The sequence below is a fragment of the Antechinus flavipes genome, chromosome 6, assembly GCF_016432865.1.
Source record: "Antechinus flavipes isolate AdamAnt ecotype Samford, QLD, Australia chromosome 6, AdamAnt_v2, whole genome shotgun sequence".
NCBI lineage: Eukaryota > Metazoa > Chordata > Mammalia > Dasyuromorphia > Dasyuridae > Antechinus > Antechinus flavipes.
In genome coordinates, this window is record NC_067403.1 from 254,356,889 (window position 1) to 254,499,727 (window position 142,839).

Here is a 142,839-nt window from a genome sequence, read left to right on the forward strand (position 1 = left end):
GGGCAGGTGGAGGCCCCCTGCTGGGGACTTTCCAGCCCAATAGAGAAGTCCCTTTTGTACTCCTGGGTTGATTAGAAATGGGTCACTTATGTAGCTCTAAAATGCTCTTATCAGATGCTGAGGCCTTGAAGTAAGATTTTATGGAGAAACACTAGTAACCCCCCAAAGGGAAGGAAATGAAAAAGGGCCAGCAGTTCCAAAGGAAGAGACCTTTTATAGCTTTTTAAGTATTAAAAGCTCTAGGAAACATGAATTAATCATTTGAAATAGAAATGTAATGTTTTAATGCTGAGAAAATTATAGAAGATTGATATACTTCACTTCCTCTGGACAGTACTGAGAACATCAAAACAAACGAAGGTAACACTAAATATGAGAAGCGGTATAGGGGAGTGGGTAAAGGGCCAGCCCTTGACTAAGGAACATCTGGCTTCAAGTCCCAAGTCATGCTAGTATCATTTGACTTATTAGTAACTTTTCCTTTTCATATAAAATAATTAACCAAACTGTTGGAAACTTTAAGTTAAAGATCAGTTCAAACTTCATTGCTTCAGGACTTTCCTACACTGAGGAAATCACAGGGCCAAAATTATGTCAGTGATCGGAAATATCATACTGAAACAAACAAACAAAAAAAAAATGTTGATCCATGATATGAGGAAAGGTGAAGTAAACCAAAAGCCAAGAAAACAGTGTAACAATAACTGCAACAGTGTCATTGGAAAGAACAGCCACAAAGAAATCAAGAAGCAAATGTTGCAAAATTGTAAATAGGCAGAGCTTGAAAGAAGATAAATGAAAAGACACCCCTCTGTAGAAGTAGAAAGTCCACAAAATATTGTATATTGAATGTATTTTCAGACTTTTTCAATATATTGATGTCATGATGATTTCTTATTTGTTTTTTCTTTAGAAAATATCCTTTCTTATGTCCATCAATTGGAGAATGGTTGAGTAAATTGTGGTATATGAATGTTTTGGAATATTACTGTTCTGTAAGGAATGACCAGCAGGATGAATACAGAGAGGACTGGCGAGACTTACATGAACTGATGCTGAGTGAAATGAGCAGGACCAGGAGATCATTATATACCTCAACAACGATACTGTTTGAGGATGTATTCTGATGGAAGTGGATCTCTTTGATAAAGAGAGCCTTAATTGATCAAAGATGGACAGAAGCAGCTACACCCAGAGAAAGAACACTGGGAAATGAATAGAAACTGCTTGCATTTCTGTTTTTCTTCCCGGGTTATTTCTACCTTCTGAATTCAATTCTCCCTGTGCAACAAGAAAACTGTTCGGTTCTGCAAACATATATTGTATCCAGCATATATTGTAACCTATTTAACATGTAAAGGACTGCTTGCCATCTGGGGGAAGGGGTGGAGGGAGGGAGGGGGAAAATCGGAACAGAAGTGAATGCAAGGGATAATGCTGTAAAAAATTACCGTGGCATGTGTTCTATCAATAAAAAGATATTAAAATAAAAAAAAAAGAAAATATCATTTCTTATATAAAATGACTGAGAAAGCAATGGTACTGGGGAAAATTATGGGGATGTAAACAAAAGATATTAGAAACTCATTAAAAAGGGGGAAAATGAATCCAGAAACAAAACTCATCAAAATGTTACTTTCAGGCAATGCAAAAGATGTCGATAGAGTTCAAATAAGAATCAGTCCCAAAGCACTTAGTATTTTGCTAAATACTAAGGATACAAAACAAAAGGCAAAAAAAAAAAAAAATCAAATAGCTCCTTTCCACAATGAACTTACATTCTAATAGCATGTACTTAGGTAAATATGGGCAGATTATAAACATGATGAATATAGGGTAATTTGGGAAAGGAGGTCACTAGTAGCTAGAAATGCTTCATGTAAAAAGGGTAAGGCTTAGTTTTGTAGGCAGTCAAGAATTCAAAAAGACAAGAGAGAGGAATTAAGGATGTTTCAGGCATGGAGAGGATTTGAAAAGAGAAGATCAGGTTTAGCAGTTAAAAGGCCATTAGTAGTAGTTTTAGGAAAAGATGAGGTCAGGTTGAAAAAGCTTTAGAAGGGACTGGGGAGAAAGGACCGTAAATTCAGTACATGTAATGTCTTTTTTCAAAGGGTTTGAGAAAGGAAAAAGAAAGTTTGATGACTGGTAAGGATAGTGGGGTCTAATAGGATGCTTTTTAAGGATGGTGGGCACTTGGACATGTTTGTAAGAAGCAGGGAAGGAATCAGTAGATGAGAAGCTGAAAGATAAGTGGAGTTGATGGTGGGAGCAGTCTGTTGGAGATGAAATCAAAGGTCAGATGACCTTGAGGAAAAGGATCCCTCCTCCTAATCAGAGTCTACAGTAAAGGAGAAGATAGAAAGAGAGGATATCAAGAATAGATGAGGAGGAGGGTTGTGAAAGGAAGATACAGAGGGAACTTGAAATGTAAGGTCTAAGACTGAAGTCCTCAGCAGAGAATGAGAGTGTGTCTGTGTTTGTGACTGACAGATGGACAGATGGAGGGAGGGAGAGAAAATATTTGGCAAGATAGAGAATCAAAAGAGTAAAAGGATTTTCTTGCTACAGCAAAATCCCATTTGAGATTAAATAACATAAATTTGTAGTGGGCCCAGTTCAGATGGTTTCATGACTTCCTCTGTTTGGCAGCATCTAAATAGGGGTGGAGGAGGTGACTGGTGGAAGTGGTCCACAATTGGGGACTGACAAGGTCCAAGCACAAGACAAGGTTTGGAGTAGATAATGTACGGGTGGACTGATTGTCTAAGCAGTTGAGTTTAGAAAGGGAGAAGAGTGCCATCAAAGCAGAAGTGAGAAAGTGGAAAAGGACTGAGAGTAGAGGAGTAAAGGGAAGGGTGGAATAAAAGGAAATTGGGTAATGGAGATCATAGCTAAATGTCAAAGTTCTTGGTCATGGAAGAGAACACAGATCAAAAGCGACTATCCCCATTCCCCAGATGTAGCGCATTAATACGGCCTAAAAGCTCAGTAATTGAAGAATGGAAAGTTAGGGTATTTAAAAGAACATCAGCATGTAGTTGAAGTCTCCTTGTGTGAGTGAAAAGATTTGTGAGCCAGGCACTGAACTTGAGAAAGGAGGAAGAATGTCCTGGGGCCACATAACTCAACATCGAATAGCCACCTGTATCTGGATTGAATGAAAGCATTTAAATGATGTGAACCCCAAAGAGGAGAAAGTGTTAATGATAATGATAGAGGAAAAGGGTGGAGAGGGCAATGGGGGAACTAAGATTATTTCCTCCTTTAGGATCTATGGTTTAGAAGTATAAGGGAAGGTTCAGCCACCACTGAGAAGGAAGTCAGGTTTCAGTGACATACAGTATGGGAAAGAGAGTGCTAAAGCAATTGTTCCTTATAGAGAGGGAGTCTCAAAGGCCATATTAGATGGGCCAGGCAGGTGTGAAATAGATCATTTTGTGGAGGTTGAAGTGATTCAGGAAGAAAGAATAGGCAGTAGGTATTGGGGATTCAGAATCTTAGTTCTAGGAGAGCAGCAGCAAGGAGGGGGGTGGAGGGATAATACCCTGTTGAGTATCAGTGGAGAGGAGGAACACCGTTTTGCTCCTTTCATTCAATGAAGGATGAAGACTGGTGAGCAGAAGGTCAAGGTTGCTTTTTAGACTCTGGGTGGGCCTAAGATTCTCTACTAGGGCAATATGATGTGGAGATTCTGATCTAGTCACTTTTAGGCTTTGTAGGAGATAAACTCTCTGGGTTGCTTTCATTTGCTTTTTTTTTCCTATCAGTGAAAATAAATTTTTTTAACAGATATTGATAGTTTGCAATTTATTTCCAAAAAATTGATTGTTCATATTTTTTCACCACTTATTCAAGAATAGCTCTTGATTTTAAATACTTAGATCAGTTTCATACACCTATATATGGTATCCCAAAAGCCCAAAAGGCTTAGTGCTTTAATAACTTCAAAAACTATGAACTTACCAAAAACACTTGAAAGGCTAATGACACATTAAAATATTGATATTTCTTATTAAAATTGTGCTATATATCACTCTAGTAGATTTTTGGATTTTGCAAAACCTTTATCAGCTTCTGCTCTGTGATTTTAAGTATTGCATCTGTAATACTAGTCTTACAGTCACACAATTGTCACATCCACAACAGTTTTGATATTATCCAATAAGAAAAAGTTGACTTTTTCTTAGGTGACAGATAATCCTGCAGGGCAAGAGACCTTTGGCATTCCACTGTCTAGCATATACAATGCTTAATTGGATACTCCATCTTATTAAAATTTTTAAAATTTATTCAAAACAATATAAAATAAACTTTCAAATTTTTTGCAAGTTTGTAGCATTTATACTTCTGAAGTTATTAAAGCTTAAAACTGTACTAAGACTTTTGAGATACCTTATATATTAAATGCCAAACTTCTATAAGGGATAAGGCCAGAATTTTTGGTTTTGTTTTTACCATCACTAGTTTTGTTTCTTATTCTAGTAGCATTTATTTTTTTTCATGTGTATACTTTAAAAAATAACATTTTATTTTCCCTAATTATAGAAACAATTTTTAACATTTTTTAAATTTTGAATTCCAAGTTTTTTTCCCTCCCACGACTCCCCTGTCTCCTTCTACCAACATAGCAAGCTATTTAATATAGGTTATACATTAGCAATCATAAGGCATGTACTTTTAAATTTATATTTTTATGATCTATCCCTTATTTTTTTGTGTGATGTGACTGTTATATTTAGATAACATTCATTTGAAGCTGGTGGCATATGATCTAAAGTATTTATTGGTTGAAACGTAATTTCTGCTGAACTGATTTACAGTCTGGGTTCTTAAGTTTATCAAACAAACACCAGTTTGTGTTCTTAAGTTTATCAAACAAACACCAGTTTGTGTTCTTAAGTTTATCAAACAAACACCAAACTATAATGTTCTATTGCTTCGGGCCTTACTTATCAAGTACTTTCCTATTCTAACCAATCATCCTTAAATGCTTCTTTTATTGATGTTATTAGATTATATATCAAATTTGTTTCAGAACATCTATTCCCACTAAGGGAGCTACCTCATAAATTTTTAAAAGAAAAAAAATCAAAATATCTGTCATCGCATCCACAGACCTACCAGTATTCCATCTCCAAAACTTCTCCCCCCTCCAGTTCACTTTGCAGAGAAAGCAGGGAGATGCATTTTCTCAATTATTCTCTAGAGTCAAGCTTGATCATTATAATTGCACAGAATTAAGCTTCTTTAAAAAATACATTTAATCAATACCAAACAATTTTAAGGATTAGTGCAATTTGAGACACCCTTCATGTTTTCATTATTCTCTGAAAATTCTAAACCTTTCGTTCCTCTAATATTGTGTTTTATTCTATGGAATAACTCCTTAATAACTTAAATCTTTAATCAGGATTGATGAAAGTACATTTTAGGAGGACTTTGGGACATGAGGGATTGATTTCCAGGTAATCTCTTTTTGAAAGCCAAGTACATCTTGGGCCTTAAGATTTTTCAATTTCTTTTTGAGTTCACTTTGTCTTAGGATGAAATGAGTCCATTTGAATACCCTGCAAAGATGTATTAGAGAAATGCTTTCATTTCTCTAAGTATTTCAGGGAACCCATATAGAAATTTTGGAGCCCACCTTTATCTGGATTGTCCTATGCATTTGCAGGGATCCATATAGGTTGATATGTGGTGGAAGGGACCAATTAGAAAATGCAGGTTTCTCACCTGACTGTGAGTAGGTGACACACCTGATCTCACATTTGTGTTGATAAAACCCCACATACATACCTTGGGACCTTATCTGGGATTATGCTTACACTTAAGTGGAGAAACCTGATTTTTTTTTTTCATTGCTAGTTTTAATTTTGTTCCAGTTGTTTTGAGTTTGGTCAAGCCCTTCTAAGCAACTGGCAGGAAGTCACCCAGGAGAACCTTGTAAAATGTTTTGAATTTGTATATATATTTTTTAATCTAAGGACTAAGTAGACTTTATCTGTACTCTTTGAATGACAGCTATGAGACCATTTATTCAAAATAATGTAAAAAATGAAAAAAACATGAAAAACCTACTAAAATCACCATGGCTACATGGATTGTGTCAATATTCATTAGTCAAGATTCTGGGGAAATGCTTTCCAAAAGACAATGTGGGAGTCTCTCCAGGTCCCCAGAAGACTATCCATAACTGGATGGATGGACAACTGTGTCCAAAGCACTTTAATTGATTTGTTGGAATATCTGACTAGGGAAGAAGGCAATAAAGTTCAACAGTGAACTGCAACTGACTTGGTGGTTCCCCCAGTTGTCTTGATTAGAGGACATGGACCTTTGTAGACTGGAATCTGTCCCTGGGAGTTAGCTCTAGATGCTGAGCCTGTCATGGAGGGTGGTACCAGATGCAGCGAGTCCCTCACAGACTAGGGCATGCTGAAGGTGATTCTTGATAGGGATTTAGGGGGGAAAAATCCCCACTGTGTTATTCTACAAAAAGGTCTGTGCTTTTATCATTGTAACCCATTTTGAATACTCTTCCTTTTCTCCTTTGACTATCACCCCCTGTTGCAGGCGTTCATCACCTCTTATCTGGACTGCTATAGCTGCTGGTTGAGTCAGCCTACCTCATCTCTCTCCAATGCATCTTCCATTCAGCTATTAAAATGATTTTCCAAAAACCCAGATCTAATGTCAGACACCCCCATTTAATGAATTCCAGTGGCTCCCTATTACCTCCAAAATCAAATATAAAATTCATAACTTACCTATCTTTTTTAGCGACCTCTTACATTTTTCTACCCTTCATGTATTATTTGTTCTAAAAACTGCAAGCCTCTTTACTGTTCCTCACATAGAACAGTCCATCTTCCAACTGAACATTTTCACCCTCAAGCCTGGAACTCCCACCATCCTCATCCTGGCTTCCTTCCCAGCTTTAAATCCCAGCTTCTTGAAGAAGTCTGTCCCAATCCTCAATAATCTTAATGCCTTCCCAGAGAGACTAACCCTAATTTATCCTCTATAAATCTTGTTTGAACTTAGTTATTTCCCTTTGTTCTACCTCATATTGTGAACTCCTTAAGAGCAAGGATTGAAGTTGGTTTGTTGGTGTTTCTTTGTACCACAATGCCTAGCAGTGTACCGGGGACACACATTAGCGACACTTTAAAAAATGCTTAGTGACTTCTTGACTTGCTATTTTCCTCAGACTTACAGACTTTCTGGGACTTTTCCCACCCTTCCAATTCTCTAATCTTCCTAAGGCAACAGAAACTTGCAATAGAAAGCCAGTACAGCCATAACCTGGACCTTGAATCCATAGTTTCCCTTTTGTTTCTTTTCCAAGGTCAGCTACTGGTGATTCTGAGGAACAGACATTTGTGGGTCAGGATTTAGTGCAGGATTTAGGCATCAGACCAGGCTCAAAAAATTGTCATCCTCAACTCCTCACTCCCATTCAGCCCACATATCCAGCCAGATCTTGTTTCTGCTGTCTCTGTATTGACCCAGCTCTATCCGAGTCCTCATCACCTCATACCTGACTATCACAGGATCCTTTTAATTGGCCTCAAGTCTCTCCACTCCATTCTCTCAGTTGCTATAGTGATATTCCTAAAGCATGGGACACATGCATTACTTGGGGATCCAAACTGAGGATAAAAGAGCCCCAAATTCAGTAGTTCTTTGAGATGTGGCTTACTAGAAATGATTTGTTTTCTGTACACATATGTATGCCTTTACGTCTTTTACATCTTGACCTTTCTGCAAAATGAAATAAAGACTATCCCATACCTAGAAGCCATATTAAACATTGAGAACTTTTTTGGGACTGGTCCCTAATATCCACCTTTTGAGGAAAATCCTAATTATGAGCCATATTTAATCATTGTTTTAGAAACTTACCTGTTAAGGATATAAGTGAAAGACCCTTGGAGAGAGACTCTGGTCATCTTTGGACTCAAGTCTAGCTCTCCCTACACACACACACACACACACACACACACACACACACACACCCATCCCTCCCAGAAGGAAACATCCAGATCCAAGGAATTGAGTCTGCTTCACTGTTGTCCTCTGGGCTTTGGGGGTCCATCCAGAAAGTCTGGGGCTACATAGCAAACATTCCCCATTCACTTTCTATCTGCACTATTAGTGTGACCCAGTAACTACTTGAGAAGGTTGTCAAGGTCCAGATGATCTGGCCCTCAGCCATGGCTTTTTTCCAGATCCCCTCCTTCTGCCTCAAGGAAGCTAGTGCCTGATTGTTGAAGTCAGTTTCTCTAACTTGAGAACTCTCAAACTTCAGATTTCCCATGAAAAGCCTGGAAATATGATTCCTAGGATGGCCAATCATCCCCCTCTTCTCAGGGGGAAAACAAAGAAGGTAACCGATAAGACTTGGCGACCTGCAAAGGTCCCTCTTGGGATCCCCAAGACAAACACAGGTTTCTGTTGAGGGATACAGGGAGGGGAAAGGTGGTCAGGAAGAAAGAGGGAAGTAGCCCTTACCCACACCGGTAATTGGGTACGTGCATTTGGAAATCAGAGAGAGAAAGCTCAGGACAAGCAACGGGATGGGAGGTTTCCCATCACTGTTGCAGACTACCTCTGCCAGAGATTCTTCTGCCTGGAGTCATCAATCATCTTGGAGGGGGCTCCATTCACTGGGGACAGAGGAGTGAAGCTCCCTGTGTCCTTTTAATAAGGAAATAGGGGTGAATTTTCATAAAAAAGTACCTGACCAATATCCATACCCTCTCTTCTCATCAAGTTGGTTTAGAGGGACTTATCTAATAATACAACTTAAAATAACTAGTATTATCTGGTTTTAATGTTTTTAAGGGCTTTACAAATATTATCTCATTTAATCCTCACAACACCTCTGGAAGGTAAGTGCTATTATTCCCATTATACAGATGAGACTGAGACCGACAGAGATTTAAGTGCCTTTCCCAGACACACAGCACATATGTCTGAGTCTGGATTTGAACTCTTGTGTTCCTGATTCCAGGTCCAGAACTCTATCCACTATGGCACCTAACAAATTAATCGGGATGATTTATCCTCTACCTCCAATCACTTCCCCCCCATTATACTATTACTTTTTTTATATTGCACCCTCTTTCTCTTGCTTAAGCTTTCCCTAGTTTCAATATTAGGATCATTATTTATCTCTGAGAAGTTAGGTTACTTTTTTCTATTTTTTGACATTAATTACTGAGAATAATTTTTGTAGCCTAGGTATTAATTTCTCTTTAAACATTTGATAGGGGAAGCTAGCTGGAGTAGTGGATAGAGCACTGGCCCTGAAGTCAGAAAGACCCAAGTTCAAATTTGGCCTCAGCTACTTTACACTTACTATATCCTAGGCAAAGTCATTTAACCCCAATTGTCTTACCAAAAATAAATACAAACCATTTGATAAATTTCACTCATAAAGCTGTCTGGACCAGGGTTTGTTTGGGGGCTTTTTCCCTTTGGTAATTCCTTTATGATTTCTTTCAGTTTCATTGTGTGATATTGGGCTGTTTAATATCTCTAGTTCTTGTTTGGTTAATGTGGGCATTTTAGATTTTTGTAGGTAATCATCCACATTTCCTTAAAATTCTTGGCTTTGCTAGAACATAACTGGGGATAGTAGGTTCTGCTAATTCTTTTTCTTTTCTCTCTGGTGTGTGTGTTCACTTTGTTCATGAATTTTATTTTCATCATTTGGTTTTCCTCTTTCTTGAAGTTAGTTTCTCAATTCATGAGTTCCATGAGGTTGACAGCCAAACCAGGTAATTTCAAGAGAGCGTTTCTGATCTGTGAACAGAGAGGGAAGGATTGTCAGTGTGGAAGCCTTTCCCCCTCATTCTCCTGAGCACTCAGTTCAGTATTTATTTGCCTCTTAGTTGTCTTAACCAAAGAGCTGACAAAAATAGTTAACCTAGAGATATGGGGCAACCACACTATGCAAGGAGTAAAAAAAAGTAGAATTTTTGAGAAAAACTGGGATAAACAAAACTGGGGTTGACAAAGGGTGGAGCCAAAATGGCTTCTCTCAGAATCAACACCAGATAAAATCTCTGAATGGATTTTGGAGTGACAGAACCCACAAACATTTGGAGTATAATAATTTTCCAGCATAAGGTCTGTCTCAACTGGGCAGAGGAAACCACAGCTTAGCACTATGCAGGGAGGCCCAGACCAGAGAGGCCTGACATGGGGAATCTAGTAGGAGGCCTTAGCCAACATAAAACAGTGTGGCTACTCTTTCCTGGTTCAGAAGGCCAGTGAATTAGCAGACTAGCTGTGAGACTTCCAAAGCAACTACAGAAGGCAAATAGTGAGCCCATGAACCCCAGCATAACAAGTGGGATTTTACCAGGCCTACCCAGCACAGTGGGAAAACCTACATTAAACTCCAGCATACAGTGAGTTATGCTCCATAGAGGAACCTGTACCCCACCCCTTTGCCTTAGAGGCAGACCTCAACCTTTAAAAATGAGCAAAAAAACCACAAGCACACACACACAAAAGATCTAACCATAAGAAAGCTACTATGGAGACAAGAGAAAAACAGAACATAAATCACATAAATGCAGAAGAGGACAACAAAGACAAACTCCCCTCAGGGGAAGTCTTAAAGGGAGATATGAACTTGTCACTAGCTCAAAAAGCTCTCTTGGAAGAGTTCAAAAAGGATCTTAAAAGAGAGTTGAAAGAAAAATTGGGAAAGGAAATGAGAGCTTTACAAGAGAGTTTGGAAAAGAAAGCACAGAAATTGACTGGAAAAAAATTCTTTAAAACATTTATGAAATGGGAATATATATATACTGAAGAAAACAACTTTTTAAACAGATTTGGTGAAATGGAGGGGAAAAACTGCTTGAAAAATAGAATTGTTGAAAAGGAAAAAGAAAACAAGTCCTTAAAAATTAAAATTGCTGAAATGAAAAATAAAATCCAAAGAACAAAGTAACTCCTTTAAAAGTACAATTATCCAAATGCAAAATGAGGTTAAAAAGCTAAATGAAGAAAATAAAATTAGATGTTACATATATGTTACATATTAGAGTTGGACTCTATAATAAAAATTAGAGTTGGACAAAATCAATAAAACATCAAAAATCAAACAAAATTTAAAAATAGAAAAAGTATAAAATATAATATTGGAAGAATAGCTGATCTGGAAAATTAATCCAGGAGAGACAATCTAAGAATTATTGGACTACCCGAAAGCCACAATGAAAAACAAAGAACCTGGACAACATCTTTCAAGAAATCAATAAGGAAAACTGCCCTGATATTTTATAATCAGAAGTTAAATATTTATTGAAAGAATCCACTGACTAACTCCTGAAAGAGATCTCTCTCCAAATGAAAACTCCAAGGAATGTTGTAGCTAAATTCTAGAATTATCAGATTAAGGAGAAAATACTACAAGCAGGCAAAAAGAAACAATTCAGATATCAAGAAATTACAATCAGGATTGCCCAGGACCTAGAAGCTTCTACTTTAAAAAATCAAAGGGCCAAAAATATGATATTCCTTCAAGAAAGGATATTGGACTGCAAACAAGAACCAACTTTCCCAGCAAAACTAAACATTTAATCTTTCAGGGGAAAAGATGGACATTCAATGAAATAGGGGGTTTTCACTTTTGATAAAAAGACCAGAGCTGAACAGAAAATTTGATCTTCAAATACAAGACTCAAGAGAAACATAAAAAGATAAAAGAGGGAGAAAAAAATGTTTTTAAAGATTAAAATGTTTACTTATCTACACGGGGAAATAACATGTGTAACTCTTGAGAACTCTACTTTTGTCAAAGCATTGGAAGGTGTTTAGAGAGTATAGGTATAAGTTGACTTGAATGTCATGATATAAAAAAGAAATTGGGGTGGATAAGGTATTGTACTGGGAGAAGAGGAAAGGGGAGGTAATATGGGGTAAATTATGTCACATGAAGAGGCACAAAAGACCTATTATAGTTGAGAGAAAAAACAAATGGGGATGAACATTCTTTGAACTTTAATCTCATCAGAGTTGCCTCAAAGAGGGAATATATCAATACTTTAGTTTGGTATAAAAATTTGTCTCACCCTATAGGGAAATAGTAAGGAAAAGGAAAGGAGAGACTAATAAAAGAGAGGGCAGAAGTAGAAGAGGAAAGGGATAGAAAGGGGGAGGGCCTGAGATTATTTGATGATCAAATCTGATGGAAGTGAGCTCTTTTTTTTATTATTATTATTATAGCTTTTTATTGACAGAACATATGCATGGGTAATTTTTACAACATTGTCCCTTGCACTCACTTCTGTTCCAACTTTCCCCTTGCCTCCCTCCACCTCCTCCCCTAGATGGTAGGCAGTCTCATTATACATGTTAAACATGTTTAAAGTATATTTTAGATACAACATATATGTGCAGATCCATACAGTTCTCTTGTTGCACAAGAAAAATTGGATTAAGAAGGTAAAAATAACCTGGGAAGAAAAACAAAAATGCAAGTAGTCCACATTCATTTCCCAGTGTTCCTTCTCTGGGTGTAGCTGATTCTGTCCATCATTGATCAATTGGAACTGAATTGGATCTTCTCTTTGTCGAAGATATCCACCTTCCATCAGAATGGATGTGAGCTCTTTTCAATTGTGAGATGATTCAGACGAGTTCCAATGGTCTTGTGATGAAGAGAGCCATCTGCACCCGGAAATAGGACTATTGGGACTAAAGGGTTGGGTAGAAAGGAGGGAAAAATATTTGAAACAAAAGGTTTTGCAAGGGTAAATGTTAAAAATTATTTATGCAAATATTTTGAAAACAAAAAGTTTTAATAAAAAATAAAATGTAAAAAAAGGGAAATTGAAAAGGAGGAGAACAGATTGGGGGAGGTGATGTTCAGAAGCAAAAAAAAAAAAGTTCAGAGGCAGAAGGAGGGATATGTTAAAAGGAGAGAGAAAAGTATAATTTGGGGAAAATAGGATAGTGGGAAATACAGAGTTAGTAATTTTAACTGTGAATGTGAATGGAATGAACTCTCCCATAAAATGGAAGCAGATAGTAGAGTGGATTAAAAGGCAGAATCCTACAATGTATTGAAACACATTTGAAACGGAAAGATACTTACAGAGTAAAGGTAAAAGGCTGGAGCAGAATCTATTATGCTTCAGTTGAAGCAAAAAAAAAAAAAAAAAAAAGGTTAGCAATCCTGATCTCAGATCAGGCAAAGCAAAAATAGATTTAATTTAAAGAGATGAAAAACGACATCTTTCTAAAGAGTACCATATGTGTACCAAGTGGTATAATATTCAAATTCTTAAGAGAAGTTAATTGAATTGCAAGAAGAAATAGCAATAACTTTACTAATGGGGGATCTCACTCCCTCTATAAGAACTAGATAAATCTAACCACAAAATAAGAAAGAATTGAATAGAATTTTAGAAATGTTAGATAAGATAGACATTTAGTGAAAATTGAATGGTGATAGGAATATACCTTTTTCTCAGTGGTATATGGCACTTATACAAAAACTGACCGTGTATTAGGGTATAAAAACCTCACATTCTAGAATATATGGGGAAAGTAGAAATAGAAAAAAATCACCACACTTCAGTGAGATCCTTTGTTGAAAACATACAGGAATATCATTGTCAAATTTCAAAGCCCCCAAGATCAAAGAAAATTTTGCAAGAAACAAACAAGAAAAACCAACAACAATTCAAATAGGTTGGAGCTATAATTAGAATTTTACAAGACTTATCAACAGTCATAATAAAAGACCACACAGGTCCTCGAATCATATCTACTGACAATGAAAAAAACTAGGCCTGCAGCCAAAAATATCATATCCAGCAAAATTATCTATAATATTGGATGAGAAAAAATGGACATACCACAAATTTCTAGATTTTCCTATCAACCAAACCTGAATTTAATAGAAAATTTTAACATATAAGAACCAATATTAAAGATCAATGTCAAGGAACTCACATGTACGAATTATTTGTTTTTTTTTTTTTTAACATGGAAAATGTATACCATATGCTTAAGATTGACATCAACAATAGGATAGGCTCAAAAGAAAGATTGGGGGCACAGTTAGGCTGAGGAAAAACAATTCAAAAATTAATTAGAAACTAAACATTCTAATTCTAAACAATGAGTGTTTAAAACAATAAATTATAGGAATAATCAATATTCCCAACTCATTGGGCATGCAACTAAAAGAACTAGAGAAAGAACAAATTAAAAATCTGCAATTACCAAATTCAAAATTCTGAAAATCAAAGGTGAGATTAATAAAATAGAAAAAAAACTTTTGAACTAATAAAACTAAGAGTTGGTTTTAAGGGGAGGGAACCAACAAAATAGATAAACTTTTGGTTAATTTGTTTAGAAAAAGGAAAGAAAAAACCAAATATCAATTATAAAAAATTAAGAGAGTGAACTTACTACCAATAAAGAGGAAATTAAAGCAATAATTAAACAGCTATTTTGCCCAACTGTGTGCCAGTAAATCTGATAATCTAAGTGAAATGGATGAATACTTACAGAAATATAGATCGATAGTGTATATTCTGTTACTGAAAGCAAGGACCTTCCAAAGTCCTACGATATCATAATTTAGGGAGATTTGCAAGTGTTCTGACCAACTAGCATTCTATCCAGTCAATCAGCAAATTCATTGGTGGTAAAATCATTTATTGCAATCCTTTGTCTGGGACCCCTGGGTATAAATTAAGCTCATAAAAACAAAGAAACTAGGCTAACTTAAACAGAACCCCCCAAATTGGGAAAGGTACCCTCAAGTGTTATCTAATTCAGTTCATACTCCCTCCTCACCCCTCCATCCCTACCGCAACACATCTGCCAAGTGATCATCAGGTACACTGTAACCTGGTTATGGAGTTTGAATTTGATCCTGTGTATAGTAGGAAGCCACGGGAGCTTCTTGAGCAGAGAAGTAACATGTTTAGGCTTCTGCTTTAATATCTCTTTGGTAGTTAGATGGAGGTTGCACTTAAGAAGGGAAAAAGAAGGCAGGGAGCCCAATTGAAAGGCTACTCTATAATCTAAATTAGAGGTGATGAAACCCTGAACTAAAGTGTCATTGTGTGAGATTGTGCAAGAAAGGTTATGAAGGATGAATTAACAAGATTTGGCAATTGATTGGATTGGGGGGAGGGAGTAAGCAGGGGAGCAAGGGAGATTGAGAATTGTCCAAGGTAGCAAACCTGGGTAATTGTAAGAATAGTGGGGTCCTTGACAAATATGCTAAAGTACGGAAAGGATTATGAGTTCTGTTTTTGGACATGTTGATTTTAAGATGCCTACAAGAAATCCAACTTAAAATGCCCATTGGAAAGTTGGCAATGTGGCACCAAGGCTGGATATTTATTTGGGGGAGTCATCTGTATAAAGATGATAACTAAACTCTTGGGAACTGATTAAGGGGGGGAGAGGAGAGAATGGTGAACAAAGCATTTTAAGGTACTCCCACAGTACCAAAAAAAACCAATTATCACAAAATCAGAGAAAATACCCAGGGAAAGACTGATCACCTAGCTAATAGCAGAGAAATAGAGGAGGAGGAGAATTAAAACTATTAGCAATTTGGTGATCACTGGGGACTTTGGAGAGAACTGTTTCAGTTAAATGACTGAAATCCAGTTGCAAGAGATTGAGAATTAAATTAGAGAAGAGGAAATCTTAATGAGCAGAAACAACAGTTTTTTTCTAGGAGCATTGCTACAAGAGGGAAAAAAGCTCTAGGTAGGAAGCCAATCGAATAGTTGGGTCAGGTTCCTTCAAATATTTACATTTTTAGTAATTTGTACATACTTACCTCAGTGGCAGGTAGAGCTTGAGGGTTTCACTTTTGTTTTTATCTCCACCATCACCTAGCACAATGCCTTGCATGAAGTGTGCACTTAATACAGATTGAATTGAATTTGATCTTTGCAGTCATTCATTCACTCATTCAACCACCATCCTTTATGAGGGGATCTGCTACTTTAGAACACACCTGATCACTCCGAGGGACTCCAGATCTCAGTTGTGTTGCAAAGTGTTCACAGTTATTGTTGAGGAGGTTGTAGGGAACCAGTTTTCCCACCAATTTCAAAGCTCGATGCACGATCTGGGTGGGTGGCAACGGCGGGTCACTGTCGTCATACTTGTTATTGACTTGATACCTGTTGCTTCCAACCATCACATAGAGCAGTTCTCTCTTAAGTGGTGCAATATCGGCAACAACTGACAGAGGACCATAGGATCAAAGATGTAGAGCTGATAAGTGACCTTACAGGTTATAGAGCGCTAACCCCCTCATTTGCAAATGAGAAGACTACCAGCATCCACAGAGAAGATGCCTACATTGGATTCCATCTTAGGAACCTGTTGATGTGGGTTCCACCTTGAGTTAAGCCCAGTGGTCCCCCCAGGCTCAAGTTTCTGACAATGGCACAAAATTATCTTTTGTATGACTATGCTCCCTGACCACTCCCTGAGTTTTGAGCAAACTCAAAAATGATTGGATGTAATGAATGTTTCAATAACCCAATATGATTCTGACATCCATAATCTATTAAAATTCTTATGCAGAAATGTGAGAATTAATATCTGTGCACAAACCAGACCAGGGAACAAGTGATATGCAACCTCTTCTCCAAAAATTTTAGCAGAGCACTTCCTTAAAAACAGTAGTGTAGTTCTTAATTTACTAGTAGAGAGGTGCATCAGGGAGAAGGTGGCTATGAGGAATGAGAATGTGTGGTTTAATGAAACATCCCTGTTAACAGAAGATCAATCAAATCTTCAGAAGAATAATCAGCTCAAGTCAGCAATAAGCACTCAGTCCAACATGTTTCTCCCTCATAGCAGAAACCATGGAATAGTCCATGCTGATGTGGAAGACGGTAGGGGAAGAGATGGAAAGGAGAACTCTAGGCTATGCTGTTTCTGCCCTGTTAAAGGCCTTCCCATGTATCCAATGCCCTCTCTGACCTGTGCCTTGTGTAAATCCCTAATCCCCCAAACTCATCCAGTTAAGGATCTATCATAAGAAAAGCTTGCTGCAAGATATCATGTACCACCCCACCTTGACACCCAGCTCCTTGCCTGCACACAGCCAAACCATGTCTAAAAAGTAAAGGGGAGAAACTTCTTACGTGGAGGTGCCAGGTGGACAACACAACCATAACCCACATAAACAGCCCAATGAGAGTAGCCTCTTCGGAATATTTCAATCAGGTCTCCAGGAGTGGGTTCTTGCTGTAAAACCAAAAATAGAACCAGGTTAGTGAAGCAGCTTTTGGGAAGAAGGAGGGATAGATTTGACAAGCTAGGCCACACCCAAAGGAAGATGGCCAAGAAGATGAGGGGGAGTGGATGTGAAACCATAGAGACTGGTAAATAGCATCAGGAAAGAGACATGTGGTTGAGACACAATCACATCTAAATATCTGAAGGATTGCCATGAGAGAGAAGTTAGTCTTGTTCTACTTGGCCACAGAACTGGGTAGAAGACAGAGGTAGATTGAGACTGGATGTAAAGAAAGATTCCTAACAATAAAAACTCTTCCAAAGTGGGAGAGACTGAAGTGGAAAGTAGCAAAGTCATTGGGAGGATTTGATCCTCTGAGTTAGAGTGAATTACCTTTTAGAAAGAATATTTACTAAGGTGGTATAGTAAGAGCAATTGGTATATACTGCATTTCCTCCCAGAGTCTGGGACAAGTGTCCCACAAATATGTTCAGAAATCCAAAGAGTTTGGGCTTAAACTTGGAATATGATGGCGATGTGGAATGCACGCAGTATGGCAACGACAAGCCAAGAACTATAGAATTAGAGATTTAGAGCTGATAAGCGACCTTAAAAGTTATATCCACATTTGCAAATGAGGAGACTCTACCAGCATAACTACATTTCACTCCAAAAAGGAGATATCTACTTCATCTTAAGCAGGATATCCAATGGGAAATTGATGATATGGATCCCATCTTGGGTCAGGCCAAGTGGTCCCTTCAGCCCCAAATTTCTGACAATGGTAAAAATGTATCTTTTTGTGGGAGAGTATGATCGTCCTTCTCTGACAAGCAAACTCAAAAATGGTTGGATGTAATCAGTTTCATGGGTGCCCAGAGGATCAACTTTCAACTCTGACTTCCTGGAGTCCTTTCTTGAATCCATCACCAGATTTCTTTTCTGGTTCAAAGAATCATGCACCTTGAAGCCACCTAACCCTCAGATGGCTATCTTTTTCCCCCTCACTGTCTATATTTAGTCTATATTTGTTTTTGTATATCTTTGCTCCAGATTCTTTCCCTTCTCCCTAATGGCATGGTCAGTGGAAGTAAGGGGAAAAAGAAAAATTCTCTTCCCCTCAAGAGCTGAGACTTGGCTCCACTTGGAATCCTCAGAGCCAGAACTGAAATTTTCCATTGCTATGCTGGATTCCTCTGGTCTAAATTCACCCATAGACTGATTGCTCAATAGGTATGGCTGATCCTCTCAGTCTATCATACTGCTTTTTGTCTTAACCCAGTCAAGGAAACCCACAGATTACTATGAGTATTGTAGACCATCATCTTTACACATTTAAAACTTAGTCTCTTTATCAATTCATTGAGATGAGGAAAAAATACTTAAGTCAGAATGAGAACTGGAGATAGGGAAGATGATCTAGACTCTGTGTATGGCAGGTGAATGACTAATGAGAGAAAGAGTAGGAGAAACATGATGAGGAAAATCCAGGTGAGAGTTATCCAACTTGGAGCCAGAAGACTTCTTATAACTCTTGAAAGGAAGTTTTTCAGGGACACTGATACATTGTTGGTGGAATTGTGAACACATCCAGCCATTCTGGAGAGCAATCTGGAACTATGCTCAAAAAGTTATGAAACTGTGCATACCCTTTGACCCAGCGTGTTTCTACCGGGCTTATACCCCAAAGAGATACTAAAGAAGGGAAAGGGACCTGTATGTGCCAAAATGTTTGTGGCGGCCCTGTTTGTAGTGGCTAGAAGCTGGAAAATGAATGGATGCCCATCAATTGGAGAATGGCTGGGTAAATTGTGATATATGAACGTTATGGAATATTATTGTTCTGTAAGGAACGACCAGCAGGATGAATACAGAGAGGATTGACAAGACTTACATGAACTGATGCTGAGTGAAATGAGCAGAACCAGGAGATCATTATATACCTCAACAACGATACTGTTTGAGGATGTATTCTGATGGAAGTGGATCTCTTCAATAAAGAGAGCTAATTCAGTTTCAATTGATCAAGGATGGACAGAAGCAACTACACCCAAAGAAAGAACACTGGGAAATGAATGTAAATTGCTTGCATTTTTATTGTTCTTCCCGGATTATTTTTACCTTCTGAATCCAATTCTCCCTGTGCAACAAGAGAACTGTTCGGTTCTCTACACATTCTGCAGTGTATCTAGGATACACTGTGACATATTTAACTTGTATAGGACTGCTTGCCATTGGGGGGAGGGCATGAAGGGAGGGAGGGGAAAAGTAGGAACAGAAGTGAGTGCAAGGGATAATGTTGTTAAAAAAATTACCCAGGCATGGGCTCTGTCAATAAAAAGTTATAATAAAAAAAAAGGAAGTTTTTGAAATCTATACATATCTTTCTAATTTTGGGAACAGGCTAATGAAAGCAGTGATCTTTCAGAATCTTTAAAATCCCATTATATCTTAGGACACACGAAGATGCCTTAACTAACCTGTATTATATCCATGGTAATTAGAGATTCATTGGAAATTAGTATTTGAGGATGAACTGCAGGAAGTACAAAATTCATAGGCTGAATCAGTCAGTACAGGTGGTAGTCATGGGCTTCTTTAACCAGGCACCCAGGAGTGGTGATGGGGTGGTCTCTCCTTAGGGGTTTAGTGAAAGCTTCAACTTAGGAAGTCACTCAAAATTAAACTACATTTGTTTCATTCAGAGAACTTATTGGAGCTTTACAAGTTTCATTTGTTCAATCCAAGAAAGCAAGAAGAGGTTTCCAGAAATCTAAAGTAATACCCGGGGCTAGGCTGAGAAAATAGACCAAACCTCATCTACTATGAACTGGCTCCAATCAATTCAAACCAGTTAAAAATAGCCCATAGGTCATGCTAGACACATAATTTCCTGAATTTCATTTCCTGAAATTCATTTATTCTTCCAGAAAGCTAGGTGATGAGGTGATAGAGCACCAGACTAGAAGTCAGGAAGACCACCTGAGTCTGAATCCACTTCCTCACTGTGAACACCTTGGCAAGTCACTCATCCTCTTCATCTGATCAATGGGAACAATAATGGCACCCACTTACAAAGATTCTTGTAAGGATCAAATGAGATAATGAAGTGTTTTGTAAATCTCATAGCATCCCATAAATTCTAGCAATCATCATCCATTCATTCATTTAAGCACCATTTGTTAAGGGCCTATTTTTAACGACCACCTACCTGATTGCTACCAGGTATTCCATATCTCAGGTAGGTCAGGAAGTACTCCTGGATCAGTTTGTAAAACACTTCATTGCCCACCTCTTTGAAAGCTCTTTGGACAATCTTATTGGGTGGTAGGGGCTCGTATTTGTCATCATGTTTGTTATTGACCTGGTATTTGTCATTCCCAGCCACCACAGAGAGCCGCTCCATCTTCACCAGGGCTATATCCTTCCAGGCTGGCTTCTTGGCACCTATAGTATGTTGGTCTTTTAGATTTAAGGGAGGAAAAAAAAGGATAATTGCAGTGAATCTGAAAGCAGTCCATTTATGGGTGAAGCCCAGTGGTCCCTTCAGTCAGTCCCATGTTCCTGACAGAGTCAGAAAGAGATCAGTGAGGACAGCCTGGCTATCCTAACATCAAAATCAAATACATGGAAATATTCCCCAAACAGCTTCAGTAACCAAATCAATCATGAAATTATTCAAACTCTTGCGATGAACAAACTTGGGAAATCTTGAGAGAACATTATTTTTCCTAGGGGAATGCAAACAGTGACATCATAAACAAATGCCACAAAGACCCCCAGACCAACTTTTAAAGAGGGAAGCTCATCAAACCGGAAGACAGCTCCCACTATACCCCACCCCCAGAGACTGACACACAATGGTTCCAGTTCCTTCTCCCATCTGTTGTAGGTATCAGGTCAACCGGAATCAGGGATGATGCTTTAAGCACTGACACCATAGCCTTTCTGCCTTGGTAGAGGATCCTTCCCTATTTCTATTCTCTTCCTGGACTGGGCCCTCATCCCTTATCAATGCAAAGAATAAAGAAGGACTCAAAAGTTCTGATGGCTGCTGGGTTGTTAGGGGAAATTTATTTTCCTTCAATAATGGTACTCTTCTTAACCCACCCAGAACTATCATCAGGGCCTAGTTGATGTTCTATAATAATCCTATTGCCTTCCTCAGCCCCATACTCCCTTCAGTGCTGTGATATGGGTCGAAATCCCTTGTCTCTCTGTGGCAGAGACCAATAGACAGTAGGTGTTGATTGAGTGGCAGGGATGACAAATCCATACCACTGAGAATGCATTCAGTGCTGTCTAAATTCATTACCCAGACAGTTACTTGACCCATTTAAAGATCTATAATCAGAAAACCTTGCGGTGTCGGTCATTGCTAATAGGTATCATGAACCACTCCACCTCGATACCCAGTGCCTTTCTTGTACATAACCAAGCCATGTCTGAGAAGTAAAGGAGAAACTTCTTACGTGGATGTACCAGGTGGACAACACAACCATAACCCACGTAAACAACCCAGTAAGAATAGTTGGTTCGGAAAATCTCCAGCAGGTCTCCAGGCTTGGGCTCTTGCTGTAAAACCAAAAACAACACTAAGTTAGAAGCCATGGGGAGGGAAAGAAGGGATACACTTGATGAGCCAGTCCACACCAAAGGAAGGTGGCTAGGGTGATGAGGGGACTAGAAACGAGACCATAAAAACTAGAGATGTTTAGTTTAAAAAGAACTTTCCCAAAGAACATGAATGAGAAACTTCTGAAGGGCTGCTGTGAGAAACAAGGGTTAACTTTGTTCTGCTCAGCCTTGGAGATCAGAACTGGGTGCAAAGGGGTAGAAGCATCAGGAGCAGATTAAGTCTTGATGGAAAGAAAAACTTCCTAATAATGAGTCTTTATCCAAAATAAAAGGGGCTATTTTGTGGAGTAGTGAGGTTGCCATCATTGGAAGTCTTCAAGCCACTGGAGAATCATTCACTTTTTGTGGAAGTAACTCCTGCTCAGTTATAAACTACAATTGATTGAATCTGAAGTCCCTTCTGTTCTGAGAATTTTTTAGACTTCCATTAGGAATTTTTGAAATTAATAATATACAGGGAAGTATAGCTACTTATCAATTATTCAATCCTTATCTTTATGAGAAGAGTGTCCTCACTCATTCCAGACCTGGATTACTGACTTATGGCCTCTTGATTTCTTTCTCAAAAGCAATACCATCCTTCTCTCTCATTCTGATGACCAATTGAATGTTGATTTTATTAATAAAAATGAAATTTCAATGGCCCTTTTTAAGGTTTTTTAGAATATCTCCCTTAATTAGCACAGGACTGTCAAGACGATAGTACAAAGAGTTCCCAATTCAAAAAGATCCACTGGAACCTCCAAGATTCAAAGTTAGTAAGAAAGTTTGATTCACGGAGGTCTGATGGCTTGACTCAATTTCTTTTCTTATTCTGTTGATTTTCTCCATGCCTTTGAAAAATTATTAAATCACCAAGGCTATCTTTTTTTTATGATTCCTTCTATCCTTTAAGCTATAAATTTTCTATCTATCCATAGATCCAAGAGATCCTTCTATCCTCTTCTAATTTTTTTGGTATGAATTTTTATATTTCACTGGAGTAACAGTTTGTGTATACAGAGTACAGTGTTGTTACCGACTTGCTCTTGCTTCTCATAAATTCCCATAGTCAACCTCAGTCATTTTCCTTGTGTCTCTTGGTTCCCAGCATCACGGTTCAATGATATCTCTAGAAATCACTCAGGAGATAGTGATTTTTTCTAGTATAGGGCTAAGATCCCAGGCTCCCAATCTCCTGTTAGTGTATATCTTGCCCACTGGGGGCATAATCACAAAATATTCCTATGTTTCATAACTAAAATCTCGGAGCAGAATAAATATGAATGTGGGCCTTTCTTACAGTGAGCTCCACCAGACTGGGAGCATACCCTTTTGTGTGCTGCTGTGTAATTTAGGTGGCTGGCTCACTAAAGGAGAAGGAATGAGGTACCATAGCAACATTTCAAATGGCATATGAAATCTGGTAACCAATGAGAAACATGGCTAGGAAAATCTAGATTAGAGTTGTCCAACATACTATATATTACATATAATTCCACAATTTTATCTTTGCCTATTTAGTCCACAGTGCTGTGATTGAAAGCAAGACCTAACATCTTATATCTTGGGACATGCGAATGCACTAACTAACCAGCATTCTATGCATGATAATAAACAAATTAGGGATTAACACTTAAAGATGTCCTATATTAACAAACAAGCTTGTGGATTAATTGTAACAAGTGTAAAAATCAAAAACTGGAGCCAGGAAAATATTGTTCATGGTTACACATGGGATGGGCCTGAGTAGGTACTGGTGGGAGCTCAGCCATTGGACTCATCAAGCATAATTTTTGACCACTCTCATTCAAAGAATTCCCCCTCTGTCCCTCAGATGGGAAAAGCGAGTGTACCTAAGAAGATCTGAGCCTAGGGTCAAACCGAAATGGTGGATCGAACCCCATCTCCTGGGCACCAGCTCTTTCGTTTCACCCTTTATAAGCATCCTCAGCTTTTGTGCAAGCCTCGCAAGCCTGCTTGGACTTTTCCTAAAATCCATTCCTTTATTCTGTAGTGTCATGTTCTCTGGTTCGGTTTCCTTGGGGTCTCTGGGGGCAGCCTTCTTTTCAGCTCAGGAATCACAACAAGAATAGCCAGGGGTTAAAGTCCAGATCTTTTATTATCTCCTTCCTGAGGCTGGGCAGCTTTCTGGAGAGCCTTTCAGACCTGCCTGGGTCCCAGTGGGGGAAGTGCAGGAGGAGAGCCTGCCCCCAGTGGCTTGACTGAAGATTGAATGAATGTCTGTCTTTGGTTCCGAGAGCTTGAGCTCCCACCTGGCTTCTCTGCCCTCTGAGGCTCTCAATCCCTGCTTATATGCTCGACACTGAGTATAAACCAATCATTCATTATATCATAGGAAACCATGATTTCTTGTAAGATTAAATCAATTATACTGAACCATGCTAAACTAGATAACTATTGTCTCGATCAGCTCCACTGACTTGGCACCTTGTAAGAATCCTTTGTTTCAAGTTCAGAGCTCTGGCCCATAACATTATCCCAACCACCATTTATACAGTGAACATTACTCTTGACCCACCTGAATGCCACCTGGGATCTCATTTCTCATGTAATTCAAAAAGTAGTCTTCCATCAGCTTGTACAGAACTTCATTGCCTACCTCCTTTAAGGTTGTCAGGGTCTGCTGAACAGACTTATTATTTGAGGGTAGTTGGTATCTGTCATCATTTTCGTTTTTATTCTGTAGCTTGTCTAGGCCAATCACCATGGAGAGCAATTCCATCTTCACCAGAGCTTTGTCCTTTACAGCTGACATCTTGATAGATATTCATCAGAACCATCATATTGACCTTTAGTCCAAAAGATTAAGACAATTAACAGTGAGTTCTTTTTTAAGTAGTCCTTTCCTGGGTTAGACCCAATAGTCCCAAAGGTCAATCTCACATTTCTTATAGTGCCACAAATGGGTAAATTGTGAGAGAGCCTTGTTGTCCCCCCTAACTCAGATCTGTTGGGAGACACTGAAGTAGTGACTCAGTTTGCCTTTTCTTGTTTGTGTGTTTGCTTTTTGATATATAATTCTAGACAGCAGGTGGTGTCTTGCAAAGTATTTAGTAGTTGCTAAAGATTTTCATCTTGCTGTAGGTTTATTACACCACATTTCAAACATTTCCTTGTCTAATTTATATTTAACAGTAAGTGCAAGTTCCTTAAGGACAGCCTTTTATAATTTAAGACCTGAACAAGAAATGTCATTATAAATCTCTTTCATATAAATGAATCCGTATAATACAAATACTTGTTTAATGCTGCTTTTTCAACATATCATTAACTGATGTGGATATTGCCCATGGAAGGCCTTTTAATTCCACTGTTGGTTTCTAAATATTTCACTGGCTCCATCCAAAGCTAAAACACTTTTGGTTAAATTCAACAAAGGTATAAGTATCGATTGGTTTTTTTCCCAAAAAAGTATTTCTGTAAGTTTTAAACCTATTGTGTCTATGCTCTGAGAATATCTACCAGTGCTCTTCAGTTTTTTGGATACCTGTTTAGAGTTGCTATAGATGAATGATAGTAGGAAGAGGCAAGATCCTTGTTTAACCCAAAAGTATCCATTCTTTCCCCATTATGAGTAAGTTCTAAGTTTTATACACACACACACACAAACACAAACACAAACACACACACACACACCCACACACACACACACAGCAACCATACTTTAAAGGATCCTGCACCCATATTTTAGATAGGGATCTAAAAATAAGTGAGTGCTATATATTGTTGAAGGTCTTTTTTTTACTTTACACATATTTCCATATTTGATATGTTATACAATAAAAATCAGACCAAAAGGGAAAAAACCTAAGAAAGAAAAAGCAAACAAATAAACAAGAAATGGTGAAAATACTAGGCTTTGACCCATATTTAGTCTCCATAGTTCTCTTCCTAAATGCAAGTGGCATTTTTCCATCCCAAGTCTATTAGAATTATCTTAGATCACTGTGTTGCTTAGAAGAATTAAGTCTATCATAGTAGATCATCAGATAATTTTGTTGTAACTGCATACAATGTTCCTCTGGTTCTGCTCGCTTCATTTAACATCAGTTCATATAAGTCTTTCCAAGCTTTCCTGAAATCAGTTTGCTCATCATTTCTTATAGAACAATAGTATTCCATTACATTAATATACCATATCTTATTCAGCCTTTCCCCAGTTGATGGGTATCCACTCAATTTTCAATTCCTTGCCACTACAAAAAGGGCTGCTACAAACATATTTGCACATGTGGGTCCTTTTCCCTCTTTAATGATCTCTTTGGGATAAGATCCAATAGTGACACTTCTGGATCAAAGAATATGCAGTTGTTTTTTTTTTTAACCACTTTGGCCATAGTTTCCAAATGGCTCTCCAAAATGATTGGGTCAGTTCACAATTCCACCAACAATGCATTAATGTTCCAGTTTTCCCACATCCCCTCTTAACATTTATCATTATCTTTTCTTGTCATCTTAGCCAATCCGAGAGATGATATGTGGCATTTCACATTATTTTAATATGCATTTCTCTAATCAATAGTGATTTAGAGCATTTTTCACATCTATAAATGGATTTAATTTCTTCCTCTAAAAATTGTCTGTTCATATCCTTTGACCATTTACCAATTAGGGAATGTCTTGTATTTTTATAAATTTGACTCAGTTCTCTCTATAGTTTAGAAATAAGGCCTTTTTCAGAAATACTGGCTGTAAAATTGTTTCCCAATTTTCTGCTTTCCTCCTAATCTTGGCTGCATTAATTTTGTTTGTACAAGATTTTAACTTAATGGGATCAGAATTATCCATTTTAAATTTTATATAATGTTCTCTAGTTTTGAAGGTCTTTTCTGCATTTATTAGAATAATTCTATAGATTTTATTGGGTCTAGTAGTATTTGTGATATTGAAATATTGATTGCTTTTTTTTTAACATTTTAAATAGAATCTCATTTTTCCTACTACATGTAAAGAGAGTCTTTAACATTCACCTTTGCAAAACCTTGTGTATCAAATTTTTATCTCTCTTTTCCCCCTTCCCTCCTCTCTAGGACAGCAAGCAATCCAAAAAAGGTTAAACGTATGCAATCCTAAACATATTTTATGAATTGCTTTTCTTATAAAATCTTCTCTGATTCATCTTATTCATCTTGATTTTAGTTTCTCAAAATAACAATCCATCACTAACAGCAACAATAGTCATCCAGATCAAGGAGTGCAAAAACCATATGACCCAGAATCCAAGGATGATCTCTCTGGGCTGTACACAAGAGAGCAAGGCAGGTCACTGTGGAAGATGATGACCTTCCATTCCACCTCAGCCCTTAACTCTTACAATTCTGCTTTGTGTTCTTGGTCTTAGAGAAAGTCTCCTCCCCAGGGAAAGAAGACTCAGCAATTAAGAGGAAGAGCTCAGCTAGGTATCTGGGGTAAAAGATCATGAAAAAAAGGAATGAATGAGAAGAATTCAGGTAAATCAAAATGGGAATCAAGAGTAGGAGACTTGATTGGTTACAATCTATCTATAGAAAGCCGTTAGCTCTTGAGTAACGGGAATTCACTGAAGTGCACAAGAAGGCGAGGAAAGGCATTGCAAGGAGAACCTAGATGAGCAGGATCCAGCCTTGACCTGGGAGAGTTTCAGACAGTTTTGTACAGCTCTTGAAACAAGAGGAAAATGTGGGGAAGTCTTGATCCAGGAGCATGCTAACACCAGCCAGTGTTCTACTCCATGTGAACTTCGGCCAGAGAGGCTGGTTCTCTTTGAGAGAAGTCATATCCTGCCCAACCTTGTTTGTGAGCTAACCTGAAACCTCGGCAGATGGTCGGCTGCTGCAAACAAGGTCATTAGAGTGACCATGGAATGTTGTCTCCCCGCTTTGGAAACTGGTAAGGGCTCTGCCCTGAAAGTCACCAAGTGTGACCTTACCTGTTTCATTCCAGAAACTCTCTGGAGTTTTAGAAGTCTCTTCTCATCAAGTCAAGAAGTTATCCCCAGGTGGGAGAGATCTGAGTCTGACTAGGAGGGCCATGCTCAGGGTTGGGTTGAAAAAAGGCCGCAATCCTAACCTCCCACAACTCCCCTTCCTTTCAGTTCTAAGCCTAGGAAACATTCTGCTCCTTAGAATGCCAGTCATACAGAACCCAGCCTTCTGAGGTGCTGAAATGCCTTCCACTCAGCCAGCACCTATGAAGGGCCCACGAGAACTAACCTGCTTACGTCCAGCAATCCTGTATCTCAGATAGGACACCAAGTAGGCCTGGGTCAGCATAGAACACACTTCATGCCCAACCACTTGGAGGCCCTCACGGCCTTCTGGATGATCTGACCAACTGGCAGCAGCTGGTCTTTCCAGCCCTGTGTCTCTGGCAGCGTCACAAAGGACTCATTATGGGAGAGTCCAGCTGTCCTCCCTGACATCAAATGTGTCCCATACATTAGGATGCCCCCAGACAGCTTCAATAAGCCTGCAGGAGGTTTCCAGACTTCTCTTGTGACTGAATGCAGGAACTGTCCTTAAGAAACTGTTAACTAAGCAGACCCTTACCCTATCCTATTTGTGCCTAAGCAAATGCAGCCAGCCATGGGTGAGCAGCCCAAAGGCCCTCCAGCCAGCTTTGTAATGGGAGTAGGAAGAGAAGGGCTTTCAGCAGAGGATCACACTGGACACACATACAGGGGACTCCCAGCACGGAGGGGAAATATGTGTAGATGGTTGGTTTCGGTACAATAGGGCATCTGATCAGCTCCAGACAGTGACTGCCCTAAGTACTCACTCGGGGCATCTTTGTGCTTGATTAGAGAATCCTGGCTCTCTGGCATTCTCTTTATTAGAACTAAGTCCTCATCTGTCAATGGTGCTCAAGAATATGTGGATTCTAGTGGGGAGAGAGAGATAAGTGGGTTGAGGTACCTTTCTTTTTTCGGAAGAAATTTGACTCCCCTTTTATAGATGCTGCTGTTCCCAAGACTTAGGAAATGTCACCCTTCCCCAACCTCCTTACACTGTTTGACAGCTACCACCAACAGATGTCTATTAAAAACACGACTCTCCAATTTTGGGGACAGTTTTATGTCTGGGCTGACAAATGATCCCAGAGTGGTCTAGGATAGTACACAAGTTCCAGGGCTAGTTTTTGGTCAGATTTCCAAAAATGTTTGAGGGTCTCAGATTCATCATCTGTCTATGAGGCTAACACGTTTCTGACGTTGAATCCTGGTCACCTGATTGTGTGTTCCTGGGTAAAAACAATTTCCCCAGCTCAATTTCAAAGATGCTCAATTTCTTCAGCTTCCACTGATATGTTACTACTTATTACTGTCATCATAATCACCACAGCTTGTTCCTAGTATCTTTTTCAACTTAATTAAGATAGAATCCCGGGACAAGTTTTCCCAGGATTTTAATTTTTTTGTTTATATTTATGTTCTGTATGTTTTGCACAAGTGCATGAAAATGAGTACTGTTTGTGATCGCCAAATTTAGACTCCACAAAGGCATTCATCAAACAATTCCAGGAAGAGAGAGGATGACAGATTTGATGGGTACCTCATCTGTTCTCACGTCATTTTGATTTCTTTTGCTAATTTGTTTTGAACTTTTCTCTGTGTACCTTTAAGCTTAAGAGGTTACTTGGTTTGGCAAAAGTTTATTTGTCAAGTTCTCAAGAATAGTCACGGGGCTATGTTTGCAATATGGAGGTCTTTGTCATCTGTATTTGAAGGACATCTAGTTTCTGCTGTATAATTCTAACCACCAAGTTGTATCTTGGTAGGTATTCAGTGGGTGCTAAATTTTTGCTGCCCACTGTGATGTGCTGTTGGAGAGTCTGTTTCCTTGCCTAATTTGCACTGATCAATAAGTATGGGCTCCTTTGGGATAAAGCTGGTCCTTGTACAGTGGTGGCCCACCATGACTCACCGGGTATAAACTTTTATTTTACGAACAAATCCTAGTGTCGGCAAATTCCGTGGGATGCATCCGTTTTTAGCCTTCCCCGTTGCCTGGTGAAACAAAGTCCACGTTTTTCCAGAAGCATTTCTGCATATTTTCAACCTTTTCACCATGTGCTCTGAGAACATCTTCCGATCCTTTTCAGCCTTTTGACCAGGAAGTGACCTCTGAAGAGGGGTTTTGACCCGAGTGAACTCTGTATGACCTGAGTGAACCCTGTAAAATTATGTAAAATCACAAAAAAATGCACGTCCCCTTTGGGCCCAAATGGTCTCGAATCCTCTCAGAGCAAGATACATTTTCTTGTCGGGAAGTCACAATCCCATTCACATTCGATTGAGAATTATCAAACTTCCCCCAACTCATACATCAAATGGATCTTCAAAAAATGACTCTTTGCAGATCTCTCCCTGAGAAAGATATGGCGGCCACAGAATCCCTCTTGGTGTTTCTTTACTAATAAAGCCTTTTGCCTCTGGGTTTAGCGAACTTTTTTTCTCAGAACTCGGGCTTGGAGAAAAGGAACCTCACCCGTTGCTGCCTCCCGCTCCATGGCCTCCTCTCCTCAGCTTCTTAAACTGTGGCTCTTGATCCCATGTGGGGTCTCGTAACTGGAGGGTGAGACATTATGATTTACAAACTGTCCGTACCCTTTGACCCAGCGGTGTCTCTACTGGGCTTATATCCCAGAGATCTTTAAGGAGGGAAGGGACCCACGTGTGCAAAAGTGTCTGTGGCGGCCCTGTCTGTAGTGCGGAGGGACTGGAACCTGAGCGGACGCCCATTGGTTGGAGCACGGCGGAATGAACTGTGCTATATGAATGTTCGGGACTATTATTGTTTGTAAGAAATGACCAGCAGGAGGATGTCAGAGAGACTTACGTGAAGTGACGCTGAGTGAATGAGCAGAACCAGGGGATCATTGCACGCGGCAACATCAGTATTGTAGGTCGATCAATTCTGATGAATTCCCATTTTGCTGCCCGCAGAGACCGGCCTCCTCAGCGGCCCTGCCCCGGGTTTGTCTCCCAGAGGAAGGGCATGGGCAGCGTTCCGGCCCGGCCCGCCTTTCCGGCCTGGCCTTGCGCCCGACAGGGGCAGCGAGATCGGATGCCAGCAATAAGCGTGGAGAAGTCCGCGGCCAAGACAAGATTTGCGCCCAGGGGACGGAAGGAAAAAGCAGCGTCCCAGACGGAGAAGCAGCAGGTCGTCTCCCGGGGAAGAAGTCTCCTAAAGGGGCTTCCCGCGGAAGCTGCGATAATAAGGATTGCTGCTCTTAAGCAACGCTTTGGGAGCCTGCCGCTCATTTGATCCCCACCAGCACCGTGGAGGCAGATGGTGGCCATCCCCACTTTGCGGAGGGGCAAACTAAGGCAGGCAGAGCCCTGCGGCTTGCCCGGGATCATAGAGCTCGAAGGGTCCGAGGCTGGGGTCCAGCGCTCTGGGCCTGGAGCTGAGTCCTGAAAATGAACCCGAGGAAGAGGAAGGTGGGGGTGAGAGCCTGGGGCACGGCCCGGGGCAAAGGAGCGGCAGTCAGAGACTGGGCGGCCCCGAGGCAGAGAGAAAAAGCCCTCGGGCTCCCGCCTCTCCCAGCCCACCGTGGCCCCCAGGGACGCCTGATTTCTGCGGTCAGCCTGCTGCCTCCGACCCCTAGAGCGATGGGAGACAGAGCCAAGCTCTGTGGAAGGGGACCTGGAACCTCAGTTTCCCGATCTGTAAGAAGCGGGATCGGACTAGGTGAGGATCATTCTCACCGGGCCATGGCGTGTGCGTGGCCCTTTAAGTCAGCTGCAGGCCTTGCGCTCCTCCCCCTAGCTTCAAAAGCCTCACTGCGGCTGCGCAGCCGCCTGCAGCGCCCCCCCCCCCCTTTCCCTCCCCCGTCTTTTCCCTCCCTTTCCCATTCCTTTCTTACTCTTTCCCACTACCCCCGCCCACGCCCAGAGCTGTCGTTTTCAGGCCTAGAACCGAAAGAAACTTCTCTGTAAACGTGGGTGGAGCCGAGCTCCGGCCCCTCTACCCCACCACGGGGGTGCCAGGAATGACGTCAGTGGAAAAGTACCAAAAGACTTGCGCAGTGGATACGAGGCCCGGGAAGGGGCCCCTGCGCTCTGCGGCAGTGCCAGTCCAAGTCTTCAGGCTCTTCTGCTGGCCCAGAAGGCGGCACCCATGGGCTCTCCATCCCAGGGCCTCTTAAACTTTTCCCACTGGCGACCCCTTCTGGCCCGAGTAGGTTTTACGTGATGGGACCCTAGGCTATAGGTATATAAAAGATACACAAATCAAACATTTACTGATAATAAATCAGAGAGAAATTTATTTTAAACCAAAGAATTGGTATAATCTGATTTTACCTTTTATTAACGTAAACACTCTAACACAATACAATCCACTGATATACTAATCTGAGGAATGCTGAGGAATGAGGATAATAAAATATTAAAAGTTTTTATTTCCTGTAATGAAACTATTATGTTTTTGTAATAGCAGAAAACTTTGTAAATACAGTTAAAAAAATGCAATTCATTCATTGGCATCGTGTGCATCGATCTGGGCATGTGTAGTGCGAGGTGTGAGCACCAAGGCTGCAGTGAAGCTGTTCTATGCAATCGGGGCAAGCCCTGTCAGAGACAGCCTGGATTCATTCCTACACATTTGATTTTGAATTCATTTTCCATCGTTGCATTCAGAAACTTCTCAGTGTTCCCACATTTTTGCCACCCCTACGTTCAGTTACTTGACCCCATCTGGGGAGGACCCACAGTTTCAGAAGTTTTGACCAAGAGAATGTCTTGGAATTCGATTTATCACATCTTAAATTCCTTCTGTTTCCCTTCTCATCTTGGTTTCCTTTAATCAAATTTATCCATTGGACTGGTGCAATGAATTAAAATTAAAAAGGAATCAATCTGGGATGGGAAGATCCTCTGTATTTCTGGCCAAACAACAGTTTTTTTTTTTTGTTTGTTTGTTTGTTTGTTTTTTATATTCACTCTGCTTCGTGTATCTGAGATTACTTTATTTATACATCATTTGATCCTTCTCTATGATCCATTTGTTTTAAACTAGGTAAAAGAGAACATTAATCATTGATTGGGCTTTGCCTCAGTCAAACTGAGACCTGTTAAAGACCTTAGTTTAAAGTGGCCTCCGTCTCCCACTGCATCCAGGGTCAACTTGAATCATCCTGATCTATGTCTGGCCACTGGAGTCAGATGATTCTGAAGGAGAAAGGGAGGCTGGTAACCTTGCACAGTCCTCCCTTCCTCAAATCCAGTTTAGATGCATGTTATGGCATTACCGCCTCAATGTCATATCATGTACTTCCTTCTTCCCTCCCTTCCTTCCTTCCTCCTTTCCTTCCTTCCTCCTTTCCTTCCTTCCTCTCTTCCCTCCCTCTTTTCCTTCTTCCCTCCTTCTTTTCCTTCTTTCTTCCTTCCTAACATCATGTCCTGGAGGCCAATCAGGAACAGGAGCTTAGAGAGTGCCTATCCCAGCCCATCATTAGGTTGTAAGTTCCTCAAGAGCAGACACTGCAGCTGGAACCTGAGCATCGAAGAGGGTCGTGTCCAAATACCAATACCCAATGATTTGATGACTAGTGCTTTATAATACAATTTCAGAGATGGACCTGCTATTCCCCTTTACTCCATATTTCTTTTCATCATTTCCACAGATTTTGGACACAATAGACATTTTTTGCTTCACTTTTGTATTTATTGGAAAAGGTCCTAGGATTTCCTCATTGCATATGATATTTACTTTTTTCTATGACTATCTCTTGTAGAGGTGGGGTTTGGGTTTTGCTTTTTATCATAAAGGAGAATTGTACTCCATTAGAAGCTTTTACTGCATCTATTCAGATGATTGTGGATTTGAAATACATTGATTTTCATTATAATTAATTAGGTTGATTGTTTTCCTAATGTTGAACCATTCATGCGTCTTGGGTATAAATCCCACTTGATCATAAGGAATAAATTATTTCTTGTATCAATTGTAATTCATTTGATAGTATTTTGTTTAATATTGTTAATGATAACTGTTGGGATATACCAAAGTATCATCTCTGAAAGAATTCAGGCTCAAATTATCTCGAATCAAGCATGAGCATTTATTTGGGTATTTACTTGGGGAAGGGGTGATGTGCTGTAGGCCCCCTCCTTAAGGGAGACAAGCATCCCAACAGAGTAACTGAAGGAATTATATACAAAAGGAAGAGTAAAAAAGAAGAGAATTGGGCAAAGCAGGGAAATTGGGCAATCTGATTAGATATATTTTATATAGGAAATGCATGGAAAAAATTGTTTTTATTCAAGAGAGAGAATGTCGGGATATAGTAGCTACATATGCAAAGCAGAAGGTTCTTTTCTAGAGTCAGGATATTGGACTAGGGCAACAGCTAAAATTCCATCAATAATTACTTCTAGTTTTCTTTCCCTGTTTTATCTCCACCAGGTTTAGGGATCAGGATTACATTTATCTCAAAAAAAGATTCTCAAATTTTTCTTTTTTTCAATGGTATTTTATTTTTTCCAAATACATGTATATATAGTTTTCAACATATACTAATGCAAAATTCTATATTCTAAATTTTTCTCCCTCTGCCCCTTACTCCCCCCATCTCTAAGACAGCAAACAATGATATAGGTTAAATATATGCAATCCTTTTAAACATTTTTCATGTTGCACCAAAAGAAAAAAATCATAACATTCTCAATTTTTCAAAACCCTCAATTAGACACTTAAAAAGAAAACCATTTCTTTTTGCAGCTCCTTCCCCCCTAATTTTTTCTTTCTCTCTGCTCCTTATTGTTCCTTATTGTTATTTGATCTCTCCTGGTCACTGTTCCCTCAGATGGCTGAGCTGTCTAGAGAAGGGAATTTATTCATTTAGTGGTACAAAGCATTATTTGTGTTGAAAAAATGCTTTAAAGTTTCTTCCACTTAGTATCTTTTAATGTTTACTTGGTTTCTCTGTAGCTGTCCTGCAGTGGGTAACTTCAGTTTAAAAGTGTTTGTGATATTTCCAGCATGGGGAGACTTTCTCTTCCTCTTCTTCCCTCCCTCCTTCCTGCTGCCTAGGTAACCCAAAGTACTGGCCAACAGCAGGGGAAGCACCTGTGGAAGGATATGGAAAGATATTCCACAGAGAATGCCCACCACTTCTGGGACAGAGAGAAGAATCAGCTGTAGCCTGGGTCCATATACTCCCTCTCCAGTTGCTGACCTGGGGTGGTCAGGAGTACTCTAGGACTGGGGAGCAGGACTCCCAGGAACCACAAGCTGGGTTGGACCATATGTTCCCTCCCTCATCCCCTCAATCTCTAAGTCTGAATCTCGACCCAGAATGCTCCCCCTTCTCGTCTCTGCTTCTCTGGCTTCAAGGTCCCACTGGGACCTTCCCAATGTTGGTTATTTCCAGTTAATCCTGTACACATCATGTTTGTCTTCCTCATTAAACTTCGAGCTCTTCAAGAGAAGAAACTTATATCTTTTGCCTTTCTTTGGATCCCCAGCATTTAGCACAGTGCCTGGCACATAAGAGCCGCTTGTTAAATGTTTACTGATAGACTGCTTGAACCCACTCTCCCCAGGTACCCTGTGTATGGAGGGAGTGGGGTCTGGTTTGGGAGACTGGAGGGGGGAAATGAAACCAAATTTCTTACTCTACCCCCTTTAAATACCATTTTTAAAGGTAATTAATTCTGCCTGAAAATCAGTAGTAAACTCATGAACGACAGTCCTAGAAAACCTTCCTCACCTCTTATGGGTTAATCCCAGAACCGTAAGGGAAGAAACAGGAGCACAGGACTGCCCAGAGAGGGTGCTTCCATTAAGGACAGACTTCTGCCTGATGTGTCCTCCAAACCAGCGTACATTTTCCTCAAATAATAATGGCCAAAGCAAAGGGCAGAAGATAGTTATGGAGTTAGGGAGTCTTGGGTTCAAGTTCTGCCCCAGACACTTGCTCGCTAGATCATGGGCACATCAGTCCCCCTCTCTGTCACCATTCGGTGCCTGGAGTGACCCCCAAACTACCACTGAAGAGGAGCCACAAACCAGCCAAAATGTGCGCTGGAAGAGTTCCCTCCTCCACTGGCAGAATCAGTGATCATAGCTGCGAGGTCAGGGACCTTTTCACTTTTGTCTTTAGACGCTTGACTTACAGGCCCAGGATAAATCTCCAGCATTTAGCACCATGGGGGCCTAATGATTTAATAAATGGTGGGTGATCAATTTCTAAAAACCCCTCCAATAATACCACATTTATAAAGCGATGTCTCCTTTCTCCCCCAGACCTGTTCTTCAGCATCTCTCTACCAGCTGCCCTCTGCTCAGCTCCAGCCTTCCCCAGAAGCAATCCCTACTCCCCGCTCCCTTCCTCCCTGCCTGGGAGCACCACCCACACTTGCCTACACCGTGCCCCATTTTCTCAGCTCTCTGGTGGCAGACTACCTGGGCAGAATCTGAGACAAAGAGGGTGAGAACTTCCAAAACCAATATTACCTATAGCTTTACACTTTGGGGAAGGGAGACAGAGGACAATTGCCAAAGTCCACGTGTTGTACTTAAAGCAGTCAATCTCTCCTGATGGATTTCAGCCATATTGGCTCTCGGACATAATGGCATCCTTCCCTGAAACCCCTCAAAATCCATGGCAGTGAAAAAAGAGTCTTTTCCAGCTTTTCTGGCTGAGTGTGGTCCCACTGAAATCCCCTGTCCTGAGCCCAAAGGCCACTGGAGAATTGAAGGGGGACTGGGCGGTGGACAGAGAGACTGGCACACCCCGCCACGAGGGTCTTCAGGAGGCATCTTCCCTCAGTAACTAGCCATAGGGAGACTATGGGGAGCTGTTACACTGTCTATGACCAATGGTTGTGAATGGAACAGACTTTCAGACACTATCGAGAAGGGTCTTGTCTCAAGCTCCCCTTTGGGCTGCTGAAAAACAGAACGATTGACATTTTCTTCCTACCTTTCCCCACTAAAGTAATTCCATCAAGCCAGATTTACCACTATTTTTTGGTACTTTTCACAGATTGTTTGGTATGACGAGCATTTGGATGTGATGTGTTTCTTTGTGGGGGCTGGCTTGTTCCAAAAATTGCTGTGGGAAGCAGAGGATTCTGGTTCTCATAGCAAGAAAGATAATAATGTCATTGTGCTGTCTCCTAGCACACCAAGAGGTAGCTGGGAATTGTGAAAAGGCACTGGATTTACTATCAGGAGAATAGCTGGGAATTGTGAAAAGGCACTGGATTTACTATCAGGAGAATAGCTGGGAATTGTGAAAAGGCACTGGATTTACTATCAGGAGAATAGCTGGGAATTGTGAAAAGGCACTGGATTTACTATCAGGAGAATAGCTGGGAATTGTGAAAAGGCACTGGATTTACTATCAGGAGAATAGCTGGGAATTGTGAAAAGGCACTGGATTTACTATCAAGAGACCCTCAATGAAATCAGCTCTCCTGCTGTGAATTCTTGGATAAATCATAACAACACAATCTATCATTAAGGGCCCGTCCAGCTCCAAATCCTGTGATTAAGGAGGATGGGGTACGTGTTGGACCAGATATTGATCTTTTCTTCCACGTATGGCGACTGAGGAACTAGGAAAAATCTAAGGAGGAGAATTCTGTTTTCACTCTAAAACAGAAGGGAGAGGAGAGCTTGGTGCAAACTCTTCCTGGGTCATTTCCCAGTGGATCTTTTTTTTTTTTTTTTAATAATAATAAAACCATTTTTACTTTATCAAAACTGGTAAGGCACTGAAAACCACATTGCACAATGTGTAGCTAAGCGGCCCTAACTTGGGGAGCACCTAATTTGGGGCGGCTGGCTTATTGGTTTTGCCGTTTGTTTCTTGACACTATGTAGCTAAAGAGGCCGAGGCTGGCAAGAGTTAAACTGGCTATTCCGGTGAAAGTGAGGGCATCTCTGACCTGTGAACAGAGAGGAAGACCGAGGTCACGAGGGAAGCCTGCTCCCCTCCTTTCCCACCAAATATTTCTCTCTGGCAAGCTTGGATTTGGTTCTTGGCTCCCTTGGTGAAAGTAAAGAATCGGTAACTGCCAGGCACATTTCAGTCCTCCAGAGAAGGAGGAGGGGAACGGCTAAACCAGAAGAGGGGCTGTAAAGGAGTTCTCTCCTTCCCTTCAGTCCCTCCCCACCAATCAAGAAGCCAAGCAATATGATATCAGTTATATAAATATATATATCAAATTCGAGAAAACATTTCTACATTAGCAATGTTGCTCCCTCCCAAAAAAAAATTAAACGCAACTAAAAAAAAAAATAGACCAGTTTTTTGCAGTTATTTTTGTAAATGGCATGACAAGCAAGGATGATGAAAATCAATAGCCTTTGAAGGTTCTCAAGGACCTGTACAACACAGGGGACCTCTCATCCACCAGCATTATATTCAGGGTAATAAATCCAACAAAGAAAATTAGGGAATTCATGACTTGCTACCCTTTGGCTGGAATCCACATGTCAATTCTGGTAGGTTAAGCGTCACAGACAAGGGGAAAGCCAGGGCAGATGATGGAAACGTGCATATAGAGACTAGAATGGAGGGGATGTGGCCCTAGAGAGTGCTGCAGTACCACCTTCTGCCAGAGTCTTTTCCCAGCCTTCCTCTCCCCCAGCTGCCAGCTTCCCTACTCGAACTGCCAATTATCTACTGCGAATATATTTTGTCTATATCAATTTATTTACATTTTTTCTCCTCGGTATTGTGAGCTTCATGAGGCAGGGGACCTTGTTTTTGCCTTTCTTTTAACACTTTTAACACTGCCTGATATACAGCAAGTGCTTCATAAATGCTCAGTGATGGACTACACTTGTTTCATTCAAAGGAACTCCCAGAGTTTTAAAGGCAGCCTTTCCGTTATAAGGAATAAGCACAGGGTCCTAAGAAAAGCTAATCTTGAAGTTAAGAAGGCCTCGCTTAAGGGAAGGCACACCACCCTCCAGGCTCTGGGCTCCCAGTTCTAACTAGGGACATCCCACGGGGGTCTTTCCCACTTAAACCACCGTGGAGTGGGAGAGGGCTGGACGTACCTGGTCACTGCGAGAGATTCCATATCTCAGTTCATTCACAAAGTGCTCACAGTTCTCACTGGTCAGTCTGTAGAGGACATCCTTCCCCACCTCCTGCAAGGCCCTCTGGACAATCTTGCTGGGGGGCAGTGGTGGGTACCTGTTATCGTGTTTGTTGTTCACCCGGTACCTGTCCATCCCGACCACTACTCTGAGCAACTCCTTTTTGACCGTGGCTTTGTCCGTCAGGGCCGACATGATGCTGGATGCACCAGCCCCAGCATATTCACCTTCAGACAAAAAAAGAGAGTAACAAAGGCACCCCCAGGGATGTCCTCCCCTCGATTTAGAACCCATGGTCCTTCTAGTCCCATCGCTCTGATAGCATTGTCCCAAAGGGGCCAGTTGTGGGATGATCTAGCTATCCCCAAAATCAAACTCGGGGTCCCCCCAAGTAGCTTTATCAACTGAACAGCTAACCTTCCAGAGTCTGCCCCCTCCCCAACATTTACAACTTCACACAGCAGGGGCGCTTCTTACTTGGAGGCGCTAGGTGGACGACATAGCCATCCCCCACATAGACAGCCCAATGACGGTAGCCCCATCGGAAAATCTCAATCAGGTCTCCAGGTTTGGGCTCTGGCTACAAAATCACAAACCAAGGCCAGGTTAGAAGCTGCATTTGAAAATGGAGAAAGATGAGAGAGTATGTTCCAAAGGATTTGGAACAGGCCCTTGAAGGAACTGGGGATGTTGATCCCATAGAAGAGAAGGCTTAGAAGAGATATGACAGATTGAGAACCAAGTTGGCAGAGCCAGGATACAGCTCTCAATATTCCCTTCCAAACAAGTTTAAATAATGTCTCAAATCAAATTTTATAGTAACAACCAATAAAAGGTCAGAGGTCCAGCCCAAGACAACATGGAAGATCTGTGACAGTGGAGTGAGCAGGAGCACCAGCAGTGGGTGTTGGAGGTAGCTGTTTCATGAGCCTAGAGACAGCAAGAGGGGTTCAGAAAATTAGACAGAAAGACTTTATAGTACACTGGGCAAAGCTGGCACTGATTGGCAACTCTGATGCCCATGATCAATTCCAGATTGCAATTCCAAGACAGAGAAGAATGCTTGTGATTGGTCACAAAAACGCAAAGGCCCTAGTCATAGTTCCAGGGTAAGAGGAGCGCTAGTACTTGTGACTGCAGGGGAACGGGGTAAAGACCAGAAAAGACTAGGAGCACAGTCACTACACTCTCTCATGATAGCTCTACCTTGGAAGCACCAAAAGCTTGCAGACCCCCTCAGAACTAACTCTGAAAACAGTGGCACAAAAAACCCTAAAGTCTGATACAATGTCCCTTTATTCCCAGATAAACAAAATCCAACTTTAACATAAAGTTCAAAGTGGAAAAAATATAGGCTGAAAAAATGAGCAAAGAACAATAACAAAAAAGAACTTGAGCACAAAAAATTTACTATAGGGGAAGGGAAGTTCAAGATATAAACTTAAAAGAAGATAAAAATATGAAAACAGCTTAAAAACAAAATCTCAAAAAAAATACTAATTGGACCCAAGGCCAGCAAGAATTCCTGAAGGAGTTTAAAAAAGAGATTTCATAGGAAAAAAATGGGGGGAAAAATAAGAGTGATGCAAGAAAATTATGAAAAGTACATTAGTAAGAACTTGGTAAAACACACACACACACAGAAATTCACTGAAGAAAAATCTCGGGCAGCTAGATGGTGCAGTGGGTAGAGCACCAGCTCTGAAGTCAAGATGATCTGAGTTCAAATCTGGATCTCAGACATTTAACACTTCCTAGCTTTGTGACCCTGGGCAAGTCACTTAACCCCAATTGCCTCAGCAAAAAAAAAAAAAAAAAAAAAAAAAAAAAAAAAAAAAAATCTCTTTAAAAGGTATAAAGGACAAAAATTCACTGAACAAAAGAACAGAAGACACACACAGAGTTAAAATAAAGGATTGGAGCAGAATTTATTATGCTTTGGTTGTAGTAAAAAAGACAGGTGTAGCAATGATGAACTCAGAAAAAGTAAAAGCAAAACCAGACTAATTAAAAGATAATCAGGGAAAATTACATTTTGATAAAAGGTATCCTAAGCAATAAGGTCATCAAAAAATTGTATAGCAAGTTTCTCTAATAAAAGTCTAATTTTTCTTCAACACTGGGGAGTGATATTTTTTTTTAATTTTTATTTAATAATTACTTTATATTGACAGAATCCATGCCGGGGTAATTTTTTTACAACATTATCCCTTGCACTCGTTTCTGTTCCGATTTTTTGGGAGTGATATTTATATAAAAAAATAAGAATCATTCCCAAATTGATAAATGATCAAAGAATATAAATAGGCAAGTTTTCAGAAGAAAAAATCAAATCTACCTCTCATCATAGGAGAAATGCTTTATGCTAAGTGAAATGAGCAGAACCAGGAGATCATTATGTACCTCAACAACAATACTGTATGAGGATGTATTCTGATGGAAGTGGATCTCTTCGATAAAGAGCTAATTCAGTTTCAATTGATCAAGGATGGACAGAAGCAGCTACACCTAAAGAAAGAACACTAGGAAATGAATGTAAACTTTGCATTTTTGTTTTTCTTCCCGGGTTATTTCTACCTTCTGAATCCAATTCTCCCTGGGCAACAAGAAAACTGTTCGGTTCTGCACACATATATTGTATCTAGGATATACTGTAACCTATTCAACATGTATAGGACTACTTGTCATCTGGGGGAGGGGGTGGAGGGAGGGAGGGGAAAAATCCTTTTTTTTTTTGCAACATGGCTGATATGGAAATATGTTTTGTATTATTTCACATGTATAATTGATAGCATATTGTTTGTCTTCTCACTGATAAGGGGAGCAATGGATAGAAAGGAAACCGAAACTTAAAATTAAAAAAAAAAAAAAGAATATGTAAAATAAATAAATAACGAATTTTTCCTCAATATGATTTTATTTTTCCAATTAGATGTAAAGATAACTTTCAATATACATTTTAGTAAGATTTTGAGTTCCAAAATTTTTCTCCCTCATTCCCTTACCTCCCCCCTCCCCAAGACAGAAGGTAATAGGTTATAAATGTATAATCTAAATATTAATTTTTTAAAATAAAATTAAAATGGACAGTTGCAGAGGAAATTGGGAAAATTTCAAGGTATTGATGTAGAGCAAAATGAACAGAAGCAGGAAAAAGAATTTGTACAATGATAACAATACTAAAAAAACAACAACTTTAAAAAACTAAATTCTTACTGATGCATTGCAAAACTATGAGTCCAAAGTGATGAAGATAGAAAGGGCATTCACCATCTGTCCAAGAAATAAAGACATTAAAATACAGAGAGGAGGAGGAAGGGAAGAAAAGGAGGGGGAGAAGAAGCTGGAGTTTAACTCAACCCATGTGGGGAAAGTAAAACCGATAACAGTGGAAGCCATGTACCCAGGTCCTCCCAGTTGGAGGCAGCTCAGGAGGAGAAGGAGAAGAAGAAAAAGAAGAGGAAGAAAGAGAAAAAGAAGAAGAGGAAGGAGAAAAAGCAATATGGCAGCTATCTTTGAGTTTTTTAAAGTTCTGTAATCACAAAACACTAGGTAAATGTGAGTTATCCTGGTCAGTGTTAAGCATCCTAGCTTCCTCTGAGCAGCTTCCACCTGGAGGAGCCTCAGAGGCCACCGGGTCCAACCCTTCAACTTAAGAGGTGAGGAAACAGGCCTGGGCAAGATGTGACTTGGGTTTGGTACAGAGTTGGTACAGAGGTCAGAGGCCTTCTCCTAACCCCGTCCCTCACTGTGCTATCTCTAATAGGTTTCAACAATTGGAGGTGACACCAAGAAATGGTTTCTGACTAATCAGTTATCCAGAAAATTGAATTACCCAGAACAATGCAAGGAGAGGCTTCCCTTCATAATTATTTCCCCTTCATCCCGCCCCGTGGGAACAAAGCTGTTTGCACTCTGTCTCCCCCATTTGACTGCCAGCTCCTCGAGGTCAGAGACTCTGGTTTTGCCTGCCTTTGTTCCCCCTGTGGCACAGTGTACATAATAAGTACATGATAAATGCTTGTTGTCTGACTGATGATGCATTTCTTGAGCATCCAATTAAGGTAAATTAAAGTGGAAAATGTGGCTGTTCCAGGCTTCCAGAAAAACACTGTTTCATTGACTTTGGAATGTTAACGAGGCAAGGTCTCGCTCCACTTCTCTACTCTTATGACTTCCAACTTTCTGGGAAACCTGTATCTGACCATTCCAGAAGTTGAAAGACGGTGTAGACATGGGCAGTTATGAAACTCAAAGGGTTGGAGGGTTTTCCCCCTTTAGAGAAGCTGTAATTTAAATCAACCCATTTGGGGAGAGTAAAGCTAATACAGTCATGTGCCATTGGCTCCCAGTTTGGGGCAGCTCCCTTGGAGCCGAAAACCAGAGCTCTGTGCTCTGACCCCCGGCGTTCTTCTATGACCTCCGTCCTGTAGGGGATGCTAATGCAGGGAGATGGCGCAAAAGCCTTGTGATTCAGAAGGTGACTTTTTTGGTTCTATCTTGTCTCTGACTCAGGCTACCGCCCTTCCCTTACTGCCATGGTAATGCAAGCACAGGCCTGGAAGGTCTCCGTGGAAACCATGGAGAAAGAAGCCAAAGGTCAGCCTGATCAGCACCAAGCCAAATTGGAAAGGGAGCAAGGTTCATCTTAGGCCCTCCGCTCTCTTCTGGGCCATGATGCAGCGCTTGCCCAATTCCTGACACTGCCCAGAAAGTGACCCAAACTCTCAACTGGCATCTTTCTCTCCTTCCCTTAGTCCAAAAATATTCCCTCAGCTATGTAACTCATACGGGGTATAAACTAATAACTCATAGAGTATAAACTAATCCACAACAGGAAGACAAACGAATTCTACTAAGCTTTAGCAAGGTATCCCAACTAATAGTGGCTTAAATTCTCATCCCTTTCTCAGGAAAGGTTTATCAGGGGCACTGTTGTGACCTGCAATTAAGGAGGAGGGGAACATCCCAGTTACCGAAGTCTCTAGCTTCCTGGTGTTCTCTACAGGGGACATAGGCTTAAGTCAAAGTACTTTCTGTTTGAGCAGACTTGTTTCCCTCGAATTCCCCCCATGTGAGCCAAGTCCAGCCCACCCCCACCATTCTGGCTGTGGCCACGGCTGCGTGGCCGTCTTATCTCTAGAGAACCCACCCATTATAAAGCATCTGCTCTTTGCTTCTGTCATTGGCCATTAACCTCACCCTTGCACAACAGAAAATGAGGAGAGAGGAGAAAGTCCTCCTTCCTCCCTTCTCTAGAGCAGAAGACCTAGGGGTATGATGGAAATCCTACATCCATGCTCCAAGACCCCCAATTCCAACATCCCGGGCTCCAAGACCCCCAATTCCGACATCCTGGGCTCCAAGACCCCCAATTCCGACATCCCGGGCTCCAAGACCTCCAATTCCGACATCCTGGGCTCCAAGACCCCCAATTCTGACATCCTGGGCTCCAAGACCCCCAATTCCGACATCCTGGGCTCTAAGACCCCCAATTCTGACATCCCATGCTCCAAGACCCCCAATTCTGACATCCTGGGCTCCAAGACCCCCAATTCCGACATCCTGGGCTCCAAGACACCCCTCCCCCTCTGACTTGTTCTAAGTCTCAGCCACTTGGAACTCTCATATCCTGTGTGGTATTTGTGAAAATGAAGCTTTTTTCTAAGCTTAAGTTACAAACTTTCTTTTACACCTCAGGAAAAGCAAAAGCGAAAGCTGAAAGGTTTCTGAAGTTCTGGTCCCCAAGAAGGTCACCAGGAGAACCAAAATAAACCTGGGGATGTTGGTCTGAGGGCATCTGTCCCGACCGGGCGTTCTCTAAACCCCGTGAAGCCTGGACCCTGTTCCGGCGCCCAAGCGCCCATTCTGTGTTCCTCCCAAAGGAAAGTTCTATTTCCCTGCTAGCATTGTCTTTATATCCAGTTTCTTTCTGTGTATCCCCATTGTTCTCCCAACCGACCCACAAACCAATTCTAGATTCTTCCTTTGAATAATAGGCAGAGTGTGTGTCTTGTTGGGAGCCACAGGGAGAGTCTGGCCCGAAAACAAAGCAGAGCCGGGCCGGGCTGGCTCTCCCAATGGCCCAGGGCCTAAAGGGCGCCTTCAACCGCCCTGCCCCAAGTCTCCTGCGAGAAGTGCCCCCGGACACTTCAAAAGCACCTACCTGCATCTCTGTCCTCTCCAGGGCAGGATCCCGGGCTCCGCACGGCACCCCTGGGCAGCTGAGGGCTTCCTGCAACAGAGACGGCACTGCCGGGAAGCAAGAAGAGGAGGCCCGGGCGGGGGACGGGCAGGGGGTGGGCGCCCGGCCATCGGGGCAGGGCTCGGCCTGGCAAGGCCGGCCGGGGGCCAAGGAGGGCCAGCTCTTCCACCCCTCCCCCTTCTGGTCCCATCTAGAGGGAGCAAATGGGACCCGGATGGACCACTGAGAAAGGGCGCTCGGGACCACGGGGAGCCCGGGACTGGCCCGTTCCCCAGGAAGGGCTCCCGGGTCAGGGGCACCTCCCGGCAGCAGGCAGGGAGAAGAGGGCGCCCCACGTCGGGGACGGACCGCAGGGGGGTACAGAGAGGACCCTGACACACACACTTACACACACTCACACTCACACATATTTACACTTACACACTCACATACACTTACACACACGCGCGCGCACACACACACTCACACTCGCACCACGCGCCCCTCCAAACAGCCCTCCGGGGCCAGCGCACCTGTTTCTGGGTCCTGACTGATGATCTGCCGGCAGCGAGAAGCACTGGGCCCGGCAGGAAGTCAGCGGAGGCCAGAGAAGGCTCCAGCAAACAGCTGAGAGTGAGGTCATCGTGACTCCGCCCAGATCCAAGGCTGCGCTCGGGCCGAGAAACGAAACTGGCGGCGAAACGAAGGCCCGTGACCCCGGCGCCTTTCCGATCTCCCCCCAGCCCCCGGGAGGGAGCGCCCGGGAGCCCCCGCCCAGCCCAGCAGGGGGCTTTGGGGCTTGGGAAGTTAGGAGGCTGGAAACTTCCCGGGGGCCCCGGGGCCCGGAGCTGGGGGGATCGGCCCCGAGCGGGGCGGCCCCCGTGATGTTCGTGCTCTGGGCTGAGCCCCATCCCGGTGGCCCCACGCGGCCCGCCCGGCGCCCCGAGTTGTCCTGCAGCCCTTCTGCTCCCGGGCGGGAAAGCATCTTCTCGAGAGCCGCCAGGGGGCTCGGAGCGCAGACCACCCTCCCACCCCCGGGTCTGGCCGCGCCCCGCCCCCCGTCTGACAGCGCCCCTCCCCCCAGCACTTTTACTTCTTGAAAGGGTCCCTCCGCCGAAACTGAGGCTCAGAGCGGCTAAATAACCCGGCCAGGGTTAATAGTGTCTGAAAGAGGACTTGAACTTGATTCTAAGGCCTGGGTGGGCCATCTTGTATCCCAACTGTTCTTTCAGTCAGGTGCTCCCAAGGCATCTCAGCCTCGGGTGGACAATCTGCAGCTCGAGGTCTTCCAATTCAGTATTCCCGTGTGCCCCGCCCAGAAGGGAGGACATTCCCCCTCTGACCCCCCTCCCTTAAAGCAGCCCAACTGTGCCCGAGTTTTCCTTGGCTGGTCTGTCCCACCAAACTATAGACACATTCTGAATTTGTAGCCCACTATGACCCCTGGGTCTTTTTCATTTATTATTTCCAATAGCATTTTACATATGTAAAGATGGTTTTCAACATTCCTTTTTGTAAGACTTGGTGTTCCACGTTTTCTTCCCTCCCCTCCCCCTTCATCATCTGACAGAAGTTAAATCCGTACAATTCTTTTAAGCACATCCCTGCATCTTTTTCAAGAAAATGGATGGCTAATTACAACTCCCCCTTCTTGTACTTGGAAGGTTGATTTCTTGAACCCAAGTGGAAGATTTTACATTTACTCCTAATCCATCTCATCGAACAAGATTCGGCCCAAATCTTCTGGGGATCTTTGCAGGATGAAAATGCTGGACTTGGAACCGGGGGTGGGGCTAAACTCTCGCCACCTGTGTGACATCGGATGCCCCCCTTTCCCTGGCCCTTGGTCTCTCCATTTGTAAAATGAACGGGTTAGACTGGATGACCTCAAAGGTCCCGCCTGAAGTCTCCATGCCTAATAACGGGAGGATCTAGGGATCAGAAGGCCGGGTGGGGGGCCCCTGGACACCGGCTTCGGGAGAGCAGCAGAAGGCAGAGGGGCCGGGCTCCTCCCGAGTGGCGTGAGATGCCTCCCTCCGCAGCTGGTGGGGCCTCTCAAGGCCTTACAGCGGAGGCTGGGCAGCAGCCTCCTGGAGGGGAGAGGGGCCCCGGGGGCCCCAAGGCCGTGCTGGCAGGAAGCTTTGGTGGGGGGGTGCCCCAAGCTGGACAGGCCAGAGGAGCACGAGGCACGTGCAAGGTCACCTCAGTAAGCCTCGGGCCAATTTTCCAGACAAAGGATGGCTCCAAGATGGTCTCCAGAATGATAGAGAGGATCTGGTGTAGGAGACCCAAGTCTCCTTGCCTTCCTCATGGCCATGCTCTATTTTTAAGCTGTCCTCACCGCCTCCCCTGTTGTTCTGGATACTGTGCCCCTTCTGCCACCTCCCCCTCCCAGTGCCTGCTCTACTCCGTTACAAAGGCCATAATTTCCCCCCATCCTTAACAGTGAAGGCCAGTCCTGCCTCCAACATCTGCCAGGAAGCCAGATGGTCCCTGATTAAAACTCTGGGCTTGGAGGGCGGCCTGACTCAGCCTCCACAAAGGCAAGGGGGGAAGGCAGGGAATTTCCCATCCTGGGCACACCCAATATGCCAGTTTGGCACAAATTAATGTCTAAGATGGGTCAGAATTGTCATAAAGGCTTTGAAAGGCAAGACCAGCGTCTGCATTTGATGTTGGAAGCAGCAGGGAGCCACAGAGCTTCTTGAGCAGTGGAGAGAAGCCATCAGCCGTCCTTTAGGGACAACACAAAATCCTCACGTCCGAGCCGGGAGCAACCCAGAAATGTAGGATTTAGGTCACAGGACACAGAGGTCATGCCCAGAGAAAGAGGCCTCCTGTGCCCCCGACTGCAGCTCGGTGCCCTTTGTCCCTCAGCAGTCCCTGGGGCTTCCTGAAGCAGGAGCCCCCAAAGCTTCCACCCGGGGTGTGGGTCTTTCTCAGGGCCTCTCACTTCCCAGCCATGAGAAAAGAGCAGTGACTAGACAGCCAGCGGCCCTTTCCGCCCTGGTGACCTCCGATCAGCACCTTCGTGATCCATGTTTGTGTGAATCCAGAGGGCCGGTCGGAGGTTGGGGGCCATTTTTTAGGGCAGAGCTTCTTAAACTTTTTCCACTCTTTTTTCGTGGCCTCAGGCACGTCCAATGGACCTTTCTAGATAATTGTGATTTTGCGACCTCCACATTAGAGACCCCACAGGAAATCGCAAATCAGCATTTAAGCAGCTGGGCTTCAGGGGACCTGTTTCCTCAGGTGGAGGGTCTCCATGATCACTGCCCAAGCCCCTGGAAGCACAAAGGCTCCTGGGATCCTGAGCCTGGTCTGAAAGTTTAGGGACAGAAAAATGGAGCGAGTTGTTGGCCCTCCCACTTTGGGGTCAAGCTCGATGTCCCCACACCGCCCCCTCCAACCTCCGCTAAAGCCCCCCCAGCCAACAAGCAGCTACGTGGACTTTGCTCTCAGGGAGCATCCCGACTGACCCTTCTCTCCAGGACCCCCAGAAACTGCCAGGGAAACACCCGACAGCCTGCGTGACCACTGCAGCTCAGCGATGAGGGCCAGGTAGGAGGACGACGGGCCATTTCCCCGCTTCCTAGACATAACAGCTAGAAAGGACCTAAGAAACCCCCACCCCGGCATCAGATTTTACAGATGAGGAAACTGAGACCAGGGCCTTTCACCACAGACCTCCCCACCCCGGGGCATGCTGGTCCCGAAGCCCCAGTGCCCCCCTGGGAGGCCCAGTTTCTTTGACAAGTCTCCCAAAGTGAAGAAGAGGCGGGATGCAGATGAAAACAGGTTGTGGTCTTTATTCCATTACACAATCTCACAACTCTGGGGGAATGTGATACAGAGACATGCAGGCTTCCGGCAAGAGTCCAGCATACAGGCGGATGGGTACACGCTCATCGGATTGCACAAACTAAACAACGGCTGGGGGAGGCACCCGCGGACCCCGCCAGAGCTCCCCGGGACAGACACAGCGGAGGCCCGCTGACGGGGACCAGGGGCTGGCCAGGTGAGCGCAGGAATCTTTGGGAACCAGACGAAGGCCATTCTTTGCTTTGGCACTTGGAATCCCCACGGGCGAGAAAGGGGAGGCGGCTTTTCCAGGGCCAGCAGGAGCTCCGCTTCCCCAGCCAGGACCCCACGGCGCAGGCCTCCCCGTCCCTGACTGATTCTCTTTGGAGCTGGAGGGGCATCTTCCATATTTAAGCAACTGGATAAAAGGATCCAGCTCGTTTTCTAATTAAAAAACACAAAACCAACCCAGCGTCCCAAGTGGGTTCCGCCAAATCCGCCTGGCAAAAGGTGCCACGACCCCCTCCCAGGCCAGCCTGGGACACCCCAGGAGGGTGGGGAGCCACATCCATCCCAGTAGGGACAAACAAAACCTGGTCACTGACGGCCATGCTGGTCCACGTTCCCTGCTCCCCAGGTCCCCGGACGGGAGGCTGGGGCAGCTCACCCTACTCTCGGCTCCCGACTGCATCATTGTCTTACGTACTAAGTTACTTGGAGGTCAAACACACGGTTCCCGTTTCAAATGGTGAAACTGAGATTGTGCGCGTGACCTAGTGGAATGTGGGGGGCCCGGGGCCGGAGGGAGCAGCCACAGCCCAGAACCACCAGGGCGCTCTTTTCTGGCTAAAGCAAGCCACGGTTTTTCTGCCAGGAATGAACTAAGGTCCAAGCCCTAGATGTGCTATAAATCACATTAATCCAAAGATTCTTTAAAAAACACTTAAAAATCCAAGCTGCTTCTGCCCAAACATGACTCTCCGGACCCGTGTCAATGAGGGCGTCCGAGGGGAAGCCACGGCGGCTAGGCGGCCTCTCTGCAGACGCCCGGTCGCGGTCCCACGCGCGGCCCTCCAAAGGCAGCGGCCCGTTGGCCCGACCACTTCTCACTTTGCTGCGGATAAACGGGCTCTGCCAGGCCCCCGGCACAGAGAGAGAGCCGTCAACTGCCAGTCCTCGGGACCCGAGTGCGAGTCCCTTCTGGGGGCTCCGGGTCCTCTCTACACCAGAGATGAAGTCAGCATCCAGGAGAGACACATCTCAGGACCCCAAGTTTGCTATTTGTGCTTGAAAACCTATCGAGGGAATGTGCCGAGACACCAGCACGAGGCCCACAGGAGGCCGGCCGCCTGGGAACCACAGCGCCAGCCTCCACGTCCAGCTGGGAGGGTGCAAAAGGGCTCAAATGTAAACTGAGGCGGCCCCCGGGCCTGGCCGAGACTGGACTGGGCAGGCTACGCCCAAGCCGGCTAAGACAAGACTCGGCTCCATGAGGAATGGCAGCACCAGGTGGAAGCCAGAGGCCCCATCCCCTCAGCCATTGAATAAAGGCTGCGCCAAACACCAAGCGACCAAAGACCTGACATCTACCTCAGAACCAGGGGCCGGCCAAGGGCCCGGGACCCACCCATCTATTCTGGATGACATCGAGGGGGAATGCTGCTCTCCAGCTCTAACAAACCACAGAAGGGCGACTTCCCCAAACGGGGGCTCCCGGGAAAGCCGCCCACCGAAGTCTCCTTATCAGAGCGGAGGCTTGAGGTGCCTTTGGAAGCCACTACACGACTCCTGAAAACCTACCAGTGCCCCATTTCACGCCAACCGCCTAACAGCTCCCATTTACAAAGCACCATCCGTGCGTCACCACGTTGGATTTTGGAAGAAAGAAAAACGACTAGTAAGAAAATACACTTGGAATTATTGTTGGACTCAAGAGGATACAAAACCCTGAGAGGGACGATCGGGCAATCCAGACAGGAGGCCTCGGTGGCCAGACTCAGGGGGCCTGAACTGGCCGTTTAGAAGTCACATGATCAAATGCTATCTTGCTTTCCCAACCTTCCCAAAATGCAACACTCGTTCACTTTGGAAACTCCAACTCGCACACAGACAGGGGTCCAAGGGTAGAGACACCTCAGAGAAAACAAAGGGTTAAAATCTGGCAGAACGAAGCAGAGAAGCGGCCGGCGGATTGGATCAGAATCAGTCCCATCGAAATCATGGCCAGATTAGGCCTGCCAGCCGTGGCCCAGAATCTCCCCTGGAGCCAGGATCTCACTTGGTTACATTCCTCCATGCGCCCAGGAGGGATTGGGAGGGCAGGGGGGAGGGTGGCGGCTGCTCGTGAGATCCCCCAGACAGTGGAATAACGCCTGCTGAGCCTCTGGCCCCCAAGGCACCATCGGAAGGAAGGCAGTTCTACTCGGTTAAGACTTTCCTGATCCTCCAAAAATGTCTGCTCTGACGCAGCTTCTGGGAGAAAGAGGCTATTTTAAGACAAAATTAAAAATCTGAAACTAAAGCTCAGATTTCGAGTACAGAAGACACAGTGAATTGGACCAAGGCACAGGATCAAGTGACTTGTCAGGGGTCACTCAGTTTATTTCTTGATTCGAGCCCATGCACTCTGTCCTCCGCCAGCCACTTTTCCTCCGACGTTCTGGGCTAAAAGGAAGCCATGGTGAGAGCCGGGAAGGCAGAAGGGTCACGGGCACCCGGGGCCAGGGTCCCTGTCTCCCCTTCCCCAAGGAAGCTGGCCGTGGCCACAGGGCAGAGGCGCACAGGAGGCTACAGGGGCACGAGGAGCCTGCTTTCCAACTCTCCTGGACAGAAGTCTTCGGCCCGGCGCCTCGGGACGCCTGCCAGAGGTGACATGTGGCAACACAACCTGCCCATTCCTCCTTCCTCCCCAGCATGTCCATGGCTAGCACGAGTCCAGACCAAAAGGCACTCTGTGGTACAAAAAGGACTTTTCAAGCTGCTTTTGCTTTTGGCCTCCAGCCTCCCCCCTCCCCTATATAAAGTGCAAAAAAAGGAAAAGCGAAATATATGAGAACAAGACAAGGGCTTGGACCTCTACCGGAAAGGAAAGAAAGGCTCCCGACAGTCCCGGAGGTGGGTTTAAGCCACAGGCAAACGTCTGCTCCATTTATTACAGCATTGTATTTCGAGTCTTGCAGGATGGCGTCCCCCTCACAGGCGAGCTCTGGCTGCTGCTGGAGGCCGGGGGCGGCCGCGGCGGGGCACGGCCCGCCCGGGCCAGGGCCCCACTTTATTGGCACTTTTTATCCACCAGCGGTCTCCTGCACTCCGCTTCCCCGACGGTTTCAGGAGTGGAATTACTCATGCAGGAGGTAGCCTGCAAAAGCCCATGGGCACAGGGTGAGTCCACCAGGCGAGGGCGACGCGGGCAGGGGGGCCCCGGGGCTCCCGATCACCCAGGCCCACAGGACGATGACTCCGGGCCCCAAGTGATTTTCATGGACAGCTGCAGGGATGGGGAGAAGGGAAGCTGCCCATGGAATCGGCAAGGGAGTGCTCCATCTGTGCTTGGCTCCTCCCTTGCCTGGAAGCTGGGGGAGTGGGGAGCACGTACACATACCTCCCATTGTAGGCCCCCCCAAATCTGTGGAGGCAGCTAGCAGCCCACCTAAATAAAGGCCTCTTGAAGCCAGTGGGGGGGGCAGGGAGAAGCAGGGGACCCCCACTAAGCCCAGAGCCCCCCCACTGCCTGGGACTTCCTGGGGGTGGTCCAGGGGTTAGGACTCTTGGGGACGAGGCAGCCGAGGAGCCTCCTCCCTCCCCATCCCACAGCCGAGCCTGACGGGAACGCCGCCCAGGGACATCCGCTGGCCATCTCTTTCTAAAGCAATGCTCAAGGGTGACAGAGACTGGGGGCAGAGGTCAGGGTCTGCAAACAGGGATGGGAAAAAGGAGGCCCCGGTTTCGCTCCCCCCGGTTTCCTCCGTAGCCCCCGTGTTTGGGCGTTAAGAGGCCCCTGAGGACGAAGGCATCGGCGCGCCCTCACCTGCTCGAGGACGAAGGCCGTACTGGAGTCGATGGCGCCGCCCAGCTCGCGGTACTGGCCCGAGTAGCGCACGTAGCCCCAGGTCAGCAGGGAGATGAAGAGCAGCCCCAACAGGCAGTTGCAGAGCTGGGTGATCATCTCGAGGCCCAGGAAGCTGGAGAGGCCCGAGCTCAGGTAGAGCACCAGGATGAAGCTGAAGAGCACGGCCGGCGTGCGGAAGGAGCTGAACACGTTCTTGCTGCTGTTGTGCTTGATGAAGTGGCCGTACAGCTCCTGGATCTCCCTCTCCAGCTCGCTTTGGTAGCGCAGGCTGAAGTCCTTGCCCCCCATCTTCTTGCTCTTCTTGAAATGTTCTATGGCCTGCTTCCGGAACTCGTCGTGCTTCTGCTGCAGGGCGTCCGACGCCAGGTAGGGCTTCTCCCCGCCACAGACCTGCGCGGACCAGACGGGCCCCTGAGCCACGGGGAGGCCCCATCACCAGCACACCCCCCGCCCAGGCCGGAGGCCGTCAGGCGACCCACCGCGGCTGCGGATCAGGCCCGTGGAGGGCCCCGAGGGCCTCTGCCAAGAAGGGCTCCCTCCCGCCCTCCCCACTCCCGGCTACCTTCTCCATGTTGTTGTAGTACATGTCCTTGGCAACCGCCGCCGCGGCTAGGTTGTTGGCTTCTGCAGTGGCCTTTGAAGAAAGGGACAGAAGTTTTACTCGGGCCCGCCCTTGAGTGACCGCAACGAGCTTTCTTCTCTCCCTCCCATTCGTGGGCCAAGTGCAACCAGCCCCCGAGGCCTCGTCCCCAAAGGGCCCGCGGCTGACGCGCTCCCCATTCACGGGGGGCAGACTCTTTCCTCTTCCTGAGCTGCACCTCGACAAACACGCCTCTGGCTTCCGCTCCCCTTGCAGCCCATCCCCCGGCCCTCTTCCCGCCGCCTTCTTCAGTCCATGGGCACGGCCTGTTCGTGCCCTCCTGGCACCTCCGGCGGGAGGCGCTCGTGCCAAGAACAGCTCTTCCTACGATGAGGGCTAGAGGGGAGCCCCGACTGCCACCCTAAGGGAGGAGGGGGCCGGCAGCAGCAGGTCCGCGCCCCTCGGAGCCCAAGGTCGGGCCGAGCTCCCGGCTTCCACGCCACACACTGTCCTGCCGAGGATGCCGGGCCTTGGCTGCCACGGGGCACGCAAGCGCCTGCTGACTGACTGGCAGGCCGCAAAAAGACCCGCCTTCACCATCACACGAGAAGTCACAAGAAGGCCCCCACTGGGCGTGGCGTTGGCATCTGGTGGCCGGCACAGTGCCCTCGGGAGGGCTCCTCATGGCAAAGCCTTGGAAGGTCCTGACCCCACCAGCCCCAGGTAAGGGCTCCCGGGGACGGGCCCTGCGCAGGACAGCGTGCTGACCACCCCAAGCTCCCTGGCCTAGGCCTCAAGGCCGAGGCCTAGCCACGGACCAAGCCAAGCTAACTGCTCAGATTAGGGGCGGCAGCTTCTGCCTTCACCCAAAGGCCCGTCATTTTCATGCTGATTTTCCCGTGTCCTTGAGGCTGCAAGGTGAGCCCCCAGGAACCAAAGACGCCGCAGGGGGCAGGCTATGGCGGGCCACGGGGGAGGCCCGAAGGAAACGAGATGGGTTGATCCCATGAGAGATAACCCACGGGTCATCTCTGGGGTCCACGGGTGCCCCGGAGGTGTCCCAGCCCCTGGAGCAAACTTGCTCGGGCCCTGCGGTCACACCCGGGGCCACCAGGCCCGATGCTGGGCACGCTCAGTCTCCCTCCCTCCCTGGCTCTTCAGTCCGTCGTGTGCCCCTTGGGGTGGGGAGCCTCTTCTAGCCCACTGACTGAGGGGCTGCAGCACCCAGGAAGAGCAGCCTGGTCACAGGGAACCCCCTCAGTGACATCACAGAGCCCGGAATGAGGCGGCCCCAACACCAGCCCTCACTGGTCAGCGTGCCTCTCCGAGGGGGGCACCTCCAAGCTGGGGAGCACCAGTGGGGGACCCCAGGGCAGGGCAGCCAGCTGAGGGCACTAGGGATGCTTTGTCTGGGGAAGGGGGGCAGCAAGGCCGAGAGAAGGGGAAGAAAAGGAAATAGGGCCGGGAAGGGCCGCCTGCCCAGGGAGGCCCCCCAGGGGGCGCACGGGGGCCTTCCCGATGGACTCCGAAGTCCCCGGTCCCCAGCAGCTCTGGGATCCCGGCAGGGAGCCACCCCTGGGCTCCCACTCGAGGCCACCTATTTCTAGGCAGTCCCAAAGTCTCCATGGAGCATTCTGGGAAGTGGCCTCCAATGAATGGGGCTCAGCGCCCCCCCCCCCCCGGGGCACCGTGGGGGAGGGGAGCAGGAAGCCGTGACTCCCGTCCTTCGCAGGGGGCGAATGGCTCACCTGAAGCATTGACTTGGGGTGAGGCAGCCCTTCTCCTTGGTAAATCTTAATGTAGGCCTGGAAGAGAAACATGAGGCAATGACGCAAAGGCGCAGCACAGTGGGCCGGGGGCACTCCTGGGGCAGGCCCTTCCTGCCTGGGGAGGAGCCCCCAACACCGGCCCGGCCCTCCGATCCCGGCGGGCCCCTCTCCCGGAGCGGCACTGCCCCCGCTGGCTCTCAGGGCCAGGACGGTGGTGGGGGCTCACCTTAAAATACTCCAGCAGGCCCCGACAGTTGACTTTGGAGCCGTTGATCTCCTTTTCCATTAACTTGCTTGGTTCTAACAAAAATGGTATCAGCGTCTGTAACTGTTCTTTGAATTCAGGAGAGATGTCTGTCCGGGGGAGCAGAGGGGAGCAGAGCGTGAGCCGTGGCCCGGACTCAGCCCCCAGAGGCCCAGGACAGAGCCTGAGGCTGTCCCAGCCCCCATCCTCCCCACCCCACCCCCGCACTCCCCACACCCAACATAAGGATCCTGGGACCCAAGGGGGGCCCTTTCAGAAAGTGACAAAACCAGCGAGTCTAGATCTCTGCAAGATGCGTCAGGAGACCGCCAAGGCCCCAGTGACTTCTGGAGAGGGAGAGGCCCCTTCAGACTCTGCTCGAGTAAGGCAGACTCCTTCTGGCCACTCCCTCCAGCGGCAGCCCGTGGCGGAGCCGAGAGGTGCTGACCCACATTGGGGGAGCTTCTGCCCTCCACCAACGGACCCAAGACCCAGACCCATCCCTAAGCTTAGTTTCCACACCATTGTCTCATGAGGTAGGAGGAGAGAAGGAAGGAGGGAGGGAAAAGGGAAAGAGAGAATGAAAGGGGGGAAGAGAGAAAGAGGGAAGACGGATGAAAGGAGGGGGAGAGAGGAAAAAAGAAAGAAGGGAAGGAGCAAAGGAAGAGAGAGAAAAAGAAAAAGGAGAAGGAGGGAGGGAGAGAAAGAGAAGGAAAAAGGGAGAGAGAGGGAAAAAGAGGGAAAGAAGAGGGAGGGAGGGAACAAGTACCTACTTACTAAGCACCTACTATGTGCCAGACACTGTGTTAAGCACTATACAAATATTAGCTCATTTGACTGTCACAATAAGCCTGGGAGGTAGGGGTTATTATGATCCCATTTTACAGTTGAGGAAACTGAGGCAGGCAGAGGGTGGCAGAGCTAGTAACCAACAGGGATTATTAACACAAACATCACCCTCACCCCCACTTCCCAGCTGAAAAAAAGGTCATTAAGCCACGTGCCCAGTCACAGAAGGAGCAGCAGAGCCCGAGGCAGATGACCTGGCTCCCTCGGGACACATACGGTGGCTGGCCGTCCGGGAGAGTACCGGGGGACATTGCTGCTCTCTCCGGATCTGTCACATCATGGCTCTAGTTCTCCGGGACTCCAGGCAGGGGTCCCCCCCTTTCCAGGGAGTAGGATCCTCAGCCTGAGCTGCCCACCTCACCCGGGCCCTCCTCAGAATCTCGCTTTCAAGGCCATCAAATCAGCTACATGGTTGCCAAGGCAACCAATGGGGCTGGAACAGTGACCGCCGGACCCCCATAGCCCGAGCGTCTCCGTTCCCAGGAGGCACCAGGCCAGGCCCGCGGCCCCCAACCATGCTGTGCCGAGGGCAAACCGCTCCGGGAGGGGGAGGGACTGGGGAGAAAAGCTGCATCTTTATGTGATGCTTGAAAACCTGGCATTTTCCTTCAATTATGAATTTAAAAAATCAGTGACAGCGCGATTCTGAGGAGGGGGGCCTGGGGCCCCAGAAGGAAGCCGCCTCTGCACACACACCGACACGCAGAAGATGCCGGTTCCCAGCCTCGTCCAATTAGGAGAAGTCATGTTTAACAGCTCGGACTGGGGGGGCGGGAGACAGACGGCGGGCACAATCCCGTCTGCCCGCAGAGAGCCCCAGAGCTCTCTGAATCAGCACACCAGCAGCTCTGGGCCTCTCTGTCAACTGGGTGAAAAGCTGCATCTGCTGAGTAAGTGGGGGACAAAGGTCGTTCTAGCAACCTCCTTTTCTCTGGCTCCGTTCGGACCAGCTTGGGCGCCAGGTCGGCCTCTTCCCCCAAATGGCCGCCACACGGGCGACGACAGCCAGTTCCGAGCTAACCTGCGAGCGTGGCCCAACATTATTAACAAGGTCACGAGGCAGGTCGGAAACAAGGCCAGGCCATTTTTACAGACGGATAAACTGAGGCACAATGCTGCCCTTGTGCTACTGTCAGCAAAGCAGGTCAAAAACAAGCAGGGTCCCCGGCTGCCCCCGGTCCCCAAGGACCCAGTGGGCTCGAGGAGCGTGGGCTCCCTCTCCGGGCCCTTTCACTGTTGGGAAAGACTGCAGGCACGGCGTGCCCCCTGGAAAGAACCCATTTTCACCATTTCATCGAGGGGGAAACAGCGGCTGAGACCCCGCAGGCCCTGGTGCGAGGACCAGCCCGAGTCAGGGGGCTTCCTTGTGGGGGGTCCGGAGCCACGCGGCTTCTCACAAAGGGGCCACTAGAAGCCGAGCACATTCCTGACCACGTGCTCGTCTTCTGCACAAACCTTTCAGTTTTCCGTCAAAGGACGAGCTCGTGGCCACCTGAAGCCCGGGGTGTGGGAGGAGGAAGCAGTTGACGCTGGTGAAACATGAGCGAATGTGATTTCGGACATTCTGAATTTCCTCGTGCTGCTTCTCCTTAATCTGCCAATGAAGACCCAAAAACTGGACCTCAGCTCCTGCGACCGGAGCGACAGCACGGGCCCCCTGAAGCCGGGACCTCGGGGAGCCACCAGGACCACCACCCCCCAATGCTGTCGTGACGAGAGAAGCCCCCGCACACACGAGCGCAGAGCTTGCCGGTCCCGGCGAGCACGAGAGAGGAGGCCCGGGGCCCGTGCAGGCGGCCGAGCCACCGGAAGAGAGGCTCCGCGAGACGTGCCGGCCCTCGTCACCAAGTAAGAACGCTCTAAATGGAGTTCTTTCGGTCTGGGCCAGGGGCCGAGGCCGCCCTCGCTGGTCCCGCTTCCACGCCAATAACCTGCGCAGAGTGAGGGCGGCCGACAAACGCCCCCGGCCCGGAGTTACCTGCAAGCGCTTCTCCAGAAAGGCCATGCCTCCCTCAAGTCCGTAGCTGTACTCGTAAGGAAAGCTCCAGTCTCGGACCAGAAACATCAGCGACTGTGTGGGGAGAGGAGCAGGACCTCGAGTTAGAAAGACTCAGCCCATCTATAAAATGGGACTCATCCCAAGGCCCCGGCGCAAGGGGCTCGTTGACAAGACCTCTGGCAAGTGTGACCCCCGGGAACTGTCACCTCCCCCGGGGAGCTGAGGACACGTGACACAAAGCTATCACCAGCCAATGCCAGCCAGAGGGAGGGACACACCTGAAAGGGCTTCTGGGAGACTTCATCCATTGCCAGCCGACCATATTCTGTGAACAACTTTGAAAAACAAACATAAAGGTCAAGAGGTGAAAACACAGCAGTGGAAAACATGTCTCAGGTGCGGACCCCTGTGAGCCCAATGCAGACCCCTATGAGCCCAGTGAGGACCCCTGTGAGCCTGATGTGGACCCCTGTGAGCCCGGTGCGGACCCCTGTGAGCCCGGTGAGGACCCCTGTGAGCCCAATGCGGACCCCTGTGAGCCTGGTGAGGACCCCTGTGAGCCCAATGCGGACCCCTGTGAGCCCGGTGAGGACCCCTGTGAGCCCAATGCGGACCCCTGTGAGCCTGGTGAGGACCCCTGTGAGCCCAATGCGGACCCCTGTGAGCCCGGTGAGGACCCCTCAGCCCAGCATGCCCCAGCAGCCTGTCTCCCCCCGACCTCCAGGAGCAGCCCTGGCTCACTGCTGCTTCCATAAAGTTTTCCTCCCAGTTTGGTGCTGGGGAGGGCAGGGCACACATGGCCTCCCGGGGTTCCCGGGGAGGGTGCCGGCCTAGAGCCCGAGGGGGTGGTGCTGGGGGCCCCGGGCCCAGAAGCTCCAGCAGACAGAGAAGAGAATGGTGCTGGCCCAGTGTGCAACACAAGCAGAAACAACCCAGACCACCTTAAGACACGCAAAATAAATGTCTGTGAGAGCATCAGAAGAGGCGCCAAGCCGAGGGCTGGGCTTGAGCCACGCCTGGAGAGAAAGGAGACCCTGAGGGGAGCTGTGTGTGCCAGACCGGGCCCGCCTGGGCATAGTCTGTCCCATGAGAAAATGACACGTTAGCCAGCCGGGTACACAGGGCTCCCGAAAAGAGAAAAACTGGCCGCGGGTGAGAAGGGGGGTCCCATACTATGGCCCATGCCTGAGGGCTCAGGGTGACCCTGCTAAGGGTTCTACATCAGTGGGCCTGTCTCAGGGCTGCCCATCAGGGGCCTCCCAGTTCTAGAGGGCTGCCCAGGGATGACGCCCACTTCCCACAACCTCTCCCCAGGCAGAGCTCCTCACCACCCCATCCCTCCTCCTCTGCCAACCCATGGAACCTGTGGGACACCCAACTTCAAAGGCACACCCTGCCTCGGACCACCCCTCAGCTCCCTCCCCCTGCCAACACCCACCTCCAGCACCCCCCCACCCCCTTTTCCTTCAGAGAAGCTTGGACTGAGTGCCCGCCCTTCCCCTTGCCTCCAGAAAGATCGCCCCGCTCCTCGGCTCCCACAGCCCGGTCTCCTGCCCCAGTGGCCGTCCCTTCCTCCAACAACCCGGCTTCCTCTGTCCTCCCACTTCCCAACCTGTGCCCTGTCCCAGCCCCATCATGCCCTCCTCCCCTGACAGTTAGCTCCTCCGCCGACATCTGTATTAACCCCCTGTGTGTCCGGCCACAGATGTCTCCTCTGACAGAATGGGAATTCTTGCAACGAGAGAATGTTTCCTTTGTACGTCCAACCCCAGCAGGGACTTAAAACAACCTATGACCAATCACTGGAGGGGAGACCTGAGGCAGAAGACGGTCGGAGAGGGCCACGGCTCCTACTTCCTTCCCGACTCCCAACGGACTAAAGAACAGCCTATGGCGACGGCTTCCTGAGGAACCTCTTGGCCTGAGCTCAGGCCCCTCCGGGTCCCCAGCACTCCGCCAGGTCTCAGGTGTGGGCTCTCTCAGCCATGGCTTTGTGCCTCAGGTCCCCTCTCCCTCCTTCCCCCTCTCGGAGAGCTCATCTAGCCCCGTGGCTGCCAGCGGCCTCTCAATCCCCATTGTCCAGTGCCGGCCCCTCTCCACTCTAGATTGGGATCGCAAGGGCAACGCAACTCAGTCTAACTTAAAGACTCGGTCATCGCCCGTCCCACCCGGACTCTGTTCCCGACTTCTCTGTCACTGGCGTCTCCATCCTAGGAAATCGCAGGCATCCTGATGGAGGCTGAAGTCCGGACCCCTAGAAGGGAGCTCGGCCGCCTGCGGTCTGGAGCACGCACCCCAGAGTTATCCCAGCTCCACCAGAATGGCGAATGGCCAAGGATAGGGGCACTATTCCCCGCCCTGGCGGCCCTTCAAGCTTTCCTGCCCACGTCCTCCCTCTAAGGATGGCGATGGGGAATCCATGCCCTTGCCAAGCCCTCACTGATGGCTCCCTGAAGCACGCTCACCCAGGGAAGGCTTAGGAAAGCAGAACAGAAGGGCCGGGGCCTTCCCATGAAGACCAAACCCGACACTGACCCAGGACACAGGCCGAGAGCTTGCATTCCACAGGATGCCCAGGTCTTTTTCAGACAAAGGGTCACCATGCTGCATCTCTCCAACACAGGCTTGTGAGCTCCGGGCTGAGAAAGAGACCCGACTCTGACTGCGACGGGGCCCACCTGACTGGCTCAGCTCTCTGTGCCCATTGGGCTGCCATCTGGGACACTGACCGCCCTCCCCGCCCTAGTGAACATTTCATCTGAGTCTTAGTCCAAGCCATTAGTGAAAACGTGACAGGGAGAAGCGGGTGCCGCGGTGACCCACTCGAGGTCTCCCATCACGGGAAAGTCGGGTCCTCAACGATGATCCCGCAACCATCTCTCCCACCTTAACAGTGACTTCAACACCCAATCCCCATTTCACTATCTCCTCCACAAGAACAGCAAGTAATCTATCCAAAATGTTGCTAAAAATCTGTGCCAGACACATCTATCTCATTCCCCTAGTCAGTTATTTTCACAGCCCTATCCAAAAGAGAAAGGCGAATCCGACCTCACCCATTCTCGCCCGCTTCTAAGGAACCCCCCACCTCCTTCCTGAGGTGTTTGCTCTAATTTTCCACTTTGAAATGTTTCCAGAAGCTCCAATGGAGGTCCTGACCGTTCCACTCTCTGCTCCCACTTTTGTGGAAGTCCAGAGGTGGGCAGCGCTTGGCACCAGGGGCAGATACTCCTCTGGGATGCCCTTCCCACATCCCCACCAGCCTGGCCGACCCAGCTGCCCACGCTCTCAAACTCTGGGTCTGTGAGCCCGTGGACAGGGAGCGATCAGAGCTAGGGACCCTGAGCTGAGGGAGCCGAGTTATCCATATCACGTGGGAGGGGGTGCTCCTGTTATGCTCAGGGGACTAGCCCCGCCATGCACTCCAGTACTCAGCCCAAACAACTACCTGGCTGGTCCTCCAAGAGCTGATGAAATAAGGCAAGAAAAAACCAACTCAGACCAAAGTTGACAACGCTTGGGGATGACACCCAAATTCTGTCCCAAACCACTCCCCAGCCTGGAGAACTCTTAGCCTTCCTGGTAGCCATCCACCCGTGGGCCCAGCAGCACCCAAGGCACGTGGCCAGGCCTTGCCGGGGATAGACAAGCCTTGAGCTACACTCCCAAGTTCCTGCCAAGAGGAATACCAGGATCCTGGTTCCACACCATGCCAGGAATTCTCAAGGTGTCAACAGCTGGAGGCACTGGTGGCTACTGTAGTGGTCTAGTCCCCAAAGGGGAAGGAAGGGGGACACAGAGGAGGATGAAAAGCCGAGTCATGGACTGGATATAGGAGAGCAGTCTTCAGGCAAAACCAGGTGCAGGGAAGCAGGAGGGGATATGCCGCCAAGGACTCTGGGGCACCGGGGAAAGGAGCGTAGGAGGGGATGAACCCGGCTGCTCAGGGTTTTCTGAAGAGGATCCAGATGGAAAAGCCCAAATATGGGACCTGGGCAGGCCTCGGGGGAGCAACCTCCTCCCACCCTTGAGCCTCACATAGAAAACCACCCTCTGACAGCTGCCTAAAAAGAGGTGAGACAATCCCACAGCAAACCCTTGTGAGTCATGTTACCTGCAGCTGCTGTAGGTCGTCCTCCTGAATGTTCTGGGACAAATTATAAATCTGTTAACAAAAGCAGTTTCAGATTTACACCCTCCAGACAGGAACAATTAAGCTGAAGAACCTCACTCCCTACCCCCAAGTCTGAGCCACTGTAGGGCCGCATCCTGGAGCCCAAGCCCAGCTCATGGCGCAGCGGCCCAAGAAGCTTCTTCGAAGGAAATCTTTCCTCGATACCTCCCACCTAGGCAGGTGACCCTCTCCAGGAAGACGAGTCCTTTCCAAAGACCGGAGGGGCCTCAGGGCATCCCCAACCAGAACATCCCACTCAGCAACGTCTAGTGGCAGGCTCACCTGAATGGAGCTGGTCATGGTGCTGAGGGCAAATATGGTTGCACAGTCCTTCACTGTCGAATGGCTGTCAAAAGCTCCTTGAGTATCCATCAAAATTACTGCAACCTGACCAAGATGCAAAAAGGATGTGAAAAATGAAGGCCTGGGGGTAAAGAAGCTGCTCTCAAAAGCTAACTATCCTACAAAGAGACCTTGTGAACAAACCTGCCGGGCGGTTCTAGCCCTGCAAGATCCAGTCCTCTCTGACTCGCTGCCCAAGGGCGGCTTGAGAAAGAAAGCACGTGGAGCAACATGGAGGAAGGGGGCGCCTGCCCCTCCGTCAAGGACGTGACATCAAAGGCACCCCAAAGGCAGCCACTACAATCTTCTGATCAGACTCAGAGCCAGAATTCTTATTGTGCTTGGACAGGAAACCAAGAAGGTTCATTTAATTTCTCTTAATCCTATAGATTTAATTTAATTAACTTAATTTCTCTTAATCCTACAAACAGTAATAAAACCACACATATTAATTACATATGTTAAAGGTAGGTAATGACTTGCAGTATTGTCTTCATCGTTCTCATTTGTAGGGTTTTTCAGGTAGCATTCTCATTTGTAACAGCATGACATAATTTTATACAAGTACGCCTTACAAAATGGAGAGCCCTCACACAAATAAAGTCAGATTTAAACAATTAGAAAATTATCAATTGCTCATGGGTAGGACGAGCTAATAAAAATGACAATTCTGCCTAAATTGGTTTACTTGTTCAGTGTCATACCAATCAAACTGCCAAAAATTATTCTATAGAATTATTTAAAAAATAACAAAATTCAAGGTCAAGAATATCAAGGGAATTAATGAAAAAAATACAAAGGAGGGTGGCTTAGCAGTACTGGACCTAAAACTCTCTTATAAAGCAGTAGTCATCAAAACCATTTGGCACCGGTTAAGAGTGATGGATCAGTGAAATGTATTAGAGACACACGACACAATAAGCACGGCCTGTAGCAATCTAACAGTTGATAAACTCCCAAACTCCAGCTTCTGGAATAAGAACTCACTATTTGACAAATTACTGGGGAAACTGGAAAATAATATGTCAGAAACTCAGCACAGACCTACATCTCATACTCCATACCAAAATAAGGTCAAAATGGATACATGAGTTGGGTATAGAGGATGAGACCATAAGCAAATCAGGAGAGTAAGGGATAATTTACTCGGATCTTTGGAGAAGGGAGGAACTAGAGAACATTATGAAAGGCAAAATGGACAACTTTGATTACATTAAAGCTTTTGCACAAACCAACAAGTACAAAGATGGGGAAAAAATTTTATAGCCAGTGTTTTTGGCTATAAATATATATGTTTGTCATTTATACAAAGAATTGTGTCAAATATATAAGAATACAAGTCATTTCCCAATTGATAAGTTGTCAAAGGATATGAATGAACAATTTTCAGATGATGAAATTAAAGCCATCTATAGTGACGTGAAAAAGGCTCTAAATCATTACTGACTAGAAAAGTGCACATTAAAACAACTCTGAGGTATCACCTCACACGTCTCAGATTGGCTAAGATGACAGGAAAAGATAATGATAAATGTTGGAGGGGATGTGGGAAAATTGAGACGCTATGGACTTGGGAAAGATGTGAACTGATCCAACCACTGTGGAGAGCAATGGGAACTATGCCCAAGCAGTGCCATTACTGGGTCTGTATTCTAAGGAAATCATAAAGGAGGGAAAAGGACCCACACGTGCAAAAATGTTTGTGGCAGCTCTTTTTGTGGCAGCAAACAATTGGAAAACGAGTGGATGCCCATCAATTGGGGAATGGATGAACAAGCTGTGGTACATGAAGGCAATGGAATATTATTGTTCTACAAAAAACGAACAAGCTGATTATAGAAAGGCCTGAGAGAATTGATATGAACTGAATCTCAGCGAATCAAGCAGAACCAGGGTGTGATGATCAACTATGAAAGGCTCGGTTCTTCTCAGTGGTTCAGTGATCCAAAGGAATCCCAAGAGATTTTGGACAGAAAATGCCATCTGCAACCAGAGAAAGAACTAAGGAGACTAAATCTAAATCAACATAGGCTATGTTTACTTCTTTTTTCTATTTTTTTCTCTCCTGTGGTTTTTCCCTTTTGTTCTGGACTTTCTCTCCCAACATGATTCAGAAAGCAATGTGTAATCAAATTTAATTAATAAAAAATAAAAAAAAGAAAAGACAAAATAGTCCATAGGGGCACCAGATCCAAGAAGATCCAAAAGGAACTGGAAAAGGCCAGGAAGCAGGAGGCTCTGGCCTCACTCCAAGCTCTGCATCACTCTGGATGACCTGGAGCCTGTCAATGGCGATAATAACACCCCAAAACTTAGGCGGAAATCTATGGTTTTTTAACAAGAGACATGAATATGCATGTGGAACCCAAAGAGTTCCCACTTTACAAAAATCTGCCTGAAAGCAGATAAAGGGACTTGGCGTGAAAGGGAAAAGGTGCAGGAAATGGACGAAGCGGAAAGGGTGGAGCAAGCCCTCCCCTCCAAAGTTGCCTTCCTTTCCCTTGGGAACTGCTAAATCACGAGGATAGGAAAGTCTTATCTCCCAGTGCCCCAAGCACTTTCTCAGCCAGCACTGACTGGCAGTGCCTGCCTTAACTCCCCAGCATGGGATGCAAACATGTTAGCTCGGGGGTGGGGATCTCCTGATCACTCCCTTTCTCCTGGATCACCTGTGTGCCAAATACCATCCACACACCACCAGGCACCGACTGACTGTACACGGAAAGATGTAAACAGATCAAAGTCAGAACCATCAGGGAAGCTCAAGGAAGGTCCAGCTGAGCCACTCTCCTTTTTACCATTTCTACAGTGCTGCCCATGCGGCCCCTAAAGTCTTTATCAGACTCGATCGCTTTTTATGTCTACACTTTCAGGTCAATGGGTGAAAAACTAAGGAGCTTTCAGCTTGCCGACCCCTAAAGTCAGCACCAACCAGGGACGACTTCTCGGAACAAGTAATCACCAGAAGGAAATCCAACGCAGGAGAAGACATAGGAATCTGCTTTGCTGATTTATGCTGTTCTATAACGAGGGTCTCGTTTTTCCTTTCATTTGTTTAATTTCGAGGAGTGAGAGGAACAGAGAGTACAGAATATTTGACGATTATATTTTAAAAACACGAATCACTAAATAAACCATGCCATATTGATATAATATACTAGTAAATAAGGAAGAGGAAGAAATCTGCACAGAAATCTGTTGTAAAGTAACTTAAATCAAATCAAAATCAAATAGTCTTTTTGAGAAAGGAGGCAAATAAATAAAACTGGACTGGAATAAATAAAAATGTAACCATAAATAGAAAAACATGACCAAGCAGAGAGGAGAAGGGGATATAGAAGGGAGGGGGAAATGAGCTGTGCTCTGAGGGGCCCAGAAGTAAAAATCCAACTTTAAAAGTCAGAGGGGTTTATTTTGGTTTCATTGGCTTAAAGAGGATACTACAGCAAGATAACAATTTTCCAAACCATACCCAACACAGAGAGGTTTTGTGTGAATTGATTTCAGACAATGATCAAAAAGGCAGCGTTCTGTTTCTGGAGATGCTCCTCCGCCCTCACCTTTTTCCCATCAGGCTTCTCCATAATGAAAATTTCACTCCAGATCTGAATTCCAGTCGTTTCAGGGTCAGAACCCCCCCGCCATGAAAATCCTGTGAGAGGCTCATCTTCGTCACCCAGCCACTGTGGATGGTCACGCTCCTTCTGCAAGACGGGAAAGCAGTCTCCCTTAAACAGGAAGCCAGAAAAACAAGCACAAGGACTCCCGACCTCCAGGGATCATGGCCCACCTGGTTATACAGGAAGCGAAGCAAGAAGTCCAGGAAGAAAGATTTGCCCTTGCGGAAGGCTCCGGCTACTGATACCACGACCGCGTCAAGATCCCTGACGTGCTCTTGTAAGAGGACCCGGGTCAAGGCCTTCTCGTCCAGCACGAAGGAGTGCTGGTCCTTGTTCACCACGACGATCTGCACGGGGCAGGGGGCTGGGCGCTCCATGGAGTTACCACCTGTGTGGGGCAGAGACAACAAGAGCCCTGAGAGAGCCTTCAGCGCCAGAGGTGGGAGAGCGGGCGTCCAAGGGGCCTTCGGGGAAGCTCTGAGGAGGCTCCGGGCTCTTCTAGAGGGAGGAGTTAGCCTCCATTCCCTGGCGCCAAGGAGCTGGAATCACCACCAACCGTGCTCAGCATTCAGGAACCAAGTCGGGAGCCTGGCTCTAGAGGTCTCATCCATCAACCCGCCAGCGCATGCCCGGGGACTACGGGAACACCAGGAGCAGCCACAGCCCCAAGACTCTGTACACTCTGAGGCCGGTCATCCAGCTCAGCCGTGACTCGTGGGGGCAGGGAGAGACGGGGAGGGCCATGGCAACAAGCTGGGGAAGGAATGACCTCACGGGCGGCCCACAGCCGGGGAGGCAGAGTGGAAAAGCCAGCAAGCTTTCCTCCTGGGCCAGACCAGCAAGGCGCACTTTTCTCACACCGGCATCACCAGATCAGGAGAGGCCCCAAGGCAGGTGATGGAGAACCATGCCCTAAAAGCCTGGATGAGAGTAACCCCCGGCCGGGACGGGTGCTCCTCCCGCAACGGGATCCCTCCGTGCCTTTAACCCTCAGAGCCTCCAGCATCTCCCACAGGGAGCGAGGTGGGCACAAAAGACTCACTGACCAGTTGAGGAAACCACAATTCCCACAGCTAGCTGGTGCCAGGGCCTCGTGACACTGTCGTGTCTCCCCCCACTGGGCTGCTGACCAGCCTGGGGCTTCACTCACACCGCCTCAAAAGGACTGCCCTGATAAGGACACGAAGGAGGGCCCCCGGCAGCCTTCCAGACTGGCAGGTGCCTTGGTCCGGCAGTCCCCCTGGACTGCAGGTGCCTCGGCCCGGCCGTCCCCCCGGACTGGCAGGTGGTGCCTCGGCCCGGCAATCTCCCCGGACTGGCAGGTGGTGCCTCGGCCCGGCGGTCCCCCTGGACTGCAGGTGCCTCGGCCCGGCGGTCTCTGCCTCACCCACCCACCTCAGTGGGGGAGGGCTAACTTCCAGGGTTACCTAGAAAACCTCTTATAAAGTAACTGGACCATGCCATGGTGCACACCAGCCCAAAGAGCCGACAGACAGCAGAGGTCGCATGCGCCTGAGGATGAGAACACAGGTTTGAGTAAGCAAGCGGCAGCCAGCGACCTCGGGGCCAACTAAGGACTCCCTGCTGAGCCACTCTAACTGGACTGGCCCAAGAAGGCCGGACTCTCCCTGGAGCTCATCACGAGGGTCTGTTGGCTGCTCCTGAGGGTAGAAGACAACTCTCTAGCCCTCCAAAACCCAGGGGGCATCCGCTAGCTTTCTGATGGTCCCCTGCCAAGTAAGGACTGACATGGGTAAGGCATGGGATTGAAAGATGGGTGCCAGCCTTCTAACTGCCAGTGGAGGGCGCCAACAGGCAAGCTGCTGGGCCTCTTACCCCGCCCCCAGCACTGCCCCACGTCTGGCACTGCCCATGCCTGGCACTGCCCACGCTAACAAGGAATGGCCAAAACAGGGGCATCTGAACAGAGAGACATTGGACAAGGGGGGAATAAGGAGGGGGCTAAAGTGGGGAGGCTGCTGGGTCTTAGAAGACTGCAGGTAAGAGAGTCAAGATGAATATCTGAAGATTAAGAAGGCCAGAAAAGCAGCAAAGGCCGGGGATTTTCTCTCTGATCCTGAGGAGCCACAAGGGGCCGCTGGAGTTTACCACGTAGGAAGGGTAACAGTCGATGGGCCAGCTGAGAGCAGAACGGACAGGGTAGGGAGGGACTTGGGGCAGACAAACCCCTATTTCATGGCTCAGATCCAAATCCCCGCTCTGCTCCTCATACCGGTGATGGCCCGTAAGCCCCTCTGTCTCCTGTCTCGGCCCTTGCTGCGCCCCACGCCTGATGTGCCATCTCATTACAAGTCTGGGGATGAGGCAATGAGGGTCGGCACAGAGTGCTGGCAATGACTGGAGGGACCACAGGGTCACATCGTGGCAAAGTTCTTTATATGCTGTAACTCCAAAGGTTCCCTATTAATTCTAGCACCAAATTCTACATCCTCTAGGACCACAAGGGCAGCAGCAAGATGGCCCCACCATGCACAGCTCCCATGGGCTTCGGCTCTCCTCTTCAGGCTCAGTTTACTTTTCAGCCCTAACCTCTCTCCTGGACAGCTCCAACGCCACATGCCCCAAACAGAGTTCGGTGTCTCTCCAAAGCAGTGGGCTCTCCCAACTTCACCATTACAAGTGGGAGCATGGCGCCCTCCCACTCACCCAGGCTGATGGCGTGGGAGCCGCCTCCAAGTTTTCACCCTCCCCTCTCCCACGCCCACCCGCTGCCAAGCCTTGCTGGTTTTTCTCTCTCAGGCACACCTGCTTCTCTTGGGGACCACCTCCCAGTCTGTGCTCCTGCGACCCTGCTGGCTGGTCTCTGGGGCGCAAAGCTCTCCCCACGCCACCTCCCAAAGCTCCGACCACACACCCCACCTCGACAAACCTCCAGCTGTCCTTCCCAGCTTTCCAACCCATCTCCCCGAGACTACGGCAGCGACCCCAGCGCCTTGCTGCCCCCAGTGCACTCTCACTGTCTAATAAAGGCCTGCTCACTGACTGATCCCCGAGCCTCAGTTTCCTGGGGGAGCTAGACGGCTTCTAGGGTCCCTTGCAGCTGGAGTTGTGACTAGAAACCCGTGAAGAGCTTGGAAGCCAGGTCCTCTGGCTGCCGAGTCCAGCACTCCCTTCTCCGCCCTGCTGGCATCTGGTAAAAACCAACCCGTATGCCGGCCCCATATTGTCATTAGCCTCTAGCTTTTCAGAGCCTAAAAAAATTATTTCTAGTCCAATTTGAAAACAAGGGGGGAAAGGTTACTTCAGTATTGTGAATGTATTTAAATGAATAAGTAATACAAACTGTGTTGTTGCACTGCTGCTGGAGAAAGGCCAGATACGAGGGGTGGACACGCCTGCTAAATCCCGGCCCGCTCTTTCAGTTGGTCCTACAAGAAAGCACAAAACTAGGACTGAAATCAAAAGAAATCAGCTGTCGGTAAAAAGCATCTGTAAAAAGTCAAAACATCGAAACTATCCACAGGACATGAGAGGTTGGTTTGTATCTAAGGAGAAAATCAGGGATCATGGACGACCATTAACAGTCTTTTTTCCTGAATTCACCCAGGTCTGTAGACTGAGACTAAACAAGCCACTCGAGGACATCTTGCCATGGACACCCCCCCCCCCCAACTCATGTGATCAGAATTAAACCATTCGCTGGCCTTTTGCAACAACTTTTGTAAAGCTTCTCATTCTAAGCTCCTACACGTTAATGAACACAACCATGGCGCGCGCGCGTGTGTGTGTGTGAGTGTGTGTGTGTGTGTGTGTGTGTGAGAGTGTGTGTATATGTGTGTGTGTGTATGACTCAGGACTAAGTTATGATCCAAGATTTTCCATTCTTTTTTAAAATGCCTCATTTTTTAAGAGACAAGGAAAACACCCACACCCACACCCACACATTCCCATACACTCCCACACACTCCCACACATACCCCACACCAGGCCATGTTCTTGCTAACAATCTTTAAACATTATTCAAAAACAGAGCTACAGGATTAAGCCTAGGAGCTGAGACGCTAAGCCAGATTCAAAATACTTTCAGAATTATCTTTTGAAATAGCATATTTCTATAAAATCATGCATATGCTTGGACCTAACAATTTACTTAATGATTTATTAATTAAAAAAAAAAGTAAAGGACCTATAGGTATAAAAATATTTATAGCAGCTCTTTTCTCAGGACAAAGAATTGGAAATTGAGGGAATGCCCAGTGGTGGAGAAGTGGCTGAATCAATTGTGGCATGTGATGGTGCAGGATGCTCTCGGAAAAACCTGCAAAGTTGTCCATGAGCTCGAGTTAAGTGAAACATACTACACACAAAGTCATAGCAATGCTGTGGGATGATCAGCTGTGGATGGCTTTGCTCTTCTCAGCAATACAGTGATCCAAGACTACTCTGAAGGTCTTGTGATAAAAAAAAATCATAGAAAAAGAACTAATTGTGTCTGAATAAAAATTGACGTACACTTTTTTTAAAAGCTATTTTTCTTGTGTTTTTTGGGGGAAAGGAAAGGAGAGGAAAGATCTGTTTTTGTTCACAACGTGACTTTTATAGGAGTGTTTTGCATACTTTCATGTGTTTTTCCTTAATGGGGTGAAAGGGTGGAGGGAGGGAGAAAGGGAAGAAATCTAGAGCTCAAAGTTTTTAAAAATAAATATAAAAAACTGTTTTTACATGTAACTGGAGAAAATAAAAATATTAAATGTTAAAAATATTTTCAAAAAAAATATTTTCACATCTGTTACTGGCCTATATGTTCATAGTTACACTTACATTTTAAAGTGATTCCAGGAAAAATAAAGCACTACAGGAAACATCAAGAAATTTGAATGGTCAGGGGAAAAGCAAGTGTTTCAGAAAATGAAGGGCAAGCAAAATAGCCTTTTTCTTTCAATTACTTGAAAATCTTTCCAAAAGGCAGTAGTCTGCTTTCCTGCCTTTGCATTATAGAGAGCAACACTCCTTTTTCTGTTGATTGAGAACTTTTCAAAGTCTTCCTTAGGATCAATTATAATTAATTGAATGATAAATCAATCAATTTATTGATCCTTAGGATCAATAAAAGTGAAAGCAAGTAGAAGCCTGGACATCAGAAAATTTGGATTTCTGAACCTAAGTCTGACACAAACTTCTGGAATAAACTTAGAATCAGAACCCTCCAAAGGTCTCGGTAAAAAAGATGGGCTCTGATTAAATCTGAGGCCTTCCAATTCAAAAGAGAAAGACTAATGATGCTACACAGAGGGGACCGGAGACTGAACCCCAAGAAATGTTCAGAGATTTTGAGAAGAAAAATGAACATCTGACTGCTTGTTTCCATTTCATCCATGTTTCCTAAATAAGGTAGAATACTCATGAATTTAAGGCTTTGCTTACTTAATGAAGGCTTTTACTGCAATTTCTACATGCTCTTTGGTTGGATTTTCTCATTCAGCTACATAAAACTAAAAAGTCAAGATCTTAGAGTCCGAATATTTGATTTTCAAGTCCCAGCTCTGACGATTATGAATTCTGTAGATCTGGACAAGTCATTTACCCTAGTTAGGCTAATACTAAGAATGACAATACTACCTAAATACCACAAAATACTATTTTGTAGGGCTAGAAAAAAATAATCCCCCAATTCATATGGAGGAACAAAAAGTCAAGCATCTTAGCATCTTAAAGGTACTACTGAAAAAAAGAAGGAAAAGAAAGGAGGCCCTCAGTACCAAATCTGAAACATATTGCAAAGTAATAGTAATCATTAAAATAATCAAGTTAAAATAAAAAGGAGAGAGAATGATCTGTGAAACAGATTAAATATACCACACACAGAAGAAAATACGGAAACATGGTGTTTGATTCCAATCACTAATGAAACTACTTAACCAAAACTGCTAGGAAAATTGGACAGCAGCCTGGCAGAAATTAGTTTTAGACCAGTACTCACACCATACACCAAGATAAGCTCCAGATAAATATATGACTTAGAAATAAAAAGTCAGATCACAACAAGTTAGAAGAGCAAGATGGAAATTAACTTTCAGATCGACAGAAAGGTCAAGGCTCCCTGACTGTGATAGAAAAGTGATAGAGAACGCTAACCAACATAAATTAGACATAAAATATACAAACTTTTGCACAAATCTAGTATCATAAAGATTAGAAGAGGGGCAGCTAGGTGGCGCAGTGGATAGAGCACCAGTCCTGAAGTCAGGAGGACCTGATCTGGGCAATGTCACTTAACCCCAATTGCCTCAGCAAAAAAAAAAAAAAAAAAAAAAAAAAAGATTAGAAGAGAAAGAGGTAACTTGGGGAAAAAAATCTTTGCAACAAGTTTCTGCCAAAGGTCTCATTGAAAATAGATGAGAAACTGATTCAAATTATTAAACTAAGAGCCATTCCCCAATCAACAAAAGACCAAAAGATATGACCAGGCGATTTTCTTTCTTTTTTTTGGTGACCAAGCAATTATTAAAGGAAAAAAATTCATGTTACTAACAATCAAATGAAAAAAATGTTCTATATCACTAATTAGACATAAAAATTAAAGCAACTTTGCGGTTTCATCTCACCCCTAACATATGGACAAAAGAGGAAATGGCCAATGTTACAAGGGAATACAGGTAAACGGGTAGAACGGTGTATTGTTGGTAGGACTGTGACTTGATTCAAGTATTCAAGAAAGCAATTTAGAATTCTGTCCCAGGTAACCAAACAGTGAATACAACCAAACTACCATTAGGTTTATACTTCAAAGAAATCAAAGGAAGAGGAAAATCACACACACACACACACACACACACACACACACCAACTCTCTCATGATAGCCCAAAAGTGGAAACTTGAGAATTATCCTATTAAGGAATGACTAAACAATGGTGATGTGTGAGTATTATGGAATATTACTGTATCATAAGAAATGATGAAAAAGACAATTTCAGGAAAAACTTGAGAGTTCTTGATAAGCTAATGCAGAATGACATGAACCTAGAACAATGACAACATTGTAGATGGAGATTAATTTTTGAAAACTTTGGAATTTTTTTAGTAAAACCAATATTCCAAGAGAATAAAGTTGAAATAGGCCTCACCTCCTGACAGGAAATGATAAACTTAAAGTGGAGAGACAAAGGCAGAGAGGAATAAAGCGATACATGTTCAGACATGGCTAACGTGGGAACTTGCTTTGTTTAACTACGTAGATGGGTGCCGGAGGAATTTTTTGCGGTTTCATCATTACATTTTGTTTTTTAATTTGCTCAGCAGAGAGGGATAGTGGAAGTGACAAGTTAATATTTTAAATACCTGTTGCTTGAAAAAAAATAATAAGCTTATTTAAAAAAAAAAAAAAAGAAGTCACTGAACTATCTTAAATCTGTTTCCTCATCTGTAAAATAGGGAAATTCCTGAACTTCCTACCTCCTAAAGCTGGCAAAAGGAATATGCTTTATAAACTTTAAAGTGTCTTAGACATGAGACTTATCAGGATAATCACCATGATGCTGCTGCTGCCCTACTTGGCACAAATTTATTCTTCTTGTACTTTGGTAGTGAGAAACAACAAAGGAAGAAACGAAGCCAGTTCTTGTCCTCCAGAAGCTCATCTTCCACCAAGGAGATGTGTCCATATAGAAACATATCCAGATGAATGCAAGGGATTTGGCCGGAGGTAAGCTCAGATAGTCCAGAAAGGCCTTGAATGGATGGCGACGCTTGGGCTAAGTCATTCAAGAAACTAGAGCAACCAGTGACACCCAAAGCACCTTCTTCTCTTGTAGGAATATTTTGGCTCACCCGAAAGGAAGGCACCAAGTATGGGCAAGGAAATGGAATGGAAAAGCATTCCGCGAGTGCTTCCAGTGCGCCAAGCACTGGGCCACAGAACAGCCTGGGCCCTCGGGAGCTCCGATTCTCATTCCAAAGGAAAAGGTGAGAATGGGAAGGTTCCAAGGCATGGGGGATGGACCAAGGGCCCAGAGAAAGCGATGGAAGAGAGATAAAAGATGGAAGCTTGGCTGCACCATGAAGTTCATGAAGAGGAACCAATAACCAGCCTGCTGAGAGCCAAACTGGGAAGGATTTCAGATGTCAAACAGACCAGTCTGTTCCTAAAAATACAAAAGGGGGAAGGACGTGGTCGGATGTGCGCTTTAAGAAAATCAGGTAGGCAGCTCTACCGAGGACAGACTGATTTGGAGAGGACACGGAGGCAGGAACACGAGGTGCCAAGGCCTAGAACCCAGGGGCCGTTCTGGAGGCTGTCCTCACACCAGCTCTCCGAGGAGGCAATTGACCCTGAGGTGCCCACGGACTTGCCACATGCAGCAGGTCAGACCACGCTGAGCCCCAGGAACTCTGATACAGATCTGGGAACTGGCTAGAGACAACTGCACCAATGCCATTTCACAAGCATTTCACTCACAATTGCACCACCAATACTTTGGAAATGCTTTGATAACCCCAAAATGTACATGGGGTGGCACTATCTCGGGGCTGCGGAGGCTGGCACAGGGCCTGGCACATCACTAGCAGGTCCTAAATCTTGCTGGCTGACTGGACCAAGAAAAACACCTGGGCTCAAACCCTGGCTCTGCTCCTAATCGTCTGATGTGGCCCCTTAGCCAATGATTTCCTCCTCTGTAAGAGCACACACCTTCCCACATTTCAGAGAGCTGCCTGTGTGCTGACCCTAGGCCCTTGGTGCAGGCAGAAGCAATTAACCTGAAAAGTGGCCTAAGCTCTTTGCTTAACTTCTGTGAGATGTCTGGAGAGTTCAAAGAACTGTTTTCCGATGGGGACCAGGAAGAAGCCTGGCTTAGGGACAGGAGCACTACCTCCTAGGGCAGAGGCACTGGATTCAAACGCCCGGGCTGACACAGGGGAATGGGAGTCTGGCCAGGCCCCCCAAATCGCTCTATGGAGAATCACAGCTCTGCACCAGGGGGACCTCTCAAAACAAAATTACGGCTCAGAATCTCTTTTCAAAGGACCATTTGGTAAAGTGAGGCTAGAGTGAACATTTTTAAAAACATATCCTATATTATACTGCAACATATCCAACATATAAAGGACTGCTTGCCATCTAGGGGAGGGGGTGGAGGGAGGAAGGGAAAAAAATCGGAACAGAAACGAGTGCAAGGGATAATGTTGTAAAAAAAAAAAAATTACCCTGGCATGGATTCTATCAATATAAAGTAATTATTAAATAAAAATTTAAAAAAAAAACATATCCTATTGATCAATTCTGATGGACGTGACTCATTTTAACAAGGAGACGATTCAGGCCAGTTCCAATAGACCTGTGATGGAGAGATCCACCTGCACCCAGAGAGAGGGACTATGGAAACTGAGGCTGGATCACAACATAGCTTTTTCACTCTTTTTGTTTGGTTTGCTTGAATTTTATTTTCTGTCATTTTTTTAACTTTTTGATCTTATTTTTCTTGTGTAGCAAGATAATTATATAAACATGTATGCCTATATTGGATTTAACATATATTTTTACCCTGTTTAACATATATTGGATTACATACCATCTGGGGAGGGAATGGGGGGAAGAAGGGGAAAATGACAACACAAGGTTTTTCAAGGATCAATGCTGAAAAATTATCCTTGCATATGTTTTGAAAATAAAAAAACTTAAAAAAAAAAAAAAACAACCATATTCCATTGGCCGGCCGTGAATGACGTTGCTATTCTAAGCAATACAATGACACAAAACTGCTATGAAGGACTTATAGTGAAAAATCCTGTCTATAACCACAGAAAGAACTGACTAGGTCTGACTAAATATAGATTGAAGCATACTCTTTTTTTTTTTTCCTCAAGGTTTTTTTTTCAAGTGAGGGAGATGTTTTCTTTTACAAAATGACTTTTATAGAAATGTTTTGCATAGTTTCACATGTGCTTTCTTAATGAGGGTTCAAGATGCGATAAGGAGAACTCAAAAGTTTTCAAAACAAATGTAAAAAAATTGCTTTAAAAGTAACCGGGAAAAATGTTTAAAAATTAAATTTAAAAAGGAGATTAATAATATAAAAAAAATCCCCAAAGGATTTATACACTTGCCAAAATATATATACTCTGTATCAGTATGAGGAGTACAAATCACTCCCTCTGACTCTATGGTTTCTAGAAAGTCCATGATGAGCCTCCTGAAAAAGTGAAGCAATGTGTCATTTTTTTGCATTACCCATCATCCTCTCCACCAAAGAAAAAATCCAATAAATGAAGCTCCCACCAGCGCGAAATTTCTTCCCACCAAGTACTTGTCCTGATTTAATTATTTTAAAATAAGAGTAGCCAACACTAATAGAACTCGCTACAAAATGATTTCTTTCTCCGTGTGCTCTCAGAAGGCAGCCTGAGGTTATGATGTCAAATACATGGAAAGAAATGCCAAGTGAGGAAATGTTTCCTTTCCTCGGGACTCATGGTAAGAGACATCCATCATAGGACAAAGCTGATTTTATAAAACAAAGGGTGAATATGGAATCCAATCTAGAATTATAAAGGAGTGAGCCTATCATTTAATGAAATGAAGTCTATAGACCTCCACAATGAGAAAACTCTCTCAACAGATAGCGCTTCCTCTCAGATAAGTGACTTGCACAAGGTGATACAGCCAGGATGAGTCAGAGTCAGGACTTGAATCCCACTACAGCAGGACTGGGCCTGAGTTACAGCTGCCAAACCAGACCAAAATGTCACTAGGAGATATTTAATGAAACAGAAATACAATGAAACACAGAAAGTGTTACTATGTGGCTTGCTAAGTCAATATATGTCCAGACAGATCTGCCAGCCCCCTTTCTGCTGGAGTCTGATACCACTGCACTATATACTATATGCTATAGTCTGTCTTCATGTGGAACTTTTTTCTCCATTATCATATATTTAAAGGAAAAGGCCATGTGGCCCATAGAGTCAAGAAAACCTGAGTTCAAATCCCACCTCTCACAGACAGTGGACCTGAGAACTTGGGCAAATGGCTTTACTAACCTCTCTGCTCTGCAGACAACTCTCTAAATCACAGCTTAGGAACACAGATAAAATTTTGAAACATTTTAAAAACCACAGTCTTCCTTTTTTAATTTCATGCATTAAAAAGGACACCCTCAGCAATGTGTTTCCTAGTAGAAGCAGAAGGCCTGTCCTGGAGTACCCCCAATCAGGGGTTCTCTTTCTCCTACAGTTTCAATATAACTCCTTGGACCAAACAGGGACTTGAACTTGGTCCAACCAAGTTCCTCACTGTCCAGCAAGTTCACAAATGGAACTTGGAGAAGCTTTCACGTGGTACAGGCAAAAGGGAGGGGCAGGAGGGGTTATGGGTGGTACTTCTACAATCCCCCAGCTCTCTTTTCAAAAAAAGAAACCGTTTGGGAAATTTTCTCCAGCTGAAGTTCATCCTCTATTTGGGTCGTGTGAGAAAAGCCTGACAGAACACCAAATTCCCTACCACATTTTTGGTCCCTTGAGACAGAGAGATCCAGGTTAAAAATAATTTAAGTTTCACGGTTCCCAGGGCAGGTTTAATAAAATGTGAGTAACAGCTACAGGCTGCGGGCGGCAGGACCGTGGGCGGCCACGGAGAAGGCCTCTGTTCAATCAGCCCTCCCGGGGAGCCAGGTGCCACACAGGTAGGAAGCTGGTCAGAGCCCGGATTCCAAACCCTGCCCTCCTCCCCGGACGGGTTCTGCCTGTAACCACCAGCCCGGGGCCTCAGCATCTCCCCCTCTCCATCTTCCCAGCCTAATAAGGCCAAAAGCTTCTGCTGCAAACTTTCTGCTCCAATAGGAGTGGGAATGTCTGCAAAGGAAGGAGGACCTTTCCTGGATCAGCTCGTGGGGGGTCACTCACTACCACACTCTTGGTGCCCTACAGGGTGGGGCAGACGGGACAACAGAAATCAAGCCTGGACGGGAAACTCCACCTCCACCCCACCCCAAGGAGGGCTGACTCCTGGGCAGCAGGAAGAGGCACAGGGGAAGGGGTCTCCGTACCCTCAACTCTGGTGGGAGGGGGCACAGGGAAGGAGTCTTCTTAGCCCAATGCTCCAGGCAGGGGGCACAGGGGAGGGGTCTCTATAACCCACTGCTCTGGGCAAGAGGGCATAGAAAAAGGGTCTCCTTATTCCAATTCTTGGGGATGGGGAGGGACAAGGGTAGGGAATCTCCTTACCCCACTGCTCCGGGCAGGACGCACATGCTCCTCACCCCATGCTCTGGAGAGAAGGCACGGGAGTGCCCCTCCCCCACTGTCCCGGGACACATGCAGAGGCACGCAGAGGGAAGAAAGGGGTACCCCTGGAAGCTTTCCCACCACCTGGCACATAAGACCCCCCCCCGACTCCCCCAACCTCGAGACAGAGGCAAGAGGTGCCTTCTCGGCCGAAACGTCATTTTACACCGGGGTAAACTGAGGAGCAGGGTGGATAAGGGTCACCTCATCGTGCCTCTTTTCAATAGATGGTTAAACTGAGGTCCGGGGTAGGGAAGGGCCCTAACTAGTGTAACTTTTTGCCGACTGGGAAACTGAGGCCCGCAGAAGGGTGGGGTCCTTGGGGAGCACCGGGTCTAACGACCTAGTCTCACAGACCGGAACACTGAGGCCGGGAGGGGGGCCTGGGTACCACCTGGACTAAGCCCCGCCCTTCCCAGACGAAGGGTCTGGGGGCAGGAAGGGGCGGGGACCCAAAGACCCTCCGCCCAGCCGTTTTACAGGGGCAGAAACTGAGGCAGGAAAGGCCCGGGCTCGGGGTGCGCGGGGTTACCTGCCTTCTCCCCGCTTTCTGTTGAGGCCGCCGCCGCCGCTCGCAGGAAAGAAAACATGGAGCCGCCTCCTCACCAGCCCGGGCGGCAGAAGGAGGGAGGGCCGGGACCGGGCTGGCCGGAGGGCGGGCAGGCGAGCGGGCGGGCAGGCGGATCTGGGCGGGAAACGGGCGGGGACTCGGGTGCGAGGAGAAACGGGCTGCGCACGCGCACCCGGGCCGGGGCCGGCAGCCGGGGGCGGGGCCCGTGGGCATCCTCGCCCACCACGGCCTCCTGGGAAGCGTAGTCTCATTCTCGCGGCCACTCGGGCTCTGAGTATCCCATGAAACCACAACTCCCAGCGGGTGCTGCGAGGGGAATCTCGAATCTTGGGCGCTTAGTCGGCCACGGAACCATAAATCCCAGTAGGCTGAGCGGCGACACTGGCGCTCAGCGGAGGCCCGCCTACCGACTTCCTGCGGACTGAACCGCGTGTCCAAAGCTACGAGGGTCCATGGCTGATCCCGGGAGGCTGCTGTTGTGAGGGCTAAAGCCGGCCGGACCCTGTCCTCCGGCAGCATCCACTCTAGTGGGGATATCTAGGCCCTGTAGCCAGAGCTTGTTCCCAAAACTTCACCTCCCAGCAGGCCACGTGGAAGCCCGGGCGAGGGGGAGAAAAAGGGGGGAAAGGAAGTGGGAACGCAGAGCTACGGCGAGTCTAGAGAGCTCAGCCTTCCCAAACCATCCAGTTAATTTTATAAATGGAGAAACGGAGGCCAGAGAAGGGAATGGGCGTTTCTAGCCAATACAAGGAGCATTTTCCCCTTTTTTGTAGTTGAGACCCCAAGGAATTCAGTGGCTTTCCCACAGCGAGGAAGTACTTGAACCCAGGACTAATAATCCCGACTCTGGGGCACGCCGGAACCAGCCTTGGAGCTCGTCCCATCCAAACTCTTACAAAGTAACAAGCTGAAGCCCAGGGATGGCATATGCGGTGCCCAAGATCACAAGGTCAAAAGGTGGCAGAGTCAGGCTCAAGCCTGAGCTAAACTTAGAGCACCTTCAGTGCTGGTCAACAAACATTTAAGAGCCAACTATGTGCCAAGAACCCGAGTCATGCATATTCAGTTCCATTAAACTTAACAAGCATTGATGGAGAGTCTAGAACCAGCGATCAAAGAAAAATGAAAACCATCACTTCTACCTGAGGGACTTCTGGGCTTCAAATGCTCAGAAGCCACAGAAAAAGCAGTTTCTGCCCCTCTGCACTGGAACCTGGTTTTTTTTTTTTCTTTTTTCTTTTCTTTTTTTAACATAATTATAACTTTTTATTGACAGAATCCATGCCAGGGTAATTTTTTTACAGCATTATCCCTTGCACTCACTTCTGTTCTGACTTTTCCCCTTCCTCCCTTCACCCCCTCCCCCAGATGGCAAGCAGTCCTGTACATGTTAAATATGTCACCGTATATCCTAGATACAATATATGTGTGCAGAACCAAACAGTTCTCTTGTTGCACAGGGAGAACTGGATTCAGAAGGTAGAAATAACCCGGGAAGAAAAACAAAAATGCAAACAGTTCCCACTCATTTCCCAGTGTTTCTTCTCTGGGTGTAGCTGCTTCTGTCCATCATTGATCAATTGGAACTAAGTTAGATCTTCTCTTTGTTGAAGAAATCCACTTCCATCAGAATACATCCTCATACAATATCGTTGTCGAAGTGTATAATGATCTCCTAGTTCTGCTCGTTTCACTTAGCATCAGTTCATGTAAGTCTCGCCAGTCCTCTCTGTGTTCATCCTGCTGGTCATTTCTTACAGAACAATAATATTCCATAACATTCATATACCACAATTTACCCAGCCATTCTCCAATTGATGGGCATCCATTCATTTTCCAGCTTCTAGCCACTACAAACAGGGCTGCCACAAACATTTTGGCACATACAGGTCCCTTTCCCTTCTTTAGTATTTTTTTGGGGTATAAGCCCAGTAGTAGCACTGCTGAATCAAAGGGTATGCACAGTTTGATAACTTTTTGGGCATAATTCCAGATTGCTCTCCAGAATGGTTGGATTCGTTCACAACTCCACCAACAATGCATCAGTGTCCCAGTTTTCCCGCATCCCCTCCAACATTCATCATTATTTTTTCTGTCATCTTAGCCAATCTGACAGGTGTGTAGTGGTATCTCAGAGTTATCTTAATTTGAATTTCTCTGATCAATAGTGATTTGGAACACTTTCATATGAGTGGAAATAGTTTCAATTTCATCATCTGAAAATTGTCTGTTCATATCCTTTGACCATTTATCAATTGGAGAATGGCTTGATTTCTTAATTAGAGTCAATTCTTTATATATTTTGGAAATGAGGCCTTTATCAGAACCTTTAACTGTGAAGATTTTTTCCTAGTTTATTGCTTCCCTTCTAATCTTGCTTGCATTAATTTTGTTTATACAAAAACTTTTTAATTTGATGTAATCAAAATTTTCTATTTTGTGATCAGTAATGGTCTCTAGTTCATCTTTGGTCACAAATTTCTTTCTCCTCCACAAGTCTGAGAGATAAACTATCCTATGTTCCTCTAATTTATTTATAATCTCATTCTTTATGCCTAAATCATGGACTCATTTTGATCTTATCTTGGTATACGGTTTTAAGTGTGGGTCCATGCCTAATTTCTGCCATAATAATTTCCAGTTATCCCAGCAGTTTTTGTTAAATAATGAATTCTTATCCCAAAAGTTAGAATCTTTGGGTTTGTCAAACACTAGATTGTTATAGTTGACTATTTTGTCTTGTGAACCTAACCTTTTCCACTGATCAACTAATCTATTTCTTTGCCAATACCAAATGGTTTTGGTGACTGCTGTTTATAATATAGTTTTAGATCAGGTACAGCTAGGCCACCTTCATTTGATTTTTTTTTCATTTATTCCCTTGAGATTCTCGACTTTTTATTGTTCCATATGAATTTTGTTATTTTTTCTAGATCATTAAAATATTTTCTTGGAAGTCCGATTGGTATAGCACTAAATAAATAGATTAGTTTAGGCAGTATTGTCTTCTTTATTATATTCACTCGGCCTATCCAAGAGCACTTAATATTTTTCCCATTATTTAAATCTGACTTTGTGTGGAACGTTTTTGGTAATTTTGCTCATATAGTTCCTGACTTTCCTTTGGTAGATAGATTCCCAAATATTTTATTCTGTCGACAGTTATTTTGAATGGAATTTCTCTTTGTATCTCTTGCTGTCGGATTTTGTTGATGATGTATAAAAATGCTGAGGATTTATGGGGATTTATTTCATATCCTGCAACTTTGCTGAAGTTATGAATTATTTCTAATAGCTTTTTAGTAGAATCTCTGGGGTTCTCTAGGTATACCATCATATCATCTGCAAAGAATGGTAGTTTGGTTTCCTCATTACCTACTTTAATTCCTTTAATCTCTTTCTCAACTCTTATTGCAGAGGCTAGTGTTTCTAATACAATATTGAATAATAATGGTGAGAGTGAACAACCTTGCTTCACTCCAGATCTTACTGGGAAAGGTTCCAATTTTTCCCCATTGCATATGATGCTTACTGACAGTTTTAAATATATGCTCCTGACTATTTTAAGGAAAAGTCCATTTATTCCTATACTCTTAAGTGTTTTTTATTAGGAATGGATGTTGGATTTTATCAAATGCTTTTTCTGCATCTATTGAGATGATCATATGGTTTTTGTTTGTTTGGTTATTGATATAGTCGATTATGCTAATAGTTTTCCTAATATTGAACCAGCCCTGCATTTCTGGTATAAATCCTACTTGGTCATGGTGTATAATCCTGGGGATGATTTTCTGTAATCCTTTTGCTAATATTTAAGATTTTAGCATCAATATTCATTAGGGAGATTGGTCTAGAATTTTCTTTCTCTGTTTTAACCTACCTGGTTTAGGGATCAGTATCATGTCTTTGTCATAAAAGGAGTTGGGTAGGACTCCTTCAATCCCTATTTTTTCAGATAGTTTATATAGCATTAGAGTTAATTGTGGAACCTGGTTTCTGATGTCCATGGTCCCCATTTGACCGGGTGGCTTTGGCCAAATCCCTTCTCTTTCCCTGCCCTCTATTTTCTCCTCTATAAAAAGAGGGGGGAAGACGGGATGATCTCTAAGGGCCTTTCCCATGAGCCTACAAGTGAGCAGTCACTGTATTTTACAAGTTGCATGGACCCCACAGAGGAAGGGGTGGACATGTTGTGAACCAAGGAATGAATGGGATGTCCTCACTTCCTGCAGCATGTCACGGTCCAGACTGTCTCCAGGACAATTGCTGTGTCATCACTGGCTCTCAGCCACTCTAGAAAGGAGCCTTCTCTCTGGCCAGCTTTGTTTATCGATCGCCATCCATCCCCTGGATCCTTCAGAAGCCCTTGAGCACTTGGGGCCAGACCCAAGAGGCCCAGGCCAGGCTGCCTTTATGTCAAGGAAATAGCCTTGGATCCAGTCGGGAAATCTAGATGAGAATTCTAACTGCATTGTGGGACTTTGGACAGGTCATTTACCTCTGCCTAGGGCCCAGCTTCCTCAAGAGGGCGCCTTTCGCTTTGGACCTTAAGTGCTGTTGGTGAGATCTCCCTACACACACATACCCTCCAAATCACCTTTTCGGATCTTGCCCAATGTGTTAATTATTTTTTATTCCCAGGAGCCTCGGGGCAACCTGCCCAGGGAATCAGGTGAAAATAAATGACCCTAGAGCTGGAATGCTCCTCAGAGGTCATTTAGTTCAACCCTTTGATTGTCGATGAGGAGAAAGGCTCAGAGCCCAAATAACCTGCACTGGGCATAGAGTGGCCAAGATGGGCCTTGACCCTGGAACTCTGGGCCCACCTGCCTCTTCTTGTCCAACTCAGTGAGCGCTGAGGCCCTTCCTCATCTGGTCAGGATTTGTATAAAGTAGGAAAGAATTGTCTGCCGAGTGATTTCATATGGTTGATATTGGCCCAAGTGGCTTCTTCCAAAGGCAACTGAGGCTTAGAAGAGTCAGGAGTCCTGGGTGTGAGTTCTGATCCTGCCTGCCACTGGGCAGCTTTGTGGTCTTGAGCAGCAGCTTCTCCTAAGGGTTTTAATGAGAGCTGCACGTGCTGCTTCAAGGGACTGTCATGAGGAAAACCACTTTACGTGTGTTTTATTATTGTGGATCTTATTATTCTGGGGAGTATTAGGGTCACAGGACACTATAATAAGAACTGATGCTTAGAATTCTCTAAACATATCATCTCATTCAGTGTTGGCAGCAATCTTCCAGTACAGGTAACATCCTCTGTATTCCTGTTCCCATTTTACAGAGGGGAACACTAAAGTTTTTCGTTGTTGAAACGACTAGACCAATGTTGCTCTGTGTGTCAGGGCTAGCAAGCAAGATTCAAATGCAGGTGTTTCCCAACTCTAAGCACTATGCCCTTTGCACCTTGCCACCCTTCATGCCATCCTATGCATATATGTACTATATACTATGAAGCAGTGCACAGAGCACAATACAATGTGACATTATAAATAATGGCAAGCATATATTTAATTCCACAAACACAAAATATATCATGAGGAAAACGGGCTTTTTTGTGTGTGTTAGAGGCAGTTGGGGTTAAGTGGCGTGCCCAGGGTCACACAGCTAGTGTTAAGTATCTGAGGTTAGATTTGAATTCAGGTCCTCCTGATTTTGGAGCTTGTGCTCTATCCGGTGTGCCATCTAGCTGCCCCTAGAACTGGCATCTTTATAACCCTTTAAAGTTTACCATGGACACTTGGGTGGTACAATGGTTGGAGTACTGGGCTGGGAATCATGAAGATTCCTCTTCTGAGTTTAAATCTGGCTTACTAGCTGTGTGGCTTTGGCCAAGTCATTTAATCCTGCTTGCCTCAGTTTCCTCATCTATCAAATGAGGAGAAGAAAATAGCAATAGCAGGATCTTCCCCCCCCAAAAAAAAAAAAACCCAAGTGGGGTCAGGAAGAGTCAACTGGACAAACGGCAAAAGTTTATAATGTATTTTTTAAATACATGCTGCTTTATGAATCATGTTGGGAGAGACAAATCAGAACAGAGGGGAAAAACCAAGGGAAAGGGGGGAAAAAAACAGATAAAAGAAGTGAACAGAGCATGTGCTGATTTATTTTCAATCCCCATAGTTTTTTTTCAGGATGCAGATGGCGTTTTCTGCCCAAAGTTTATCGGAACTGCCTTGGATGTAATGTATTTATAGATGTTATCGCTGTTGATCCTCCAAACTACTGCTTAAGAAGTGACAGATACTATCATACCCATTTTACAGATGAGGAATTTGAGACACAGTCAGTGACCTGTCCCATGTCCCTCAGCAAGAATGATTTCTAGAAGAGAAGCCGCTCCTGCTGATCATGAATCAATCTATTTATAGGCATTGATTAAGCACCTACTATGTGTTAGGTATCACTCAAGGATCAAAAGGAACCCATCCTGCTTCACGCCTGTCTAGGAAATGATGGATTTATTGAAAAGAATACAAAGCATGGACCAAAGGAAAACCAGGGCAGGGCAGGGAGGAGGTTTGGGGCCTTCCTTTTCTGAGGGCAAAGTCTTTCATAAAAACCATAGGCCTGCTCCTCCTGAGACCTAAGGTTTCTGTCCCTGGAGATCCTCCCACTGTTGCCCCCATTGTACAGATAACCCCACTGAGACCCAGAGAGGGAAAAAATTTGACAAATTCTTTCTGTCCAGAGCCTCGGGGTCATATGTGGCAGGCGGGAAGGTTCAGAGGTCAGCAGCAAGCAGGAGTGTCTGGGTGCTTGGTCAGTCTGAGATGGGACAGACACTCACCCTCACATACAAACACATCGCTGCCCTCCCATATATACCGGCACACTACAACCCATTCTCCTATTCCCTCCGACAGACACAAACTCTCGCATACAGATCGCAGGCGCTCAGCGGCCTCGGACCCGCCAATCAGAGGCACCTGCACTGGCAGCTGGAATGTGCCCAGGCAGGGTGGAGAAGCCATTGGACACTAATCCTCTGGGCGGGCTCCCCCACCCCTCACCCACAGGGAAGGAGCACATGGGTCCTTTACTGTCCCATTAACCTTTCCTCCACCGAAGGCTTCCTCCCGTGAATCATCGGCTCGTGGGCGACCTGGGTTCTCACAGGCAGCGCCAACAAAGCTCAAGCTGGGGCAAGTGCTAGCAAACTGGAAAGGCTCCAGTCTGGGCCCGAGGTCAGGCCCTATCTCACTAACTTTATTGCAAAGTGAGGCCGCCAGAGGAGCAATCCCGAGTTCGAAATCCGTGTGGGACAAATTCACAGTGGCCATTCTCTTCCCTGAAAGGGACGTTTATTTAGGAGAGGAGGTTACAGCAAAATAAAGAGGAAAACAGGAAACAGACTTGGGAGAGCTTATAAAAATACCTGTGGCTGGATTTTAACTCGTGTTCCTGATCCAGGCCAGGCAGCCTATCACACCGCTGCCACGAGTCAGAAAATGGCCTGGGACGCTTCCTACCTGTGTGATCCTGGGCAATTTCACTGACAGTCAGCCTCAATTTCCTCAACTGTCGAACGGAGGTCATAAGAGTGGCTCTTTCCCTGGCTTCCTGTGAGGATCAAATGAGAAAATATTTGCAAGCAAACCTAGTAGGTGCTTTAGGAATCCCCTCCCCTGAGCCAAGCAGTTTGCTAAGTTCTCATGATGCAAGACAAAAGCAGAAGTTGGGCCACGGAAGAATTCGCACCCCAAGGCCGCTGTGTTCCCCAGCTCAGGACCCTGGCTCACTTTATTATCTCTTTTACTCAGTTAAACTGTTCACAAAAGAGTATTTTGTTTTTCATTGGAAAGGTTCTAGAGAAAGATCTTTTAGTCTAACTTCCTTTTCTTACAAATAAGGAAACTGAGGTCTGGAGAGTGTGTTACACTGGTAATACCCATCTGAAATGAGATTTGAACTCAGGTCCTATAATTCCGGATTCCTGGGCCCATTTTCTACATCACTGGTTCTTCAGAGACAGAGAAAGAGAAAATTTCCACCCTCCCCATTCTTTTCTTACAAACTGGAAAGTCGGGGCCATAGTCCAGATGGTCAGTACCAAGCCTGGCCGCCCTCCAGGTTAGCATTTAGCAACAGCCCAGGGACTACGGAGTAATGAACTCTAACCCCAACACTCACCACTAGGTCTGCTTGGACACTTCTCTGTAGGATGAAAATAATAGGACTGGCCCTGTTAGTTGTCTCACATCCAAAGCAGGGGAGTATTTCAAATATCTGCCCTTTTAGAAGGGCAAGCCTGGAGTGAGGGGCTTTGTACCTAATACACATTTAAAAAATATTCATGGAATTAGTGAATAGAACTATGGGAAATCCTATAAAATGGTGTTAAGCAATTAAATGGTGATAGGTATTTAAGGAGGGGCAGCTGGGTAGCACAGTGGATAGAGCACTGGAATCAGGAAGACGAGATCCAATGTGGCTTCAGACACTCTAGCTTGTGACCCTGTTTGTCTCAGTTCCCTCATTTGCCAAATGAGCTGGAGAAGGAAATGGCAAATCTTTGCCAAGAAAACCCCAAATGGGATCCCAGAGAGATCCCAATAGATACCAAGAGTCATAGAATTCAAGACTGAAAACTGTAGAGAGCCTTACTATTCTCAAGTCTTACCCTCCCCCTCTTCAGACTCACAATTTCTTACCCCATCTCCTTACCTTTGCAAAGACTGCGCTCAAGGGTGAGCCAGAGCCCCGTATTGTTCAAATCATCGTGAGCATTTACCCAGCAGAATTCAGTGAGCTACACATCAGGCTTGATTTACTCTTTTGTTGTGTGTCTTGACTGAAAAAAAGTGAAGGAGGAAATGTTCATATAAGCCCATTAAGCTTCCTTTGGCTTCATCCCTAGAGCTGATGATTAAACATTTCCCAGCCTCCTCTTATCTTTTCTCTTGGAAGTCCTTGTTTCTTTCCAAGCTTCAAGTCAAAAGCCACCTTTTCTGCTGCCCTCTTTAGTCATTACTATTGTCTCCATGACAAATATTAACATTTTGTATGTGCTTATCTGAAAGCCAATGAACATTTATTAAGTGCCTACTCATTGCAAATAATACAAAGAAAGGTGAAAACCATCCTTGCTTTCGGAAAGCTCACAGCCCACTGGGGAGGTAATACATAAATTATGTACAAACAAGAAAGAGACAGAAATAAATGGAAAATTTAACAGAGAGAAGGCACTGGCATTCAGAGGGCTAAGGAAAAGGCTTTTCATAGAAGACAGGACATTATCGGGGCTTGAAAGGAGGTAGAGAGATGAAGGGAGAGCATTGCAAGCTGGGGTCACAGCCACTGCAAAGGCCTAGAGTCTGGAGATGAAGTGTGATGTGGGCCGAACAAGGAGAATCCTAGTTGGGGTGGGAGAAGAGATATAGTGTAAGAAGCCTAAAAAAGGCTTTGAAGACCCAACAGAGGGTTTTCTATTTGATCTTGGAGGTATTAGGGGCCACTGGATGGGGAGAGGGCTGGTCAGTTGACAAGGAGAGATTGAAAACAGGTGAGAGAGCAGGATAGTAGAGGCGGCACTCTGTTAGAGATGGTGGGTTGAAATGGGATCCCCTGTGAGTGTGCCATGTAATTTCCCTCTCCTCAGTAAAGGACTGTTTTGTCTTTGGGTCCCTACTTCATAGCACTAAGTATTAAGTGATTGTTGAACTCAGTGAAATTGAAGTCAACTCATAGATAGGACCTTGCCCCGAAATAAAATAGGCCGTAGTTCCCATCCCCCAGCCCTCTGTAAAATGACAGGGTATAGAAGTGTTCCAGTGTGGGCCCAGCCACGGCTCTCCAAGGCTAGAAATGAATGACTAAACTTCCAGGGATATGAGTAAAAAGGACAGGTGTGAACCTGATCTAGAGAAGTCCGGGAGGTAACAAAGGCATGTTGAGTACAGGACAATATTTTATGCCACAGAAAATTTGGAAAACATAAGAAAGCTCACAGAAGCCCATACATAGATACAGAAACCATGTAAACTCTTTACAAAAAGTAGTTCCCTTCGGAAGGATCTGAACTGACCTTCTGGTGAATCTCTCCCATTTGATACCATATGATTCGTTCAGCGTGGTAGTGGGCCCTGTCATTTATTTACCTCCCCTGTCTCCCACCAAACAAATTTTGGAACAGCTAGACAGGGAATCCCTTTCTTTTCAATATGCTATTGAAATCATGGTACTATCAGGAAGTACAGGTGTTCTGCTCCCCCATTTTCTGGGTTTAGTCTTTTGCTGTTTATAGCAATCAATTCTCCAAATGGTTTACAGCTCAGCAAATGCCCCTTTTTCATGGGAGGTACTGGACAGAGGCTTCTCAATGGATTGATTGGTTGATTAAAAACTCTTTAAATTTTCAAACATGGCATCACTTTCAGGAAAACCCCCAAGGCTGCTCCTTAGAAGGCTAGAGGAATGGACCATTTCCAGTCATCCTGATCTATATCTGGCTATTGGGCCTAACTGGCTACAGAGGAATAAATGAGGCTGGTGACCTTTTATAGCCCTTCCTCCCTCCCATCCAATTCACTCGCTTGTCACAACATCACCTCCCTGATCTTTGAGAACACAGAACAAAAAACAACTTCTTTGAGGGGAGCTCCCCCTCTGAGGACCAAGCAACACAGTGGCCTTCCTTGATACCTTGGAGTTCAAGGACTAGATTGTTTCCTCTTCACTTATTTATATATTTTTGAGTAGGTAAAAAAGGCCATTCTTTGCCTCATTTCTTACCCGTCCTTAATCATTAAATGCATAGTTGTCTCAGTCAAACAGACCTGGCATAAAAAGGCCAAAGTCTCCCACTGCACCCAGGGCCACGTACAGTCATCCTGATCTATATCTGGCCACTGGACCCAGAAGGCTCCGAAGGAGGTGAGGCTGGTGACTTTGCATGGCCCTCCCTCATTTAAAATCCAATTTACTTACACATCATGGTATCATCTCTCTGATGTCATGGAAGGCCAAACAAGAACAGGCTTGTTCATGAACTCCCCTCCATGTTCTACAGAAACTCCATCCGACACCATGACCGCCATGCTGCCATCTCTTGGGTTGAGAATGCCCACTCTCAAGACCTTGTTCTTATGAGTCAGAGGGAATTAGATGTAACTCCCAGGTCTGTTGGTTCCAAGTCAGTCATTATAGGGATGAGTAGGAGGAGACATGCAGGAAAGTCTGCCCTACCTAGGGCCTAAGATCAGATGTTGCCTCACTTTTCTAGAAAAGTGCAGACAGTTCTGTCCAGATCTCAAACTATGTTAAAAAGTACACTAATGAAAACTATCTGGTACTGGTTAAGAAATAGAGTGGTGGGTCAGTCGAAGAGTTTCACGTTATACAGTAGTATATAATAGGTCCACATTACATGGTAATGATTATAGTAATTCTGTGTTTGATAAATCAAAAAAAAAAAAAAAAAAGATCTAAGTTCGGGGTAAGATCTCAGCCCTTGACAAAAATTACTGGAGAAAAAGGAAAGCAATTTGGTGGAAACTAGGTGTAGATTAACATCTCAGGCCACATGCCAAAATAAAGTCAAAAAGGATAAATGATTGAGACATAAAAGGTGATTGCATAAGTAAATTAGGGGAGTAAGGAAAAAGTTACCTGTCCGATCTACAAATAAGGGAGTTTACGAGCAAACAAGTAAAATGGATACTTTGAACTGCATGAAATTTAAAAGTTTTTGCACAAACAAAATTAATGCAGCCGAAATTAAGAAATATATGGCAAATTTCCTTGATAAAGGCCTCCTTTGTCAACTATATAGGAAACTAAGACTTATTTATAAAAATAAGAGCCATTTCTCAGTTGCTAGTCAAAGAATATGAACAAGCAGTTTTCAGAAAAAGAAATCAAAGCTATCAAGAGCCACATTAAGACCATTCTGTCACTATGGATTAGAGAAATGCAAAATAAAACAATTTGAAATACCACTTCACACCATTCACAAATGACAAATAACCTGGAACTATGCCCAAAGGACTATCAAACTACAAATACCCTTTGATCCAGAAATACCAGTACTAAGTCTTTCCCAAAGAAATAAAAGGGACCAAAAAAACCCTTTATGTACAAAAATATTTAGAGCAGTTCTTTTTGTGGTGACAAAACGTTGGAAATTGAATGATCCAGTGACTGGGGAACGGCTGAACAATCTGTGATATATGATTGTGATTGTGGATATGATTGTGGAGTACTATTGTGCTATTAGAAATGATGAAGGGGATAGTTTCAGAAAAACCTAGGAAGGGAGGTGATCATTGTGTACAGTAACAGCAATATTGTCAGTCTGATCAACTGTGAGAGACTTAACTCCACTGATCAAGATAAAGAGAATTCCAAAGGACCCATAATGCAAAATGTTATCTCCCTCCAAAGACAGAGAACTGATAAACTCTAAGTAACCCGAAGCATATTTTCCCTTTATTTTTAGTTTTTATGTATGTGCTTTCTTTTGCAACATAGTAAATATGGAATTATTGTGTTGCTTGGTTTCACGTGCATAAATGCTATCATACTGCTTGTCTTCTCAAGGAGTGGGGGAAGAGCAGGAAAAAAAGAGCTTTGGAACTCAAAACTTTAAAGAATGGATGCTAAAAATATATAAATGGGAACTATTTAATGAAATAAAAATACATTTAAAATAAATATTAAAAAAGTTAATTTCTCTGCTCCTTATTCTAGAACACAGGTTCTTAAACTATGATTCACGACTCCAAATGGGATCCTGTAACAATGTGGGGGTCACGAAAATATGATTTATTATCAATAAATGTTTGATTTATATACTTCTTTTATCCACCTATATACCTAGGATTGTATAAAAATTTCTTGGGCAAAAAGGGAAGCATACACATGGTATTAATGTCCCCATTTTACAGATGGGGAAAATGGAGGCTCAGTTCCCAGTGACTTCTTCCCAGTCACAGGACTAGTTAAGCTTCATGGTTGGATTTGAACCCAGCATCCAAGGTTCTTTCTGCTTGGGCCCTGGTGGCTGGGTTCCAGCTGCCTGCTGCTCACTGTCTGAGCCGGGAGAATTTTCTTTCTCTTTCTCACCTGTCAGGTGGCTCAGAGCTAGGGAAGATGCAGGGCCTTGGGCCTGTGCAGCTCTGGGTCTTTCAAGGCCGTAGCTGTAGCATGGATTCTGCTCCCAGTGGAAGATGCTCTGGGCAGGCCTGGTCCTCCCAGCCTTTTGTTCCTGGCTTTGCTGCATCCTTCCTCTGTCTGGGTTTTCCCTGACCTCAGATGCTGCCGTCAAGGGCGGCTGCTCCAGAAGCTCCTTCCATTGGTCTGTTCTCTCTGCCCCTCTGCGCCAGCCTGAATGGTTCTCCCTCCTCCCTGAGCTTGCATCTTTTCAGGAAGACGGGCTCTGGCTGCTGCTGTGACTGCATTGCCGTTATTGATCACAGTCTCAGCAGAAACAAATTTCAGCGGCCGAGGTTCAGCATTTTGGGGTGGAGGGGCACAGGGGCCGGCTTTTAAAGGAAACTCCAATTTTTCTGAATCTGAGGCCAGACCCCAGACTGGGAGTCAGCACCATGGACCATGAGCAGGAGACACAGTATTTGACAGTGGGATGAATCCTAAGACCTCAGAGCTGGAGGAAGTTTCCGGGCCCCTTTCTGGTCCTACCTGAACCCACAATACAGATATTCTACTCAAGCACCACTAGCGAAGAGACCTGTCCCCTCACCCCTACACAACCGGTTCCTCTAGGGGACCTTTGGGCCTGTGCTCCATCCAGCCTGGGGCCCCTCTCTGCCCCCAGACTGACGCCAGCGCCGCTGCTCTGCGGGGCCTTTCCCTGCCAGCTGTTGGGACCCCATCCCGGACATGTGTGCCCCCCGTTCTGTCCAGCTGACCCCTGCGGTCCCAAATCTCGCCTCTGCAGCTGGTTCTCTTCTGGACTGAGGAAAGAGGGCACGGAACGGGCGGCTCATGAGCTGGGACTGGGGGTTTCAGCCTCACCTCAGTCAAGGGCACTTTTTCATTTTGTTTTTCTATCTCTGGGGGAGGCCCCCGAGGAGGAAGAAAATGGTAACAGCCGTAACACCGAGGTCTTGCACCAGGGTGTGCAAAACGCTTCGCATTGCAAAGGGTGGGGGGAGTCCTGGCATCAAGCACGCCACCCCCCTTAAAGCAGCCTCCGGAATGCAACGGGAGGCTTTAGCAGGAAAAGACCACCCCCACTGGGTCAATCCAAGGCGTTCCTAAGGGACAGCCTGTTGCTCCCTGCGGCCGCGGGCGCCGAGCTCAGCCTAACCCGGGGGAGGGCCCTGCGTGGGGGAGGGGGTGCCGGGAGCAGCATCGATCTGCAGCTGGCTCACCACCAGGGGCCCAGCACGGCTTGGACCCCCCCCCAATAAAAAGGGGCTCCCATTCTCCAGTGCGGTGTCCGGACAGGACACTCTCCCCGAGAGGTGCAAGACCGTCACCAATCGCCTGCTCCGTGATTCAGCAGGACAGACAGACTCTCTGCGGGGGGTGCGGGATGGTCCCCCAACCCCCCTCCAGCCTCGAGACACGTGCTCCCAAGAGTCGGGACTGCGCCTGGGGGTGGGGCTTTAGTGCCGACACCGCCTCCACTCCCAGAGGAGGAGAGGGAGGGCTGCGGCGGCGCGCGGACGCGCGGGAGGGATTTTTGCGCCTGCGCACTAGTTCCGCTGCGGGCCAGATGCGGCCGCCGCCCACCTCCTCCCGCCGGCTCTGAGCCGTAGTGCGCCTGCGCATCCTGTCCAGCGCGCGCGCCCGAGCTCGGCGCCCCTCCCCCGCTGCTCCTGAGCCCGGCTGCCCGTCAGTCCGTCAGTCAGTCGGTGGCTCAGTCGCTCGCCGTCCGTCTTCGGAGTCGCAGCTGCTGCTCGCTTCGCTGTTGTCCCAGTCCTCGTCTTCTCGCCTCGCCTCTGCCCTTCCCGCCTCCCGTTGGCGAGGCCATGGCGGAGCCGTCGGCGGCCACCCAGTCCCCGTCAGTCTCCTCGTCGTCGTCGTCCGGGGCCGATGCCGCCGGAGCCGTGGCAGGCGGCGGGGGAAGCCCCGGGGCCTGCTCAGGCCTGGGGGGCAAGAGCTGCGCCTCGTCCTGTGCGGGTGAGGAGGGGGAGGGGCGGCGCGGCACGGGGGGAGGGGGAGGGGCGCCCCGCGGGGAGGTGGGGAGGTAGGGGGTGGGGGAAGGGCGGCCCCTGGGGGTGGGGGCGGGGAAGAGGGGCGAGGCCGAGTCCTAGGGCCGGGGGTGACCCGAGCAGGGTCGGGGTGGGGGGGTGGTCTCGAATGGTAACCCCCAGGCGAGCCGGTGACTTTTCCTCGAGCGTGGGGGTGGGGGTGGAGCCGGGCCCTGGGGTGGGGCCGTGGGAAAACACGGCAGGGGGAGGGGAAGACTGGAGGAAGCGAACATGGGGGACGGGGGGTAACACCCCGCTGCCACCCTCTTATTCCTCCCCCACAACAGACCTTGGATGCTGAGGGGAGGGGTCAGTGGGGAGGAGGCCTCTGCTGTGGGAACTGCCCCCCCCCTCCAGTGGATAGACCTTGGGAAAGCCCCTGCCCCTTCCTTTGCCCGGATTCTAGATCTCTAGGGTTGAAGGGGGCAGGTGAGCTAGAGCATGGATGAGGAGGGGTCCCCGCCCATCCAGGTGGGTTGACTAGTCCCGATTGAGTACCTACTATGTGCCGGGCCCCAGGGCAGCAGAGATTGGGTGGGGGGGAAGGGCTAGGCTTCCGATTCCAGGCTGGCACGGATGGCTCCGTGTCGTGGGGGAGAAAGGGTCTCTGGGGGCGGGGCGGGGGCAGCCTTTTTTGTGCGTTTCCATGGCGCTGGGGCAAAACCGCCCTGGGCGGGGACTGGTCACTGAAGGGTGGTGGGGGGCAGCGGGGCGCTGGACGCCCCCGCGATGGCACCCGCATCCCCCCTCGAAGGCGAAGCCGCCTCCCTGGGCGTTCCCACGCCCTCCACCCCCGTTTTAGCGGAAGGTAATCGATGGGGGTGCAGTCTGGGGTCCCCCTCTTTTAGCTCTGGGTGTAGCGCCGGCCTCCTGGGAGGAACGGCACCTGAAGCCAGAGTGGACGGCCGGAGGGCGAAGGGACAAATGAGACAAAGCCCCTTCCCCCCTCCCCGAATGGCGTGGAGGGAAGCTTCGGAGAGGCGGCAGGCGTTCCCATTGTAGCCGGCGCACTCGAGGGGGGGGGCTGCTGCCGGCGCCCCTGGGCCGAGCTCTGCAGTGCGGATGCCTCCTCGGAGGAAGAAGGGCCAGTGGGCAGGTGACAGTTCTTAAAGGGGCCGGAGCCTGGCGAGGGAGCGCGGACGGAGGCAGCCTGGGTCCGGCCACCTGTTCAGCGGCTTTCCTCACCCTCTCGGGGTCTCCCAGTGTACAGAGGATTATTTGGGGAGAAGCAGCTTATTTCCCTGGAAGCTGGGTTAGGCTGCTTTGGGGCAGGTTTTAGGCAAGTAACTAAGGAGTGAGACAGCAAATTTGGAAGCCCTGTGTGGACGTTAAACGATTATTTCTCCCTATTTTTCTCTCTGCCAAATTCTAAAGGAAAGGCAGTTCTGTTATTACTAAGCAACTGGGTTTATGGGAGGAGGGGCATTATCCGCCCTTAGCAACTTGGGGGTTTTGGTACTATTCTGCCATGTTCAGTTCCTTTGTTTTCTGATATATACATAGCATTTAATTTCAATATCATTTTATGATTTAGACCAGTGATGTCCAACTCAAATAGAGAGGGCCACTAATCTATACAGAAGAGTCTTTGCCGGTCCCTTAAATATGTTATCTGTTTTATTGTATTTTGTTTTGTTAAATATTTACCAATTTTATTTTAAGAGTGCTTTCGACATCTCTCTGGTCACTTCTGCTCTAGACCATAGTTCTGGGAATGAAATCTTTGGGCTTCGTAGTGATGGAGGTATTGGCTAGAGGAAGCACTAAAATTTAATTCTAAAATTTACACTTTCTACATAAATTATGAAGTTATTTCAGGGTCACTTCTTTTCTATTGTCTATCTCTGAAAAAACTGCCCTTCTATTAATAAGGACGTGTTAAAATGACTTTATTACATAGTAAAGCCAGAGTACAGCCTCAGTTAAATGTCTAGTGTCAAAGCTTATATTTTCTTTGCATTATTATTTTTGGTATCATTTAACTAGCCACAGGTTTTCTTTTCCTCTTTGTGTATTGTCCTATCCACTGTCAAGAATGGGATAACTGGTATTCTCTAAGAAAATTTTTTATTAATGTTCTAATTTTATATCACCTTCATTCCCACACAGACTTTTCTCTTGTCCCCTTAGGACAAAGAATAAAGAAAAAAAATAGCTCATGGAAACTAACCAGCACATCAATTAAGTCTTTACAGTCTATATACAATATTCCATGCCCACAGTCCCCCTCTCCTGTAAAGAGGGGAAGGAACTATCTTATTCATCCATTGTTCAGGTGTGAATATGGTCACTAAAATTACTGTTCAATTTTTTTTCTTCTTTCTAAATAATACATCTTTTAAGGTAGGTTTGCATTGTACTTTGGTGATACACTTAAATGCCACATAACTTAATTTTTTTTAAGAGTTAATACTAATCATGTGGGTATAAATGTCCACATACATGTGTTTCTTAAATGTATTTGTATGTATAAAGCACATTGTAATTATAAATGGAATTTCCTATAGGTAATGGGTATGGATCTAAAAAATTGTGTGGACATTAAACGGTAGTAAATGCTCTCACATTTTTGTATTACCTTATGTTATAAATTTAAAGCTTTTGTCATCATCATTTCCAAAAAAATCAGCCTCAGTTTTGTCATTTATAAAACAAAACGCTTGTTTATGTCATCTGTAAAGTTCTCTCCATTTCTTATTTGAAGTGATAACTTTTTTCCTTTCTTACCACAATCAAATCTAACTAAATATGTGAAGTATGAAAACTCATAACTTTTAAAAAAGTAAGAACCTTGCTTGGAAGCCTTTTGTAATGCAAATAATTAATAGTCACCTTGATTTTTTTTAAACCTGCATTATTTCTTCCTGTTTATGGCATTTAGTTATTATATACTAATTTTCCTCTGGATAGATTTGTTGGACACTCAGTGCATAAACACTGTCATTGTTCACATTTAAGATAAAAATGAAGATTTTGTTTTCCATGTCTTCAACACTCATTATAAATACCAAGGTGAATAGATCCAGTTGTATCATTTATACACTACAGTTTCTGTGAGTCTTCTGTGCCATCTCTATTTTTAGATCTTGCACTTAATACAAAAGCTGCATATAAAGATACTTCACTATGTAGTCACCAGGTCATTACTGAAGCTTCCTCATTGCAAAATGGTTTCCATAGCTCTAATAGTGGCAGTTAACCCTCTGCCTGTTTAAAAATAAAATGAAGTTGGTTATTCTCAGACATGTATCTTTTGATATAATCTTAATGAGTTTGTGAAGTCTAAGGCATGTGTCATAGGAGTATCCTTAAGGCAATGTCATCTCAAACCATTTAAAGATGTTTTTCTTAAATTCTTGTTATTTCTACGATTCTCCTCTTGTTATTACTTTTTATAACTTTCCTGGAAGTTAGATGAGCCAAGAAAGTCTTGATAGACTTGTTTGTACACTGTCATACCTTTCTTTTAAAAGACAGAAATGATGCAATCAACTTCCGTCAAGGAAAAGACAGAATGATGCAATCAACTTCCATCAAGGAAACGTTGGCTTTGAAGAATCAGGAATTTAAGGCAAAAATGTGGAATAATGCAGTCAACAGTTTTCTGTCTTGGTTGGTTTGGCCAGTGCTTTGGCAAAGTAGAATCAGCTCCGGGATTTGTCTTCTGATTTGGGTTATAAATCTATTCCATTTCCTAGCTGCGTGATCTTATGCAAGTTGATCAGTAAGGCACTATTTTACTAGTCTGTAAAAATGTGAGAGTGGAATCCAGATGATCTTTAAAGTGCCTTCCAGCTTTGAGATTCTGTGAATTTTTAAACGGAATTCTGTGATAGAGAACTAGGACATTCTTTTGGATTCCCTCTTCGGACTTCCCTTTGGCATTTTTAAACTATCAAATACTAATGTAACCTAGGTGCATGAGGCAGAAGTCTTAAGATAGGACAGACCAGTAATAATAGGACCTTCAACAGGAAAACTTGTGTAAACTCTGGGCTTGTAGTTTATTTGTAAATTAAGATTCTTGTCTAGTCTGGCTGCCTCGTGGACTTGTGAGGATCAAAAGAGTTAATGGGAAAAAAAAAAAAGAGTTAATGGATCAGCAAGCATCATGTAAAATAGAAATATAGGAAAAGAGGAGGCCAGGTTAATGATGACTTCGAAGATTTCTGCCTTTTGAGGGAGAAATAGTGTTAATGTTGGAATTGAAGTGAAAGGTATTTATCTTTTTTAAATAGTAAATTCAGGGATATCATATAGTAGTTGCTTCTGCTCATCCAAATATAGTTTAGGATCTGTTTAGTATGAATTGAAAATACATTCCTTAAATTTTATACTATCATGTGAAATTCTTGCGAAACTCCACAGTCTGGAGTTTATATTCTCATAAAGTGCCAGAATAAATTTTTATGGTATTTTCTTCTTTAAAAGAACCATCTTGGGTGGTTTAAAGATAAAACAAAACTAGAGTCATCAATCCTAGTGTTAGAAGGGGCCTGTATTTGGCTTTCAGATTTTGGGCCCTTTCTACCTTTCCAGTTTTCTTATATTTTATTCTTTCTGCCAACTCGGTGATCCAGTCACACTGGTCTTGCTGTTTCTCCATCTCTTTCTGTTGTGCCTGGTCCCTGAATATACTACTTCTACCTCAGCCCCGAGGCTTCCGTGGCTTCCTTCCAGATTTGGCTTAAAACCCACCTTACTCTAGAAGCTGTTCCTGGCCTCTTCTCCCCAATAACTTACATTACCTAGTGTAAACTGGGTGTCTTGTATCTAGAGTTGTTTGCATGTTGTCTCCTCCATTAGAATGTGAGCTTCTTAAGGACAGGGACCTTTTTTTTTTTTTTTGTATCAGGGCTCAGCAGAGCACCTGGCACATAGTAAAAGCTAAACAAATGCTTCTTGACCAGTACCTGGGTAAGAACCTCTCCGATTTGGGTTTGGTTCTCTCTGGTGGCTACTCCACTGGTATCCCTTCAGTGTGCTTTTTGAAAGTAGCATGTTCACACTCCCAACAGGCCAAATTTGTATCCCAAATATCTAAATATTAGACTTGCTTCATCTTAGCAAATTCTTGAGTACTTGAAATAGTTGCTTTTTTCATTCTGTGACGCCTGAAGAATTACACCCATGAAACAATCAGTGAAAGTTTATTGTGGCAATAGTTCCATGAGGAACAAGGCTGAAGGTCAGCAGTGCAGCCCTGATTATTTTGTGCCCTTAAGCTTTGACATTACGTTGGATAGGAACAGAAGTGGATGATCCTAGACTTTCTACTATAAGGCAAGGCTATAGCGGTATCTTTTCCTTCTGATAGGAAGCCTGGTTAGTCATTTATTCTAATGATGACCTTTATATCCACATCTAGCCCTGCTACTTGATCTGTTAAGGGAAGAAAGGAAGGACTACAGTTGTGTTCTCACGGTGTTATTGATGCTCTTTTATTTATTCCCTGCAGCATTTTCACCATAATTGTTGCTGTGATATGATGCAGTGATTGTTCTTGAGTGTGGAAACTCCTACAATAGAGACAGGAGTAAAGAAAACAGCCTGTTGCCAGGTACTGAGCTTATAAAGACAAAAAGGAAACATTTTCTATCCTCAAAAAGTTTGTTTTACTGAGAGAAAACAAAGTGAATATAGGGAAATGTATACAGAAATATCTGCAGAATACAAGGTGGATAGAGAGCTGGTCTTGGGTGGCCTGCATGATCTGTGAAGTAACATTTGGACATTTGGTGTGTGATTTTACCAAGTCACCCATCATCTCTGCTTTCTAGGTAACTTTCTAAGACCATAAATTGCAAAGTAGATGCTAAGCTGTATTTTCTTCATCCTTGACTTGTCTCATGCTAATGAAATCATAGGTCCCAGTCTGACAGAGTTTATGTTTTTGAGTAGATTCTGCTCGTATGATTCCACCCCATCTATCTACTCTGCCCCAAAATCCTTTCAGCATAATTTTCATTTATTGGCATAATTTACAACAAATAGCCATTCTGAAAAGCAACCTGGTATATATGAAGTAATTGCAATTAGTCTGTTCCAAGTTGTTCTCTAAAGATTGTTAATTTTTCCCCTTAGAAAAATGTTTTGTTTTCTTGCCAAGAGCTTTAAAAAATTGTTCATATGGACTGCCCGTTGTCTAGAATTTTAAGGGGAGTTTGGAAAGCAGAAATTGTGATGAGAATTTGTTTTCTTAGGTCTATTTTGCCAGTTCTGGGGCGAGGGGGAATCTATTTAGCTTCATTAATCATCTGTGTGTATATTTCAGCTATAGAAGTAAAGGAGCATATAACCTAATGAATCCAGAAAGGAAAACCTGGGGTTTAAATTCTGTGTCTCACACTTAAATTTAAATAGTTGTTTGATTACCCAAATTGTAATTTCTCAGAGCTTGTTTACTCTTGTCAGATGGGAATAATTTAATAACTAGCATGTGTGTAGCACTTTGAAGTTTGCAAAGCACTTATGTCAAGTGCTACTATTCCTTTTTTAGAGATGAGCAAACTGAGACAGATAAAGAGGTTAAGTGGTTTGCCCAGATTGACAAAAGAAATGTCTCACACTGGATTTGAATTCTGAGCTTTCTGACTTAAAAGTCCAGTTCTCTATTCAATGAACCCCCTTTTCCCCTCCCCAGCTACCAATACCTGCCTCACAAAGTTGTGTAAAGCTCCTCGCCAACTTTAATATACATGTCACTTAATATTTGAGAATTGGAAAAATCTATGGTGGGAAGTTTAGGGACTAGAATTTTATTTCCATTGTTAAATTAAGGAAACCCTTTGAAGAAATATACTTTGCTATAGAATAGCCTTAATTCTAGATTGTGTGATGTTCTGACCAGGGCAAAAAGGCAAAGACTTAAAACAACAAATTTTGTGTTATCAAGTATTTATATGGCATGTGCTAAGTTCACTATTCAACGTAGGATACATATTTTAGGATCAAAATAATTTAATATTCCAGCAAAGTAATTTGGTATGTTAGCAGAGCAAATTACAGATTATTATTTCAACTGGGTGTATCTAGTTCAGTTTACATGGTGCATATTGTCATCTCACACACAAAATAAGATTAGTCATTGCTTGTAATTGCAGAATTGAATTCTTTAAAGATATTTCTCTGGCTCAAAAGACAATTTGTCATGGTGACAATGCATCTATAGACAGTTCGAGGGTGACACAGATTGTCTTTAGGTTTATAATACTTTTCTATGGCTTTGAGCAGGAGCCTTGAGCCAGAACTCAAATTGATTTTTAAATCTCTACTTAGTATGTACTAAAAACTGGCCTAAAATCAATCTTGTTGTTGAGGATGGAGGGGATATGACAATGGAGGATTGCCATAGGAAGGATGTTGTTTTCGGGAAAATTGGTAAAGGTACATGCTGCAGCTTCTATAAACAAAATTAATGTAGAGCCTAGTCATCAACTTGAAATTTCTTAACATTGAAAAAATTATCCTTTTATTGATTAGATGGAAGAGTATAAAGAAGAAGGATGTTGAAAATAATTCAAGGTCACCTGAGTATATTCAGCAATCAATAGGGCTACAGAGTTGTAACTTGCAGCTTCATAATTTTGTTTATTTGAAAAATCGATAACTGGAATTTTAGAATATCAGTTATTTTCAAAAATGGGATTGAAATAGTCAAGCAAATGAAAGCCAGGAAAGCTAACTAGGCTGGCCATTTAAATACCTTCTTTTACCAGAAAATAATTTGGAGTCTTTTTAGGATAATTTAATGGACTGGGAGAGGGGAGACAATAAGTTCAAGATAACAGCATTTGTCTTTTTAAAATGCTGCATTATTTTTAATTATATTCAGAATTACAGGTTATTATTATTATTTTTTTTACTGATGGTCCTATTTAATTTGTAAGATAAATTGAACTAATTGACCTTCCCAGATTAAAATATTATGACTAGATAAAATGACCCTAACTTTGCATATAGTTTTATTTATAGGTAAAGTTTGGCTCCCTCCCCACCTCTTTTTTTCTTGAGCATATTACTATATTATCAATATTTACATTAAGTATTCTAACATAATTAAAAATTTATGTATTCAATTTAATTTATATGATGATCCAAGCTGGAGGAGACATAAAAGTGGGGTTTTTTTTCCCTTTATCTGAAGAATAGCATTTTTTATTCTTCATTTTGGCCTTTCAAAATTGTCTCAGGTCATTGGATTGCTGAGAATAATTAAGTCATTACAGTTTATCTTACAATATTGTTATTGCTGTGTGCAGTGTTCTTCTGATTCTGTTCATTTTACTTTTATGTAAGTCTGCAGATTTTTTTGAAAGCATCCTGCTTATCCTTTCTTATAACACAATAGTATTCCATCACAATCATTGTTTAGTCACTTCCCAGTTGATGAACATCCCCTCAAATTCCATTTTTTTTTTTGCAACAATTAAAAAGCTGCTATAAACATGTTTGTATGTATAGGTCCTTTTTCTTTTTTTAATCTCGTTGGGACCTAATAATATTGTTGTTTGGTCAAAGGGTAAGCATAATTTTATATCCCTGAAGAGCCTTTCAATAGACATTCTGTATTGTTAATGCAATTCACTCCAACAAAACCTTCAAAAGCACCTACTAAGTTAAAGGTACTGTTCTAGATGCTTGGTACACAAATTCAAAAATGAAAAATGACTTTCACTTGAGGAGCTTATATACTACTAGAAGGATATATTGTGTAAAATAATAGGACATAAATGTTTTAGGCCAGCCTCATTTTTCAAATAATCAAATTTTAAGGCCCAGAAAGTTTCTGTGACTATAATGAAAGATTGGTCTTCTCCAGTAGGCAAAAAGCAGAGCTGTCATCAACTTGTTTTCTGTTGTTGAGGAGAATACAAGGACATAAATATTGTTCTGCTTCAACTTTAGTCGTCTAAATTCTTGTAAGTTTACCAATTTCTTATGCCCAAGCCCATTTGCTTTTTTTTTCCTTTGGGGGGGAGAGAGGGGTTGGAGGCAGTTGAGTTAAGTGACTTGTGCACGATCACACAGCCTAGTCAATGTTAAGTAGCTGAAGTTGGATTTGAATTCAGGTCCTACTGACTCTAGCGCTGGTTCTCTATCCACTGTACTATCTAGCTGCCCCTTAATTCTTTCTAATGTTGATTCTTTTGCATGAAGAGAGTTTGCTCTGTTCTCCCTCTTATATTTACATTCTAATCAGTACCAGAGAAACATGAAATACTTTTTAATTTCTGGTAGTAGTGTAGCCATGGGGAGGACTGAGCAAAGGAAGTCATTAACTAACTGAAAGAGGCCCATGAGGTATAAGTGCTAAAAGAACTGGAGGGCTTCCCCTGGTTGTGGTATTCTGCCCTATCTTGGAGTGCTCTGCAATGCTTCATTCTTTGAAGTGGACTGCCAGACTTTTCAGTCTTAATGTAGTGCTATATGCCTCAAAAGTGATAATACCTTCTTGTGATCAATCACATTAGCTCAGTACACTTCTCAAAGTGTATTGGGGAGGTCCCTGAGACTTTTCAGGAGATCCTTTGAGGTCATAATCAGTTTTCATAATAATACTGACATATTTTAATTTCCAAAACAGTAAATAGCAATAGGTATCTACATTACAGAAAGGTCCCTGGGGTCCTCAATTTTTAAGATTATAAAGTGTGTCCTGAGACTAGCTTTTAGAGCAACTGCACTAGCTCAGACAACTTCTCTTCTGCCACAACAGAACCAGGATTAGAGAAGGAGAATTATTTTACTGAAATCCCAAAATATTTATTTTTGGAATTGGAATCTTTGTGTTGATGTTTCTACTAGATGGTAGCCTGCAGCTTAATTGTTGTTTACTGATTTTGTAATGAAGCTAGTTGTCCCAGGTGGGAATTCAAGATAATTAGTTTTTGAAGTTGTGTATGAGTTTTCAGAGTATTATGACCTTGAAGGAGAATAAAAATAACAGAATAAAATTCCTGGAAACTGAAAAGTAAAATTTTTCAGAATTAAACCAAATAAACATTTTTGGACTTGGCCACTGTGGATTTGTCTGGCCATTACCCCTCCCTCCTTTTTTATTTTTAAAAGAATTAGGAGTATCATGAGTAGTAATGGGGGTGGGGAAATGAAGGCCATTGGAACTTTTTAAAAAATCTGCAGAAGAGTACTGAAGGAAGTCCAGAAAAATAACAGTTTTGAAAAGTTGTATTCTGCTTTAAAAGGAAAAAAAAAAAAAAAAAAAGACAGTACAGTGGATAGAGCACTAGCCCTGAAGTCAGGAGGACCTGAGTTCAAATGTGGTCTCAGACACTTAATACTGCCTAGCTGTGTGGTTGTGGATAAGTCACTTGACTCTAATTGCCTCAGGGTAAAAAAAAAAAGACAAGTGATAAGAAATGGAAATTAATGGTTTCAATTGCAGTGTTCATTGTATTGTACTTTTATGTTGTAAAAATTGAAAATTAAACATAGAGTAACTGGTTATAAAGTGGAAAATAGCAAGCATTTATCCATCCAACAGAACACATGCGTGTCTTGTGCTTAATTCAGTTTTGAATTTATGCATGACCAGTTTTGCAATTTAATACCAGAGAGGACAATATGAGGCAGCCAGTCACTTTTTACTTCTATAATCATTTGCAATTAGTTATACCCTTAGTAGTGTTAGACTGTGAAACTTTGTGTGGAGGCATTCTTTTTAATAAAAGCTAGAGATTAAGGAAAAATGTTGAAAGATGGATGCAATTATGATGATCAGGGTACTCCCTGTGATGATGGAAATGTAAATAGTTGTTTTGTTACAAGCCTCTTTAATTCCACTAAACCAGGGTGTCTATTTTTAAGCCTTTCATTTAAAGTTAAATCTATAAAAGGGGAATAAATAGTCTAAATTGGATAATTCACTTCAGTCAATTCTTTGGGGATCTACTACATTTAAGACACTGGGCTATGTATCTGATAAGGATGAATAAGACAGCCACCTGCTTTTTACATGAAATACATCTTTCAGATAAGTGCTAAAGTGACAGCTGGCTTGCCTGAAAATTTAGAGGATCCTTTGGATTTTGGTTATTTATTGCAGCACACTGTTCTCTTATTTCACAGATGCTGAAAGTAACTGATTCACTTGAATACTGCTTTTATGACAAGATATTTCTGAGACTTATGTTAAATTTAGACAAAGAGTTTGAGTCTCAGAACCACCATTCTTGAGTCCAGCTCCATAAACTAATTGTCCTTCTGGAATGAAGTCTAAAGGTTACAGTAAGATCTCTTACATCTGTTAATAGATGCCTGTACAATCTTGATGCAAGTTCTGACTGATTAGTTTTTTACTCTTTATCAGTAGACATACTGTGTATCATTAATGATCTCATGTTGAAAATTTTCCACCAAAATGGGATGTTAAGTGGGGAAAAGAAGGAAAAGCAGCTGGTGGATTGGTGGGATCTCATTCCCTTATGCTAGCCTACTTTAATTTTTGGCATTGAATTTGCAGTTTGGTTTTTCTGGTTTGTTCAGATTTCAAACACTAGTTATCAGAGATTTCAAATTAAAAGTAAATGCATATAGGAGTGAAATCATTTGGAAACATTAAAGAAATAGGAAAATAAGCTTAAGGAACAGGGATATTTGTGGTAATAAATGGAGTATTGATTTCTCTTTAGAATTGGAATAGGTGTGTCCTTAAGAATTCCCACTTGCAGACACCAATTTACCTTAGTGGCGGTGTGGAGCTTGACATGAGTTTAGATTGTGCCTCAGACACTTACTGGTAGTATGGCCCTGGGCAAGTTGATTAACCTCTAAAATAAGCATCTAATATAAGCAACCCTCCATACCAGGGTTGTTGTAAGAATGAAATGAAATAACAAATGTAAACAAATTAAGGTTATATAAATGCTAGCTACTATTAATAACATATGATTTTCCAAAGTTGTGGCATTACATCATATTAAAGGGAGAAAGAAAAGATATTGTTTTATCTTTATACTTATTTTGATTGATTTTATTTTTATGTAATAAAAAGTTTATTAAGTGAGTTCTTTATGGGTGTTTCTGGACTGTCTAGTGCATATGTCTTAGAAAAGTCCTTTTAAATTTTAGTATTTTTATTCTGTATGATTAACATCAATGGTATACTGTTCAAAACTGAACAATGCTGTAACTAGAAATTAGTAGCTTTGGAGAGCTATGATTTTAAAAGGTGAAGACTGCATTTGGATCTCTTTTTCTTGATAAGTTATTTGGTAACTCAAAAAATGCTAATTTGTACATTGCTTGCATCAGTGCTTATTCTTAAGATGAACTTAGAAATGTTTGTAAATTTAATTTTTTTCAATTAACAAAAATATTTTTTTTTCTCTCCCACCTCCAAGAAAACAAGATATATTTTTGTTTCATTCTGCACCCTTGCTGGCCTGAACTTGAAAACCTACTAAGGCACATATAAATTTTTTTATCTTTTCCCCCACAAATAACAATGGAATCTGGTATAGGAGAAAGGCGCTGGATTTGACATAATAATGGTGTTTGAATCTTGACTAACTTCATAAAGTCCCTTTTTCTGTTCTAAACCTCCCATTTCCTCAGCAGGGGAAATGAAATAGGTGATTTTCTAATGTTCCTTCCAGTTCTCAGTCTACGAATACTGTGACTGAAATTATTCTTAACAGAAAAAGCCTTCCTCTTGCTAACTCTTCCTTAGTGGTAAGAATGTGTTTAGCAAAAAACAGTTGAGGTCCTTAGTGTTGAAATAAAATTTTGCAGCCAGGTGAGTGAAAATCTAGCAATAAAGTTGTTCTTCTAGCATTACTACATCTGGCAGAAAAGCTTTTGAAATTCCTATGTGAGATTGTCGAATTCTCATCCTATATATTTTCTTTCAGATTCCTTTGTTTCTTCCTCTCAGCCTGTATCTCTATTTTCGACCTCACAAGGCAAGTCTGTAATTTTCTTGTGCATTAATGAAAGAAAAATGTTCAGAAAGAGGCTGTAACTGGGGGTAGAAGGCACAAGTTTCTTATTGTCCACCCCCCTCCCCAAGCCCCCAATCCCTTGAAACCAAAATTAGTAGCAAATCAGTTCATTGTGTTTCTCTTCAGCAGCTGTTTGTTCATGGTTCTCTGGAAGCATTTGCTAGTCAAGTAAGGTTTACTTTTTAAGTGTCAGCCCTGTGAAACAAAATTGACTGTGCCCACTAAAATTTAGGACAGCTGGAAATGTCTTTAGGTTGGGGGGGTTACACAGGAGGGTGGATGAGAATGGGGAGTCAACCCCAGAATGTGATATTTACATAATGTGTATATACATGTATATATAACTAGCAATTATTTAACTCTTGGGACACTTGGTGTTTGGAAGAAAAGTATGTAACCTTGCCTCCACTGCCTATACAGAAAGCACCTGTCAGCGAACTGTGAAATGTCTTAGGTTTGAGTTTCTCTCCTCATTGGCTCTGCAGTAAGTCACTTGGCTTTCTGGCAAGCAGTACTATTTCTAGATATTGTCAGGACTTTTCCTTTTTTAATCTGGCATCTCGTGGGGAAGGTAATTGGCAGTGTAGTTACTTCATGTTTGGTGATTTTCAGGGTGAGATAGCAAGGGTGGAAAAGGTGGGAGGCAGAAGCAGTAAACTTATTTGTCCTACTAAATAAATGCTACTTCCTTGGTAGTGTTACTATGGACCCACAAAACCAGCTTTTTTTTGTAGCCAGGAAACCAGCTTAAAAAAAAAAAAAGTATAATTAAATTATCTCTAAATAGCCCAAGGCCACTTTAGAGTTTTCTTTGTGGCTACTGAATCTTAGTTGGAATTACATATGTTGAAAGTTATTCCAATTCTTCAGGGAATCTGCCCTTAAATGGGACAGAATGGAATGAAACATAGAATTTAAGATGAGTGAATGAACATAGAATTTTTGACTTATTTACTTTTCTTTGCAAAAACTATGATAGACAGAATTGTATATACCGTGAGTTAAATCATGTCCCCTGAAACTCAAGTGTACATAAGTCTTAGAATACTTACACATGCTATATACGTTATTTTTAAAAAAAAACAAAACCTTACTATATTTGGATTCTGGAATCAGACCAGATTTCCACAAATTATAATCTTTCTTTTAATGAACTTAACAGTGCAAGTAAATCAATATTTTATTTGGGGGAGAGGGAACCTCCTGTATTTTGTGCTCAGTTGTTATCATTACAATTATTTTTGGAAATCAAAAATCCACTATTAATGGTCATTTTCATGCTGGAAAGAAATAGCTTCTATCTTAAATTGGCCATATATGCAATGAATGTTTCCAGAAACAAATTGCAAGAATTTATTCTAGGTGCAGTGGGTAGAACATCAGCTCTGAAGTAAGGAGGAACCTGAGTTCAAATGTGGTCTCAGACACTTAACACTTCCTAGCTTTGTGACCCTGGGCAAGTCACTTAACCCCAATTGCCTCAGCAGAAAAAAAGAAAAAGAAAAAAATTTATTCTAGACATTGAATTTGAAACAACAATGTATTGTCATAGACTGGAAAAGAAAAAGGATTTTTATAATCTAAAATTTATTTATAAGAGGTTTCAGTTTCAGAAAGTTTTTAGAATTCCAGAATAATTTTAAACTTGAAGAACAACTCTTCTCTTCCTCTACCCACTCCCCTTTATTTTATTTTATTTTATTTGGTATGAAAAGTTATTTAAGAGAAGGTAAGGTAGGTTTTAGGATAGTGTTAAAGCAAAAATTAACAGGACTTATCTGTCAGTTTTCATGAGGCATTCAAAAGCCCAGGCCCATTGATAACACTTTTTTTCCTTTGGTGAAAGCTATTAAGACAGTGTAAATAGTGCGAACCAACTGTGTTTATTGAACAAATGAAATTGACCTTCTCTGATCTGCAAATCTTTGTAGTGGCCAATGGTGAACATTATGGACTTGGTTATTGTGTGGGGATCCACTCACTGGAGGCTGATTAAGAAATAACCTTCCTTAGATGAATTGGTTCTTAGCTACTTTGAGCAGATTCCACTTTTCTTCAGTAAATAACAGAAGGGCAAAATATCAAGAAGAGTCTGTTTGCTTTGAATTTTGGCTGCTTTGAGTAGAGGTAAACCATCCCAAAGAATTACTGGTTTTAAATTCTAAGATGCTAAGGTACATGAAAGCTAATGAATAGATTCAAACCTATAGAATGCCTCTGTGTTTTGTTTTCATAATTAGTTTGAAGAAAACTTCTTAACTTGCATAAAATCTTTTTCTTGGAACAGTAGCAAACTTATAGCTAGCCCTCTAAAGAGTTCGAAATTAGTGGGGCAGACACCCTTTAATGACTTCAGACAATGAGGTGTTCAGTATTATCCTGTGTATGGAGCCAGAGCCTTCAGCTTGAATATAAATAGATAGGAAGATATTAAATATCACTAATTAGACTGAGGGAGGCCTGGCTGAATTTGGAATCTAATTTACCAGATTTTTAAAGAAAAGTTCAAGTGTGATTAGTAACAAAGTAAGTAGTTTTGGTCCTTGAAGTAGTGTATCAACTGTACAGCTATAGAAACTATTAAAGTTTAAAACTGCACCAAAACTTTTGAAACACTTTGTATATTGAGATAAAAAGTAACTTTTAAAATTGTTTAAGAAAGTTAAATTAGTTCCCTTATAAATCTTGCTTAATAAGTTCTTTTTAATTCTAGAATAGTAAACTTCTATGCAGTTCAGGTGTATTCTAAGTTAGTGAAGTACAAATTAACATTTTACAATGGTAAAAGTGATTGTTGTTAATAAAGTGACTGCAGCAAGTCATCAGGTAAGGACTGCAGCAGGCAGGCCCTCTGCCAAAGGGCAGGTAAGAGATCCCCTTTTAGACATGGAGAAGCTGAGGCCTGGACTTAGTCACTAATTTGCCCAAAGTTGCAATGCTTTTTCCATCCTTCTTTCATGTTTACTGATTGTGTGTTCTTCTAAAAAGATGAGCAACACTTCTGTTAATGTCTTAGCCTAGGAGCAGTTGAAGAAGCTAGTTTGGCCATGTAATCACTAAATAGACTATTAGAGTAATGTTTTAAAGATGTTTTGTGTCAGGCATAAACGCCAACTAATACATAATTATCCTCTTCAACTATTTTCACTAAAAATAGATGCAAGAGAAAATGACATGGGACTTTTCATCTTTAGAAAATATTACAGAAAATTATTGGGGTTGAGGGAACAGACAAATTAAAAAATCTTGCCATGAAGTATGGAAAACATATTTGCTTCAATAATTGTTTACATTCAGTCTGGCCAGTGCAATACTGTATAGGCATCTGGAATAGGAAGTTACAACACTAATAATTTTGGGACAAGCATTGAGGAAGAAAAAAATGAGCCAGTTACAGCCTTTTTTTAATTTATAAAATAAAACATTTTTCTTTGTATGAAAGAAATTTTTTTTGGTTGTTTTGGATCTAGCTTAGCTGCAAAGTGTCTGCTGGCTAACTTCCTATTTTGATGCTGTGGCTGAAAGTTGTTGATACTATTTTGCACGTTTTAAAACTTTAAAGCTGTCTTTTCCTCTTGTTTTGTTTTTTTTTTTTTTTTTTTTTTTTTTTTGTTACCATTAAAAAAAAAAATTCATGTGTAGGGAAACCTATGCCTGAATATTTTTTTCAAGCTAAACTTATATATGTGTGTGTGCACATTCGTATGTCTTGTGTGGCAGTGACAAATTCATTGATTAAATTATAAACTGTATTTTTATATTACCCATTCCTTTCAAGTGATTGTCCTTTTGTGATAGAATAATTAGCTCATTATAACCTTTATTTGATCTTGTAATTTGTTCCTAAGTTTTCAGTACTATATTGTAGAGACAGTAAGTATTCATGTCCGTGAGTTGCTTTATCTCGAATAGAAAAATATGAGGTGCATTTAACCTTTCCAAATGGCAAGATAAGAAGAGCTTAAGATCTTTGTGCAGATTTTTTTCACAAGTCAATTCTAGTCTCCCAAAACAAATAGATTGGAGTTCTACATTTTGGGGTAGGGAGTGATTTTGGGAAATAGGAGAAAAAATTGAAAAGTAAGTCTTAAAAGCTTACTATTTTTTCATATTTTGAAATTTTAGAGAAAATATTTTCTGACTTAGATCACATATTAGCCAATCAACAGTGGAAACCAGGGCAGTATTAATAAATTCTAGCAAATTTAGTGGTGATAATAATCTTAGATCAAAAGTTTTAAGAGTACAGCTTCTAATATAACTTCCAGTTTTAATTAAGAAATTATTATTTAAAACTATTGGAAGTTTTTTAGTTGTGTTTTTAGGTTTTAAAGCAGCCTAGAGACAAGGGGCTCAATAAAGTCTGATGAAATTTGAAATATAATCATGCTCACTATATTTCTCAATCTAAAGCTCATTTGCCATCTCTAAGTGGATAGGGATTTTTATTGGTATTCAGGCCTCTTGAAAACAGGATACAAACTAAATGACCCTTTTTAAAAAATAGAATTTTTAACAATATTTTATAGTATTTTTTTTTCCTTCCCAGTTACTGAATGAGGTTGTTTCTCTGAAATTAGGGATTACCCAGAGTGTTTCCTTTGGTAAAAAATAATAAGACAGAAAAGTCCAAATAGTGCTACCCAACTAATTAATTAATATTAATGCTTCTTCATAGTGTACAGTATTTTGAAAACTATAGTAAAGCTCATTCTTCATGATTCTCACAGTATTACCATCTAGTCTTGGACAGCAGTGCTGCCATGATTGATTGAGAATGGTGTTCTTTGCTTGTCAGAGCTAGGCATACTGGTCATATCAGAAAATTGAAAGATTTATTAAATTTAGCATTAATTTGTATTTTCACAAAATCACCAAAAAAATTAATTTCCACATTCATTGCCTTTAGGTGTTTTAAATTAGTGAAAAGTAGGTTCTGTTCAAGTCTGTTAGTACTTTAAACATTGCTAAATAATTTAAACATTGTCATAATTGCTGACACAATCTTGTGCTGAAATTGCAGACAGGATGGTAAAAATGAAAAGGACAGAAGGAATTTTTTTTTCCTTTTATGAACATTAGGAACTAAACAAAACCAATTTCTTCCAATATTTTTTTTAGAAGCAAGGAGGTAATGCTAGGTTCCGAGAACTGTTCTCGTAATATAAACTAGCAAATTTTAACTAAATTAGAGGCTGGTTTACTTGTCATCTGAGGATCAGTTTAGATTGGCCAACTAACAATTACAAAAATTTTTTTGTCCACAGCAACTAATGAAGGACCATTTATTTAAATCTCATTGGGATTACTATATATCCCATAGAAATTATGCATCTATTAAGAAAGGGAGAAGAGGCTAAGTTAATTGAAAAAATAAGAGGACTAATAACAGTTTTTTAGTGGGGGAAGATTTGATTTTTTCAAAAAAAGATCGACAATTCTGTCTAATAGTTAAATTAGAACACTTTCCTAAATATTATTTAAAGTCAGGTTGCTTCTTTCGGTATATTTTTTTGGTATTGATGTCAATGAACGTAATACATTATGCTCTAACAAGTATATATTAAGTGCTTACTTTATGCCAGAGTTATAATGGCCATATTTTACAGGTTTTTCTCTTTGGCACCATTGTTTCATTTATGATTGGTTATTTCAGTCAATTTAAGGAAAGGTTTATGTTAATTATACATTTTAAAATCAAGACTTAGTTTAGCTCTTAGCCCGAAAATACAATCCAGATTTTTAACATTTCCTTACACATTGTTACCAGCGTAATTTTATGTCCATTTCTTTTCAAGATGACATGCCTGCCTCAGACTTTTGAGGAATTTTGACCATTACCAACTGAGTACAAAACACATTGCTAATTCCTCCAGAAGAGAATTAGGGGGTCAGGAAAACAAAGCTTATTTAAAATATGTCAAAAGACAATCTAACAGATATACATACCTGGTGGAGGAATGGTACTGGAAAGACCACTTTTACTTAACTCAGAATTCCCCTTTCTTTAAGAAATTACTAAGCTATTCTGTTCCAGCCTGCTTCTATCTAATCCAAACAATATTCATTGAATAGTAATAAGTAACCATTAAAAAAAAAAATTTACTAAGGTTTATTATTGCCATAGTTTGTAATAGAGAAATTCATGTTTCTGAGCTTCATTGTGGTATAATATTTTACTTAATTTTCTGCTTAGAATGTCTCTGCTGCATTCTGGCAGAGTTGCATTATGTTGGATTTGAGGATTTTTTTATTCATTAGCACTGAGTATGGATTATAATTGGATTAAGCAATTTTTTGTTCTTGTTGCACAGATTGTATACCACTAAATTTTAACAATTTTTTTTTCCTGACCTCAGATTGTGATTACTGTGATCTGTTAGTAGATTCCATTACAACAACATTTAAAAGAATATCTTATAACAATGAAATTTTGTGACTTTGTAATGAAATTTGCCAGTCCTCTTTATTTTTGTGTTAAAATTAAATCTGCAGATTGAGACTTGAAATCACTATTTGGAATTCTCACTTGTTGCTATTTAGTGTTTGAAGGTATGGTATGTTACTGTTTTCATATACAATAGAGAGTGAAGATGGCATTGTTGCATTCTGATCAAAGATATTATCGGAGTGTAATGTTGTGAAATATGCTATGCCAGCCCTAGGAAAATTGCAAAGGAACGTGAACTTTGTTCAGTAATTTCCTACTTCTTTTTTTAGTTCCTCTGCCAAAAGCTCTCCAGACTAGCTCACTAAGACTAGCTCTCTGATCTGAAGACTGAATTTTTTCTTCCATCCTTCTCCAATCCAAATCTATTTGTTCTAGGACTTCCACAAGCTATGAAATTGGAAAATAATCTAATAAAGCATCAATAAAATATGAGATATCTTGCACTGTGCTAATAATAAGCCCTCCTGGGTGCAAAGACAAAAGCAAAATAGGCTCATATTTTTTGGAATTTACATCCTAATGATAAGATACAAAGTAGATTTGAGGTACTCTTAAAAGTGTTAATAACTAATCTGTTACCTTAGCAAGAGTATTTGATTATTAAAAGATGACTTCTGACAATTGGTTTACTTCAACCAATAGAAATCCAAATGTTTGAAAAATTTGGAACTGGTAGGTCTTTTAAAGACCCTTCAAATTATATACCCTATGATAATTATGTCTAAGAGCAGCTCTTGCGTCCAGGACAGATCTTCTTGGCTGTTAGGCATAAGAGAGGACTCCCAATGTGCCTCAGCAGTTCAGAGGGACCACCAGCTCTTCCAAGGACTCTTCTTGTAAAAGAGTGAATTTTATTATTTTTTTAAATGTCACATCATTCTTAGTGGTATCTTTTCTTTTAATATCATCTTCATTTCCAAATTTCTATCCAGAGAGTCATCTTTTATAACAAAGATTTTTAAAAGAGAAAAAGCAATTCATCAGAACTACTCTGCGAATCAACATGCTGTGTCTTAGAGCATAAACAACATTGCCTTTCTATGTTTGTCACCTCTACAGTAAAAGTAGGAAAGGAAACCCAAGATTGGTCATCAGAATTATGCAGCAAAAAAATAAGAGAATTATAATGATATAAGACTATGTGTTCTAAGTTGTTCAGTTTACATAATTCACATAGTTTTCGCCCTCTCACCTGTTCCCAACTGAGAAAGTCCTGTTATAAACGTCGTACAAAACTTTAACAACACTTTGTTACCATGTAGTTAAAACTGCAAAGTGGTATAATAGTTTGTGCTGCTTCTATTAATGTTTTTGCAAAGAAAGTCCCTGCCTTCCAAAACCTTCCTTGTGCCTCTATAATGCTTTGCCCCATTGCATTATTAGCATGAAATAGCATCCTGATTCATGCATGCTTTGTTGATTAAGTGTGGTGATTGTTTTGTTGCCCACATTTATACAAATATGTGCATATACATATGTCAACTAAAAATGAAAAGCATGCTGCTTTGCTTGCCTAGCTTATGTGTATTGTATTCTGTAAATATTTTTTCTTCTAAATCTGGCTTCCGAGGGATTAAGCTCTCTCTGCTCTGATATGGGCACATGAGAAATCATGACTTCTTTTTTTTCTTCTTCTGAAATTCATAACATTGACACGATACTACATGAAGAAAAGAGCCAAGTATTAGACATTAAGCCTGTTTTGTCAAAAGAAGGAAAAGACGGTTTTGCTGATGCTGCTGATAAAAAGATGGGGAGGTTTCATGGGTCCAATGGAGAGGCTGTGATTGAAGCTCCAGCTGTTGGCTTTCTTAACACAGAAGCAGAAGTACACTGTGCTCGTCCATCCATTCCAACCAGTTTTCCTGAACATCCTGCCTTTCTTATAAAGGAAACTGGTCCAACTAAGCATTATATAAATATAGACCAAGGATTAAAGAACCAAAGTGAAGTACTATCTAGGGCTGATGAAGCTGCTTCAGATGCTGATGTCAAGTTTACTTTGCAGAAAGGTCAGAAACAATCTGAGCCAGAAGGTGTCAGTAACCATTCTTTGGCTCCATCTGAAATTTTTGGTGGTGTCAGTATTGAAAAAGATTCTCCTGAATCCCCATTTGAAGTCATTATTGACAAAGCAACATTTGATCAAGAATTTAAAGACTCCTACAGAGAGAGCACCAGTGAACTTGGCAGCTGGGTGATGCATACTGACCCAGAGATAACTACAAATAGTTCACAGGACAGTAGCAGAATGCTCCCAGTGAGAAACCGAGAGGAAAGGCATTACCCACCTGCTGCCCTGCTCACCAGACAGTTTTCACGCACTACTGCTGCCCTAGAAGAGGTATCAAGGTGTGTAAGTGATATGCATAACTTCACCAATGAAGTATTGACTTGGGATTTAATTTCACAAGTAAAACAACCAGAAAAATCTTCTGAAAACATTGCTCAAGCTTCAAGTTTGGATGAAAATGAATATGCTTCAGAAATTCCACTGTCACATCCTAAAACATGTGCTCATCAGAACATTCAGAAAATCCCCATACATTCCGTTCATGAGAATGGGCCTCACACTGAATCAGCAGCATCCTACTATGAGAAAGTTTCACCGGACGGTATTGACTCTGCAAAGAAAGTCGGTATGGGGCAGAGTGTGCTGGAAGGAGGGGAGACATTTCTCAAATTACTAGAGTCTCAAGGTGGAAAATGTGCATCATCGGGCCTTGAGGGGATTATTGAAAAGGTAGTTTTACCTGATGACCTTCTGAAGGTTGAACTCAATGGGCAGAATTCTATGCTACTAGAAATGATAGAAGCCGATAGTTCTGGTGAATCGGATGATACTGTCATTGAAGATATTGCGACAGATACGTCATTTGAAAGTGATAAAAGAGAATCTGAGAACGTTTTATTCCAAGCTACTGGTGGTGTCACAATTCAGGCAGAGAAACTTGCTTCTGATCAGAGTATTATGAGAGAAGCAGATGAAAGGGAAATGAAAGATAAATACAGTCAGAATGTTAGCAGTAAATTATGTGACAACTTCAGAGATTCTATTGATGACTTTGAAACCTTACAAGTTCAGCCAGATATTCACATAGAATGTCCAGTTAGTGAGATTTCACATCCAGAGATAATTGCTGATTCCACAACAAAGCACACAAAACTGTCTGGTGAGTTGGCTGATATTCTTAGCCTAAAGTCTGTTAAAATGGAGCATCTCGAGCTTTCTCCAGGAGAGACTTCAAGAGTGTTAGGAGGAGACTCCATGAGAGAGAATAACAGTGATGACTCCCCAGAAGACCTTGCAGTGACACTTTTAGAAACCCAAACAAATAAAGTGTCAGCTGAGGGAAATACCTCTGAAGCAGCCCTAGAAGAGGCTAGAGTCAAAGATACCGACAATAAATGTATTGTGCCAAACCAGAGCACCAATGGCAATCAACTTCAGAATGATTTTCTCAATCAGAGCACACCAGTAACATCTCTAGACTTAGAACAAGAGCAACTTACAATTAAGGCCCTTAAAGAATTAGGTGGGAGACATGATGAGAGAATAAAACCTTCACAAGAGGGTGTGAAAGCTTCCATGGAAGAAAACTTCATACAAACCTCAGCAAATTTGGTCACTTCAACATTTGCTCCAAAATCTTTTGAGCCAGATAGATCATATGATAGCCTGAGGGATCAGGATGTCAAGACTGCTTCTGGCCTTGACTCTGGAATTACTCAAGAAACTACTGAAGTAGAAATGATGTCCAGCCTTAGCAAGACTGAACAGGTTAATGAGCATTTCCTAACAAGACTTCTCACTCACTTCTCAGGTAACCCTTTCCATTAGAAATACAACATGTAATGAATTTTCCTATTCTGATTAGCGATCAAATTATAATTTTTCTTAATCATCTATAAGCCATGCTATTAAAGTTGCCTTTTTTAAAAAGGGAAAAAAATTGGTAGAGAAAAGAGTAAGGGAGTTACTTAAAACTGACAAGTTGTAGTTGCTTGATTTGGTTTCTCTCTGCCTTTGCCATTTCCACAAACAAGTAGACTCCTAAAAAGAAGCTTCCCCATCACAAAAATTGGCACTCCAAGAGATTTGTACATTGACTTCTTCTCTTGGCTTTAAATAAATGATTGATCTCATCCTTCCAGAACATTAAAATCATTACATCTTTATCTCTTTGTATGACTCCTTGGCAATCACAGTTTTGTTGTCAGTTCTTAATGTGGCATTTTAGCATGAGACTTGTAAGATGAATTGAGAAACAAAAGATGAAGGAGGTCCTTTTGGGAAAGAAAGATAAATGGAATTTTTAATTAATCTGGGCCTATACCACAGAGAAATTTCACATCCTGAAAGTAGGTAACTTTGTTGGAGCCCTCTTGTGGATAAGGCATAGAGAGAATCCATGCTCTGTGGATAGGGACTATTTCTCTTTGGTCCTTGTATCCCCAGTGCTTGGTACGTTTCATTCACCAGCATTGAAATGCATTTGGATAGATTGAGGCATATTGCTTTGACAGATTTTTGCAAGAAATTTAGTGGTGAAGGGGAGAGGGAGATACGACAGTATGCCACACTTCTTTGCCTCTATACCCAAATATAATGCAAGGTAGGATGTAAAGTAAGATACCAGGAAAGTACTATGAGTGTCACTTCTTACTGTAGGGATCACAGGAGGCATTTTGGAAAAGATGGCATTTGAGTTGGACTTTAAAGGTTAAGAATTGCCCAAGTGTAATTGGGGAAAAAAGAGAACATTTTCAGTCCAACTAACAGTATCATAGAGTGTAAAGTTGAAACTTAGAAACTTCTTTCCTTACCCCTTCTTTAAAAATTTACTTGTACCTTTTGTTTTTTCATCGTTTTTATTTCTAAACATATCCCTACTTTCCATTTCTCAGGGAATGTTTCCTTGTGATTAAGAATAAAAACGAAAAGAGGAGGGAAAAAAAATTCAACAAAAATAGTTACCACAGTGCTGCATACCTGTTGTCTCCCTCCTTCTGCTAAAGGGAAGGCATTTACTCTTCGCTGTGGCCAAATGTGGTTATTGTAATTATACATTCAATTTCCTAAAACCCTCACCTAATTCATGAGGAAACTAGTATCAGAAGTTTGGCTAGTGCATAGAATTCTTGAAGGAAAGTCCTGACAAATAGGTCTGGATAGAAAGATTACAAGTCTTTGTTAAATCTCAGGAGTTTAAATCTTATTCCTTAGATGAGAATTAACTAGAGAGTTAGGATTGTTCAGCAGGGCCTTGACATTGGAATTGTGTTCCTGGAAAGCTGGTATGATTGTAGTATGCAGGACAGGGGCAGACCAGAGGCAGGAAAATAGCAACCTCAGAAGGCTTTTGCAATTATTTAGGTTTGAAGTAATGACCTTGATGCAACAGGATTTGGAAATAGAGAAAGAAACTATACTGTAACAGGACTTCATGGCTGAATAGATTGAGGAGATGGAGAAGCAAAGAAAAGTTCAGGATTTTGAGCTTGGACGGCCTTTGCCTTTCATTTTAAAATGCAAGAAAAGAAATAAAGTTATTGTAGCATTTTTTTAAATGTGCAAAAGAAAGGCCTGAAAGAATATTTTAGAAGAGAAAATTTTGCAAGGTACATGTTGCATGTGATTTTTTTTTTTTTAAAGCTAGTTATACATAATAGAGATCTACAGTTTGATGTATGCTTCTCTTTTCATTCAATATATATACCAATTCCCATTTTATTTAGTGTTCAGAATAAAATTTTTAAAAATTAGATAAAAAGGACATTTTAAGCTTCTTTCATATGTAGTAACCTAGTTGCCTCATAAACTGAAAAAGAAAGCTATTATTGCTGTTTTCCAGTGGTTAAACCAAATTATATCAGGTTCTTTACTATTATTCAACACTGTACTAATTCTTGAATGTAGCTCTCTTTGGTTTAATAGTAAAATTATAATCCAGAACTCTGATTTCTAATTCATGCTCTTACACTTGACTTCACTTTAGCCAGGACAACTTCATTCTTTATTAAAATGATTATGGGAAGTCTTTACATTGTTCTAGCTTTATTTTGATTTTTATTTGGTCTATTTATTTCACATAGAGTTACTCAAAATTATGCCCTCTTAAATGGTTGATGACATGGTTTTATATATTTAGGTTATAGACATTCCTTCTTAATGTTTGACAGGATAAAGGTTCATCCATTTTAGATGTCATTAGAATATCAATAACCTCCCTCCATTGTGTCATCGTAGGAGCCTCCCCCACCATTAGATTATCCCCACCTAGGTACCTACCCCGTTATGTCACTATTCTTGTTAGACTATAAAAAAGCTTGCTGTCCCAGTACTCAGGGCAGGATTCTTTGAGATGATAAGTCTTGTCCAGCTCTGGGACATTTTCTGGTCCCAGCATCTCTCTCCATTTAATAAATTATTGAATTGGTCTCTTAGGGGTTTGTTTAAACCCCTGTAACTCCTATGATGATTATCACTGGTGCTATTTTTTTTTTAACTTGGGCTCAATAGACTCCAGTTTCCACATCTATAAAGTGGAGTGTTGACCTCAATGCTTTCTCAGGACTCTTCCAATTCTAAATGTATGAGCCTATGAATAGCCCATAGTTGTTGAACTGAAATTTGCCTTAGAAAAGGTTATAAGCAATAGGTTCTTATATAATTCTGTGATGATTTTGTCGCTTTATTCCCTTATGAATAAACTCAAGTTTGGATCAGCCAACTTTTATCATGCCCTGTTTATGTGGTAATATGAGTGGAAAGGAAGGAAATGCCAAAAGGGGTCATCTCACATTCTGGAGAATAAAATAAAAGAGAAGATAGGGAAAGATAAGTTTGAAGGAGATAAAGTTCTCAAGGATGGCTTCAGCTTCCTCAGTAGAAAATGGTGACAAGGTAATTTGGTGAGTATGATGGCAAGTAAATTTAGGGAACAGCTAACTGGTGAAACAGCTGCTGGTGATGTGTGTGATATAGTTAGGCTTGCTCTGTTCTTCACAAGTGAGGACCTGGTCAAGGTAGGCATCCATTTGTATGCCTTATCCAGGTAGCCAACCTTTGTGGCTTTTTAGTTTCGTGTTGGATTTCAGGGCTGGAGTAGGAGTAGTGAAGTCAGCATACATTTAAGTCCCTGTTATGATGAATGATGAATTGAAGTGGTCTGTGACTTGGTGTAGGAATAGTAATAATCAGTCAAGTGATTTTGCCAAATTGTTCACTAGGTGCTGATGATACAAAGACAAAACAACTGCTGCCTTCCAGTAGCTTATATTTGGAAATGTAGGAAATTAGCAAACAACTAAGCAAGTACAATTGGTTGGAGAAGTATGAATGAGGACTAGAAATTGACTCTATGACTGGCAAGATGGTGGGATTTTGACAAAAATAAGGAGGTTAAATAGGGAAAACAACATGTTCTGGTTTGAACATGTTTAGTTTTCGATGCCAGTGAGTCCCATCCAGTTTGAAATGCATAATGTGGCATTGTGGGACCAGAGCTCATGAGGGAAATGAGGGCTGTTTTGTGTTGCTCTGGGAGACATCTTCATAGGAATGGTATGTTCGGATCCATGGGGGCTGATGAGCTCATAAAGAGCGATGGTAGAGAGATAAGGGAGAAGGGAAATTCAAGAATGGATGACAAGGCCTTGTTGAAAAGCCTTAATTGTAGCTTGGGTACTAAAGGGAAGAGAAGTAAAACTTTATTTTTTGATAAAGAGAGTTCAAAGAACTGCAATTCATGAGGTAAAAGCACATTCAGAAGGAATGAAGGTAGGAGAATTGGAAGGTCCAGAGATGAGGATCAGAGAGAATCTCAAAATTCTGGATCTTGGAAGTGGAACAATTTCTGGTGTTGATGAGGTCTGAAATCTAATTCTCAGCCTAGCTTTCCATCATAAGTGACTGAGATAGAAAAGTCCATTGATGTGGGGTATGAGAATTGTCATTAATCGAGTGTAAAATCACTAAGGATGATGGCATGAAGGAGAATAACATGTTAGATAGAAGAGAGGAAAAATCGAACCCATCACTAATACTTGAGAAAAGAGTGAATCACCCTGGAGCTTTTAATAAATCATTTTATACATTATGTTCTGGGATTTCTAAGAATTGCTAGAAAAATCCCAATGACATCATATTTTCAGAGAAAATTGGTAAAGTGTGATGAGACTTAAGTTTGGATGTCATTCATTTTTCTTGCAGTAAAAAATAGTTATGGGGAAATAATTGAAAGAAGAATGTCTAGTCCTTCACAAATGACTGCTGGCACTTCTTCAAGGTTCTTTAAACATTTCCATCACATCTCAGATACTTGAGAATAGCTCTGCTTTGTAGAAAATTCAAGGTTCTAATGGTGGGCTTCAGGCCTCTCCAATCTTCTAACAAATCTCTCCTCTCCTAACAAATCTCAGTTTACTTACAGCCCCTTTGTTGCTGGAGCCAACGCTTCATTTAGAAGAGGAAGCCCCATGTCTCCTACAAACTATGCGTCATCCTTTCTTTTAGTATTTGAAACTCATGAAACTTTCTCAGGCTAACCTTTTTCCCCAACCTCCTTCGTAATACAACCTCAGATCTCTAAAATTTTCCATTTAGTTTGCCCCTGTTCAAATTCTCTTTTCCCTATCTTAACTGGAAAGAGAACTCTTGCCACAATAATGTGAGGTCAGAGAGTTATCAAAACGTGTTTAAAATGTAAAAATGTTAATATTTTACTACTTTGGGTTCTGTGCACATGTTTATGTGTAAAATTACTCCAGTGGTGTAGATGACAGATTGTAGTTTCCCATCAGGCAGTTTTGGACCGTGGCCTCCTGTGAATCCCCTGTAATAGCTAGAGTTTTTGCCTTAAATACTAGTGCAGCACTCAGATTGTCATCTCTTGTTTCTTTTTGTTAAATCATTGAAATTTACTTTTTTTTTTCCTGATACCCTATTTATAGACTGTCTTATAAATGACTAATTTTATATGTTGTCATTGATAATATACTATACTTGCATCTACTGCTTCTGCCTTTTGGGCAACCCATAGTTTGATTCTTTGGAGATTATGATAGTCCATGCTTTGTGGCTATACAGCATCACTGAAAGAACATTGATGTTTCTTTTTGTCTTTATACACTGGCCATTTCAGTTAGACTGGCATTTTGTGTCTCTTGTTTGCCTGTCTTTGTACAAAGAGACCCCATAGCAGGACTGCCCTCCCTTCCCCCCCTTCTAGTATCAGCCTTCTTTCTTTGTGACTTCCTTCACAACCTGCTCAGTTGCCGCCACCTGCTTTTTCATATAACCTTATCCCTTACCTTACTCTGTGACTGGGGGGCAAAAAGCTTACAGGCCTATATATTTGAGAAGTTTTCTGTAGTTAAAAAGCCAAGACATTTGTGTCTTACCTAAATCTTAGTTTTTTAGGTCTATTGTCTTATACCAACTAAATTTAATCCCATCTTTTTTTACTTCCTCAGAGAAAAATCATTGCCTAATATTTGTGAGAATAGGGGTAACTGAACAGTAGGAAGAGGATGGAGATGACACAGAGAGAGAGAGAGAATGTGTGTGTGTGTGTGTGTGTGTGTGTGTCCAGTTGCCATTCTGGATTGTAGTTTAAAGTATGTATTTTACTTCTAGTTGATCCTTTATTTACTTAAGTCTGCAATTTCTCATTCATTTTTGTATGAGGTAGTCAATGATACTTTGTTTTCTGTGTATTATAAATCTTGAGTTTGAGTGCAGAGGAGGCAGGGTTGTTCTAATGGAGGAAAAACTTTTTTTTTTCTGAGTCTGAAGGAAATGCTGTTTTGAAAAGGTTCCCACAAATTTTTGGGCTGTGGCCAGATTTGTCCATAGAAAGTGAGCATGCGTGTCCATATTTCACAGTAACAGCGTTGTGCTGTTTGTCAATGCTGCTTCTGTACCATTTTGAGGGTGATTTATTTGGCTGAACAAATCTATATCAAAGCAGATTGTTAACCCATTTTGCCACCCACAAAAGATGGATTTAAAATATCTAATTAAAGTAATTTTTTATATTTACAACTTGAAAAGTGGTTAGGTTAAATTGTGTAAAAGCTGACAAAACAAGAAAGTCACAATTTGGGTCAAAATCATCTGCTTTTTTCTTTAAATGGATCATAAAAATGATTTCACTAGCTGTGTTGTCTTATGTTCATTTTATATCAACATATATTTCCTTCAAGAATGCCAGTCACTTTGGAATATAATGATAAACCCTAAACCAATATCTCAATGTTACAAGGAAAGAAAGATCTAGGGAATGAGACAGAGTGGGATTTTTTTTTTTTAAGAAAAATTTATAACAAGCTACCAAAATTTAAATTCTACTCCACTTTATTTATTCTTTTTCATATGAAGATTGGAATAATCTCTCTAGCTCTGTGGTACAGACTTGGAAACCTAGATTAAAGCCAGCCTGATGGAAGTACTGAAACAGGCTCTCTATCAATGGCTCTCTCCTAGAGGTAGCAGTTAATAAAGGGATGAAGAGACAGTTTATAGAACTGAAGAAACATCATTTTGAATGTTTTTTTTTCCCTTGGCCTTACTTTTCAATTGCTGTTTCCTTTTAGTGTGAATGGAGTACTGCAAGAAGCCTACTTAAGTAATATATAGAACCAAAAGTTCAATTTAATCTTCAGTCAGGTATTTTATTCACTATTAGACTGTTTAAGAGACATTCATGCTGAAACAAGTTTCTAAAAGCATAATTTTTGTTTCACTTAACAAACTACATGTCTGAAGGAATGAAAAAGCATTTGCTAATCAGTTACTTCATGCAAAGTACCTTGCTAGGTGCTGAGACTTCTGGAGACTGTTCCTGTTCTAGAGAATCTCAAATTTAAGAGGGAAGCCAGTAGTTATAGGCTCTGTCCTACAAGTCAGTTTCTTCAGTTAAAAGATTTAACAGTGCCTAGGAGAGAAAAAAAAACAATTTTCCCCCCCAAACAAAAAGGCACCGTAATTTTAAAGTAAGCCTTGTTATTTCTAGGGACATTTCCAGATAGGCATCAGAGAGTGGAGATGGGGGTACTAAGCATAACTAGCATTCTCTAGGTCATTGAGGTTTGCAAAGTACTTTACACATGTTCTTTCATGTGATAAAGATATTTCCTGTAGCATAAAAAGCTGATGAATTATTATTTCTTAGGGTTGCCCTGGTTTTTTCCTTTACCGCATATTGCAGACTAAACTCTAGGCTAGGGATCAGTGACCTTTCAGAAGAAATTACTCGGACATCATCTTTGGATTTCTCATATCTGCTACACAGCTTTACTATTTATGTATGCTCTCATTTATAATGAGACTGTTGTGAGCAAAATAAGATTTTTCAGAACATTGTAAAAGCTTGATTTAAAATTGAAATGAAGTTTTACCAGTTTAATGTGTTTCTTGCCTTTGCCTGTCTTTGTTTTCTAGATTTCTGCTTGTATTTGATTGCTTTGAGTTTCATGTCCCTCCTTGGAATGTACTTTTTTGCTTTCCAGCTTCCCACTCAGTTGTGAGGTAATGCCCCCACTGGTCTCAGGAGGCTTAAACAGTATAGGTTCCTGGTACTAACTGCCACTGCTTCCTCATCATTCCTCTACCTCTTCAGCCCTATTAGGATATGTGGTGGCTGGGGATGGAAAGATTCTATTCCCTATTATGAATAAAATGTAAGCATTTAATTATTTAGACATGTCACACAACTTGTAAATATAGCAAAAATAATCTTTTCCCCTAGAATTCCTATTTATTGGATTGCCGTCGTGCCTTTTGTGAGTGAAAACCAGTCTTGTACCACAGATGCCAGACCTCAGACCAAGATATTTCTGGAAGACCAAGAACCAGCACTCTCTCAGCAAACAAATACTACTATCTGGTTGTGGGAGAAGATCAAAATTTAAAATAAAATAGGAATTGCATCCACACTTGGAGTATAGGTCTAATCCTGTAAGATAAGACACCAGTATAAATTCCTAAACCACATAGGAGCAGCAAAAGTGTATCAGAGGAAATTACTAAGCCTGTTTGAGAAGCAATGATAAGCCCTGTTGGTTCAGAGCATAATTTGTGGAAAGTGGAAGTAGTAAAAGATAAGACTAGAAGAGAAAAAGGGCTTGATTGCTTGGAGTTGAAACTGACTTATTAGACTAAGGATGCCTCGCCTTTTTTCTGTTATGGACCCTTTTGATGGGCTGATAAAGCTTCTGGGCCCTTCTCAGAATAGTATTTTTAAATGAAGAGAATAAAATGCATAGAATTGCAAAAGAAACTCATCATATTGAAATAGTTATCAAAAATATTTTAATAAACTTTATATTGTTGTAATGTGTCTTATCAGTGCCTTAAATAACATAACAGTACATCTCAAATTCAGGCAAGTTAAAGGCTATAATAATAGTAACTTCAAATTAGTGAGCAGTATAAACACTAATTGGAGGTATGCACATGCAACAACTGTAAATATTTGTAACACATGGTAACACCTGTGATTTCTCCTGGTGTCACAAACAGAACCCTACTGACAATACTGTGGTTTACTGCCTACATTCATAATTGATGCAAATGCCAAACTTGATTAGCTATCAGTGAAAGTAGAAAGATGTGATTTTTTTTTTTTCCTCATCCAAATTTATAGATCCTGAATCTTAGCCGTGGATCCCAAATTAAACATCCTTGAAGTAGAATAAGGAGCCACTGAAGGTTGCTTAACAGACAAGTAACAAGCTCTAATCTGTGTATAAGCAAAGTTAATGTGATTGCAGCCTTGTTAAAAAATGCAACTGTGAAATCAGTTTGAAAACTGATTAATGTTGTGTGAGGCCCCCAGTGATAAATCTCGCTTTCTATTTCTCAGCACAAAGGTATTATGCTAGAAGAGTTTGGGATGAGCCGGGTTTTCAGACACAGCCAAATTAGTCCTGCTTGTTTATACTTATTACAAGAAAAGGACTGGGGGAGTGGAAAATAGTGACAGTGATGCCAGAAAGATGTGTCACTGAAAATATTTTGAAAATTCATAAAAGAGTAGAAATAAATTCAGAAAGAGACAAAGACAGTTTTGCAGCTACTGTGTTAAATTTATTACATATTTTAAAAACCAAGCTTAATGGAAATTCATGGTTTCATATATAATTCTCTTTTATTTGTATACGGAAATTACTGTTTCTGAATGTTTGTTAAATATATAATGAATGAAGAATTTTACTAAAAAGTTTTAGTGGCATAAAGGATAGTTTGATGGAGAAAAGAATAGAATATTATCATGTTCATATATATGAGAATAGTGGTCTATACTAGCTAGGATTATAAAACCTATGAAAACTTTTATAGAGCTAAGAATCAACAGCAGAAGTTACTATGAAGTTAGTTATCATCTCTGTGCAGATAACATATAGATCTATATATTTTGTCCTAGTCTTCCCTTCTGTTCTGCTATTCTGTATCACCTACATCCCATTGAATTCTCTATAGGAATTCTCAGACTCAAAATGTCAAAAAAAAAAAAATCCTCATTTATCTTTCCCTTAAAACTCAAACTTTTTCCTTTATTTCAATTGAGGATAACGCCATCTTTGCAGTTAACCAAGATTCACAACCTGAGCCGTTATGTTTTGCACTTTGCCATCCATTCAGTTGCCAGTTCTTCTTGATTATTCTTCCATGACATCTTCATTATATATTCTCTCTCAAAAAAAAAAAATTAAGAAGCATTTATTTTTCTTCCTACTCCTTGATTCCATCGAACATAAATGAGAAAAAAAGAAATATTTGTAATGACAGAAAGCAAAATCACATTCCTATATTAACCGTATCTTAAAATGCCTGTCATATAAATTGCTCACCTGACATTCAAATCCCTTCATAACCTATCCTCCTCCTACCTTTTCCAATCTTCCACTTTACTCTCAACTATTCTTTGATCTGGTGACATTGGCCTCCTCGTTGTTTCATGAATCAAACATCTTTCAATCAAACCATCTCTCAGCTGCAAGGCTATTCTCTTGCCAACTCCTATGCCGGGAATGTCTCCTTATCTCTGCTGACTGGCTTCCCTTCATTTTTAAGTTCCAGCTAAAATTTCATTTATTCCAAGAAGACGTTTCCAACTTCCAATTCTAGGGCCTTCCATCTTTTAAATTATTGTCTTTTTTTAAAATTCCATATATAGTTTGTATATATATTTTTGCTCCATTAGATTGTGAACTCCTTAGGGAAGAGGCTGTCTTTTTGTATTCTCAGTAGTTAACACAATGTCTGGCATATAGTAGGCATTTAATAAATATTTATTGACTTGGTTCTACTCACTTTACTTTCCATCAGTTCATACAAGTCTTACCAAGTTTTTCCGAAATGGTCCCTTTACCCCCCTCATGGTTTCTACAGACCCAATTGGTTTCCAAAAATCTCTACAAGAATAGCTGCTATAAATATTATTGTACAAGAAAGTCCTTTTCTTCTTTGTTTGAACTCTTTGATCTATATATAGGCCTAGTAGTAGCCTATTGCTAGATCAAAGGTTTGTACAAATTAATGACTTTGGACGCATAGTTCCAGACATTGCTTTCCAGTGGTAATATTTTCCTGTATCCTTCCAATAATTTTTTTCTTCCATTTTTTTTCCATATCTTATTCCTGTTCATATCCTTTGACCATTTATCAGTTAAGATAATCTCTTGTTTGGTTATGAAATCTTCCTATCCATCGATCAGAAAAAGGTAGGTTTTTTCCTTGTTCTTTTGTAATTTGTTTTTGATGTCACCACATAAAAGTTTGTGCTTCATATGTGTTTGGAATTTCTCTTGATAATACCATATGAAATGTTGGTTTGTACCTTATTTTTGCCATTTTTAGGATGGTAAAATGCCGAGTTTTCTAATAATTTTGGTTTTATTCAAGTATTTGAAGTTTTTGTGTTTATTAAGCTCTATTCTGTTCATTTCTGTATATCGTTGACCTCATTTGATCTTATCTGTTGATCAATCTCTCTTGGGTATGTTTGTTTTTCTAAATTACTAAGTAATTTAATGATTACTGCTTTGTAGTATAGTTTGACATATAAGAGCATTCGAGTTAAAGATCTAAGGACCAAAGGGTATATAACTAAGGGTCCCTAAGGGAGTCAAATTTGTCAAAAGTTGAATGTTTCTCTTGAATAGAATCACAGAATTAGAAGAATTGGAACCAGAATTGGAGACCATCTAGTCCAAGTTGTATCTAGACCAAGAGTCCCTTCCATCAAATCATCCAACTTCTATTTAAACTTTTGGTCAACTAAATCATAAGTTTAGCGTTGGAAAGAGATCTTAGAGCTCTAGTTCAAACTATTTTTTTTTTAAGTTGGAAAGAAACCCACCCTCCATCAATGAGCTAATTTTACTTCCAGGTGCCTTTGATATATGTTAAGCTAAAAGTTCTTTTCTGCAACTTTTATCCTGCTATACCTAGGCCAGCCCTCTAATAAGGAGGAGGCTGGAATGTTATTACTGCCTCTTCCCCCAAGTTTCTTTAGGATAAACATTCTGTTGCTTTAATCAGTGTTTGTATTGGCACAGTCGCCAGTCACTTTAGTATCCTAAATGGTTTCCAACTTGAATATAGTCTTAAAATGTCACGTAGAATTAAACACTTCATCATAAGCAGCATTGGCAAAGCACTTTACAGATATTTTCTCATTTTATTCTCACAGCAAGGCACTATTATCTCTATTTTACATTTGAGGAAACTGAAATAGACTTGTCTGAGATCATATGAATAGAACAGGATTTGAACTCACCTTCCTGACTTGAGGCTTGGTGCTATCCATGGTGCTCATGTTAAAGATTTCTGACCTCTTCTTTGTTCTTTTTGTAGTATTTTATTTTTCCAAATACTTGTAAAGATAGTTTTCAGTGTTCATTTTTGTAAGACTGTGTGTTCCAAATTTTTCTCCTTATTGCCTCTTTCTCCAAGACAGCAAACAATCTGATAAAGGTTATTTGTGCATTCTGTGCAATCCTTTTAAACATATTTCCTTATTTGTACATATGGACCAAGAGAAGGTGAATCTTTTCTTTAAAAACAAAAATTGAAACAATTTCTAAAAATGAGAATTTTGGAATAGAGCATTGGAAAGAAAATAAATAGCTTAACACCATGCTTTTCCCTCCCCAAACCTTTTGTTGTAGTACAAAATCTTACCCAAATAAGTCTCCCTAAAAATCAGAATATACCAAATAGAAGTTAGACTCTTGAGACAATAAGAAATTTTAAAATAAAATCAAAAGGTTGAAAAATACAAAAAAATCTAAGGTATCTATTATCAGAAATGGCTGACTTGGAAAACGGATCAAGGAGAGGATAAGTTAAGAACCATGGGACTCCCTGAAAAACCATGACCAAAAAAAGATCCTGGATATTATATTTCAAGAAAGCATGAAAGAAGACTGTCCAGACACATTAGAACAAGAGGGCAGAGAGAGTGAGTAAAAGGAATCCACTGATTAATCACCTCCTGAAAGAAACCCCAGATTAAAACACAAGGGAAACATCATTAACAAATCCAAAGCTTCCAGGTTAAAGGAAGAATACTCTTTGGACTGAGTTAAAACTCTCTAAGTATCATATTACACTGTTTTGTTTTTCATTTTCTTTTCTTTTTTTATTGCATTCTGGAAAAAAGATTATGTAGAAAGCAGATAGCAAAATTATTATTTGAAGAAAGGATTTCCTTGACTTAAATTGGGTTCTGATTAACTCTGGTTTTAATATTTAAATGTAACCTCTGATTACCTGTGACTTAGTAGAATTTGACTCATTGCATATGCTTATAAATTAAGAACTGTAATATGACACATAGTTTCCATTTATGAATTGTATTTTTTAAAGGCCATATAAAAATAAATTAAAAGCAAAATTAATAGTATTTATTCACACATTTACCCCTTCGTTTCTTATGCTATAGGAATGGGCATAGTGGCAATAGCTAGTTCATTTCAGTAAATGTGATGCATCTTATTGTATTTACAGGGCTTGAGACAGGAATACAAAGAAAGATTCCCTCATGTTTCCTAAGCAAGACACAATCATATTTATTCTTAAAAATAATACAAAATAGTATGATATAGGCAAAAGGAGAGAACCAGACAAAGCAGCTTAGGAAAATGTGAGAAAGGGGAACACTTTTTGCCCTGATTTCCTATCAGGGAAGACTTCATAAAGAAGGGGTTATGGATGCTGAGCTTTGAAGCTAAAGAAAATTCTTGCTAGGCATTTATGGGGTGAGAGACATTCTAAGAATGGGGTTGAAAGGGCAGCAGAATGCCATCAGGGAATCATTAATCATCTATTTTGGCAAGTAAGAATGATGGAGCAATAATGTGAAATAGAATTAGGAGCTTAGCCAAAAGCAGCTTGTGCTGGGGCCTTGCGTGCCAGGGTAAGGTCCTGTAGGCAGCTTGAAAGCACTGAAGGTTGGAGGCAAGTGTGCGCAAACAGGCCTGTGCCTTAGGATGGCCTTGGCAGCTCTTCGGAGAATGGACTGGAGACTGGGGCCCGAGACACTATCTAGGAGTGACCCAGATTGTGGGGACAGAAGATGGTTGAACTGCTTTGTATTCATTCTCTACATTTGTCCACGTTCCTCACGCCCACCCCCTTTTCTGCTTGTCTCATTTTTACCTCCATTTAAGTCTAAGGTACTTGCAAATAGGGACTGTTTCATTAATTCTATGTACACCCCCTACTCATTATAGGCACTTAATAAATGCTTGGGGGGGATGGGTTAGTTGGTACTACTGCTGTTAACAGAAATTGAGAACCTGAACAGAAAGGTAGATGTGGTTGAGTTTCATTTTACATTTGAGCTGTCAGAGGCTCTCTGGGCAGCTGGATCTTTTATTCAAGAGCCTGTTGAATTCTGAATCCTATGCTAGGCACAAGGGAGGGACATGATAGAGAGGTGGAGGTAAAGAGGGACAGAGGATAGCCCAAGGAGAGGGAGTTTAGTGGAGTTTTGGTGCAGTTTCTTTGGTAAGAGACAAAAAGATGAAGGGATCAATTGTTTAGAAGTGGTGTTTCTGCAGTGCTTACATATTTTTGGATAATTTGGCACATGGCCTAGGGAAGTATTACAGTTAACAGACCCTCCTCTACACCCAGCCATCCCCATTTTATCTCTGATCTAAAGATCTGTATCATCAAAACCAGAGGCTTTAGTGTAAACCTCGTATCTTGTCAGTCATTCTTAATTTCGCTGGGTTTCTTGCATCAGAGTTAGCATTTTGTTAGCTGATTCAGCTTTCAACAAAAATAAGCTGTGATTGACATAGGATGCTCTTGATTCCCAATTTGCTTCATAATGCGCACAAGGGAGCAAACATTAGCCTTGAAAGGAAGGACATTCCCAGAATATATATGTAGAACACAAAAAGGATTCTATGGGAAATGAAATCTCACCATTTATAAAACTCTGATACATTCTACAAATTACTCTAAAAACTGCCTTTCTTTTGTACTTATTAATTTCCCTCCTGGGTTTTGGTTTTTTTCCATTGCAATTTAAAAGGCATTTATTTCCATTTTTTTTAAACATCTATGTTAATTTGCCTTTCTTCATGTTAACCTAGAAAGGAAGGGAAAATGAAAACTCTTCTAAGAAAACAAATCCATGTAATGGTTGTGTCCAAAATGTATTTGTCTTTCCTTTGTATGTCTCACTTCTTTGTCAGAAGAGAGGTATTAAGTTGTTTTCTTAGGTCTTTTGGAGGCATGGGCAATCATTTCTTTGATCAGAGTTCTTAAGTTTTTCTAAGTGTTTTTTTTTTTTTTTTTGACTGTGTTGTCATTATCCTTGTATCAGTTATTATCCTGGTTCTTATTTCACTTAGGTTTGTTTCTTAATGCTCAGTATTCTCGATGCTGGTTTTTTTTAAATAATTTCATCTGTTACATGAATATACCAGTTTGTTGGGCCATTTGCCACATGTTAAATGAGTTGATTTAAGGCCCTAATTTAGATTCTTTCTCCAAGTTTTTCCTATTCTCCCTTCAGTATCAGGAAATTTGTCTTGTTTGTGACTCTTCCTTTGGTTTGTCTGACCTCCCCTGAACCCCCAAACTGGATACCCTATTAGGTTTGATCTATTTCCATAACAGGCAATGAGTATTCAGATTAAAGCAGTTATCTGATGACTACTTTTTGCTTCTGTTCTTGCCAGGGTTTGGTCCCTCCTTCCCCCCAGCTCTTTTGAGTACTGAATCTTGAAGGTGTCCATACCAAGAAAGAATATTGGGGTTCCTAAAGCCTCTGGGCCTGAGCAGTCTTGTCAGAAGAACTTGGGCATTGCTGCCACTGTGGCTCTCTGAGACATTGTCACAGGAACCCAGAGATCCTCGCAGGGTATGGGCATCCCCAGTCTTCTTTCTGGGCATTCTCTTTTCACTCTTGAGATATTCTTTTCTAATGCCCATGGGCTTCTCACTAACTTTTTGTACAGTTAAGGAGGGGAAGAAATAAGTTATTAGCTAGATTTGGGGATAATGAGCAAATCCAGTGAACCTGGTGTTTCATGTCAAAATTCTTGGATATTTTGATCCTAATTACCTCTTTATGAATATAAAGAATTTTGTTTTATTTGCAATCATAAACAGATGTACATGCTGAAGAAACACATTGGGATCACAGGATTAGAGTTGGGAGCATTAAGGAAACTGAATTTTGGATTGTTATTTGCCCATGATTTGCCCAGTGATAGAGTTAACACATAGCTGAGATGCTGGACTTGAGCTCTTCAGTCTGAGGGTCCTCGGAGGCCACTTTCTATTACGGTGTTAATTAGATAAAACCTTAAAGTACCAGTTCATTTATCCCAACTGTTTTATGTTTTCTTCAGCTTTAAGTCTTAGGACAACTCTTCTTGATACTTCACCAAACCTCTACCATCCATTCCAGGGTGGAACTATCATTTAAAAGTCTCAGTACAGATTCACAGGCCTTTGCTGGTTCTGTTAAAATTACCTTCCTGAAATCTACTTGATTACATATCCCAACTTTTTTTGTGAACTCAAAATTACCTTCCTCAATTCCCCTCATTTCAGTATAGTTCAGCTTATTTTCTTTCCCCAATACAAACTTATTCTTTTTTACTTTTATGTGTCCAAAGGTTTGGTGAAGTAGACTGGGTTTTCCCCAAAATTACATTCCTCAGAGGCAAATGAAATTTAGTGACTTACTACCCTAGGATCACACAGCTAGTAATTGTTAAGTGTCTGAGGTCAGATTGAACTTAGAATCTCTTGACATCAGGAGGTGCTCTTATCCACTGGATCATCTAGTTGCCCTGATCTAAAGAAAATAACCACTCTCATCTGTCTCATCTGTTGGCCAGAGTTGTGTTTTATTTTTCTTTCAGTAACTGTATTTTTTCTTGATAGATATTAGGTTAGTATTTCTTCATTTACTTATTCTCCCCCAAACTATGATTGTATCTGTCCCCAAATTCCTGAAGGTTTGGGCACATGGAGGCAATAGTATTAACAAAGCTCTTCCTAATAATGCTGTACAATCTATTAAGATTATTGCCTGCAGTCAGATGTAAGTAAGATGTATCTTAGATGTATTTGTTGGATTCTAAAATTCTTTTTGCTAAATAGAATGTACTTTTGTATCAATTATGTGATAGACACCTTGTTAAGAGGCAGTAGTACTGTCAATATTAGAATTAGCTCGCTTATCATTAGTGAAATTCTAACAGAATAGTAATTGTCATATCTGATAGCAAAGGTTGGTTGCTAGCTGCCCTGTAATGCTTTTAAGACTCTTAAGGGATTAAGATTCCTACTTCTTTCTGATTTTGGATTCCTGAGACATCCTGAATTAATTCTTGTTTATATTTTAAACAACACGTCAAGATGTATTTATTACAAATTTCCTTTCTATGCAAATATAGTCTTCAAATAAACATTGTTAGATGTTCTGTTGAGTCCCAACTCATATTTCAGACTTAAGGTTTTCTGAATTCCAATTTGCTTTTTAAAAGTAGAGATAATCTTTAAGAGCTGTATATAAACGCCATTTTATTTTAGATGCAATTGGGGAAACTCAGTGTTGGCAGGACCACTGGTTATCAAAAAGCCTTTTGTCTAATGAAACCCATTTACAGTAATGTTCTCTAATTTTGTCGGTTTGGTTTTCATAAAGTGAGAACACACTGTGTCCTGGCTAGAACAAGTGAACCCCCTTGAGGTACTTGGTTATGTGCTTACGGCTTCTTCCTTTTCTTTTGGCAGTTCACGACCTCATCTTCTGGCGGGATGTCAAGAAGACAGGCCTCGTCTTTGGCACAACATTGATCATGCTGCTTTCCCTAGCAGCTTTCAGTGTCATCAGTGTGGCCTCTTACCTCATCTTGGCTCTTCTCTCTGTGACCATCAGCTTCAGGGTCTACAAGTCTGTCATTCAAGCTGTACAGAAGTCAGAAGAGGGCCACCCATTCAAGTGAGTCAAAGAATATTTCAAAGGAAATTCTGCAGCTCTGTGATTGAGCGTACCCCTGCACTAGTATGGGGCCAGTAAAGCAACTTCCTTGCAGAGGAAGGATTCTCCAAGAAGGAGCACTTTGGGCTGGAGAACCTTTGGGCTCTCACATCAGGCAGAAAGTGACAGCTTGAAATAACGGAGCAGGTGGGCTGATGTCCAGCTCCTAGTCTCTTTGCAAGTTAGCCCTCAGAGCATAACAGAAGCCTAATGCTTTGCTGAGCATGTTCATCCATGGTATCTTAAGTTACTGGAGATGCAGGGGAGGGGGTTCTTGATTCATCCCATAGTTCTGTAAATGCCTTTGATACTCATTCCCACTCCCCTTCCTTTAGCTACATTTATATATTAGAGATCAGGTTTGGTAAAAATCAGATAGATGAACATATGTTTCTGAGATTCAATTTCTGGCAACTCACACTTCCCCCTCCCCCCAAAATCAGATACTTTTCCTGTTGAAAGTCATAGCCCCTTAAAAATATTACTTTGACCAAAAAAAAAAGTGGTGGTGATTTTCATAATTTTTTTAGAGAAAAGGAAGCTTTTCCAAGTGGAGTGTTCAAGAAGTAATTTTATTATTGCTCTGCTAGTTCATTTTCCAGTCCACTTTTTTCTCCCTAAGAACATTATTTTGAATTTATAAGGTGTGGGTTTTGTTTTGTTTTGTTTTGTTGCTAAATGCTCTACATAGTTATTGACCTTAACTCTTATGAAATCATTTTAAGGCAAAAATTTACTTTCATTTTACAAAGAAAGTCAACACAAAGGTTCACAGTTACAGCACAATCCCATTACAGAGCTGAAAGTAGATACTTAGGAATTCCCGAATTATGTCCCAGTCACCATCCACCCAATAATCCAGACTTGAAAGCAAAGGTTTCCAGCTTGTTGGATAATCCCTGCTCTTACAGGACAACACAGACAAGATTTCAAATGGGCCGATGTGGATGGGTTGTAGTCCCAATTTTTAGAAAATGTGAACTGATGAGTCAAGTGTTGTGATTGTTTGCTCTTTCTCCGTTAAGGGCCTACCTGGATGTGGACATTGCTTTGTCCTCTGAAGCTTTCCATAATTACGTGAATGCTGCTATGGTACATGTGAACAAAGCTCTCAAGCTCATCATCCGTCTCTTTCTGGTAGAAGATCTGGTGGATTCCTTAAAGGTTAGTTGGAGCTAAAGAGGAGGAGGAGGGGAAGGTAAGAGGAAGCCTTGTGGAAACTGAACAGACTGTATCTTCAGTGGATGGGAAGTAGTGAAGACTCTTCCGTCCTGCTAAAAGAACACAGACTGAGAGGAAGAAAGAAGGTTTAAATTGGGTTTGGGGGTAAGGGTTCTATAGAACCTCGGCAGTTCTGAAATTTTGAGAGCCCCTAGAATTAGTTTGCAGTGATTGGTAAGCATGGTTTGCTTTTGAGGCAAGACTGGTTTATACATTTTCAAATAAAGTTTCCTTGTACTTAAAGGTGCAAAACACTCTTAACTCAGAAGTTGGACCGAAAAATGGGCCTTGGACTGAAGTTTTCTGACCTTGGAGATAAAAGAGAATTTTACTAAAGTTAGAGCTGGGGAGTCTCAGGCTAACAGGATTCCCCTTTGGAATTGTGCCTCTTACAGTCTGACCCTGTCTTTTTCAGCTGGCTGTCTTCATGTGGCTGATGACATATGTGGGTGCAGTTTTCAATGGGATTACCCTTCTGATTCTTGGTAAGGAAGTGCTTGGAAAGAGGATACAAATCAGTCTGGGAGAACTTCCCTGGGGAAGGACATCCCTCACCCACCTCCAGCCTGTTTTTGCTATATGTATCATGGCTGTTTCTAGTTTTTGATGTACTATCTCTTCCATTGAAATGGGAGCGTCTTGTGGGAAGGTCCCTGAGCACAATTCCTTTATTTAGATTCCTAGCACTTGGCTCAGGGACTAACATGCAATAAGCACTTAATAAATAACTACCTGTGGGCACAGAGGCTGGCCCTGCGCTGTCAGTTACTCATGTCTTTACCTTTCTTGTGCCATGTGGCCTGGAACCCAAGTGTCCTTCACAAATAGTGATCTCTTATATATTCTACTATTTTCCCTGTATCTCCCTAAAGCTCAAATGATAGTTTGTTTATTTTTTAATTTTTTCCCAGTTACACATTAAATTACATTCTTAATTTAGATTTTTTTTTCTGAGAGTTATTTTGAGTCAAAAATCAGAGCTGTTGTCTTTCATTCAGATTTTAAAAGTATACAGTACTGTTTTGATTGTCTTCTTTACATAAAATTGGTTGTTTCTTACAGCTGAACTGCTGGTCTTCAGTGTTCCAATTGTCTATGAAAAGTATAAGGTAAGTAATTGACTTTCAGATAAAATATTTTTGAAGAACAGTTGATTCTGGTGTATTAGACTTTGAAGATTGATTTCTTACTTTTACAAACATCATTACTTTCCATAAACTTCTAGAGGAACATCTTAGGAGAAGTGCTCTCAAGCTCAGCGTTTCAGTGAGTGAGGAATATTTATAACAGAAAATCCCAACTATGAACCCAAATCTTGGAAGAATTCACTACTAGCTCTTGTTGCTCCTTTTCAGCATTGTTATTCCTTGTCTTGGTGACGATAGTTGTTTTAGAAAAAAAATGTTAGAGGAGAAGTTGCTTAAAAGAGATTTAAAGTTCTGCCTGGTTTTTTTTTACCAACTGGACTATATTTTTTCCTTAAAGACACAGATTGACCATTATGTTGGCATCGCTCGTGATCAGACCAAGGCAGTTGTTGCGAAGTGAGTATTTTTTACTGCTGCTTTTGTGAAAGTTATGGCATGCCTGAACTTCCTGCTCTGAAAGATTCCAGAACATGCTGCTGTGATAGGCAGCTAAATGGCTAAGTTGGGGAGTGCTGGGCCTGGAATTGGAAAGAACAGACTTCCCATGTGACCTCAGACACATGCTAGTTGTGGGACCCTGGACATGTCAGGTAGTCTCTGCCTTCATCCCGCAGAAAAGGGCAAAACCACTAAAGTGCCAAAAAAAAAAACCCATGTGGACAGTAGGATCCATAGAATCACCACACGCTGGATACAGCTGAACAGTAACGGGGATGGGGGGAGCATTTTAGGTTTTGAAAGTTTTGGTTAAAGAAAAACTGTTGTTTATTCACTTCTCTTGTGTCTGGGATTTTCCTGGCAAAGATACTTGGAGCATTGTGCTGCCATTTTCTGCTCTAGCTCATTTTACACATGAAGAAACTGATGAACAGGGGGTGTCTGGTAAACTCATGTAGTGGAGAGCATGGAGTTTGTAGGTGGGAAGATCCAAATTCAAATTCTGCTTTACAATGAAAAGGTGTGTGAGACTCTGGAAAGTTAACTCACCCCTGTGAGCCTGGCCTGAGGCCTGAAATCTGTTGACAAAGGGTGTTCCCACATCAGGGCATCTTTCTCCTGGTGAGATCACAGGTCTTCTACTTAGCGTGTAAATTAGGATCTAGGGTTCTTTTACTTAATATTAGTGCTATGTGATTTATTTCAAAGGTTGTGTCATTTTCTGTTTGTTTTCTCATGTAGGATCCAAGCAAAACTGCCTGGCATTGCGAAGAAAAAGGCAGAATAACAGCTCAGAAACTGGAATTCCAACAGTTACTAAAACACCATCTAATAGTTATAACCGTTGTTACTCGTACCTATGAAGGAGTATGCTCATTGTCAGCTTGAGCCTGCATTCCAAGTTGTTTTTTTTTTAATTTGGTATTTTTCCCCTCCCTCACCTTTGCCCTCAGTATCAAGCACAAGAACATTCTGGACTAAAAAGAACTGATGTCTTAGAGTAAAAGAAAAACTCATTACTAGGATAAATCCATACCTAGTTTGGCAGGGGGTGGGAGGTGGTTTTCCGCTAGCTGGGACTGCAGAATGAAAGATTGGAAAGGAATGGTGGAAAGGGAAGGAAGACGCCAACCACCTAATGACGCCCACCTCCTGAGCTTTCCCAATCTCTCATCGTTAGCTTAGTTTTATTTTTAAGTCGAAGGAAAACAGTTTTTATTTTTGGCAAATTATTTGGGGGCAGGAGTATGGGTATGAAAGGACTCTTAATAATTTTCCCTTCTTCTGAGTCTTTGGGACCTCTTGGACCTCATCGTCCTGCCCCATGGTAGGAAAGGCTGACATGGGTGGTTCCTGCTCTTCTTTCTAGTGGGACATCTGAAAGAAAGGGAGAGCTTTTAGTTCCATTTAATACTTAGAAATAATAGGGATTTTCCCTTTGCCTGATAAGCAAGATATCAGTGGTGGAGAATGGGGACCTGAAGGAAACCCAGAGAAGGACCAGCCTGCCACCCTCTCCTCCCTAAGCAATTATGAAAACACCGTTTTGAGAAGTAGGCATTTGTTTTATTCCTTTTCTGACACCAGTTCTGAGCTTTAGTCTTCTATAACTCATTCCTATGATGTGCTTTCCTCCCTCTCCCCCTCCTCACTTCAAGTTTAATAAGGTTGTACTTTTCATATTATGAAATAAAAAGTCTGTAACTGCTGTACACTGCTGTAAACTTGTTAGAGAAAAATAATCTGCATGTGGCCTCGTCAGTTGTAATTCTCTCTCAGTCTGGGGTGGGAGAACGTGCTAAGAGGAACTTGTGAACCTCCCCCCCACCCCTCCCCTCCTTCTTAGCCCTGTTTTGTCTTTCCTCCTCCACGGGCTGTCTTTCCCCTACCTTTCTCATCTCTGCCCTAAGGAGTGGTTTCCTGAGCTGGACTAAACACCAACCTCTGATTCCCTAAAATGGGGTTTAGGCTGAAGGCAGGAGGAAATAAAGTTTTTGTTTTTGAATCAGAAGGACAAAATGCAGATTAGTTTTATAGAAGTACATTTTGTGGTTTACATGGGGTCTAGCCTCGTTTGGAGGGTAGCTTTGCATTTGGAGGTTATGTCTTTTTATTTGGAAGGTTTTCTTCATTTTTGGGGGGGCGGAAGTGGAGACCTTGTCTTTTCAACATTTGCCTTGGCCCAAATTGCCCCTCACTACATGATGATTAAGGGGTTCCCGAGGCAGAGTTGGTGAGGTGCCCCCTCATTGCCCCGGCAGAGGGCAAATGGTGCAGAGCAGTTGGCCCAAGCTAAATAGCGGGTCGACCTCGGCTGCTGGTGTCAAGATTAATTAGCACTCTGGTCTCTGCTAGAAATGTCGGTCTCTCTTCCCTCCTAACGTTTTCTTCCTATAGTAGATTCGGGAAGCATTTGATTTTCGATAATACGGTTGTGGCCGAGTTCACTTGTGAGCTGCCGAAGGTGTTAAGTAGTGAATGTGGATAATCTAGAGGAAGTGGACCTATTTTTGTCTAGGCCCGCAAAGGCAGCTCAGTAGAAAGTAGCATAGGAAAAGTTCTCCCTTTCTTGAAAAAAACTCCTTTTTAGGGACTTTCGATGAGTAGTAGGAAGACTTTGGTGCTGGGAACTTGAGACATTGTTGTTCCTCCCCGCTTTTCCTGTTCCTCTGCTCTCATTCCTCTCCAGTCTGTTGTATCGAATGTGTCCTGATGAGCCGAGCCTCTCTCCACCCTCCAGGGCACCGCTGGTCATTGGGCTTCCCCCTCCAAGGGGTCTCTCTCTGCCCTGGGAGCCTCCATGCCTTGCGCTTCTGTCTGTTCTATTATTACTGCTGTGTTTGATCATTGGACAGATCTTTGTGCCAGGCAGGTTTTGTTGTTGTTGTTTTTTTTTTTTTAAGGAAAAAAATGTAGACAAAAAATTACTAATGAAGCTCTGTGTGTGTGCGTGTATGTGCGTGCAACATAAAGTACAGTAGCGGCCCTTCTAAGGAGCCTAGAGAATCTTGGTTCCTGTCAAACTGCAAATTGATGTGGTATTAATAAAAAGAACACAATGTCTGTGATTCTGGCTGCCTCCGTTCTTTGTCTCGACAGCGTGTTTCCCTGGACACAAACATCTGATAAAAGCATCATCCACACATCCAGCAGGATGCAGGAAGGGACTGGGCTGCGTCCCCGGGAGGTCCGGCAGAGGCTTGGCTCTGCCTGTGAATTTTTCCAAGGTTCCCTTCCGGCTCTTCTTGTGTGTTAGGGGTCCTAGGTGCTTAAGGGTCAAGCCGATAGAGCGTCAGCCCTGGTGCTGTTGGACCCAGCTGGGAAAAAAACCAAGTTTGTAGTTAGGTCTCCTCGGGTGTACCCTTAGAGAAGTGGGTTTGCTGCAGGCTCATTGACAGAATGAAAATCTCCCAGCTTCCTCAGCTTCCAGTCTGGGTGCTAACCATGAGGAGACTCCACTCTTTTAAGAAAAAAATGGAGGCATGTGGTTGACAGGCCCCTTAGGTCGGGAATTTGGGGGGCTTGGATAAAATCGATCATCCCACCAAGGGAAGACCCCGATAAAGATGGGCTCTTGATTTGCCCCTCAACCATAAGCTCAAAAGGTCTACCCAAGAATAACCTGTCGAACTCCTGATTTCCCTCTGCGCTCCCATCTGTCCCATCTACCCGACAAAATTATCCAGCAGAATCACGACTGCTTTTTAAAGAATTTATTCAACATACCTCTTTTACAAAACTTAGGTGGATATAAAAAAAATCAATGCAAACAACTTCACAAATACGCATACAAATGTTTGGATAATGTCACTAAGTAGTAACATGGCATATAAATATATATTCAGAGTAACATTTACATATTAGCCATAACAGCAAGCATACCGTTGGAAAAAATGGTCATGAAGCACATCGACTGTTCGGACTACTGAGGCAGAGTGTTGGATTGGCATGCAGCACCCCTCGACCCCCCGAGCACCACGGCTGCCCGCTTCCCCGATCCCATGGAAAGTGCAACGGCACCACTTCGGGGAAGACTCCAGGGGGCCCGGTAATACTCAGAATGGACATTTCTTAGGATTGCCACCACCTGTGTGGGAGCACTTGGGACTCGGTCGGTCAGCAAAGCCCTTCACCCCATGTACCTGGTATCCCTGGGCAAAAGGAGGGTTCTTAGGCTTAACCCATTCTCCACCTGGGAGAAGTGACTGGGTTTAGGGAAAAGCAAAATCTGCCCGTTGCCCTAATCTGAACTCATGGGATTGGTTTAAGTGCTTTCATCTTGAGCCACTACCTTAATGTCCCTGTTTGTAAAAAACGGGGAGGAAGGACCAGAGTCATCCCTGGGGTGTCTTCCAGCTTGAAAATGCTCAGGGATTCCATGAAAGTAATGAAATGTCCCAAGCTAGGGCACTGAATTTCCCTAGGCAAGATGTTTTTCAGAAAAAAATGTCATTTCCCTGTTGGATTATTAAGCTAATATTGACTAGTAGCGTGGGTAGAATGAGAAATCTCGGCATCTCAGAATTTAATTTAGAGACCATGTTGACTTTATCC

The 142,839-nt window shown here is 42.9% G+C and overlaps 4 protein-coding genes across 14 annotated transcripts; 1 reads left to right on the forward strand and 3 right to left on the reverse strand.

Annotated features, from left to right (window-relative positions):
* Positions 1 to 8,814: 8,814 nt before the first annotated feature.
* Positions 8,815 to 30,803, reverse strand: LOC127541915 (phospholipase A and acyltransferase 5-like). Of its 4 annotated transcripts, none has more exons than XM_051967243.1 (9): positions 30,712 to 30,803; positions 24,414 to 24,684; positions 21,727 to 21,829; positions 20,466 to 20,716; positions 17,160 to 17,262; positions 16,016 to 16,245; positions 14,029 to 14,093; positions 13,118 to 13,154; positions 8,815 to 9,810 (listed from the first exon to the last, which is right to left on the reverse strand). In XM_051967243.1, exons 2-9 carry the CDS (start codon positions 24,648 to 24,650, stop codon positions 9,748 to 9,750), a joined length of 1,089 nt encoding a protein of 362 aa, XP_051823203.1. In that variant the 5' UTR covers positions 24,651 to 24,684; positions 30,712 to 30,803; the 3' UTR covers positions 8,815 to 9,747. The 4 variants fall into 4 exon arrangements, with proteins under 4 accessions (XP_051823203.1, XP_051823202.1, XP_051823204.1 ...); XM_051967242.1 differs by lacking the exon at positions 30,712 to 30,803 and adding an exon at positions 28,087 to 28,203; XM_051967244.1 differs by lacking the exons at positions 14,029 to 14,093; positions 30,712 to 30,803 and adding an exon at positions 28,087 to 28,203.
* A 3,526-nt stretch (positions 30,804 to 34,329) lies between these two features.
* LOC127541916 (phospholipase A and acyltransferase 3-like) lies at positions 34,330 to 46,047 on the reverse strand. The gene is made up of 5 exons (XM_051967247.1): positions 45,655 to 46,047; positions 45,104 to 45,172; positions 39,415 to 39,517; positions 38,896 to 39,164; positions 34,330 to 37,775 (listed from the first exon to the last, which is right to left on the reverse strand). Exons 1-5 carry the CDS (start codon positions 46,030 to 46,032, stop codon positions 37,674 to 37,676), a joined length of 921 nt encoding a protein of 306 aa, XP_051823207.1. The 5' UTR covers positions 46,033 to 46,047; the 3' UTR covers positions 34,330 to 37,673.
* Positions 46,048 to 48,904: 2,857 nt separating this feature from the next.
* Positions 48,905 to 79,534, reverse strand: ATL3 (atlastin GTPase 3). 4 transcript variants are annotated; one of them, XM_051967604.1, is made up of 15 exons: positions 79,339 to 79,534; positions 69,873 to 69,957; positions 67,996 to 68,080; positions 66,739 to 66,956; positions 66,509 to 66,652; positions 62,889 to 62,993; positions 62,547 to 62,597; positions 58,711 to 58,767; positions 58,412 to 58,504; positions 57,889 to 58,027; positions 55,567 to 55,694; positions 55,320 to 55,376; positions 53,554 to 53,625; positions 52,950 to 53,381; positions 48,905 to 52,280 (listed from the first exon to the last, which is right to left on the reverse strand). In XM_051967604.1, the coding sequence occupies exons 3-15, from the start codon at positions 68,030 to 68,032 to the stop codon at positions 52,194 to 52,196; spliced, it is 1,620 nt and encodes a 539-aa protein (XP_051823564.1). In that variant the 5' UTR covers positions 68,033 to 68,080; positions 69,873 to 69,957; positions 79,339 to 79,534; the 3' UTR covers positions 48,905 to 52,193. The 4 variants fall into 4 exon arrangements, with proteins under 4 accessions (XP_051823564.1, XP_051823565.1, XP_051823566.1 ...); XM_051967605.1 differs by having other exon boundaries at positions 69,873 to 69,975; XM_051967606.1 differs by lacking the exon at positions 67,996 to 68,080.
* A 14,534-nt stretch (positions 79,535 to 94,068) lies between these two features.
* On the forward strand, positions 94,069 to 141,353 carry RTN3 (reticulon 3). 5 transcript variants are annotated; one of them, XM_051966261.1, is made up of 9 exons: positions 94,069 to 94,467; positions 107,411 to 107,461; positions 115,622 to 117,775; positions 135,232 to 135,439; positions 136,504 to 136,642; positions 137,115 to 137,184; positions 137,762 to 137,808; positions 138,185 to 138,243; positions 139,027 to 141,353. In XM_051966261.1, exons 1-9 carry the CDS (start codon positions 94,317 to 94,319, stop codon positions 139,070 to 139,072), a joined length of 2,925 nt encoding a protein of 974 aa, XP_051822221.1. In that variant the 5' UTR covers positions 94,069 to 94,316; the 3' UTR covers positions 139,073 to 141,353. The 5 variants fall into 5 exon arrangements, with proteins under 5 accessions (XP_051822221.1, XP_051822222.1, XP_051822223.1 ...); XM_051966262.1 differs by lacking the exon at positions 115,622 to 117,775 and having other exon boundaries at positions 94,094 to 94,467; XM_051966263.1 differs by lacking the exons at positions 107,411 to 107,461; positions 115,622 to 117,775 and having other exon boundaries at positions 94,097 to 94,467.
* The last annotated feature ends 1,486 nt before the right edge of the window (positions 141,354 to 142,839 follow it).

Bases quoted from the DNA above. Each gene is read 5' to 3' on its own strand.
- ATL3 (XM_051967604.1), bottom strand. From the start codon at position 68,032: ATGGCATGGTCCAGTTACTTTATAAGAGGTTTTCTAG. The intron at 66,957-67,995 runs GTAACCCTGGAA...TGCCCCACACAG, and splicing joins CTTTATAAGAGGTTTTCTAG to GTGGTAACTCCATGGAGCGC. The intron at 58,768-62,546 runs GTAACATGACTC...TGTTTTTCAAAG, and splicing joins ACGACCTACAGCAGCTGCAG to TTGTTCACAGAATATGGTCG.
- RTN3 (XM_051966261.1), top strand. From the start codon at position 94,317: ATGGCGGAGCCGTCGGCGGCCACCCAGTCCCCGTCAGTCTCCTCGTCG. The intron at 135,440-136,503 runs GTGAGTCAAAGA...TTCTCCGTTAAG, and splicing joins GAAGAGGGCCACCCATTCAA to GGCCTACCTGGATGTGGACA. The intron at 138,244-139,026 runs GTGAGTATTTTT...TTTCTCATGTAG, and splicing joins ACCAAGGCAGTTGTTGCGAA to GATCCAAGCAAAACTGCCTG.
- LOC127541915 (XM_051967243.1), bottom strand. From the start codon at position 24,650: ATGTCAGCTGTAAAGGACAAAGCTCTGGTGAAGATGGAATTGCTCTCC. The intron at 20,717-21,726 runs GTAAGAAGTTTC...TAAATCTAAAAG, and splicing joins TGTCCACCTGGTACATCCAC to ACCAACATACTATAGGTGCC. The intron at 16,246-17,159 runs GTAAGAAGTTTC...GTCCTCTGTCAG, and splicing joins TGTCCACCTGGCACCTCCAC to TTGTTGCCGATATTGCACCA.
- LOC127541916 (XM_051967247.1), bottom strand. From the start codon at position 46,032: ATGGGGCTCAGCCCAGAGCACGAACATCACGGGGGCCGCCCCGCTCGG. The intron at 39,518-45,103 runs GTAGGTGCTTTT...GTGATTTTGTAG, and splicing joins TGGAGAGGACAGAGATGCAG to CCAGAGCCCAAACCTGGAGA. The intron at 37,776-38,895 runs GTACGTCCAGCC...CTCTGTTCACAG, and splicing joins GAATCTCTCGCAGTGACCAG to GTCAGAGATGCCCTCACTTT.